The sequence below is a fragment of the Furipterus horrens genome, unplaced genomic scaffold, assembly GCF_987537825.1.
Source record: "Furipterus horrens unplaced genomic scaffold, mFurHor1.1.pri manual_scaffold_8, whole genome shotgun sequence".
In the NCBI taxonomy this organism is placed as follows: Eukaryota; Metazoa; Chordata; class Mammalia; order Chiroptera; family Furipteridae; genus Furipterus; species Furipterus horrens.
Genome location: NW_028327178.1, coordinates 77,201,025 through 77,322,920, shown reverse-complemented (window position 1 = coordinate 77,322,920; position 121,896 = coordinate 77,201,025). Strand labels below are relative to the sequence as shown.

General features: G+C 36.8%; 2 protein-coding genes and 1 non-coding gene across 9 annotated transcripts; 1 reads left to right on the top strand and 2 right to left on the bottom strand.

The window, feature by feature from the left end:
• Positions 1–5,480: 5,480 nt before the first annotated feature.
• Positions 5,481–75,866, bottom strand: ESF1 (ESF1 nucleolar pre-rRNA processing protein). The gene is made up of 14 exons (XM_090286042.1): positions 75,816–75,866; positions 73,803–74,484; positions 67,097–67,482; positions 66,402–66,515; positions 63,534–63,634; positions 62,475–62,627; positions 58,105–58,219; positions 55,969–56,116; positions 47,917–48,078; positions 20,735–20,856; positions 17,444–17,531; positions 8,473–8,555; positions 7,244–7,390; positions 5,481–6,190 (listed from the first exon to the last, which is right to left on the bottom strand). Exons 2-14 carry the CDS (start codon positions 74,440–74,442, stop codon positions 5,897–5,899), a joined length of 2,553 nt encoding a protein of 850 aa, XP_090142168.1. The 5' UTR covers positions 74,443–74,484; positions 75,816–75,866; the 3' UTR covers positions 5,481–5,896.
• Positions 59,886–60,053, bottom strand: LOC150003194 (U1 spliceosomal RNA). Its single transcript, XR_016512857.1, has one exon. It is a non-coding gene; the product is annotated as a U1 spliceosomal RNA (small nuclear RNA).
• A 97-nt stretch (positions 75,867–75,963) lies between the features above and the next one.
• Positions 75,964–111,953, top strand: NDUFAF5 (NADH:ubiquinone oxidoreductase complex assembly factor 5). Of its 7 annotated transcripts, none has more exons than XM_090286036.1 (11): positions 75,964–76,230; positions 78,031–78,071; positions 80,891–80,954; positions 87,315–87,362; positions 88,613–88,716; positions 92,244–92,283; positions 95,525–95,722; positions 108,996–109,091; positions 111,115–111,198; positions 111,547–111,629; positions 111,842–111,953. In XM_090286036.1, the coding sequence occupies exons 1-10, from the start codon at positions 76,009–76,011 to the stop codon at positions 111,601–111,603; spliced, it is 954 nt and encodes a 317-aa protein (XP_090142162.1). In that variant the 5' UTR covers positions 75,964–76,008; the 3' UTR covers positions 111,604–111,629; positions 111,842–111,953. The 7 variants fall into 7 exon arrangements, with proteins under 7 accessions (XP_090142162.1, XP_090142160.1, XP_090142164.1 ...); XM_090286034.1 differs by lacking the exon at positions 108,996–109,091 and adding an exon at positions 104,926–104,986; XM_090286041.1 differs by lacking the exons at positions 75,964–76,230; positions 108,996–109,091 and adding exons at positions 76,369–76,392; positions 104,926–104,986.
• Positions 111,954–121,896: the final 9,943 nt, after the last annotated feature.

The following is a 121,896-nucleotide window of genomic DNA, read 5'->3' as shown; positions in this document are numbered from 1 at the left end:
TTCTTACTTTTGCAGTACTTTAAAATGGTCCATTATTAATGGTTCCTCTGTAGGGCACAGAATGTGTTAAAACATCATGGTAAAACATTGTCTGCAAATTTGGGATTGCGATTTTCACCAGGGTAGCATAGGTCATTATGGTGTGTCTACAGCCTGTTCACATTGGACACATTTTTGAAGCGAGTCTTGGATTCTTATGGCTTTCATATATCTAATCCCTGGTACCTTCTCTTCTTTCCAAAGAGAAATATGGATAAATGATCAGCGGTAGTCTCAAAAAAGGGCAAAATAGTCCATACTAAAAAGATACTACAAGAAGTGGAGGTTATTCCAGAATACAGGGCTGGTTCAATATTTCAAATCAACAGACACTAAAAAAGTATTTGAAATGATTCAATATCCTTTCATGATTAACAACGCAGCAAACAAGGAAAATAACTTTATTTACCTAAGGGTATCTTCAGATAACATCATACTTAATGATGAAAGACTAAATGGGGGCTCCCTGCTTAGAAGGGGAACTAGGCAAAAAAGCCTGCTCTCACCATCTCTATTCAACATTGCACTGGAAGTTCTAGCAAGTGTACTAAAGGAAGGAAAAGAAACAAAGATACACAGATCAGAAGAAAAGAAATTAAACTATTTTTATTCATAAATGACATGATTGTCTTCAGGGAGTAATCTCAAAGGATCCAAAAATCTTCTAAAATTAATAAGTTTAAGCAAAGTTGTAGGACACAAGGTCACTAGATACAAAAATCAATTGTATTTCTATATTCTAGTAATAAATAACTGGAAATGAAATAAAAATACCATTTACAATAACATAAAACAGTGAAATACAAAGGTATAAACTAAAAAAACATACGTATGATTTGTATACTAAAACTACAAAATACAAATGAAAGAAATCAAAGACCTAAAGAAATGGAGCAATATACCATGCTTATGATTTGGAAAGATTCAGTATTATTCACGTGCCAATTCTTTATTGATTTTGACTAGGATAAAAATCCCAGCAGGAATTTTGTAGGTATCAAGAAGCTGATTTCAAAATTTATATGGAAAGGCAAAGGAGCTAGAATGGCCAAAATAATGCTGAGATAGAAAAAAGTTGAAAGACTTACTAGAAAGTTGCAGTAATGAATATAGTGTGGTGCTGGCAACCGGATAAACATGGAGTAATGAAGTAGAGTTCAGAAATACTCAAAAAATTGTTGATTTTTAATTGTTTTATTTTGAGATAACTGCAGACTTACATGCACTTGTTAAGAAATAACAGAGATCTGTGTACCTTTCACCCAGCTTCCTCACAGTGACTTATAGCACAATATTGCAGTCTGAATATTGACATTGATACAGTGCATTTGGTCTTATTCAATTTCCCATTTCACTTATACTCATTTGTGCAGTTTTATATAATTTTATCACATGTGTAGGTATACATATCACAAGTCACAAGAATATTTTCATTATCACAAGAATAACTGATATTGCCCTTTTATAACTATACTCTTTCATACCACTCCCTTTCCTTAACCACTGGCAACCTCTAATCTGTCCTCCATTTCCTTAATTTTGTTATTTCAAGAAAGTCATATAAGTGGGATTATATAGTATATAACCCTTGGGGTTGGCTCTTTCTACTCAGCATTATTCTCTGGAGATGTTGCATATGGTACATGAATAGTTACAAGACCTTTTATAGCTCTGTAGTACTATTTGCCCATTGAAGGACATCTGGGTGATTTAGTTTTCAGTTATTACAAAAACAAACAAAAAAAACCAAAAACCCCACGACATTCAGATCATAGCGATCAATTCCTTATATTACCTATAATAAGTCTATATATACACACATGGGAGAACCCCCTAAAGCAGAATTTATAAAAAATTGTGTATTTATTCTTACATGTTTAACTTCAGTCACCTCCAAAGTACTCTCCATTTGATGCAATACACTTATCAAGACCTTTTCTCCACTGCTCAAGTTTTTGACTCGTTGATTTTGATGTCTTTCAGTGCTTCTGCCGTCTTTTGTTTCATCTCTTCAACATCAGCAAAATTTTTCCCTTTGAGGGCTTTTTCATCCGGGGAAACAAAATTTCTTGGAAGAGAAGGGGTGAATAGGAAGGGTGGGGCATGGAATAATGCAGTTTTTGGTCAAAAACTGCTGAACACTCAGTGTGGTGTGGGCTGGTGCGCTGGTAAATCACCATTATGAAATGGGCAAATATGTTGAGCCTTCCAAAAAATACTCATTGAAGCTGAACACAGTCTATCACATCACCACCAGCTGGTACACTGCTACTGATGGGTTCCTAGAACACTCACCTAGCGGATGAAGCCTGTACTACAAGGGGCCCGCCCTCCAAAAGATAATTCCTCTTTTTATGGGGGGGAGCGTGTTCCCCCTTGCAGCACATGCCTAAAAGTGTAAGGCTTTCAGTCTCTTAAAAAAAAAAAAGCTTTTATTTATTTTTAAAGAGAAGGGAAAGGAGGGAGAAAGAGAGGTAAAGAAACATCGATTGTTCGCCTCTCGCATGCTCCCAACCAGGTACCTAGCCCACAACCCAGGCATGTGTCCTGACTGGGAATTGAACCACTGATCCACACCACTCAGGGCTGTAAGGCTTTTAAAAGTAAACACAGGGAAACAAGTCTGTAACCTCGGGTTAGTCAAAATATTCTTAGATATGACAACCCATTAAAAAAAAATGGATAAATCAGACTTTATAAAAATAAAAAATACTTTGTTCTATGAAAGACTATTAAAAGAATGAAAAATCAAGCAATGGCAGGAGAAAATATTTGAAAATCATATATATGACAAAGTATCTAGATGAATAAACTCATAAAATTTAATAATAGGGAAACAAGTAACTCAATTTAAAAAATTGGGCAAAAGATCTCAAGAAACACTTCACCAAAGAAAATATGTGGATGATAAGTAAGCACAGAAAAAGATATCAGGGAAATACAAATTACAGAACCACTATGAGATACCAGTACACGTTCATTAGAATGGCAAAAACAAAACACCAACTGACAATTTTAAATGCTGGTGGATGAAGATGCTGAGCGACTGGAACTCATATTCTTGGTGGGAATACAAAATAATTCAACTACTAGGGTAAAAAATTTTTTTGCAGTTTATTATAAACATATACTTACCATAGAAGCCGGGATTCCACTCCTAGTATCAACCCAAGAAAACCTGTTTCACAAACACCTACAAATGAGTAGCGGCTTTATTGCCAGAAACTGGAAAAACCTTATACTAAATCCCTTTCCACTGAAGAAGAAACCTATGAGTATTTTTAATAATGGACCCCAATTCGTCTCTTTGTATGTGGCTTCTTTTGCATTAACTCTGCTGTTTTTGATTTTGGTTTTGGCCAATGGAAAATAGCCTCTGATAGTCTTGGAAAGTACTTGTGCATTGGGACTTACCCTCTCTTGTAGCTGGTAACCCTTCTGTTACCATGTGAAAAAGCCTGTATTAAGATGAGAGATCCCCTTGCTATCTCAGTCATCTGATTTAATGTGGAGTCCCAACAAGCCCCAGTTCAGCAGCTGAGCTGGCCTAGATCCTAATTGCCTAGGCAACCCACAGATTCATGAAAAATAATAAATGTTTGCTATTTCAAGCCACTATGTTTTGGGTGGTTAGCAGCAAGAGCTAATAGAGCTGATACCAAGTTCATTCATTTCCGATATGGTGGACCAAAAAGAAAATGTTTGGGCTTTTTTTTTCCTTCTAAAGAAGTGGCCCTCAACATTGGCTTGCACATTGGAATCACCAATGGAGCTTTATAAAATGACTGGCTCTTACCTCATACATATAAATTTTATAGGTCTAGGATGCAGACTGGCCACTGGAATTTTAAAAATTCCACCAAATAATTCTAATGAGCAAAAAAATGGCCAAGATGTTACCTAACTTTGGCCTAGTAAGTAGAATATGGCATGAGTGCAGACATTACTGTCCTGCTTGTGTCTCTAATGTATCTTCCTCAGAGACAGTAAGTAGCAATGACAATGGGTACCAACCTGGTCCCCAATACTGCTGATGAAAGTCTGAGAGACAAGAGCTTCACTTGGTTTTAAGCCATTTATGACTCTAGATGCTATAATGCTGACCTATTCTCCACAGTTCCAACAACAGCAACAAAAATCTAAATAAACATGATATTAAGTTATACAAACTACCACCAAATTGTTTGCTTAATTGTAACAGTGGCTAATTTTTATCCTGAGTTTTACTACCAGCAATTATTTATTGAGAGTCTAAATTCTTGATGTAGAATGTTTATTTAATATAATACCTAATAATGCTATTTTCATTTCTTTTTCTACCTAAAAAAATATCAACTCTTTGAGAAAGGAAGCCAGGGCTGTGCATAACTTATGTGCTCAATTTACTTGTTATAATCTATTATGTGCCTAATTAAATGAGATTTACAATGAAATACAGTGACTTAAAAACAAAAGGCTCAAAAACAAGAACTCAAACTAAATCTATCAGAAACCAAAGGGCTAAGTTTCCCAGGAATCTTGAAATCAAACTCTGAGTAATCCCTATTAAAATCAAACAGTTTAAAAGAAACAAGTATTTTTCCTTGCATAAATGAAATATAAATAATTACATAACTATAGACTATATTTGTAAACATATTAAGATTCATGATCTTTCAATGATGAGTAGACATCAGGAAGTTCACACTGATTAACAGGAAAAATGCTTTTTTTGCTAAATTACCTAACAATGTCAATGGTTTATGGTTAAAACAAAAAACAAAAAAAAAACAAAAAAAAAAAACAATTCCCTGCCCAATACTCTGCATTTTCCTTCTGTTGTAATAAGTAATTTAAATGTCCTCTTTTTCCTCCTCCTGTTCAAGAGTCTGCACATACACTCTTATTATCTTGATCACTGTTTTAATATACTTTTATTCTTGGAAAAAAATACATTGGAAGAGTTAAATTTTTTGTACCAAAAAATTAACCACAAAGCTGGCCAAACTCTGAATGTCTTTTAGAAGCTACCATATTAACCATTTGTTCCCAGTGAACATTTTGGTTTCTATTTTCATTTATTTAAACAGCAAACCTAATTTTCCTCCTAAGTAGAAAGTGAAGAGTTTATAAAACTTAAACTAGATGAGATCAGGAGGATGAAGGCCTTGAATGTTTTAATTTTAAAAAGAATTAAGATTCCTTAAACTCTATAGCAACATATCCACCCTCCCAAGCATTCCAAAAATCTGAAGGATAGATGAAAAAAATTTCTGTTACTACAAATAAAAAAGTAATTGCAGAGCTCACAAACATTTCAAATATAATTAAGAGCAATGCAAACCTGGACTTGCATCTTCATGGAGTTGTCCTCTTACAGAAGAAAGTTATTCAGATATCTTTCCAGAGAGTAATTTATTTGAGGTGCATAAAATGAAATAAATCACTGCTATACAAAATAATAAAAATATTTTTCACTTTTATTTACAAGTTAATTTCATTAAAAAACTATAATAAATATGATTAAACAACAAAGAAAGTTATTGGTTTCCATCCATTAGGGCTAAAAAAACAAATTCGGCACTGATCTACTTTTTTACATAGCATTGTAGTCTTTAAAGAAGGCGACTGTAGAATAATCTTCTAGTATGAACTGAATTTCATATAATATAAAGCCTTTATAAATCCTATAAAACACTAATTTGTCAATCATCCACAATTAAGTCTACCTGTTATATATGAGAGAAATTTTTCAATGGTCAGAATAAGACTTTATTCATATTCTGAAGGTAGCTTTGTTCCCAGTAAGTATTCTTTCTACCATTTCTGTAAACTTCAGGGAGATCACATTCTCAATCTAAAAAGAAACAACATGTAGCTATTTGACTTTTTGTTTTTTTCTTGCTTGAAACTGCTCTGTTTTGTTCTTTACCGATTTAATCAACATTGACAAGGCAGGATCAATGGACCTCTTTTCTGATTCCTTCTGAATTTCACTCTCTTTTTTCTTTATTGCCTGAATAAGTTCTTGTTCTTTTTGTTCTCTCTGCCGGGCTTTCTCCTCAAGGATTTTTTCCATAGCTTTTGTTTTCTTGAAATTAGGATCTGAAGGATCCAAATTGAACAAGTGGGAAGTATACATTGCCTGAAACCGTGAATCCTTAACATTTACCTGTAAGTCCAAAAGGAAAATCAAAATAAATTAGTAAACTAAAAGGCTCAGAAATGCAGCAAAATTTTAAGTCAGTGAGTTGTTATTGGTGGGGGTGGGGTAAGGAGAGAGAGATAAGGGTGGGGGAAATTATTTCGTAAACTATACACTATGCTGTACACTGACACTAATATAATATTAAATGTCAACTATAACTGAAAAAAAAAAGTCAGTGAGTGGTTGATTATATAAAATATAAATGTGAGCATTTTGCATAGCTTCATTAGAAAATTGTTTTCCCACAGATCTTCAATGGAATTTTAAGGCCTACTCTTAGACCACTACATGAAGGACTCACAGTTCTTATTATGCAATGACAATCTCCTTGAAAGGGAACTACAGTGATATTTATATCCCTCTACATGCTACTCAGAAATTATCTGTATGTTCCTCTCCATTCTCTGAACAAATTAAAAACTTCTTCATATTCTTCTAGGTCTATTCTTCTGTGTTAGTGGTTGGAAGGCATTAAGTAGTTCCAGCCAATTTTTTGTAGATTTTCTGCACAGGGCTCAAACTCATGCACGGGGACTATGTGGTCATTAGAAATATGTATTTAGCAAAAAGTAGAAAAAGAGGGAGCAATGGAAATAAAAAATCAATACAAAAGCATGGCTTACAGCACTGGCTACTGTACACAGTGAGAGGGTGACACAATGGGACATTAATCTGTTATTTCTCAGTTGGGCTTAATTATGCACATCCTTTCCAAGTGAGCATCACACTGCATAGATAACCTTTCAATGATTCTAACATTGAAAGTTACCTATTTTGTGCAACATGGCTACCAAAATATAAGCCTGCTACTTCATCTGGTGCTCAACCAAAGAAACAATGATTTGATCCACCTGGGAATGTACTGACTGTGTAGGACTAAAAGATGGTAGTTTTGGCTCCATGGCCCTTTCTAAGGTATCTCATGGGTAACTTTACCTATACTTAATTTTATTCTACAGATCTGAGTCTAGATTCAACACCAGCTTTAAAAGGCTAATGACTTCCATCCCTGGTTACCTCAAAGTCATCTTTTAGTAATTCCTTCTTTTTCATTAGCTGTTTTTTCTTCTTTTTGCTCAGATTCTGGTGCTCTACAATCTTGTTGTAATTGAAGTGTTTCTTGCTCTCTTCCTCCTCATCCATCATGAGCAAAGCCATTTCAGCCTATAAAGAGAAAAACAAAAGTTCAAATATACAACAGTGTTTTGTACAAACTACTTTTTAAACACATATTTTAACAACAAGAAATTTTTTTCTTTTGACTTGTTTCAATATTGATACATTTCTGTGAAGGGGTCTTAATATTTGCTTCTGAAATATAATATAGTGTCCTTTTCACTAAATAAGAATTTTCTACTGACATAAGATGGGATTAAATGTGAATCCTTAAGAATCAAGCAAACAACCATGTATTCTAGAGAAAACACAGAGTATGCTGCCAGACTTTTGTGAATCTTCCAATATTATTACTTTAGACTGCTTTAATTTCCTTTTACTTCCATCACTGGCATGTACAGTTGGCTTTCTTTTTCAAGCCATTTTCCACAAAAAAGATTATCTTTTGTGCCCCTTAACTCTATGAGTATTACTGTCTAATCAACAAATGGAGAAAAGAAAAGACCCATTAAGATGCAGAGTTTAGGTCACCAGTCAGGCTCACTCCCAGGTAGTGATGTGAATGTCAGTCATAGGGATATTGTGGGCTCCAATTCCGCCTCAGCAAAAATATGTAATACTCTGTCACATGGATCTTTGGAGTCACTGAAGAAAAGGTTCGCTGCATTTCTAAGAAAGACTTTATTTTTATACGTTAAACTTATGATTTTTACAATAATAAAAAGAGTAAAATTAGCATTTGACAAGCCACAAAAGTGAAATCTGTATTGTAGGACAGATTCAGATTAAATTAAAACTTATGGCAAAATTATTTAGGTTTTAATCGTAGTATTTTTGTGTCAATTATATTAAGAGTTTTTAATAATGAGATATTTTCCTCTTCATCATCAAAGGACACATCTTGGGTTTTAGGTAAATTTTACTTTGTATTAATTAGATAAATGTTTTGTCAAAAATGGTATTTTAAAAATATGCTGCTAAAATATTATATGTTTTATAATTTATAAACTTTATTGCTAAAATCAGTTATTATTTTTTTTATTAGGAAGGGACATTAGAAACTCATGTGAATAACTTCATTTAAATTACATCTCAATTATCAAATAAGTATGTCACAATAATCGTTTCACCTTTTGCTTTTCTATTTCAGCTTCTTCCTCTGGAGATGTGCTATCTTTTGCAGATTTCATTGATTTTTTCTTTTCTTTTATACCTGGCACAAAAAACAGGAGAGTTAAAAATTACAAGATTATCAGCAACAATATGTTTATCTTAGGAACAAAAATGCAGTATTTCTAGAGATAATCTTATCAGTAGATGTATAAAAACTAGAGAAATTAAAAACATTATTACTGAGAAATGACTATGGGTATGAATGGAATAAATATAATACATCTGGATGGGGTGACTGAATATTATAAAAAAGCAATTTCTTCTGAAGGTCATGTATAATTATATCATCAACTAAGAAAGAAAAACCGTAAGGTCATTTCAATAGATATAGAATAGTATTTGATAAAATTCTATATCCAATCATGATAAAATATATACATTTAATAAAATTCCAAACAAAATTTCATTCAAGGAAATCTCTACAAAGATTAACAAGATAGATTTGATACAATGTACTAAATGTACTAGTGATACAATGTACTAAAAGATACTACAAAGTGAAAAAAAACAAAAAATACTGTACTGTATAATGAAAAAAACAGCTTAATATATAATAATAAAATGTAACATCACACATCACTGAAAAAAGAAGGGGTTATCAATAACTCGTGGAGGGTCATTTGTTTTGTTCTGAAAAAAAAAAATCAAGCTATTGTCTTATTTCATAATGCACAGGCAAATAAATGCAAGTAGACTGAAGACTTATACATTAAGGAAAGAAAAACCTTATGAGAAAATACACGGTAAAACTAATTTATCTTAAATTAAAAAATCATATTTTCTTAGCATGAGAATAACTAAAGAAATCCCCATATTAATTTTAGCATATGCTTAAAACTCTGCATATAAAAACTCATCTGCAAAATGAAAAAGTCATCTTTATAATAACAATCTGACAGTAATTATCTGTAAGCAATAGTTTAACAAAGCGCTTTCTCCTTCTCTAAAGACAAATCTGATCTTTGGTTAACTTTCTACTTTATTATTAGGCAAAATCAAGTATTGTAAAAGTGGCTTCCGATTGGAAAACTGCTTTTATTTTTAGGGACTCTAGGACTTCTGGAGACCACAATGTGTTAGTTGTGATGTTCTTGTCCTAAATGAGAGGTAGTAATGTGCAGCAGTTTAGGTCACTTGACCTGGAGCAGTTAGCCTGGGTTTAAATTCTGGCTTCACCACATTCTAGCTGTGGCAGTTTGTGCTTGTTTCCTTACCTGTAAAATGCAGATTACAACAACAGCACCTACCTCACAGTGTTGTTGTGAGGACTAAATCAATCAGTAAATGTGAAGAGCTCAGTTAATGCCTGCCACATGGTGCTATAAAGTGCTTGCAATTATTGTTATGATAATCTGACTATATATAAGATGTCCTAGATTCCTTGGTGATCATACTGATGCCTCATTTTTTCTTTCTATTTCGAGGGGTTCAAAGGAAGCTGCTTTCCGGGTGCTAACATATGAAAGAGTCTGGAAAGTGAGAAGGTTCAGAATCTACAAAGCCATGTTGTGTTAGTCTAGAGCATTAATACACAAAGCCGATCTCTGAACTGCTGGACACTGCCTTCTTTGAATAAGCTGTGTTCTATTATTTTCAATGCAAAGAAGCCAACGGTCTCTAAAATAATGATTAATGTTTACATAGCACCTTCTATGGCAGGCACAGTAAAGATACTATGTTCTATTGCCTTCACACATATTAACTATTTAATCCTCTTAAAAATGATATGAAATAGATTCTATTATTTATTATAATCTACATTCTGTGGATGAGGAAACTGAAGCACAGAGAAACTAAATGATTTGTGTAATGTTTAGTAAGTGAAAGAACCGTAACTGAAACCCATGCACTGTATCTCAGGCTACCACCACACTACACTCCTTCTTTATCAAATGTTCTCCCTGTAACAGTGACCAAGGCATCTGTCTGTACTTACAAGAAGAAATACTATTTTATGCAGTCCTTCTCCCTAGAATGAAAATCTTTATTGCTCCTATTTCAAATGTTTTTCGGGGAATGATGTATCCACTTTAAGATTATGACTTTTTTTTTCTGTTTTAAATATGTGTATGTATTTACATATGTAAGTATCATCAAGGTTTCACTTTTTTGGGGTCTGACTCTCATACCCTAAGTTTACCTCTGTTCCTGTACTCTCAAGGTAAGAGCTCCTTTTTAAATGAATGGACAAGTGACAAATATGGAAGATCATTCTGTGGCAGGGACAAAAGAATCAGGCTGTATATGATTAATACATAAAGGAGATAAAGATCTTTACACACAGCTGTGGGAAATAATTTCAAAGAGCCCACAATGAACTGTTCCGGATTTTATAACAACCTGGTGAAAGTCATAAAATAAACTTGAAAGAAAGACTGTAGCAAGGGAGGAAAAAAAGAAGCCCCACAATGGTCAGGGTTAAAATGATATCCAATTTTAGTGTAATGAAAATTTCTTTGCTCACAAAGAATTTACTGTGTGCTAGGCTGAACTGTTTAGCCAAGAGATAAAATAATGTGTAGAGATCCTTTCTGCACTGTTAAGAAGATCATATTAAGAGGGCACAGTTTAGTTTGTATTTTTTAAAAGCACTTTTTCCACTCTGTAAACTTTTCAGACCTAAGTTAAATGAAAAGTATGATGGAAATAAGTCCTATTCTGAAACATCATCTTTATTTTTCAGTGAATCACTTGGCAAGCAAAAAACCGCACCTCTTAGGTCTGCAGGAAGTACATACGAATTGATTCTAATAAGTTGAATACTAACAGAGACAGAAAATCAGGTGTTAATAGTTTTATAGTTAAAAAAAAAACAAAAACCTTATTGAGCTACTATTCCTTTAAACAGAAAATGTAACAAAGTACATATAAGAAAAAGATGTGTTGCAAAAAGTTGATCTGTAAAATCACTATTTGTAAGAAATTCCAATTTTCATTACTTGTAATGTCATAGAACTGTTTCCATAAAAGTTTTCCTCCAGAGGGTTTAGTTAAGCACTTCTTATGAGAGAGCAGTTAAAAGAATTCACTAGAGGACTTCCGGACGAGATGGAGGCCTAGAGAGACATGCTGTGCCTCCCTCCACAACTAAGAAGAAATACAACTACCTCAAAATTAGAGACAACCAGAAGTTCCAGAAAATCGAGTGCATGGAAGTCCAGCAAACAAAGATATAAAGAAGAAATATTCATCCAGACAGGTAGGAGGGGCAGAGCCGGGAAGAGGATGCGGTGTGGTGGTGGTGGCAGCAGCAGCGGCGGCAGGGCGGTGGAAAGTGCAGTCATACATTTTAAAAAGTTGGGAGGGACACCTGGGGAGCACTCCCAGCACCAGACCAGACTGTGCAGCCCACATTTCCAGCACCGGGGTAAATAAAGCCTCATTGCTTCTGACTGTGCAAACCAGTGGGGGTTGGGGCGGAGGAAGAAACTGTAGGTCTCTCGTCAGACTCCGCTTGTTTAAAGGGCTCCCACAGTTTTAGGACATCTGCAGACCCACTCACTCTGGGAGCAACGGCCAGGGCAACAGCTAGAGGGGCACCAGTCCTATACGGAAGTGGGAAAAGTGCCTGGAAAAGGGGCGAGTGCTGAGCTAGCGGCATTGTTCCCTCTTGGACCCCTCCCTCCCACACAGCACCACAAAGTGGTGAAACAGGTCGGCCAGTACTGACAAATACCTAAGGCTCCGCCCCTTAAATGTAACAGGTGGAACAGCTCTACCTAAGACACAGAGGCAAACACAGGAGCCTGTCAAGATGAGAAGACAGAGAAATATGGCCCAAAAGAGGAAATAGATCAAGCTTCCAGTGGGAGAACTAAGCGACAAGGAGATAGCCAATCTAACAGATGTAGAGTTCAAAACAGTGGTGGTAAAGATGCTCACAGTCTTGACAGATATGCTTAAGTATGGCAGACACATAAGGGAAGAAGTGAAGGCTATGCTAAATGAAATGAAGAAAAATCCACACAAAACCAATGATGAGGGGAAGGAACCCGGGGTTCAAATCAATGATTTGGAACATGAGGAAGAAAAAAACAGTCAATTAATACAGAATGAGGAAACAAGAATTGAAAAAAATGAGCAGAGGCTTAGGAACCTCTGGGACAACTTTAAACGTGCCAACATCCAAATCACAGGAGTGCCAGAAGGAGAAGAGGAAGAGCAAGGAATTGAAAGGTTATGTAAACAAATAATGAAGGAAAACGTCCCAAAACTGGTGAAGGAAATAGACATACAAGTCCAGCAAGCACAGAGAGTCCCAAACAAGCTAGACCCAAAGAGGACCACACCAAGACACATCATAATTAAAGTGCCGAAGGTTAAAGATAAACAGAGAATCTTAAAAGCAGCAAGAGAAAAGTAGAGAGTTACCTACAAAGGGGTGCCTATAAGATTATCAGCTGATTTCTCAAAAGGAACTTTGCAGGCAAGAAGGGACTGGTAACAAGTATTCAATGTGATGAAAAGCAAGGACCTACAACCAAGATTACTCTATCCAGCAAAGGTATCATTTAGAATGGAAGGGCAGATAAAGTGCTTCGTAGACAAGGTAAAGCTAAAGGAGTTCATCATCACCAAGCCGTTATTATATAAAATGTTAAAGGGGCTTATTTAAGAAAAAGAAGATCAAAACTATGAATATTAAAATGAGAACAAAACTGACAACTATCAACAACTGAATCTAAAAAATAAAAACAAAATCCAACTAAGCAAACCAGAACTGGAACAGAATCATAGGTATGGGGATCATTGGAGGGTTATCAGCTGGGAGGAGGAAGGGGGAGAAATGGGGAAATGGTGCAGGAATTAAGAAGCTCAATTGGTTGGTACAAAATAGACAGGGGGAAGTTAAGAATAATATAGGAAAGGGTGAATCCAAAGAACTTATATGCATGACCCATGGACATGAACTAAGGGGGGTGGTATTGCTGGAAGAGGGGCACAAAGGGTTAAGAAATTAGGACAACTGTAACAACATAATCAATAAAATATTCTTTAAAAAACAATTCACTAGAGGGCAGACGTGTTCTCAGTACTGATCAGACAGTAGTGGTAAACCTCATAGAGATTCACTCTTTTTGCAAAACATTCCTGCATTCCAGATCACTTGCCCATAATCAGATGCAGTCTGTTAATCTTCCTCTGTAACACGGCATTCTGGCTTTGCTTGGAAATCCAGGAATTCTTTACGTCCACCTCTTATACATATGGGTCCTGGCTCTGGCTTTGATAGATACCATGTACTTATAGAATTACAAAAAGTAAAGGGAGCCTATTAGGATTCAGGTTCTACCATCTGGCCCTTGCAAAATTCAACTATGTTTCTTGGGTTTCAGTTTACTCATTTATAAAATGGGCTGAAGTTTGGATTAGAGGACAGAATGAATATAAAAGCATTTGCAAACTGTAATACAATGTATGAGCAGTACATGGTAAGCACTCAACATACTGGCTGAATGAATCAAATATGTGTAACATATTATTAAATTTTCAAGGTGGTTTATCAAATATCCAAAGTTGTCAAGACAAAGGAAACATTTTAATGGGGTATTCTTACATGTAATGTACTTTATTTCACTCCTATTTCGTCAAAAACAAAATCTTATTAAGAAGGTTATGCAATTAGACAACAAGAAAAATTTTCCAGTATTTCATTTCTAAAAGAAAACAAGAACTTGTGCTTTATTCTAGGAGTACATTACATTTTTGAAACTACATTTGATGTCATTTGCAGTTTAGAAAAAACAGAAAAATTACAGCAAGTTTATAGTGTAAAGGGAAAAAAGAGAATGATAAATTAGAAAAGATTTCTAGTATTCAAACTGGCCCCTAATCCAAGCCAAACACCAGCTCTGGTATCAATCAATGAACTCAATTCTTCCCTATTTTGAAGACTATACATTCAGTTCTATAGGACTGCCTAGGGCAAAGGTATTATAAATGTACCCGAGTCCATTTGGCTTAAAATATCTCTGGGATTTGAACTATATACTCTTATGAACATTAATGCTGCTCCTTCTCAGTTTCTTAATGTTGACCGGTCGTGAATAAACTCATGTTTTCAAACTGCTATATAGTTTACCATACCAAAAAAGCTATTGAAAATTATATAGAAGATATTTACAAAGTTTCATTTTAATACATTATGTATAAATAAAGTATACTGAAGTTTATTTTGATTGCTTCATTTTCATATTCAACAGCCAGTGATATGGCATAGCTTTTGTATAAAATTGCCAGTCAACAATATGTTAAGCTTTCTTCCTTCCTTCCAGGTAGTACCTTATGTAGTCTTTACCTGACCTCAAAGCCAATCCTGAATTCTCCCCTCTAATCAATGCTTTCTATCTCTAGTCCCATGATTTGAAATACTATTTTATTAATCTGTAATCTATATTTATACTTTGACTTCTCAGCATATCTTCTACACTAAACCTCCATCTGGATACCTAATTGATATCTCAAGCAATTATGTCCAAAATGAACTTATCAATTTTACTTCTCATCCAAACCTATTGTTCCTAAATTCCTTCCTCAGTAAATGGAAGAGCATTCTTCCAGGGAGACTCAAACCAAAAATCTAAGAGTTATGCTAAATTTCTTCCTTATCCAAATAAATCAGCAAGCATACCTCCAAAACATATCTCAAATCTCATTCAGTTTTCTCCTTCCAATTCCATTACTGGCGTGCCATCTAAATCAGCCATCATCTCATGTCTAGACCTCTGCAAAATCCTGATCTCCCAGGTCTCACCAATGCCTTTCTTCAATCCGTCCTCTTCAGAGGAACCAGAGTAACGTTACGGCCAGCATACACTAGACCATGTCACATACTTGTTTAAAGACCCTCTGTGACTTCCCATTGTCAGAAGAGTAACATCCAAATGTGCTGCCCTGACAGCAAGGCCCTGCATCCAGCCTGGCCTCATATTAAATTCTCTCTCTGTTCATGAACTACCTTATTACTGTCTCTCAATTTTTCCAATACAACAAGTTCTTTCTCACCTCATAGTTTTCTACGCACTTTTCTCTCATTTGTAATGCTCTTCCTCCAGCTTTTTCTAGCTGATTCCTTCTCATTTTACAGGTCTCAGCTTTAATGTTACCACCTCAGGGAAACCATCTTTGCCTACAGTATGTAAAGTAAGCTACTTTCCTTCTTCTTCCCCATTATATCCTCTATATTGCCATATTTATTTCCTTTAAAACATTGACCATATTCTCATATTTTTATTTGTTTACCTGTTAAGCCTGCAGTCCCTAAAACCATACACTCCTCAAGGGACCTAACCTTGTTTATACTACTACTGCTGTAGCTTTAGCCTAACAGAGTGCTCAGCACCTGGTAGGCACTCAAAAATCTTTATTGAAAGAATGAATGAATAAACATGGTAAGATACCATTTTTTAGTGCTAGGTTTTATATTTAAAAAATTTTAGCCTTTGTTATTCTTTTTGCTTTAAAAAGACAACTTACACCCACATATAATTACTCCTATACAGTATTCTAAAATCAAAAGTATATTGAAAGCAAGCAAATTTTATCTATACTTTTCCTTGGAACTTTTGATATTAACTTTAGAAAAAGCTTTTTGCACAATTGAAATGTGCTGGTTCCAAGAAATAAGCTACCCCAAACCATCAAACATTTAACTTAACTTACTCTTTGAATCCTGTCCTGAGTTCTGCAATCTGACCAGATTTCACATGCCAAATGAAGCACTTTGGAATGAGAACAAGGAAACTATAATGCTTTGCATTTCTCCATATAATAAACTTGGTTTCCTGAAATCAGAGGGTAAGACTAAAATCCATCATCTTCTAGAAATGACCACTCAGGTATGATAAAAAGCAGAACATGCTAAGTTTCCATTTCCCTTTCCAATTCCTAAGAATCTCACATCCTATAATGGAGTTTATTCATCTTGATCTCCTTTTCATCAATAAAATGTCAGTGCTAAAAGGCTATAACAACCAGGAAATAATTTTGAGCAATTTTGACTTTCCTGTTGAGAACTATTCTGGCCCACGAGTCAGGAGGGACAAGAAGCAGGGAAACTTCATAAAATCCTTCTCTTTACAATGCCAGATTGGAGTTGCGCCAGGCGCAAGCCTTTGGGGTTCATGTGTGTGGTATTCAAATCAGGGCAAAGCGAAATGCATGAGAACAAATGAAAAATGCTTACAGTGGTCTCTGCATTGACTTGTTCAAGTATGGCCTGAACCTTACCACACGAATTTATACATACCAAAAAGGTAAAAATAAAAGTATTCAGGAAAGAATAAGTGGCGCATAGGCAATGGAAACAAGGATCCTTAGATATAGAAAATCAAATACCACGTTGTTTAGGAATTCAAGAAAAAATGGGAGGAGGTTGGTTTGCAGCTACAATAAAGCAGGATAAATGCAAAAAGAATATGAAACATAGATGTTTTTGTATATTTGAATAGAAAAGCTTTTATACAGCACCATGTAAATATTTTAAATTTAAAAATATATCTACATAAATGTAAATTTATTTCACACTTCAATTCTTCATAGCCTTTGCAGAGAGAGACCTAGAGTGAATATGTTATAAAAAAGCAGTGAAAGCACACAAGAATAGAACTATTCATTTTTCTTTCAATCTTTTATAGTCAATTTGTTTATAAGGATATTTCCCAGAAAGGAATCTGCAGTAAACTTAAATTAATCACGTTACCAAAAGCCTCCCACAATGAAATTACTCCTTGTATATAAAGGGGGAAGGCTGACCTTTCCTGATCTGGTCAATGGTTATAACCCACAGGACAGACCTGCTTATAAGGCACTAAGGGATATATACAAATTTGAGAAATTTTAAAAGAATGAATAGTTTATATTTTTTCCACCCATGTTACCTTTTTTCTTTTGATTCCAACTGAAAACAATAAATGTGTGCTGGCTTACCTATTTTTTTAACTTCTTCAGCAAAGTATGGATCATTCAAATCAACATCCGAGGGAAATTCATCTTCACTGGTCTCTTCAGCAAGAGCCTTAAGGTTGAATATAAAATACATACAGCTTATTACAAGAACAATCATATATATATATATGTGTGTGTGTGTGTGTGTGTGTGTGTGTGTATGTATATATACATATGAAGATAATATGATTTCTCTTAAATCACATAATTCAATCTAAAGCCAGTTTTAAAAAAAGGATCAGTTTATATAAAATAATTCCCATTTGAGTCATTCTTTTATTTGTTTAACAAATATTGGCTTGGCCAAAAAGTTTGTTTAGTTTTGTCCATAAAATAAAAGACACACTTTTCATTTTCACCAATAACTTTATTTATTTGGATATTTTGAGTATGTCAGCTATCTCCCATGTGGCATAATGCTGATTGTCCTCAATAAATGTCTTCATCTGATCGCTGTCAACTTCAACTGGTCTACCTGACCATGGAGCATCATCCAGCGAGAAATCCCAGCATGAAACTTTCCAAACCACTTTTGACACATTTGATCAGTCATGGCACCTTCTCCATACACTATACATCTTTTTTTTTTTTTTTTTGTATTTCAGTTGTGTTTTTCCCTCTCTTGAAATAATAAAGCATAATATGCCAAAAATGTTCCGTATTTTCTTCCATTTTCAATATTAAAATGGCTACACAAAAATTCACCAATTCTGATAAGTTTTTTAAACTGCATGCTGATATGACAGCGGTCACAATACAATCTAACAAAATTGTTTCAAATGAAGTTAAAGACAACTAAGTGCTACTAGAGCCATCTTATGGAAAAAAACCAAAAGAACTTTTTGGCCGACCCAGTATTTATGGAATACTTAAATGTAGGAAACTATGTAGGGTATAGAGGAGAAATGAACATTATCAGATACATGTTTTCTGTTTTCAAAAATTTTATAATCTATTAAAGGAAGTTAGACAAAAATAGAACTATACACTAGTAATAATAATTCAAGATAGGAGGTGCTAGAAGAGACAAATATAAAATGATACAGACATTCAAAGAAGGAAAGTACTTTTAGATGTGTGGTAAGTGAAGAGCGGTGGCCTTATGTCTTAGAAAATTGAGAAATAGCAGTGCTATAAACAATGTGAAGTAGTGCATTGTGGGTTATATTTTAAATTATTTTTAAAACAATTTACTTGCTGGTTAGTTAAAAATAATGATTCTTTACTATGAAAATTCAAGCATATGTAAAAGCAGTAAGGATAGCACAATGAACCCCCTGTTCATTCTCATCACCCATATTTCAAAATGCATTTTCTTTTATCCATAATCTACCCCCCAAAATTCCTGGCTATTCTGAAGCAAATCTGTAAAGTTTTTCCTAATTAAATTGGAACACACTGTCTACTAAATTAGTATGTTTAATGAAAAATCCAGGTATATAAAATAGATAGAATATATGTGAACTAAGATCAGATTAACTATATTGAGTTTATCCCCAGGAATCTAAAACATAAGTCATTTTACCAAAAACATTTAGAATGCATATTGCTAACCATCATCGTACATGCTGAAGAAGACCCATGAACCCCTAAAGAATATTCATTTTATTATCTTTTTAAGAATGAAACTTCTAAGAATTTTTTTTACTAAAATATTATAATAGATTCAGCCATAATATATTTCTGACAAAGATGATAAAATATGTATCTAACTTCATATCTATTCACATATTTAACTTTTTTAGGTCTATACTATAACTATTATCAACTATGGTGCATAAACATGTATTCATTTCTTTAGTAATCATTTTTCAATATCAAAACTGAAGTCACAGAGAGGAAAAGATGAAAAGTATTCATAATGTGAAGAAAATTCTTGAAACTCTTCTCTATATGGAGAACCTGTGGAATTGGAAGGGATCTGCTGGAATCACTAAGTCCAGTACAGTGCACAGAGTCTAGAACAAACTAGGCACTCAATAAATGTATTTTTAATGTTATTGATAAAATGAGTCCAGTTTTAGTCTAATGAAGGTAAAGTGCCCAACACATGAAAATCAAAGGTATGATTTATTTTATATAAATAAAATTAAATAGCTGTAAAGTTCTCAGAAACAAGTGACTACTTTATTGACCCTATAAAGATCTACTTGTTAAGTCTTCCAATAAACTGATGGCTTAATGACTTCTGAAATTATCCCATTTAAGAAATATTTTACCCTACTTACTTTTAAAGGAAGTTTGGGAAGAACAGAGGTAGCATATCAATAGGGACAGGGGTCTTACCCCATTTCCTCATTTCATTATCCATTTCCAGAAACACTAACTACAATTAGGAGTACAAAAATCACTCCATTGCATCATTCAATTTTGTTACCATCTAATCTTTACGAGTACTGAAAGTCACAGCTGTACGAAGAGCACAAGCTTACATACTACAGAGAGAATACAGTGCAGTAGAAAGAACACTGGAGTGAGAGAGCTGGATTCAGTCTCAGCTTGGCTGTTAACAAGTTATGTATCCTCAGGCAAATCACTTAATTTTCTACAACTATAAAAAAACATCAAGGATGAACTAGAACTAATCACTTAAGATTCCTCAAGTTGTAAAAATCTGTGATTAGTGATACCATCTTAAGTAAATGACTTTACTGCCAGAATGCTGCATTTTGTTGACAAGATAAGAATATTTTCAATTGAAAAACCATTTAGTGGACTCTGCTACTATTCCTAAAAACTCTGATTCTGCAAAATATGTTATGATGAGAGTCAAACCAGATTTTCACGCACATCATATTAACAGAGAAAATATCCTTAATAAAGGGACTTAATAAGATGGTAAAAGACCCAAATGATAATATTGAAAAGTGAAACTTCCAGGTTGAAAATAAAAATGGATAGAAAATTTTATTCATATTAAATACTTTTCTATGTCTATATCCTCAGGTAAGGAAGTCTGTATGTACCTCTCTTCCTCAAAAACAGAAGAGAATGAAACTATTTTACATCTACATATCAACTAAACATGTATTTTAGGTAGAATGTAAATGCAAATAGAGCACAGTGGCTGTGGGTTTTTACCAGACTTTGTACATTATGCAGCCTTGGAAAAACCACTTAACCTATTGGCTTTTCCCTTGCCTCTTTCTTAAAACTGCAATGGTAACAAGGCCACTCAAGTGAGTTTCTACCTTACGAGATAATGGATGCTAAGCCCCTGGTACCTTCTCATACATAGCTGTGGTTCAGTAAATATTTGGTCATCTTTGATACCTTCTGTTTCTTTTTTAGTCTTTTCTTCTCTTTCTTCTTCTCTAAAAATTGTTCCCAAGGAGTCAGTTTATCCTTTCCTTCCAATTTGTTTTTGACCAGCTCTTCTGCACTTTCTTTAAGACCTAAGAAAAACATAAAAAATAATTAAATTTAAAATGTAATTTACCAAAAAAGGTAATTTATATTTACTTTAATAGAGTAATAAGATAAAATGCAACATCACAGAATAATGTAGGATCAACTTATATCAAAGCTATTTCTAAGAGCAAACAACAATAAACATTACCAAAACAAAATAAACAAACCCAACAACTTGATATATGATCAAGGCAAGAAAATCCTTTCTTTAGGCTCAAATTTCATTTCTCCATACTTGCTTTGAGATTCTAAAAAAAATTCTGGAACAGGTGACTAACAAAAATTGATTGGTAAGGCAATCCCTGTTGAAATACCCCCTAGGAAGAAAGCATTCTTATGATCACCCCTTAAGCACTCGTGAGGCCACATCTTTAAGATCAAAAGAACCAGTGAGTTCAGACTCCACTTTGTATGGTTTAAACTCTTTCAATGCTGTTATTTGCTCTTGTACTTCCACACTAAGGGTCTTTGCTCCTTATATTTTACAGCTCCTGAATGTTACTAGGGCTTATGTAATAGCTGGAGTGGGTGAGCAGGTAAAAAAAAAGCCCCAAGGCTGATGTATCAGTCCATGAAGACCCTTATCACTGCCAAAGTAAAGGAAATATGACTACTGTATTGTCCCCTTTGATAATAAAGATGTTTATTTTGTAGTATTTTTTGGAGGTCATAGTTGGGTTGGGGGAAGTGGAGGCTTCAATATTTAGATGACACATAATCCATTAAAAAAAAACATAATTATGGAATGATTCAAAATGCTGACATGGTCATCCACATCAACTTCTCAGATACATTTTAAATTCTAAGACAATGAAAACAATCTTAAAGATATAATAATTCCCTTTTATCCTGAGACTGAGAGTTCAGCAACTTGCCGAAGAACATGCAGCTAGGAAGCTACAAAGATGAAATTTGAACTCTTGGTTATCTTATATACTACTACCAGATATATCGAAAATGCTGGTTTGACCCAGAATAAAAAAATATATAGGCAATGAGTAAAACCCAAAGCTTTTGGTCTCAGGTCTGTCATCTGCAAAATGAGGTTGGCCTAGATAAGAAGCATGCAACTGCCCTCTCCCACATATGCCATTTTTCCCCCTCACAGAACATATTTAGTAGAAGTTCAAATAAGTAAAACAACTACAAGTAGTGCTTTGACTCTTGAGCCCCAAAGTACAGCATGAGACAGGTGTAGCAGATGATCTGAGGTCCCTTCCTTGGCTTTTAAACTCAGACTTAATCTCAAAACTTCTAAGACTTAGAAAAGTATTAAATTATACGTACACTCAAAGTTAGGTAGATTTGTTTTTATGGCATACTGCTGGTACTATGTCTAATTTATTGGATGTTAAATCAGAAACACAACTCTCAATTTAAAAATGTTGCTTGTAAGAAAACACAATTCTCTATATTGAACAGTTTTCAGGAGAAATGTGAACTGTATAAAACCATGTCTAGATCTCTGACCAAATCAACAGATACACAGCACCTTGGACATATAAACTGGGATCTCCATTTGGGAAAAGCAGCAAATCCTGGCAAAATAAGTTGATTTTGAATAACAAAAAAAAAAAAAAAAAAAAAATTAATAATTTGTATATTATGCCTAAGGCTCAGCACAATTAATCCAGTTTCACATTGTAAATGTACAGAATTATATCACATATGTTTAAGTAATAATTTTAAGGTAGTTTACTATAATTTCCAAATAAATTAAGATTTTATTACTCTAAACTATCAAATGAATATATTCAGAGATTATTTTTCAATCAAATGTATTCTCTGATTACACTCATGAATTGCATAATGACAAAGATACCTTCTGAGAAATTCATTGTTAGGTAATTCTGTTGTGTGAACATCACAGAGTGCCTTACACAAACATAGATGGAATAGTGTACTACACATACACCTAGACTTATTGTACAGCATATTAAAGGCTACAAACCTGTACAGCATGATACTGTACTGAATACTGTAGGTATCTGTGTATCTCAACATATCTAAACATAGAAGTACAATAAAAATATGGTGTATTTTTGTATAAGGCATTTTCCAGGAATAGGGCATGAAGGACTGTGAAGTTGCTCTGGGTGAGTTAGTGAGTGGTGAGTGAATATGAAAGCCTAGGACATTACTATATACCAGTGATTTTCAACTGGTGTGCCACAAAAATTTTTAAAACATACAGTACCTGACTATTTAATCAGGGGCACTGACCTCTTTTCCCTTAGACTGTCAAATAAAAGAAGAGACAACAGCCAACACAACAATAGCCATCCAGTGTGAATGAATCACAATTATACCATTTTTTTTTTGGTGTGCCGCAGAATACCAGTATTTAGCTTATGTGTGCCATGAGATGAAAAAGGTTGAAAATCACTGCTATACACAACAGCAGACTTTAGAAACACTGTGCACTTAGGGTACATTAAATTTATTAAACTTTTTTAAATAATAACCTTGACTTACTGTAACATTTTTGCTTCATAAACTTTAATATTTTTACTTTGAGTCTTTTGTCATAACATGTAGCTTAAAACAACCACTGTACAGCTGTACAAAAATATTTTTCTTAATATTCTTATTCTATAAGCTTTTTCCTATTTTTGAAGGTTCTAATTTTTTAACTTAAGTTTTTCTGTTTTTTTGTTAAAAACTAAGACACAAACACACACATTAGGCTAGGCCTAAACAGGGTCAGGACCATCAGTATCACTGTCTTCCACCTCCACATCTTATCCCACTGGAAGGTCTTCAGGGGAAATAACAGGTATGGAGCTGTCATCTTCTATGATAACAATGCTTTTTTCTGGAATACCTCCTGAGATACCTGCCTGAGGCTCTTCTTGAGAAGGTGTCACTCTTCTAAGAAATAGCCCTGGCTGGTATGGCTCAGTGGATTGAGCTCAGGCCTGCAAACCAAAGGTTTGGGCCTACAAACCAAAGGGTCACTGGTTAGATTCCTAGTCAGTGCACATGCCTGGGTTGTGGGCCAGGTCCCCAGTTGAGGGTGTGCGAGAGGCAACCACACACTGATGTTTCCCTCTCTTTCTCTCTCCTTTCCCCTCTAAAAATAAATAAATAAAATCTTTAAAAATATATATATATATTCATGGCAGTTTGCTTCTTTTTTTCATCAGATTTGCTTGTAAGCAGATAATGCATCATGACCATTTCCCTCTATTAATAAAAACCTTTCAGTGTTGGGGTTCATGTTTCCAAACTTTTTAAGAAGGTTGCTGAGGTCTGCAAAAGTTTCTGCTAAACCTTTTGTTGTGAATTCTGAGGGTTCTCTTTTTCAGCTATGCGTTCCTTTTCAGGTTCCAATAATTCTTTGTCAATTCCTCAGAAACCACCTCTAGAAGCCCCTCAATGCCATTCTCATCCACATTCTGATTAAAGCTGTTTGCCATGTCAACCACAGCCTTGTTGATTGTTACAACCTGCTCCTCATTCTTGGCAAATCCTTTGAAATCATAGACAAACAACTTGAGTGTCTTCTTCCAGAATGCATTCATACACTCCTCAGTGACATCAACTAAAGCCCAAGCAAGGTTCTTTGTGCAGAGATGCTGTAATTGTTCCAGAATGCACCAGCGTCTTTTCAGTGTCTTCCTCAGTTGCAACCTGGTCAAATATCCTCCTCAGGTAGTAGGCCTTAAAAGCTGAGAGGTGATGTTTGGAAAGAGAAACACCACTTTGATATTGGGATGACTATCACCAGTAAAAGGAAGTTGTCCAGGAGCATTATCAACAATAAGCAAAATCTTGAAAGGTATGTTATTCTCCAAACAGTACCTCTCCATTTCCCTGGCTGGTTTGGCTCAGTGGATTGAGCGTCGGCCTGCAAGCTAAGTGTCGCTGGTTCGATCTTCAAGTCAAGGCACATCAGAGAAGGAAAACTCTGATTCCAAAAAACCTCCGCTGCCTTGCGGCATACCTCTTCAGGGGAAAGGCTAGGGGAGTAAACCCCGACAGAAAATCCGGAGCCAGAGTCCCTAAGGCGGTTTGACGTTGTAGTCAACACGGGCAACTCCTGCGGCGCACCTGAAGCCAAGCTGTATTGACTCCGTCTTTCCCTTGGACCCTTCAGCTGCGAAGAGAGGGGGGGTCTGCTGCATGGGCAACAGCAGACCCTCCATATCACCCTGCCCAGGCTCTGTAGCTTCAGCTTCACTGGAGAGGACACTCCAGCGTCATCGCAAGATGTCGATTCAACACGGGAGGAGACAGATACCGTGTCACTCCTGAGTCGGACTGCACAGCCATTCTCGGCGGTGCAGATAGACTCTTAAGAAGCTACACCATCGTCTCTCGAGACGGACGGCTGCTGACGACCTCTCCATTCTGCTGACACAGCAATTCAGGAGGGCATCCTGGAAGAGGAGCTGGGTCACCCATGACTTCTTATTGCTCCTACGATACACTGCCAGTGTGTGCTCACTTCTGTGCTTAAAGGCCCCCAGCTTCTCACTGTGCCAGCTCAAAAGGGGTTTTAATTTGTAACCTGCAACATTGCCCCCAAGCATTACTGTTATCCTGTCCTTAAAAGCCATGAAATCCGAAATTGACTTGGCCTTGGTATGGATGAAGGTCCTTTTAGGCATCTGTTTTTAGAATAGGCAGGTTTCATCCATATTGGATATTTGCTCCGGCAAGTAATTTTCCTCCATAATCAGCTTATGTAGAGTTTCCAAAAATTCCTCAGCCGCCTTTACATTAGCACTTGAGGACTGACCACTCACCTTCACATCCTGTAATGAATTGTTTAAACCACCCACAGCTATCAGTAACTTCAATAACTTAGTTGGGTCCAGCCTTTCCTTCATAAACACAAACTTTTTGCTTTGCCCATGATTGTCAGGATGTTGAGAGGGATACACTTGTGTGTCTGGTCTTCAATCCAGGTCATTAGAAGTTTCTTCATGTTTGATATAGGTCCTTCTTGATTTTTTTAAGCCTCCTTGCCTTTAATGAAGCAGATGCTTTAACAGCTTCCATCACTTTGCTCTTATTCTTCAAGATCATGGCCACAGTGGAACAGAAAAGGCTTGACTAGCAAGCAATAACCATTACTGATTTTTCACCTTTGTAGTCCTTAATCACTTTTTTAAAATTTAAAATATTTTATTTTTAAAGAGGAAAAGGGAGGGAGAAGAAAAGAGAAACAATGATGTGAGAGAGAAACACTGATTGGCTGCATCTCCCACACACCCTGACCAGGGACCAAACCCTCAACCTAGGCACGTGCCCAGACTAGGAATTGAACCAGTGAACTTTTGCTTTGCAGGACGACACTTAATCAACTGAGCCACACTGGTCAGGGCCTTAATCACTTTTAATTTTGTTTCCAGTTCAATCCTCTTACTGGCAACTATACTAGGAGATTTTGTATGCTTAAGAGCTACAATGAACAAAATAGCACAAGCTTCAATGAAATACAACAGAAAATGATGACACCAAGACATGGTAAACATGAGTTGTATAAGGCTGTGACCTACGTAACATGGTGTACTACTTTACAACAAACTTTTAAAAATTGTAAGTAGAAAGAGTACACTCTAAATAATGATAAATAGGAAGTACATACACTAATAACAGTCATTTATTATCTTATCAGGTATTATGTACTGTACATTGATTGTACGTGATATACTTTTATACAACTGGCAGCACGGGTTTGTTTATACCAGCATCCCCCAAAATATGAGTAATGCACTGCATTACAATGTTACAATGACTACATTACTAGGTGATAAAAAATTTTCAGCTCCATTATAATCTTATATGTCCACTTTGGTCCATGTGGTCCATCTCTGACCCAAACGTTGTTATACAGCACATGACTATAACTTTGATCCTTGAAACTTAAAATCTACATCTAGCCCAGCATGGTGCTAAGGAAGGCTCTTTGTTATCGTCTCTTTTAGGTGACCAGAACACTGGTCTGATGTGTCTCAATCTGTGTGTGTCTACTCCACAGGTTGAGTGGGTCTTGACCTTTTTTGGGGAACATGAATACATTGAGAATTTGATAAAAGCTATGGAATCTCTCGCTGAAACAATGTACTGGAAAAACTTGCATACAATGTTCAGGTAATTTATGGATACCCAATATTCACCTCTATGTAAGGAGCCAAGGGACTCAGGCAAAGAGCATTTGCAGGAGCTGTAGAGATTTAGGGGAAGATGGGAGTCTACCACCCACAGCTTCAAAACTGACCAACACAGACATTTGTAGGTTTTACATCAGGGTTTCTCATTTCAGCACATTCTTTGTTGTTAAGGATAATTCTGTGCATTGCAAGATTTTTAGCAGTATCTATGGCCTATCCACTAGATGTCAGTAGCCCCAGTTGTAAAAATCAAAAATGTCTCCAGATATTGCTAAACGTCCCCTTGCGGGGACAAAACCACCCCTAGTTGAGAACCAGTGTTCTAGACAATGATAAGAAGACATTTCTGAAAACAAAGGCTATTTCATTATTTGTATTATATAAATGATGTTTTTTTTTGTTTTTTTTTTGGTATTTGATTATATAATGTCTTTTCCACTTTAGAAGTTTCATCTGAGTATGCCTTTTCTTCCAACTAGACCAAAGGCAACTAATGTTACCTTCTTTTGTACTCAACAATATTTAGTATAGTGCCAGACACACAGTAACTACTTAAAACACTTAACTGATCCGTCTTGAAGGAAGGATTTTTATTTCAAGCCAACTGTTTGATCTTTCATGTTTGGAACATATTCTCTCCAACAGAAAATGAATCAAAACTTTAAGATCTAAATAAATGGCCTTTATCCCAGAGTGATTCATGTGGTTTTTAAAAGAACCTATAGCTCTAGAATCATTTATGAAGTATTTACTCCCAGGAAATATTTTATATTTTTCTGGCATTTAGTTTGTTTACAACAATAAATAGTATCTTCAGTTAAATACAGTCTCTTTTTTTTTTTCTGGCAAGGCTTTCACATAATACACCAAAATAGTAGAATGACAAACACACTGAAATAAATTAACACACCATGATAACTTAAAAATGCTTTGTTCTCATTGTCATTATGAGGTCATTTAAATCTCTTGCCACAGATCACAGTTGTTTATGTTCTAAGTTCTTAAAAATATGCCCATCCCAGAAGCCTCTTGGCATACGCACAAGAACATTCTTCAGACAGTTTTAGCTTCATCTGAGAGCAGACACTATGTGACTGAAAAACAACTTAACTATAACTGTTTTTAGTTTTGCACAAATTTGTTTTTAAAAAAATTTAATTTATAATCAAGGACTGCCAGATTAGTTAAAAATAACATCAATAATCCTACAAATAAGGGGTAAAAACTCTTTCAAAGCCAACCACGAACACAGCTGACTCAATTATGACAATAATATTGAATAATTTAACTGCAATCCATTCAGAATAATGCTGGTAATTTGCATACACAGAAAAATTATTTTAAACTGTCCTTTCAAAATCCACTAAAACAAACACATATATTTCTCTTGATCTTACTCACTTGAAATATTCAAAAAGTCTTCAAGGGACAGGACATGAATAACTTAATCAGGTACTATAATTTGTTTTGTTTATAAAAACAAAATGGATGCTTTATGATTTCTGATACAGGCTGAAAGTGGCACTTTTTATTTAAATGAAGACTTAGGATCCATTGAGAATATTTATGAACACTTATAGTTCAATATTAAAATTTTTTTTCAATTTTATTTATTTTAAATTGTTTTTCTATTACAGTTATCCCATTTCCACCCCCTTCAATCTTTACTTATGGTGGTATATTTAAATCACACTATATAACACTCAATTTCAAAAGTAGCTTTTGAAATGTAACTAACTGCTACCACCCAAAATTCCAACTTGGAATTCACTCTGGGTATAAGGAAAACTACCAACCATGTCCCAAGGAACACTGGCATCAAAGGCACCTCAAAATGGCCAGTCATCCCCAATGATGTGGGGAGATGGAAGAACACATTTACTTATATAACTACTAGAGGTTACAGAGATATTTGGTCCATATGAATAATGAGGATTTTTACCAGTAGCATTTTTTTCCCTCCATGGTAATCAAGTGATTATGTACACAGGTTACCCTTAGACATGTCTAGTAAGTTAACCTATATTCTTCTACTCTGTACCATTTATCATAGTTGGAAATTTATATTTATTTCTGTGATTTTTAAGAAGTATTATTATTAAGGCTATCACTCTTACAAGGTTGCAAGCTCTATGGAAGCAGAGGCAATAACTCCTCCTGTTGCCAAAGGTAACCCTAATGGCTAGTGGGGGCCCTGGTATAATAAATGTCTGTTGAATGAAAGTGAAAATGAAGGAATAAATTAAGTCAAATTTGTTTCTGACCTCATGGACAGGGAGCAACAATGCATGAAATTAAAAAAACAACTAGCTTTGGAAACAACAGTGTACAGCAAAAAATCAGCCAGAGCCAACATATGTCCTTTGTATGGCACTTAATACTGTTATATTCACTACATGGAAACAACAGAGAGCAATAAAACAAATAATAAGGTTAAGAGAGTATATATAGGCAAGCTAGATTGGGAACTGCTTCTCATAAAGCATTCAATGAAGTATCCATAGATAATACTATATGCTGAATGAATAAATGTTAATGCTTTTTATCGCTGATAGTCTAAAAGTTATTTCAGTAGGTAGGAACCGTTTTATATATATTTTTAATTTGAATTTACCAAACTCTGACCTCTTTTAAATCTCCTTTTGCTCTCTCTTAAAATGATGCCTTCCATTTGCAAGTATGTAGCAGGTCCTCAAACAACATTTTGCCAATGACAGTTTGTAACAAGGTTAGTGAGATGCCATAGGAAATTTAATTCTTGTTTATATCAATTAGCCTATGAAAAAATTAGTTTTGTTATACATCATTTAGCTTAAAGTCGCAGAACTTATCGAAGAGGCTGAGTGAGGACTTACTCTATTCAGTTTACTCTAAACCAGGCTTTTCTTACTTCTTAGAATTAAATATTCTTTAAAAGCTGACTTTAAATACAAGGCATTTGGGCTTTATCAGGGAGCTATTATTTCCTATATTTTTCTGTACTTTATTTGTATGTTTTCTTTGTCTCTCAAGAAGTCTGTACTCGCAATGTACATAATATCAAGCTGTCCTAATCCTAACAATTGAAAATTCTGGCCAAGCCTGGTGAAGCCATTCTATTTAATTTATGGCAAAGAGGATTAAAGAATTACTTGTTCTACTGAGATTTTTTACACATAAAGTTTATAGAAAAGGTAGAAAGTACATAAAAACTTTTAAATGAATGACTAAGATATAAGAAAACAAAGGGAATTTTCAGAGTCCAGTCACAACAAGAAAGCTCAAAGAGAAATGTTAAAACTACCGGAGAGGCAGGGAGTTTTCCTGGAGGACATACACTAATCTGCTATGGTGGAGTATGGATCTTGGATTTTAATGGGTTGCTAGCCAAGGAGGCAGGAGACAGTACTCTGAGCCTCATCATCGTGGAAAGTCCCATCAGAGACCACTACTGTAAAAAACCAAGATCCTTAAGGGTGCCTTTAAGCGGGTGCTGCTCCTTCTCTCACAACTCAGAGGGAATATGCGTCTGTTTGGCCTTTGGCTATTGACAGAACAAAGGGAGTAAAAATACATTTTTCCCCCAGAGAATTTATAACCCACAAACCCACAGGTTTGTGGCTGGAATTCACACTATCTGTGTGGGCCAGAACACCCCAATCCAAAAATTTGGTTTCAATTGGTTTTGGATTGGAAATGCCTTTAGGCACTCTGGCAAATAACTCTAAAAGAGGCACTTTGACCCAGGCCTTAGAGAATTCTCATAGGTAAAGAAAGATCCAAGAACAATGAGATCACAATCAAAATTCAATATGAACCAGAGTAAGCAGAAACAAAATAATAGAAGTCAGACCTATAAAGACTATAGATTCTGGAATTATTTAGATACAGAATATAAAATCAGTACATTAAAAAAAAAGGATATTAAAAATAAGATTATCAAAAGTATGAGATAAATTTGAGGAAAATAAAACTTACTGAAGTAAAGAATATAACTGAAATTATAGCCAATGCCAAGTTAAAAGCAGACTATACTGAGGTAAAGAAAAAAATTAATGAACTGAAAGACAGAACTGAAGAAATTACCTAATATGCTACATAGATTCAAAGGCATGGAAAGTATGAGTTATCACTTGGAGAATGAGAAGTTACTACACATAGCAACTAGGATTTCCAGAAAAAGAAAGTAGAAAAGATGAGGAAATGGTAAATTTTTAAGAGAAAATGCAGAACCGATAGAAAGATACTAATCTTCAGAATTCTGGGCATCCAATTAATTCTAAACAAGATAAAAGCAACAGGCAAAAAATGACCTAGATATACCATAGCAAAACCCAGAACAATAAAGTATTTTAAAAGCTAGGAACAAAAGGCAGCACTGTGGAACAAGGCTAACCCCTTCCGACATGGGCCAATAGCAGGGCCCTGGGCCCTGAAATTAATGTAGTGTGTTCTTTAGATAGGTGGTTTCCTCACTGTAACTCTGTCAATAGGAGTCAAAAGGAAGCCTTGTGAGCACACAATAAATTTGCCCCTCCCAGGAAGGTGTTAAGAGGGGAACTGGCTTGGCACATCCAAGGCAACAGCAGATACCCTTCCCTCCCTAATCCTCAACATTAACAGCCTCACTACCAAAATCTGCCTGGAACCTACCAGGAATAATCTCTTTGTGCCTTTCATCCGTATTTATTTTGGTCACCACAAAAAATCCCTATCATCAAGATCCCCCACATCTCCCATGTTCTAGTCCTCTGAAGTTAAATGGATATTGATTTTTCTGCCACCATCTCCCTCTCCCTTTAACTCTCTACCACTAAATTCTCTGGAATTCACAATACATCATCAGTAAAAACCAAATTATGGAATTCTGAACATTTTCTTAATTTGTTCTAACTGAATCCTGGCTCTTCCTGGAGATACACGGCTCTTTCAAATTGTTGTTGTTGTTGGTGTTTGTTTTCTTCACAGAGCTCTCATATCAACTGGCTTAGACTGAAGATCGGTGTGTGTTGGGGGTGGTCATTAGTGCTCTTCATCCAGTTTTAAGAAGTGTGATACTACTAGTCCATGGACAGGCAGAGTCACAGAGAGCTAAGCAACAGATCCATGCAGTTTTAACACTATGGTACATGACAGAGGTGACATGTCAGATTATTGGGGGAAAGGACATATTAGTCAATAAATGGAACAGAATAAAAAAGATTTTCCATGTAGAAGAAGATGACATTAGCTTCCTTATATTTTTTTAAAAAGTCAACTCCTGATGGATCAAGGACTTAAATGTCAAAAACCTCAAGCCATTCTACCTTTAAGAGAAAATAAAGGTGAACATTGGTCTTACTGGTATAGAAAATAATTTCTTAGATGAAACATAGAAAACAGTAACTACTAAGAAAATTATCTGACAATATTAAAAATCAAGAACATTTTTCATTAGGTAATACCTCCAAGAAAATGTGTGTGAGTGTGTTATGTGTAGTTACAAATAGAAGAGACATGTTATCCTGTAAAAACAAAGAACAATAAAGAACTCCTAAAAATCAGCAGAAAAAGAACAAGCAATGTAACAGAAAAAAACAGCCAAAAGATATCTCTCAGTATTTTACTGAGGAGAAAACATATATCATTAATAAATATATGAAGAGGTGTTTTATCTCATAAGTGATAAGAGAAACTCAAATCTTAAGGGCTGCTCGTGGGAATGCAAACTAATCATTAGTATTTCATTCTGTAAAGTAGAACACTCACATACCCTATTATCCAGCAATTACACTTCTTGATAAATAACCAGAAAAACTGAAATGCATACTAGAAGATGTACAGAAATGTTTATAACAACATAATTTACCATAGAAAACACCTAAGAGCACCCCAGATGTGAAAACAACAGTATGAATATACAAACTGTGCTATACATTAGTCAAATGAATGAGCTACAGGTCCACAAAATACAGATAAATCTTAGCAATATAATGATGAGTGAAAAAAAAAATCAGCCCCAAAATATTTAAAAATATTTGAAACAAACCCTAAACCTGGCCATGTTAACAAAGTTAACAGCTTCAAGGAGATATAATTCACATAATATAATTCATCCATTTAAAGTATACAATTCAATGGTTTTTAGTACATTCAGACATGTGCAACCATTGCCACAATCTATTTTTAGAACATTTTCATCTTTTCAGAAAATAACTTATTTCTCTTTTCCACAGAACACCCTCAAACACACCTCCTCCCATACAACCAACAACCTACTTCTTGTCTACAGATTTCCCTGTTCTGGATATTTTATATAAAAATGTGGTTTTTGTGACTGGCTTCTTTCACTTAGCATAATGTTTTCAAGGTTCATCCATTTTGTAGTATATGTCAGTACTTCATTTTTTTATGAAACCACACTTTTTAGAAATACTTATAAATGAGATGAAAATATGTACAATGGAAAGCAAAGTGAATACTGAAATCTGGATAATAGTTAGGTATGGTGAAGCAGGGGAGAGAAAATGGAAAAATGTTAAGTTATTTCACAGGTCTAGCTTTTGTAGTATGTTCACTTATTAATTAAAAATAAATAAATAAGGGCCAGGCTGGACCAATGATTGACAGAGTGCCTTAACCTAAGGATCACAATTAATCTAATTATGTGAACAAGCGGTACATGAGAATAAAGGGACAAATTTGATAAATCTGTATCATTTTTGCTCTTCAATAGACGCTATAAGGAGTAAAAAGGCAAATCACAAACTAAGAGAAGATACTTGCAAAACATATGACCACTAATAAAAAACTACCACAGTATATATGAAGAACCCCTATGAATCAATAAAACAAAGACAAAGAATGGTACTTAAAAACAACAGGCATTTCACAGATAAAGAAACATGAAGAAATGTTCTTCCTTATTAGTAGTTAGGGAAAATGTCAGATCAAATCACTTCCATTTCCCATTTCATTCAGAATAGAAGCTAAACTTCCAGAGGTCTACAAATCCTTTGTGATTTGGCTACCTCTTTGCCCTCAATTCTACTACACTACATTTCCCGGTTCATTCTGCGTCAGCCACATCTGACTCCCCATCATCCCTGTACAAATCAGAAACGTCTCACCCTCAGGGCTTTTGAACTTATTGTTTCTTTGGCCTGAAATGTGTTTTTCCAGGATAATATATAGTGTGCACTGTTCTTTCCATTAGGCCTTTGTGCAAATGTCACTTTCCCAATGAAACCTTCCCTGACTATCCTATTCAGATTGCTACCTGCTCACATCCCTGAATTTCCTATTCCCCTACAGCAGTGGTTCTCAACCTTCCTAATGCCACGACCCTTTAATACAGTTCCTCATGTTGTGGTGACCCCCAACCATAAAATTATTTTCGTTGCTACTTCAAAACTGTAATTTTCTACTGTTATGAATCGTAATGTAAATATCTGATATGCAGGATGTATTTTCATTGTTACAAATTGAACAGAATTAAAGCATAGTGATTAATCACAAAACAATATGTAATTATATATGTGTTTTCCGATGGTCTTAGGAGACCCCTGTGAAAGGGTCATTCGACCCCCAAAGGGGTTGCGACCCACAGGTTGAGAACTGCTGCCCTACAGGCTTTATCCTTTTGTTTTCAATGCCTTAATCACACCTAATTATTTTACCTATTTATGTGTTTACTACTCCCCTTCTCCCCTCTCCTCCAACCCACAAACACTAAAATGTAGGGCCCTGTGAAGGCCAGGACTTTATTCCTTCTTGTTTAGTGCTCTATGTCCAGAAAAAAGAACATAGTCTAGCACACACAGCTGGAACCCAACAAATATTTGAGAAAAACACACAAATTAAAACTATAATAAGATACCATTATTTACATACTCAACTGGCAAAAACTGAAAAGTCTGACAATATCAATGGTGAGCTACCGGGAACTCACATTACTGGTTAGAGTAAAATGTTACAAACACCTGGGAAAACAATTTGACTGAATTAGCCAAGGTAATTATGCACATGCTCCATAACTAAGAAATTCTACACATATTTATGAAGTTCTGGCCCTGTTCAGCTGGCTCAGTTGGTTGGAGCATCACCCTATACATCAAAAAATTGCGCGTTCAATTCTGGATCAGAGCACATACCTACGGGGAAGGTTTGAACCCCAGCAAGGGTGCATAAAGGATGTTTCTCTCTCACATCAATGTTTCTCTTTCCCTCAAATCAATAAACATATCCTCATGTGAGGATTAAAATTAAAAAGAAAAAGAAAGAAAAATTCTATATATACCTAGGTGACAAGTCCAAGAATATTCACAAAAACAATAAACTACAATAACTGGCAATGGAATAGATACACTGTGATATAGGTATAATGGAATTCTACATAGCAGTGAAAATTAATTGGTCACATTATCACATATGGACACTAATAACTCTCAAAAATAGAATGTTAAGACTTTGGTCAAGAAGGTAGCATAGATGAACATTGTACTCGCCTCCTCCCAAAATCTCATAAAAAATACAACTAAACTACAGAAAAACTATCATTCAGAACCACTTCAAATCTACTTGAACGGAAGTCCTACAACTAGGGATTTAAAGAAGAGGTCACACAGAGATTGGCAAAAGGGGCAGAAATGCAGAACGGGCTGGTCCCACACTCATGTGTGGTGGTTAAAAATTGGGAGGGATATCATGGATGTGAAGGTTTTTTTGCTTGAGGAGCGAGGGATCCCAGCCCCACACCAAAATCCCCAGCCCAGGGTTCCAGTGCCAGGAAGACTAGTCTCCATAATTTTTGGTTATAAAAAGCCAGCAGAAATTGTGGCCAAATGAAATGAAGGACTTCTGGAGTCCCAAGCTATTCCTCTTAAAGGGCCCATGCATGACTTACTCGGACTCACTCCCTCTGAGCTCCAGTGCTGGGGCAACAGCTTGAAAGTAACCAGTGACATATGGGAAAGAACTGAATTGTCTGGCATCGGGGCAAGAGCTGGGACAGCTTTCTGCCAGACAAAGCATTGGTAAAGGCCATTGTTCCTTTTCTAAGACACCCCACCTGATAGAGATGACAAGCAGGTGCCGTACCTGAGGCTCCAGCAACCTGGCTCACACTGTTGGTCCTGCCCCAGTGTTCCCACCCAACTTGTGGGCCCATCTAAACCATTTCCAGTGGCTTTCTCATACAACAGCCTCTCTTGCCTAATGCTTCAGATTTTCCTAAAATTTCTCAAACAAGCAGCATCTGGACTCTGTGTAACCTCTATTTTACCTCTTGCTAAGTGGCCTCAGGCCCACCACTAGCAGCAGCTTGCTTTGGTTCACAGCTTGGTCTCTCTTGGGCATTTCTAATCCCAACACAAACAATAGGCATCTGCAGATTGCTCTGTGGTGTGTGCCAGGTGGCCCCTGAGGGCACAGCTGGTGGCTGACTTTGCACCTCCCAGAGCCCAGAGCCACTGCAGCCAGTGGAGAGCTTCAGACAATGCCAGATTACAACTCTACCACCCCCACGAGTGACAGACTCAAGGAGTGGACTCCGTGAACAATCAAAGCCTCACTGAAGCAAGTCCTACTCTATAGGGTTGACTCCTGCACAGCAGCTCTTCCACTGTAGTCACAGCCGGTCATCAAGGCTGACTGGCCTAAAGGTCAATTCCTTCCAGTGATGCCAACAGCAATCAAGGATGAAGTACAGCAGGATAGTGCACACAGCCTACACAGGGGCACACCTGAAGGGTCCAGGTCAGGTGACTGGGGAGGCTGCACCACTAGGCCTTACAGGACACCTACTATATAAGTCCACTCTACCAAGTCCGATGCTGTAGCAGTTCTACCAGTACATAGAAATTGATATAGGGAAGCAGCCAAAATGCAGACAAAAAAACAAAAAAAACAAACAAGACAAACAAGCAAAAAACCAGGTCCCAAATGAAAAAGGAGGAATCTCCAAAAAAACAAAAACGAAATGAAATGGAGCAAGCAAACTACCAGATACAGAGTAAAAAACAAAGGTTATAAGGATGCTCAAGGAACTTAGTAAAAACTTCAACAGCATGAAAACAAATGTAGAAACTATAAAAAAGAACCAGTCAGAAATGAGGAATACGCTAACTGAAATGAAGAGAATTTACAAGAAATCAACTGTAGAGTAGATGATGCCAAGAATGAAATCAGTGATTTGGAATACAAAGAAGTAAAAAACACCAATCAGAACAGCAAAAAGAAAAAAGAATAAAAAAATATGAAGATAGTGTAAGGAGCCTCTGGGACGACATCAAGCGTACCAACATTCTCATCGTGCGGGTGCCAGAAGAGAAGAGAGAGAGCAGGAAATTGAAAACCTATTTGAAAAAATAATGAAAGAAAACTTCCCTAACTTGGTGAAGAAAATAGACATTCAAGTCCAAGAAGTGCAGAGTCCTAAACAAGATAAACCCAAAAAGGCCCACACCAAGACACATCATAATTAAAATATAAAAGGCTAAAGACAAAGAGAGAACCTTAAAAGCAGCAAAAGAAAAGCAGTTAGTTACCTACAAGGGAGCTCCCATAAGACTGTCAGCAGTTTTCTTGACAGAAATTTTGCTAGAAAGGATTGGCAAGAAATATTCAAAGTGATGAAAAGCAAGGACCTACATCCAAGATTACTCTACTTAGCAAAGCTACCATTGAAGAAGGGATAAAGAACTTCCCAACAAGAAAAAGCTAAAGGAGTTCTTCACCACAAAAAATAATTGTAGGGGACAGCTTTGTGTGGTATCAGGAACTGTAGTCCCACTGTGAGCTAGGCCTTGCAAAAGGTCTGTAAGTCTCAAACAGAAAACTGGGAAAGCTGGAAGCTGGCATGACCCGATAATTGCACTGGGGATTCCTATGGGAAATCAGTCTTAAAGAATGTATATTATGTTTTGAAGCTTGCTCTGCTCTCACGAGGTGATCCTTTGGAGCAAGAGTATCCAGAGGTCCTTTACCTAAAGCAATCACTGTGCTCCCTTCATTGTTATTCATAATCCCTAGAAGTTAATAGTAACCGAAGCATTTGGCGTTAATTGGTGATTTATGTATCTTGACTGTATACACCTATGTATACTCTTTTCAATAAAAGGCATGAGGAAAGGGAGTTCGGGCATTTATCCTCTAGAGAGGACTGCCAACTCTTTTCCTCCCAGACAGAAATCAGTGTCTGGGCTAACTCATTTCTCCTCATCTGCGATCCTGAAACGTCTGCAGGATAGAGTTTCCACCGAGCTGGGGCATGCACCCACAACTAGTGTTACATGAAATGTTATAGGGTCTTCTTTAAGAAGAATAAAATTAAAAAGATGAAAACTATGAACAATAAAATGGCAATAAATACATATGAACAACTGAATCTAAAAATCAAAATAAGTGATCAAGCAGAACAGAAATTAACTCACAGAGAACATTCTGATGGTTGCCAGACGGGAGGGGGTTTGAGGGGACAACTGAATAAGGTGAAGAAATTTAGAAGTACAAATTGGTAGTTACAGAATATCCATGGGGATGTAAAGTACCGCATAGGGAATACAGGCAATAATATTCTGATAACTATGTATGGTGTCAGATAGGTATGAGATTTATCAGGATGACCACTTAGTAAGTTATATAATGTCTAATCATTGGGGTGTACATCTGAAACTAATATAATATTGTATGTCAACTGTAATTGAAAAATAAAAAATAATTAAAAAGCAAACCAAAAAATAATGATGTTAACATGGAAGGAACCCATCAATGGCTGAGTTTATAACCAGAATATGGTATATAAACAATGAAATAATATTTGGCCTTGAAAAGGAAGAAAATTCTGACATGCTATAACATGGATAAATCAGCATTTTGCTAACTGAATCAAGCTGATCACAAAGGACACTGTATGATTTCACTTACATGAGGTAGTTAGAGTAGTCAAATCATAGACAGAAAGGAGAACCGTGGCTGCCAGGGATTGGGTGGAGGGAAAGCAAAGTTATTGTTTAATGGTCATGGAGATTCAGTTTTGCTAAGGTGAAAGAGTTCTAGAGATAGATAGTGATGATGGTTGCACAACAATATGAATACACACAATGCTGTGTTCTAAAAATGGTTAAGATGATAAATTTTATGATATGTGTATTTTAACACCATGAAAAAAAAAACTGGGGGAAAAAATGAAAGATAGTAAATTTAAGGTTTTAAGACTTTCCAGTTTGGGGATAAAAAACAACAGCAATAATAAAAACTGCTAAAAGTTAAGCAGTCTGAATCAATTCTGTCACAGTAACATATGGGACAAGTGTACGAAAACTGACAGTTTGCTTGTCAGGTAGTTAGTATATAGAATAATGATGTGGGACAACCTCAAATAGAGTAGACAAAAGTTCTGCTTTAAAGACCAAAGAATTCAGAAGTTCAAATAAATCAGCATAGATGTGGGCTGTGGGAAACAATACATGAAACAAGCCCTCATCTTGAACTGACTTCAGGCAGACTATAAGGCAAAGTAAAGAAAGAACTATAGTCTGGAACTAGTGGCTATCAGTGCAAAAAGCACAACTAATGTCCAGATGGGGAAAGACCATGTGAGCAAAATCATCCTAGATGCTTGCAACCAGAATCCCTTATTAATTTATATATTTAATTTGGATTCTAAAACAGTAGGCCGATTAATCTGAAACTTCATAAGTATAGGAATTTTAGCACTTTCTGAAACTACTACTACTACTACTACTAGTACTTTCCTGCTTTTTCTGTGTATCGTTTTAAAAAAAGCTTCTTGGAAAAACTTGTTTTAAATTAAATCTTAGTATTAATAAGAGACAAAATAATCTTGAAAATAATCCAGGAAATTTGATAAATTTACTGGCAACCCTATGGAGAAAAATGTGCTAGCAATGTTTTTAGATAACCCTAGCAGCTTACAGTTTTTTAGTACATATTCCACAAGTGACTCCAAATTTTTTTTGTGTTTGTAATAAAATTTCACCTTGTTACATTACAAAGCCCTTATAGTTAACCTGTTAAAGGGATGACTCAGGTTTTAAAATTCTAGCCAAGTACCTAGCTATGTACAAGTTATGATAGGGCATTATAAATTGGTTTCCTCCCCATCACCAAAATATGAAGCAAAATGCAAATTCCTTTAGATTATTTTAAGTTCTGATTTTCCATTTAAAACTGGGCTACCTGGTAAAATGAATGCACAAGTGATTCAAAAATATTTAATTTTGAATAAATAATAAATACAATGCTGTTAAGTAGAGCAAGGAATAGCTGCACCCCACCCGTCTCAAAAAGTGGGAGTCAAAAAGGGACTACTCTTGCAGGGTGAGACAGCAAGAGGAGTCTTTGCTTCTCTGGTTTCCAGGCCTCCTCTGAATGAGTAGTATCCACATTCCTGGGTGTTGCAGACAAGATCTCCCAAGACCTTCAGTGCTAATCTCATTATTCCCTTTATTCCTATTTAAATCTGTCACCAGAAGAAGTCAGAAACTTCCAAAGCAAAAAGGGGCTGAACATTTCCCACCCTTTCTCAACAACAAAGCTTTTTACACATTAGTCAGTTATAGTAGTTATTAATAGCCATTAACAAAATCTTCTGTATCCATTCACCTGCTAATTTGAACCTCACTGCTCCTCTGGGGATACACTTCCTCATACCCCTTTAAGGGGGTAAATTTTTCTCTCCCATAGTCTATCCTTCTTGCTACTCACTGCCAACTCCAGTCCACTGGGTGGCCCCCACTCTGCAAAGCCCCCAACTTTGAATATCATGTTACCAGACTATACCACCTACTATCCCTCTTTACAGCAGACGTCTAATGACTGCAGTCACTCCTGTCATTTACCGAAACACTAAGCTTTGGCTCACTGCTGCTCTCTCCAATACTAATTCTGCCATAATTGTTGATTTCAGTAACCACACAGGTGGTTCCAACACTATGGTTCTCACAGTTCACTTACTTATTCTATATTCTACCTTATCTGAGAAAGTCACTCCCAGAATCATAACTAGAATATGTCATTACCAAAAATTGTATTATCAACATAATCTTAATTTGTATCCCAATCTTCAACCACTATCTCTGATCTTTCCATTTTATTCTCTCCAGTAATGCAAAGCTAACAATTCTTCTGTCTCATAGGGACCTACAATCCATCAACCCTCTCACATTTTCCCCATCCCTTGCCCTCAGCATACGCTAATTTCCCTCCTAACCCAACACAGATACCATGATCCATTATTACAATCACTCCCTTGCCCTCCACCCTCTTGCCCCTCTCTTGCTTATTTATACTTGGTTGACAAAAATTCTACTCTGGCTTAGTCCAAAGCTCTTCTTACTCCATGCTTGCGCTATACCATAAATATGCTAAAGAAAGCATAATTATATTGATCTATCTTACTTTACATGACCATGAATTTCAAGTACACCCTGAATGCTGTTCAGCAATACTATTAAATTTCACTCTTTGCCACTCTCTTAGACACTATTTCATCAACTTTTTCAAACTTTCACTTCCTCCCTTATCCCTCTCAGCTGATCTTACTTCCTATTTCACTAAGAAAATACAAGTAAATAGAAGACTACCACAAGCTCCCACCACCATTTCTACCCATTACCTTCTGTGATCATATTCTTTGCTTTCTCCTCTCTTTTTACAATGGATGAAATGTCATGCACATCTACCAGTTTCTTCACTTGTGCAAATATTTCAACTCCTTTTGCCTGCTTTAGAATGCAGTTTTCTGCATCATTTTTTCTCCTGTCTCTGGTGGAATGTTCCAAGAAGCAGATAACATGTCATTATTTTTCCCATATTACAGAAAAATGCTCTCTTGATCTCACACCCCCTTCAGTTTCCTTCCTATTCCTCTGTGACCCATTATAGAAAAACTCAAGATCTGTCAATCTATGAGTCTATAATGACTTAAAAATATAGTGGGAAGAAGCTCTACTAGATAGAGGGAGTTCTACTAGCACTAGTTAGAAATGCTAGCCAATATAATAGACTCCAGCAGGTGATCTACTGTGAAGGCTAATCAGGTAAAATGTTGGGAAACAGGATATTCACACACCTCACCAACTATCATTATAAAGGAAAAAATGTGCTTCTACAACGAAAAAAATCAGTCGAACATTACCTGACTGAGTGAGCAGAGTTAACAGCACAAATAATGGGACAAATAAAGGTTACGTGCCTCCTGATATGAAGCAATGGAAAGTATACAATTTCATTTATGGAGAATTCTTGCCAAAATGTTTTTATCTGAATTGTGAGGAAACAATCAGACAAATCCAGATTTTTGGGTATTCTATAAGCCAACTACTACAGACATCAGGAAAGAATTATAAAAAATACTAAAAATACTGTTGCAATCAGTGAGAAATCTGACTATTATTTTATCAATATTAAATTCTCTAGGTGTGATAATGACATTGTGTTCATGTAGAAGAATGTCTTTCATTTTTTGGGAAGTAACACATTGAAGTATTTTTTAGGGGTGAAGTATCATGATGCCCACAACTTTGTAACAGTCAAACATCTTAGAAAAAGAACTCATCTGTACTTGCTGTCTTCAATTTCACTCCCCATTCTCTCTTGAACCCGTATCAATCTCATCCTCCCCTTTCCACCAAACTTCAGTATCATTAACGATCTCTGCATTGCTAAATCCAATTTTCATTCTTAGTGTGTATGCTATTGACCCATTTCTCACTGAAATGTTTTCTTCACTTGGCTGTCTAGATAGCACACAACCCTAAATTTCCTCCTATATTTCTGGTAGCTTCTTCCCAACAGCCTTAGGATGGTCCCTGCTTACCTCCTCAACTTCAAAATGCTAGAGTGCTCCAGAGATCTGTTTTTGAACTTTTATTCTTTCCCAACTATAATCACTCCCTTGATATTCTTTAATTTCAGAGTTCTATGTAATAAAGATTCCCAAATTTATCTCCAGCCCTGACCTTTCCCCTTAACTCTAAACTGTGTATCTGCCTCCTTGGTGTGTCTATTTTGATATCTAATAGGCATCTTAAACTTAAAGTGAGACCAAAAAAAAACTGGTCTGAATTTCCCTTGCAAACCTGTTCCACTCACAATCTTCATTATCTCAGGATTACTGCCATAGCCTCTTCACTGAGCTCTCCAACTCTGTCCTTGCCTCCCACTTTAATTTACTCTCAAAATAACAGCCAGAGTGATACTGTTAAGAATACTCTTCTTACTGTATCTATATGAAATGATGGCTGCTAACTGAACTCACTGCAGCATTCACTTCACAACATAAGTCAAACCATTATGCTGTACAACTTAAACTTATACAGTGATGTATGTAAATTACATCTCAATAGAACTGAAAAAAAGTCAGATCTTACCACTCATCACCTCAAACTCCAAAAACTTCTCATTTCACTTACAGAACAAGTTCGAACCCTTAAAATGGCCTACAAAGCCTTCAGGATCTAGCCCCATGTTACCTCTATGATCTCATTGATTGTTCTCTCCTTCACTCACTCTAGTCACACTGTTCCTGCTCCTCCTCAAATACGATGGATAAGCTACAGTTTAAGGCCACTCGTTTGCTATTTCCTCTGCTCATACACTTTTCCCTGCATGGCACACTCCCTGACTTCTATTTTCTTTAGTTTCTGCTCAAGTGTTTTCCTTACTAGAGATTAATCTGTTTTCCTCTTCACCAGAATATAGGATTTGAGGTCAAGGATCTGTATGTGTTGTTGACATGGTGTCTAGAATAGTTCCTGGCATAGAGTAGGTACTCAATAAGTATTTGAAGGCTAGTTGGGGTATTGAAGAATGTTGAATAGAAAAAAGACCACCTATCCTTTCACCACTGTGTATTAAATCAGAGATAACTAGGAAAAAAGAGGACTTTCTTTATCATATCTCTTTTAAGATTATAAACAAAGAAATACTATTTGTTCATATTCTGGATTAAATTTCAAAGCTATTATTTATATACGGCTTGCACTATCTGTAACAAAAATTATTACATAGATTAATTGAACTATTACTACATGGTAGGTTATTTAGAATATATAAGATAAAACTGATAATGCATAATTTATGTGCATATTAAAAATTCCCTAATGAGGCACATCTGTGGTAAAGGCCCATTAAGCTATTGCATGTATCACCTTCTCTATTCATCAGAATGAATCAGGAAGGATACCTTTTTAGAAAAACATTGAGATGGAAAATATTATTCTGCGCATACCAAAATAATGAATTACAACTTTCTTCAAAAATCTTATAATTCAACATTTTTACTTATTTATAATCCCAATTAATAAGGTTGTATTATCACATTTCCATAAGGAACTAGACTATTAATAGAAAGAGTAGTTCATTCTAGTTGTTATACCCATGTATCTGTTATTTGCCTCACTTATTATGTACCCTTAAGGAATGAAACTGCTGATGTTACTATACTGTATAACCAAATGTAAAAAGAAGAAATTTAAAGAGTCTAAACTAAAATTTCTTTAAAAAAACAAATCAACAAACTATACTCCAGCAAGTGTTAGTGATTTAGAGTACTTATTTTTCTGAAGAGCTTAATATTTTGGAAAATCAAGCCACAGAATAACCAGCAAAAGATACAAGTATAATCTCATACTGACACTGTGTGGTTTACTAAAGTACAGCATCACAGAAGTCCTGAGGTTCAGGGTAATTATTACTGGGAATACATATTTCTTAAGACACAAATCCAACAAAATAACACACTTGATGTGAACCATACTCTGTAGCTTATAAGGAATCATTATAAATACTCAAATTGAGCAAGAAAGGTATTATTAGTCACACTTTCTAAATAAGTAAACTGAGGTCCTGTAAGATGAACTAATTTATCTCATTTAACATGTCTAACATGTAAAATACCCTTTACATTTACAAACACCGCTGCATGCATATATGTGGCAAGGATTCACAGGTAAGAACAATACCCTATCTGGGGCCTTTAAAAATACAGTTAAAGGCTTAAAAATGCATTATATAGCAGAACTTCAATTTTCCATTCAGCTAACAGTAAGAAAATATATACACAATGTTGACAATAATTCCATAGAACTGGCACTTTTACTCATTGTTGAAGGCATTATAAGCTGGTACAATCCAATTCCATTTCTGGGAACCTATCCTATGAAAATAATTCAAAATATGGAAAAAGCTATAGATTATTTATAACATCCTAGAGGCTTGGCATTTGAGATTTAAAATTTGGGTTTTGACACTGGTAGTTTTAACAGCTTGTGAGAGAACCAGAGGTTGATCCACAACATATGTAAAGTTGCTATGTGTGTGAGGAAATCACATAACTAACGAGTAAGTGAGCCTGACTGCCAGCATTAGCTTCTCCTTGTGGTCTTTACTAGTTCTCCAACCTTGGAGACATTTCTAAAGTGGGGGGAAAAAAGAAAAGCATCTTTGTTAGAAAATTGTTTTTAGAAGTAAAAATCCCTAAAATAGCAAGCCAATTATTTGGCTGGTAATAAAAGTAAAGAGATCTAAGAAAGTACTGATACTTGTGGGTTTGGAATTGTTAACAGCCTTAGATCACATTTCTTTTCAATGCCATAGAACTATGGTGAAAGATCAGAAATATGATTAAATATTCAACAACAGAGAAATGATCAATTAAACCACAATCTATCTAATCACTCAGCAGCTGAATTAGGGTTTATGGAATTACATATATGTTTTACATTTCAAAATATTTTATATGACATTAATATTACATCCACAAATAAAAGGGTCAAGATAAAAATGTACTGTTAAAGAGAAGACGGAACAGTTCTTAATTCATTTCATGACGGCAGCATTACCCCAAAATCAAAAACTAAGGATACAGCAAAAAACAAAAACGGTAGACAGATATTCCTCATTAACACAGGTACAAAATCTTTAACAAAACATTACTAAATTGAGTCTAGAAATATATACAAATCATAATACATCATGATCAAGTGAGGTTTATCCTAGGAAAACAACTGCTTAAATTTTCCCATTACAGATAAGTGTAAGTATCACTTTTCGGTATTTGCACTACATAACTGTGTTAATAAAGACAAAAGATTAGATCTGGTCCATTCAGTGTAACTCTGAAATACCTGCTATAAAACTTCTTGATCAAGTTAATTTTAAGTCTTTGTAACAGACAAATGAATATCTCAATTAAAAATACGTTCATTTAAAATATCTTCATTTAATAAGTTCATTCTAAGATTAGAATTAAGTTATAATTACAACATATTTGACTTTGAAGATAGAATTCGACCTTTCTTAGAATAATAAAGTTAAGGGCCACAAGTAAAAAGTTTCTCACAAACATTCCTGTGTAGTATGGTTGTATTGCCTATTGTGAGACTTAGTGATAAAGGGTGCTCAAACCCTTAAAGCAGCCTCTGTGCTTCTGCTGGACAAGTCTAACAATATAGAGAATTCCTCTTCATGTTACTTTGAAATGTACTTTATTTCATCTTTCTTTTATGTACTGGCAAAAGCACTGACTTCTGAGATAATAAGCAAAATTAAATCATCATTTCCATATCATCCTGCAAGTACTTGAAAATAACTATTAAGTTACTATTTAGGCTTTTCTTATTCAGGCTAAATTAACTCGAGTTCTCTCAACCACTGTTCACATGATAACTCTACCAAACTTTACAGGAAGCGATCTTCCTGTAAAAGCCAAACATTTAAAACAAATGGGTTACGAGAGAGCACCATGTGTCCATCCTAATATTTTTACTACAACAGTCAGTCAATTCTCAAACAGTAAAATATGCTAAGTTTTCCCCCAAACCAAAAGAACCTATGAAAACAAATGTTTTCTCTCCGTGCAAAAAATATACTACCTATAAGAAACACAAATAACTGAAAAGAACACAATTTTTAAGCAATGGCGTTAAAAGTAGTTAGTATTCTTTCATCTACGGGCTGAAAGAGCTAAATCCTTGTCTAAAATTGTACCTAGCTTTAAAAGATAAACATATATGTAAAAAGCGGTAATCTGCAAAATCAACTATTGTTTGCAAACATACATGCTAATTTGCCAAAGATTGTTGAAAACCTGTATACACTAGAAAACAATCCTCGTTTATCCTAGTTTTTATCTTTGTTTAGCTTTGATATGGTTTTAAATAGCACTGTATTGCTCTAAAAGAGTTGAACAGTTCAAGGCAGTTATAAAAATCACTCACTATGCTATACTTTTTGACTATTCATGGCAAAACTGAGAAAGAAAATTAGGTATTACACATTTTGAAACCTCCCTAAATAAGGTATAGTAGGGGTTATAGGTGAAAAGTCCACTCATGAATTACATATTTTGAAAAAAGTTTAAGAGCCTTAGAATACATGGTACTGGATTCAATTTTCTATATCCTGAAAATACTGGAATCAAACCTATGAAAGGTTTACTTTTATAAACGGACAGAAATAATTTGTAGTTAGTAAATCAAAGAAACCGAAAATAAGCTTCCAAGAGTCGAAACACCAGTCCCTAAATAACTGAGAATTAAATGATGTATACAGATACGTTAACTTCTTTCCTAAAACATTCTTGGAAAATAAGACTTAAAGTTTGTTTCCAAAGACAAGTTAATCTTCTTTTCTGTCACATCTAAAATGCACTCAACATGTTAAAATGAAGAAAAACAAGTCAACATTTACTTCTTTTTTAAAAAAATAATTTGTTTATTTATTTATTTTTAGAGAGAGGGGAAAGGAGAAAGGGAGGGAGAGAGAAACATCACTGTGCGGTTGCCTCTCACACGGCCCCAACTGGGGACCTGATGTGCAACCTAGTCATGTGCACTGACTGGGAATCGAACCAGCGACACTTGGCTCGCAGGCCGACACTCAATCCACTGAGCCACAGCAGCCAGGGCTTTCAACATTTAGTTAGTATCTAATTCTTACCTGGAACCCACTTAATTTCCATTTCCATATCATTTTCTTTTCTTTTCTTTTCTTTTTCTTGAATAATCTGCAAGAGTTGCCTATATTTAGTAATTTGTTCTTCATCATCTTTCTGACTTTTTTTTGTTTTTCCATCTTCTTCTATACTGACATCATCACCACCTAAACAAACAAACAAAAAATTATACACAGGTATAATTCATGTCTAATTCCAGTGTTTAAAACTCAGTCAATCCAGCACCCTCCTGAATGATGCTGTCAGACATACTGTAATAACAGAATGTCAAAATCAGACTTAAACTTCTTAATATTAAATGAACTGAATCAAAAACTTAGGTCTTGTTTATAATAAAAACCAGCTTCAATATAAATTAGCACCATCATAGCAGTACACTTGGGAACCTCCCTTTTATTAAAATTCATATTTAAAAATAATTCTGTTTCTTATAAGCAAGACAGCAGGAATGATTTTTTATCTTTATGTTCTCCACCAACCACCAAAAGCTTTAAAATGTTATGATTAATAGGAGGCAATATATTGTTGGGATACATTTGAAAGACGGATTCAGTTATTCATGATGAAGAGATAGATAAAAAAAAGTTGCTTGTAATCCCAAACAAAAAATAATGAGTCCTTTCCATTTGATGGTACGCAAGTATGCTTACTCTCAGGATCTCATTAATACATTAATAAAAATAAGTAAGTTAGACATTTATTCAATTAATTCCCCTGTGTGGAAAAAATATTCAATTTCCACTTCCTGATTTTATAAAAATAATTAAATACAGAACGATATAAAATTCATGGGCAACAAATAGCAAAGAAAATGAATATGTGAAAAGTTTGTTTGCTCTATATTTCCACTGTAATTCTCCAAGGCAAAACCATAAATTAAGAACCTGGGTTTTAATGCAAAACATACAGACTTATTGAATTGACTCAATGTCCCAGTAAAGAATAATTTAGAAGTAGCAAAAAGAAGACCCTCTCTTTTATTAGCTATGGCTAAATGGTAACTAAAAATGTCTGACATTATTAAGCATTTAGCTATGAAACAAACATCAATGTTAACAGATTGTCCTTACACCTTTAAAAAGGTGGTATGAAAAAAAGGTTGGTTAAATAAATGTTTTTACAGTTTTTTTTCTCTAAGTGAATAAAAAATAGTCCAGGACATTCTTTCCATCCTATCACACTTTTACATTTTCACTCAAACAGCTGAAATTCATTTTTTTCCTGTTTGTGCTTTGTGCCACAATAATAATGTTGGATGGAATTCTGTCATGTATCCCGTAATTCAATGGATAAAACAGCAGGAACACATTAACAAAATGGCAATGTATTTCTTTCTATTAAAAGCTTACTTCTGAAAACATAATTAGAAGCAAGCTCCTTCCAGGTTAAAATTTTAGTGGTAAGTCTCTGATGGCCTACTTTAAATTGATTTTTTCCAGTATTTCTTTCTGAAACCCTAAAATGTGGGATAATTCATGTAGGTCTGTTTTTTCCTAATTCAAGGACAATGCTCTATGAATGCCTTAACACTGTATAATGAGTAAAAAAATGAATTGTAACAGTAAGAAGCCCTGCTATGATCTCTTATAAACATCAGGAACATCTAGTAACTCTAAGGTATTCAAATATACTATCACATCTAATAGAGGCACTAAACTACAGATTAAAGTAAGTTCACAATCAATTAAAATACTGAAGAAAAATGCATGCTTTAAAAAACTTAGTAATATATTTCAAACAAAAAGACATTAATCCTTAAAGTTTTAAAAATAAAACTATAAGATATGAGATAGTACCCGAAGCACTGTATTTTCCATTCCATTTGTGGAACACAGCACAAGAGCAGTACTTTACGAAACACTTATAAAAATTATTTTCAGTAGTTTAAAAGGAATGGTGATAGCCCAATCATAGGATCTTTCTTAAGAAAGTTAAGGTTTAATGGACCTATGATAATACTAAAAAAGCATTTTAGGATTTATTTTTTATATCTTCTTTTATTATTTATAAGCATCTTTTATTATGTTGTTACAGTAGCACCAATTTTTTCCCCTCTGCTCCCCTCTGCCCAGTACCCCCTTTCCCCCAGCAATCCCACCCGCCTTAGTTCATGTCCATGGGTCATGCATATAAGTTCTTTGGATTCACCCTTTCTTATATTATTCTTAACTTCCCCCTGTATATTTTGTACCAACCAATATGCTTCTTAATCTCTGCACCATTTCCTCATTCCTCCCCCTTCCCCCTCTCAGCTGATAACTCTCCAAAGGATCCTCATACCTATGATTCTGTTCTTATTCTGGTTTGGATTTTGTTTTTATGTTTTAGATTCAGTTGTTGATAGTTGTGGGTTTGTCGTCATTTTAGTGTTCATAGTTTTGATCTTCTTTTTCTTAAGTAAGTCTCTTTAACATTTCATATAATGGCTTGGTGATAATGAACTCTTTTAGCTTTACCTTGTCTGGGAAGCACTTCAATTAGCCCTTCCATTCTAAACAACAGCTTTGCTGGAAAGACTAATCTTGGTTGTAGGTTCTTGCATTTCACCAGATTGAATACTTGATGCCAGTCCTTTCTTGCCTGCAAAGTTTCTTTTGAGAAATCAGCTGAGAGACTTATAGACACCCCTTTGTAGGTAACTCTCTGCTTTTCTCTTGCTGCTTTTAAGATTCTCTTTATCTTGAACCTTTGGCATTTTAATTACGATGTGTGTTGGTGTGGTCCTCCTTGGGTCTAGCTTGTTTGGGACTCTCTGTACTTGCTGGATTTGTATGTCTGTTTCCTTCGCCAAATTTGGGAAGTTTTCAGTCATTATTTTTTTACATAACCTTTAATTTCTTGCTCTTCCTCTTCTCCTTCTGGCACCCCTATGATTCGGATGTTGGTATGTTTAAAGTTGTCTCAGAGGTTCCTAAGCCTCTGCTCATTTTTTTCAATTCTTGTTTCCTCATTCTGTAATTGTTGACTGTCTTTTTCTTCCCTATGTTCTTTTTTTTTTCTTTCTTTAAAAAAAATAATTTTATTGATTGATTGATTTATTTATTTATTTATTTATTTATTTTCAGATTTAATGTGTTTTATTGATTAAAATATTACATTTGTGCCAATTTCCCTTCCCTCTGTTCCCCTCCACCCGGTGGCCCCCCTCCCTCCAGTTGTCCCCCCCCTTTTAGATTATGTCCATTAGTTGTGCATACAGTTCTTCTCAACCTCTCTCTGTCTATTCCATTCCCTCCTACCATGATCCTTAATTCCTATATCATCTCCCTCCCTCTCCCCATTCCCCCTCCCTGTTGACCTCCCCCCAATATGTTCTCCGTACCTATAGTTCTTTTTCCACTCTCGTTGCCTGTTTAGTTTTGCCTTTGTTTCAATTCCCTAGCTTCTGTTGTTTCTTATGATGCAGTTTTCATTTTAGATTTCATTGTCTTGATCCTCCTTTTTCTAAACCAGTCCCTTTAACATCTCATATAACAGTGGTTTGGATCTAATGAACTCTTTCAGTTTTATTTTGTCCTGGAAACACTTTCTCTGTCCTTCTATTCTGAATGACAATTTCGCTGGATAGAGTATTCGTGGTTGTAGGTTTTTGATTTTCATTACTTTGAATATTTCTTGCCAGTCCCTTCTTGCCTGCAGGGTCTCCCTTGAGAAGTCAGCTGATAGTCTAATTGGGACCCCTTTGTACATAATTCTTTTCTTCTCTCTTGCTGCTTTTAAGATTCTCTCTTTATCTTTAATTTTTGACATTTTGATTATAATGTGTCTTGGAGTGGTTCTCCCTGGGTCCAGGTTTTTTGGAACTCTCTGTGCTTCCTGGACCTGTAAGTCTATTTCCTTCCCCAAGTCTGGGAAGTTCTCCTTTATTATATTTTCACTCACTTTTTCAAGTTCTAGTTCATCTTCCTCGCTCTCTGGCAAACCAATGATTCTTATGTTGGGCCTTTTATAGCTGTCCCAGAGGTTTCTGATCCTCTCATCGTTGCTTCCCATTTCCTCTCCCTGCATTGGTTGACTTCTTGTTCCTTCTCCATATTCCAGTTTGTTGAAATGAACTCTGGATCTTTTTTCCTCACCATCTGTCTCATATGTGGTTTTGTTCCTTTCGTTATGAGTGTTTTTCGCTTCTTTCTTATCTTTTTCCTGCTCTTTTGTGAATTCTGTAAGCCACCTGATAACAATGGCCCAGAACTGAGCCTCTGACAGGTTTCTTATCTGTTCATCTGTCAGGTTCTCCATCTGTTGCCTGGTGAGCTGTGCCACCGGGATTTCTATAGTTGTCTGCCTCATTTTGACAGATGCGTTTTGTTTTCTTGGGCCAGCTGTAAGGGGCAGTGCCTGTGTACGCGTCACAATTCAGCGACTGGCGCCTGTCTGCGACCTATTTCGCAGCCCTGTGGTGCTTTCTTTGGGGGCGGGGGTCCAAGATGGATTCACACAGTTATTCAGCTAGGAGACTGGGATCCGTCCTCCCACCCCCCTGGGCCTCACTGTTCAAGGCGATGCGGCGGCCGCTCTCCCCAGCGCCGGGGTCGCGCACCACCAGGGGCTTGACCGCAGCCGGGATTTTTCACCGCCCCGCCGCTCCGACCGCAAACAGCGCTGCCCTCTTTAACTCTTACCTGCCCAAATGGCACCGCTGGTTTATAACTTCATATGTTGGGCTTCCGTGTAGTTTTATTTTCTGGAATTTCTAGTTATCCTTTGTTTTGAAGTAGTTGTATTCCTCTCTAGTTGTAGAGGGAGACCTAGCGTGTCCGTCTAAGCCTCCATCTTGGCCGGAAGTCTTCTTCCCTATGTTCTAAATCATTGGTTTGAACCCCCGTTTCCTTCCCTTCACCATTGGGTTGTGTGGATTTTCCTTCGTTTCACTTAGAATAGCCTTCAATTTTTCCCTTATGTATTTGCCATACTCAAACATATCTGTCAAGCCTGTAAGCATCTTTATCACCAGTGTTTGGAATTCTGTATCTGTTAGGTTGGCTATATCCTCATAACTTAAGTTCTCCCACTGGAATCTTGATCTGTTCCCTCTTTTGGGCCATACTTCTCTGTCTCCTCATCTTGACAGGCTCCTGTGTTTGTTTGCCTCTGTGTCTTAGGTAGAGCTGTTGTTCCTGTTACGCTGTAAGGGGCGGAGCCTTAGGGATTTGTCAGTACAGGGCGACCTGTTTCACCATATTATGGCCCTGTATGTGGGAGAGGGGTCCGAGAGGGAACAATTCTGCTTGCTCAGCACTTGCCCCTTTTCCAGGCACCTCTCCCACTTCTGTATGGGACTGGTGCCTCTCTAGCCGTTGCCCCGGCTGTTGTTCTCAGAGTGGGTGGGTCTGCACACATTCTAGGACTGTGGGTGCCCTTTAAATAAGCGGACTCTGCTGTGAGACAGGCAATTTCTTCCTCCGCCCCAACCCCCACTGGTTTGCACAGTCAGAAACAATGAGGCTTGATAGTCCTTGACACTGGGACCTTGAGCTGCGTGGTCTGGTCAGGAGCTGGGAACACTCCCCAGGTGTCCTTCCCCACTTTTATAATCAAATAACCAAATTCCCAAATGGGGCCTGATCCAGTATAAGTAAAAGGGGTATTTTGAATCTATTTTTCAAAAATTAGTTATTTTAAGCACACGTATACATTTTAAAAATATACCATTAATCACGTCAATCATCAAAAAATAAATTTTTTAAAATAAAGATATAGATAATCTAAGAATTTCTGCTTCCATTAATGCTGAGCTAGGTACTTCAGACAAAGCTTTCACTGATGACATCAAGTTGGATTAAATATTTTAAAACATATTTTTAAAAACTTCAAGGGGGTCTTAAAAAAAATGACAACTTAGTTAAGAATAACAAAGTCAATATCAAGAAGAAGGGAGCACCAAAGTGATGATCCTGGAGTTGAAGACTGATTTTAACCTGAGAGCATTTACTGATCCACAAAAAATACATATGTGGCTTAAACTACAGTTTGGGTAGCCTGGCAGTGCCAAGAGGACAAAAGTTAAAGACCAGGAAAGAGATTATTTCAGTTAGCACCCTCACATTGAGCAGGGACGTGGAGTAGTATATTCTCAGTGCAAGGGTCAACCAGAAGTAAATCAGCCTTCATGAAAACCTGCGTCACCCATGAAGTCCAGGGAAACTCCAGCATTAAAATGTAGTATTGTGGTCCCAGAATGACCAGAATAAATGAAGGTTCTCTCTGATGAGATATTCTCACCTCAAATATCAAATCAGCACACAAAGTTAACCAGGCATACAAGTAAACAAGAGAACTATCTTGTAAAGTAATAGAAATCAACCACGAAAGATCTGAAACACTGAAATTATTAGACACAGACTACAGAAACATACTCTGTTCATGATAATAAATGTTAAAAGAATCTGCAATGAGTAGAAAAATATATTGTTGATTTGAAAAATAAACAAATAGGACCTTTACAAGTAAAAAATACAATAACCAAAACTAGGAATTCCATGCATAGGTCTATTGACATTTTTAACACTGCTGAATAAAAAATTAGAGAACTGAAAGATAGGTCAGAAAAAAACACAGTATTCCCTCATTTATCATGGGTATTACGTTCTAGACCACCCTGTGATAGGTGAAAATCCACGAAGTAGGAACCTTACATTTAGGCTTTATAAACCCTTCCCACACACTTATAAACCGTGCCCAGTCCCTTATTCACCTTTCCCACTTTCTTATTAACCCTTTTCCACACTTTTATAAACACTACTTATGTTCTTAAACATATTCTACACTCTTAAACCTACGTAACTTTAACAACATACGTATACAGTACCGCAAAATACTGCAATATAGCAAAAAATCCGTGATAAATAATTAAATATAATATTTAAAAAAATCCCACGATACAGTGAGGCTGTGATAAGTGAACCACGATATAGAGAGGGACTACTGTATCCATAATGCAGCACAGAAACACAACAGAAAAAATATATAGGAGAGTAGAAATATGGAAATTACAGTAAAAAAGATTAACATATATTTAATTGGAGTTCCAGAAGGAGAGGGAAAGAGAAATAGCTCAATAGATAATGGCTAAGAATATTCCAAAACTAATAAGAGATCTCCTGCCACAAATTCAAGAAATGCAACAAATTTCAAGCACAAAAAAATAAAAAGAAATTTACTTTAGTTCACAGTAAAACTGAAGAAGGACAAAAAGAAAGAGAAAACTTTAAAAGTAATCAAAAGAAAAAAATACAGACAATCTTCTAAAGAGTTAAAAAAGTTAAGCTAATAGCTTGACTTCTCAAAAGTTATCAGTGTGCAGTTGGAAAGAAATGTCCACCTAGAATTTTTTACTGGTGAAAATATCTTCACAAGTGAAGGCAAAATAAAGACATTTTTAAACTAAACTAAAATTCAAGAGAGTCTGACACCAACAGATACTACTGGAAATTATCAAGGATTTACTTAAGGGAGAAGGAAAATCATCTCAGAAGAATAAGATTTAGAAAAGAATACAGAGAAAAAGAAGTGGAAAAAAATGTGAGTAAATTTAAAGAAAGAAAGTATAAAAATAGTAATATTAATGTCCCTAGGGACTGGGAAAAAAAAAGTTAGAATTACAATATACAAGGTAACATGAAAGTTTTTTCTTGTATTATAGAGGGTGGTAAAACATTAATTACCATTTGACTTTCTAAGTTATGGATGTAGGTCATAATTTCTAGGACAATTGCTAAATAAACAGAGAGGCTACTTTGTAAACTAGCTGAGGAGAAAAATAGAATGTAAAAAATATTCAATCAATCTAAAAGAAGTTCTTAGTTTTAAAGTAAATGCTTAGGGTAAAGAAATTCAGGTTAAGGAAATATTTTTTAATAAAAGTTTCAATTACTATATAAGGTGTATATAATATATGAGAGTATGCTTTGCAGATGATTTAAGACTTAGTTTGGTACTCCCTTTTCACATACTGCCAAAGACATATTTCCATTAAGAAGTCTAGATTAGGCATTTAAATGCCTACAAATGTAGAACACCAGAAGAGTAACACGTACCTTGTAGCCCATCTTCTATCTCCTCTTCATCTTCACTAGAGGAAGCTAAGTAAGCCTGAAAATCCATGTCCAAAAGCTCTTCCTTTTTAAACTTCCTGTTGAGCGTTGTAATTCTTTCATGATCGGTCTCATCCCAAGTGATCTCCACCTTTCATCAATGGAAAAAAAAAACAATAAATAAAAATGAAAATGTCAGCCATCCAAACGTGTTAAAGAATATTTATCACTAACTTATATGTTAACAGTAAGCTAAAAAGGTTAAGACATGCTAAAACAGATAAATGACACCCTTAACTAAAAAGTATTCTATTTGTGGAAACAGAATCATTTCAATTAACCCTTATCTCCCATCTCCTAACTTTCTGCTATATTTAAGGTACTCCACTAACAGGGAGTAAAAATTCATCACTATTTGGATTATTGTGGTGAAAAGAAATTTTTAAAATGCACTGGTGAAAAAGTTAGCATTACTATAAATCAGTGAAAACAATTTTGTCACCTGGAGGTTTAGGTAGGTCAGGTCTACGAACTATGTTAAATCTGTTGATGAAACTTTCAACACAATCTTAGTGGGATCTATTTTCCAAAAAAGATTAAGAACCTACTGATGATAAAGGTGTCTATTGATTGGAAGTATAGTAAACCCCATGATTCAGGAATTCATCTATAAAAGATGGGTTTGGTGAGTGGCTCCTGTCCTCTACACAACCCCCATTCCCAGATAGGGTCCTTTAGAGGTTTTATCTTCATCACAGGGTGGGCCCTACATCCTTGTTCTTTTTCCCCTCAGGCTAGTCTCCTCAGATCAGGACAACAAAATGGGCACTAATTAACCGAGGAACCTGATCCTTAAAATAGCTGCCATTGTCTTGGTTCTAACTAGCCACAGGATTCAGAATTACCCCTATTCTGATAATTAAGCTTGAGCTAATGACCACAAAACCACTGCTGGAACTGGGACAGATATGGATAATACAGCCAGACCCCAGGAACTCCAGACTGGCTGGCTAGACAGGCTTGCCCTAGTCATTTTTTAGTTTTAAAAATAACATGACTCTACATTTTATGTGACTGAATCTTTTACTTTTTAAAATGTTTTTATTTTTCCTTTTTAACCTCTTTTTATATTTTTTAAAATCTTTTTCCATTTTATTGAATTTATTGCGGTGACACTGGTTAACAAAATTATATAGGTTTCAGGTGTACAACTTCACAACATATTGCTTATTAAAGAATCTGTAACAAAATTATACAGGTTTCAGGTGTGCGATTCCACAACATGAAACTTATTAAAGAATTTGTACACTGTATTGTGTGTTATTCCCCCATACCCTCCTTCACCTCCGCCGACTCCCCTGGCAGTGAGGGGATCTTTTAGACTTCACTTATACATAATGGTAGGGTTTTATGAAACCCAGTAACTAATGAATGCCGCGCAGTGCGCACCACAGCATGCATGTGAAAGATACAGAAGTCCCTCTCTCTGCCACCAGACTATCCTCAGAAGAGAACAGTAGTTTGTCACAGAAAGGCAGTGGGAAGCCTGTATGGCCATTGCAGAGTCCAGTTGTGGATAAAATGTTAATTGGGGGAGGAAGGGGGTAACAGTGGGTAGCAAAATGATAAATTCAATAGAGTATCTTTTGACTGTGGGTTATTCAGCATTAATGTGACATCCAGTAGTCCTGAATTCTTCTTCAATTATTCTTACAATTTTGGATCCTATCTGCAAAAAAAATGTGTTCCTATTTTAAATTTCAATTAGTTTTGTTTTAACTGGAATTTAAGGTAATCTTCCCACTACCTCCTTCCCACTGCTTCCTAGAATGTTAGTAACTAACATATTACTTACTAAAGAATTTAGTTGGTTAAAAGTGTATGGAAAAGACAGAAGAGAAAAAAGAAACATTTGCAGGTAACTGACTCAGGCTTAAAAGCAAAACAAAAATCTGTAAATAGGTTCAAACAGATGTAGTAGATAAAAATGCAAATACACTTGGGTCTCATTTCTATTTGAAGATGTATGTTAAAAATCTGAATACTGTCCATTTCTAAAGATGCTATAGTAAACAGTACACAAAGCCTTTTCTTAAAAAAGTAAAGTCCAGCTATACGTTTTTAAAAGTTAAGAAATACCGTTGATGTTCCCATTGCAGAAGATGTGAAATATTTTGGTTTATATGCTGTTAAATCCACTTCTGAAGCTATGTCCTTGGGCTCATCATCAAAAGTAGTATCATCTGGTATAAACCTAAGAAAGAAAAAAAATTTATTTAAACACATGCCGCAGTAATAAACAACCACAGTTTAAATTCTCTTGTAATTAGTTGTAGTTTATACATACATACCATATAAAATTTTCTACAGAACACACATGTAGACGAGGCAAACAATGTTAGAAATAACCTTGGCACAAAATTTCTGCATTTCATAAGCTATAAATCTGTATTTCCATTAAATTTAAGTGAACTCCATATAGGTAGAAACCCTGCATTAGGAGTCAGCTAATATGAGTCAGTGCAAGCACACATGGGTCCCTCATGTTCAAAAAGACCTAGCCTCCTGTTAGCATAGTCACTGGGCTGCTACATAATATTATGAAGATCAAACAGAATTATTGATGATTAAGTTTTCTGAATATAAACTATCATATACATGAGGTGTCACTGAAAATAAGGAAAAACTTAAGGTTGATTCTTCAAGATTAAAAAATCCTAACAATCTTCTCTTAAAACTTTCCTCCACAAATAGATAGCTGTTAAATTTAAATTAGCCATTATAATTGTTATACAATTCTCAGACATCAGGCTAAGGAACTGAGGGTGCTGGGGAAGCAGAGTTAAATAAGCCATGGTCACTATATTTAGCTTTTGTAATTTACATACATTTTAATTCCTCAAGAAAAGCATATGCTGTATATGCTATCAAAAATGATTTTGGTTGGCAGGAATGAGTAATTAAGGTTCATTACATCTACATAATACCCTCCTCCAGCTATATACTTCTGCACACAGTAGAAGAAAAACAAATATGTTTGTTTTTTAGACTAATATATTTAACTGTTACTAATATGCATACTTTTATATTTTGGGGCAGATGAAAGAAGGTTTCCCTAGATAACAGGATGGCAGTAGAAAACTCTGTTTTCTTTTATTTATGACAAAATAAAACAGTGAATGTATATTTTTCCATGGCCATTGATCTAGGCACTGCCAGAGCTTATTCTAACACTGCATGGAAATGTCCCAAAATGGAAACATAAAGAACAGAACAATCCTGAAAAGAATATGTTAACATCAATTCATAATAACCAGAGTATGACATTCTAACAAATGTTTAGTAACTACTATTGAAACATTCAAAACAAGCACCTTCTATTGAAATTGTTAACAGAAAAGAGAAGGAAACAGTTTGCCCATGAGAAATGACCTTCTTACTATATACTTAAGCACACTAAAGTCTTACCCCAAAATATCAATTCCAAAATTTTTATTTGTATTTCCCTACCAATTGGAATGCCTTTGAAGTATGAAAGCCATAGTGACTCTGAATTGATGCATTTTTATGCCCTAAAACATTTCATTTTGAGAACAAAGCCTCTAACAAACCTCCACACAAAGAAAGAAGTGGTTTCTATTGAAAAGTATCACAGTAGAATGGTTTACTGGGTTCCAAAGCACTAGGCTAAAATGGTACAGTAGTTCAGCTTCCCATTTCCTTAGAACTGACACTCACAACCACCTAGGGTTTTTCAGCTCTGGGTCAGTGAAGCCTGAGCACATGGTGAAAATAATGCTCAAGTCTCAACACACTGCCAGCAATTCATTCATTCATTTATTGAGCAGCACTTAGAATAGTGTTGTTCAACAGAACTTCCTATGATGATGGCAATATTCTGTGTCTGAGCAAATGAATTTTAAGAGAAAAAAAAATATTTTCCAGTCTCCCACTACCACAAATTATGCAATCAAGTTTCCCACATTTGGGGAAGTTGCAGGGGTCAACGTATCCTGAGTGCAATGGATAAGGCTCACACTGGGAAAACCACCTTTGTAATCATGGTATCTCCCCTGCCAGCTAAGTATTTCAAAATTTTTAATTAAATAAATTTAAATAGCCAGCTGTGACTGGTGGCTACTACACTGGACAGCACAGATCTAGAAGTACCAGTTTATTAGCAAATTCCTTTGTCCCCACTTCTGTTTTAAAATAAAATGAATTCACCTGGTTCCTAGTTATAAAAGACAATTGCAAAGTAATATCACTACACATAACCCACCACCCTAAAAACATAGCCAAGATTTCCAGTGAAGATGGAGGCTTGGGTAGACACGCTTTACCTCCTCATGCAACGACAAGAATAATTACAACTAACCTCAAAACAAAAAAGCACCCAGAACTGCCAGAAAAATTGTACTGTATGGGAGTCAAACCACCAAGGATTTAAAGAAGCCACACTCATCCAGATGGGTAGGAGGGATGGAGACCAGAATCAGGGTAGAGAGACATGGTGTGGTGTGGAGAGGTGGCAGTAGCGGTCCCACATTAACATGTGGTGAATAAAAATATGGAGGGATACCTTGGGAGTGAGCAATCCCAGTGCTGGGCCACATGGCCCAGCCCAGGGTTCCAGCGCTGGGCAGATAAAGCCTCATAACTTCTGGCTGTAAAAACCAGTGGGGGTTAGGGTGGCAGAAGAAACTGCCTGTTTCTCGGGATAGTCCATTTAAAAAGACTTAGAACATATACAAACTCACCCACTATGGGGATCACCACCAGGGCAACAGCTAGCAGGGCACCAGTTACATAGAGGAATGGGGGAATGTGACTGGAAACAGTGCAAGTGCTGGGCAAACGTCCAGAAACCAGGCAGTGGCATAATCCCCTCTTGGACAACCCCGCCCCCCCACAGAGCCACAAAGTGGTAAAGCAGGTTGCCCTGTCCTGGCAAATACCTAATGCTCTGCCCCTTACAATTTAATAGGTATGCTAAGATAGGGAGTCAAAGCAGCTCTACCTAATACACTGGAACAAACACAGGGAGTCTGCCAATTGAGGAGACAAAGAAATATGGTACAAATGGGAGAAGAGAACAAACCCCAGAAAAAGAACTAAACAAAACAGAGAGCCAACTTATCAGATGCAGAGTTCAAAACACTTGTGATCAGGAAGCTGAGAGAAATGACTGAGTACAGCAAAAACATAAGGGAAAAAATGAAGGTTATATTAAGTGAAATAAAGAAAAATCAACAAGCAACCAACAGTGAAGAAAAGGAAGCCAGAACTCAAATAAATGATTTGGGACATAGAGAAGAAATAAAACATTCGACCAGAACAGAAAGAAGAAACAAGAATTCAGAAAAAAATGAGGAGAGTAAGAGAAGACTCTGGGATATCTCCAAAAGTGCCAGCATCTGAATCATAGGGATGCCAGAAGAAGAGGAAGAACAAGAAATTGGAAACTTATTTGAAAAAATCATGAAAGAAAACTTCCATAATCTGGTGAAGTAAATCGACATACAAGTCTTGAAAGCATAGAGTCCCAAACAAGCTAGACCCAAAGAGGACCACACCAAGACCCATCACAATTAAAATGCCAAAGGTTCAAGATAAAGAATCTTAAAAGCAGCAAGAGAAAAGCAGAGAGTTACCTACAAAGGAATTCCCATAAGACTATCAGCTGATTTCTCAAAAGACACTTTGCAGGCAAGAAGGGGCTGGCAAGAAGTATTCAAGGTGATGAAAAGCAAGGACCTACAACCAAGATTACTCTATCCAGCAAAGCTATCATTTAGAATGGAAGGGCAAATAAAGTGCTTCCCAGACAAGGTAAAGCTAAAGGAGTTCATCATCACCAAGCCATTGTTATATGAAATGTTAAAGGGACTTATTTAAGAAAAAGATCAAAACTATGAACATTAAAATGACAACAAACTCACAGTTATCAACAACTGAATCTTAAAAATGAAAACAAAAACAAACAAAGCAAAAAACCAGAACAGGAAAAGAATCATAGATATGGAGATCATTTGGAGGGTTATCAGTGGGGAGGGGGAAGGGGGAGAATGAGGGAAATGGTACTAAGATTAAGAAGCATAATTGGTAGGTATAAAATAGATAGGGGAATGTTAAGAATAGTATAGGAAATGAAGAAGCTAAAGAACTTATATGCATGACCCATGGACATGAACTAACAGGAAGAGATTGCTGGAGGGAAGGGGGTACTAGGTGAAGGTGGGCAAAGCATAATCAATAGAACATACTTTAAAAAAGAAAGACAAAATAAACATAGCCAACATATTTGAAAGGACATAAATGTGGGGTGGCTCATATAAGATACTTTAGCATTTTCTTATTCCAGTTTTCTTTGTTAGAGGTAATGTTCATCCAAAAGAAAAAAGTCTTTTAGAATATAAAACAGTACAGAGCACTACCAGTTCGAATATTTTTCTTCCTGTAATTATGTTTAGGACAAGATTAAATTCATAAGACACACACTGGATTACCTTAAATCTACAAATGAACAACTACTTTCAAATTCCAGGCCATCACAATCCTCATAAATTTTAGCAGCTGTTTCAGGAGAATCACAGTCTACTACTGCATAATAGTACTTCAGTCGTTTAAATTGATAATCTCTCAATTTTTCTCTAGAGGTCCTAAAAAGGGAAAAAAACCATTAAGCTTACTTATACAAAAGCACAAATATCTATATCCCTTTAAAAAATAAATGCAATTATTTCAAGTAAAATTATTACAACCTCCATATCAATCCATCCTTCCTCCATTACTTTGCCTTTATGAATATTAAACACTTTAGTATAATTTATTATTTTGACAGGGTAGAAAATAGGTATTTTGTTTGGAATTTGATACCTAGGAGAGTGTAAGAATTACATATGCTTACCTATGTTTTTAATTCTTAGAAGGTATTTTTTTGTGGGTGTTAATTTTGGTACCATGTATACCCTTCTCAAGAAAAACTGATGGACAAGAACTATATTATAAAATATACTTGGAAAGTGTTAGCAATAGTTATAAAGAAATTATGTGTTGTCAAGTCTAAATGGTTATAGGTTTAATTAATCACTTAACTACAACATATCCTTTGACAGTCTTCATCAGTTCTTTTCTCCCACCAATAAAATAGTATTTAACCACCATCTTTATTAAGTGCACAAAGAGCTCCACCTAGTGGTTTATGAACTGCTTTAATTTTTTCTGTATTACATTATGACAAAAAACGTATCAATCTTTTATTTTTGTATTTAATACTCAATTAGACAGATTATGTAATTTGAACACAGAGTTTCAATGCACTTACATAGAAAGCAACAACCCCCAAAAAGGTAATAATTATTTTCTTGAATATAGAAATAAGATGTATATACACAAAATTTTGTTGGAATAAATAGTATGCCACTTCTGACAGACTTTACTCTGCAAGCTTTTTTAACTTTGAATGGCATGTGTAATTTTGGTCCTAACTTTTAAAGTGACCAGAATTCTGATTTACTAACATGAACTTATAAAGTTTAGTTTTATTATATACAGTGATTTAATACCAGTCCTTTTCAGGGGCATTTTCAGGAATATTTAATAACTCTACTGGTCCTTGAACTTGCTCTTCTTTCATCCTTTCCTTTCCAAACTCCGAGGGATATATCTAAACACAGAAAAAGTAAGATCAATGTAATTAATATTTTCCTTTCCTTTCAATATCCAGACCTGCCAAGGTCAGTAATTTTAAGTTACAACTGGATTCAATGAAAACAGCAAGGATGACTCACTTCCAAACCCTCTATAGCAGCGGTTCTCAACCTGTGGGTCGCGACCTCTTTGGCGGTCGAAAGACCCTTTCACAGAGGTCACCTAAGACCATCGGAAAACACATATATAATTACATATTGTTTTTGTGATTAATCACTATGCTTTAATTATGTTCAATTTGTAACAATGAAAATACATCCTGCATATCGGATATTTATATTACGATTCATAACAGTAGCAAAATTACAGTTATGAAGTAGCAACAAAAATAATTTTATGGCTGGAGGTCACCACAACATGAGGAACTGTATTAAAGGGTCAAGGCATTAGGAAGGTTAAGAACCACTGCTCTACAGGAAGCTAAAGCATCCTGAGGAACCTCCTTAAAAAGTCACTGGCTGGAGAGTAACAGATGTGGGACTTGGTAACAAAACTAGAACATCTCCATGCATCAGCTGGGACAAGGTGGTTCAGGGTTCCAAGGAAAAAAATAAGAAAAGCAAAAACAATATTCTAAGCTCAAGGAACTCAATGCAAATACACACACGAAAAATGACCGGATTAATTAGTTTACATAAAATACACGAAAAATGATTAAAGAAATATATAAAACATAACGAAGAAAAACAATTTTGCAATACCCACCTTATCTCTAGGTCATAAGATATTCCTTTTAATATTGGGTTGGCCAAAAAGTTCCTTGAGTTTTTTCCATACAATGGGTCTAGTAGTGCTTATTTGTCTTTAACTACATTTGAAACAATTTTGTTACACTGCATTGTAACAGCTGCCATATCATAGTATATTTTTTTTAAAAACTTACCAAAATTGAATTTTTGTGCAGCCATTTTAATATTGAAGATGGAAGAAGACACACAACATTTTCAATGTATCACATTTTATTATTGCAACAAAGGTAAAAATACAACTGCAACACAAAAAACGATTTGTGCAGTGTATGGAGGAAGGTGCTGTGACTGACTGAATGTGTCAAAAGTGGTTTGCGAAGCTTCTTGATACTAATGACATTTTGGCCTCTTTGCTCTGGGGCTGTCTTATGCATTGGGAGATATTTAGCAGCATCATTCGCCTCTACCCACTAGAAGCCAATAGTGGGAGGTGGCTGACATACTCAAAATATCAAAATCAATAAAGTTATTGGTGAAAATGAAAAATGTGTCTTTTATTTTACGGAAGAAAAAACTAAATGAACTTTTTGGCCAACCCAAATGAAAGGAACTGGTGACAATCTTACCATGTAGATCAGGTACAGTCTTGGGTATAAGGAAATGGATTCATTCTACTAGGATTTGGTATTTTTTATCTTGGCTACTTTTGAGAGTCAAGAAATGTAATCATATTAACTTGCATTGTCTTGACATTACTGGGCTTAAAATACATTTAACTAACTTGTTTTTTTGGAATTGCGTGAAATAATGCAATTTATCAACAATGGGATCTGAGTTTTTCTTACTACTTTGATTTGCATATAATAGGTTTTGATGTAGAATTTTAAAATACATATGTAATCACTTCTGTTAATTGTGTTTTTTCTCTAGTAGTTTTTACTGCCAATCTCTTGAAATACAGATTTAACAAAAAACACAATTCTATTTCTGTGGTTTGATTTCTAATTTTTTTCTTTTACTTTATGTGGAGTTTATTTTGGCCTTTTATGAGGTGGGGATCTGAACTAAATTCTCTATACAAAGACTTTTGCCATACCACGATCTAACTCATCATGTAAACTCTTTTTTTCTATGCCATTCCATTAACTGTTCTCCTTATTTTTACCCAACCTGTTAATTCTCATAGCATTATAAAATGTTTAGATATTATAACTGATAGGTCCCTTTTATACTGTTATGATATGTCAAAAATTTATTAGTCATCTTTACTTGTTTACTTGTTTACTGGTATCCTTTTTCTTAACTTTCACTTTTACTAAATTTTGATTGAAACTACATGAAAACTAACATCTTTAAATAATCAAACATAATAATTATTTAGAGGTGCTCCAGGCACTGTACTAAATATACTCAGTGTGAACTCCTTTTCATTCAATCCTTAACAACTACACCAGGAAGTAGTATTACTATATCCACTTGTCAGATGAGAAAGCACATTTGAGAGATTAATAAAATGCCCAAGGTTACATAGCATTTATCAGAATCATCACTTGAACCCCCATCCCCCCAAAAACAACAAAAAATTTTTTAAAAGATTTGAACATAGGTCTGTTATCCTGGAAAGCCTGGATGCTTAATCACAATGCTAACACTCTAAAAATACGCTTTCTCAAAATTTAAGCTTTCCAAATTTATCCAGTGTTATAGTTTACTTCATATAGGTAATGTATCTAAGGTAATTTCCAAGGACTTCATATGTTTTTGATGCTAATAGGATTTTTTTCTTAATTGATTAATGCTAGTAATAAATAATACAATTATTTCTTAAATATTTACAATCATATAACCCATCAATAGTAATTTATTCTTCCTTTCAAACTTTTAATTATACCTGTTATATCAGTTTCACACCAAAATGTACTAAACAATTTTCAGATAAATTATTTTCTTTAAAAGAAAAACTATAACTTAAAAAAATGAAAATGAACTTAAAATGCTTAGACATATTTATTTCAAAATGAAATCAATTCTCACCTTTACAGAAAATATAACACCGCCTTTAGGTTTAAATGAATTGAACAGAGCAAGCAAATCTTTTGCCTTTAATCTATCCCAGTCCATGTTGCAAACTGCTAGTCGATGTGTAATCTAAAAAAATGAGAAAAATTTTGTATTACATAATCTGTCATTCACAATGCCTACAAAATAAAGATACTAAGAACATAATGCCTTCTTTACCCCAAATCCTGGAATCATCATGTAATATTTATCTAAGGAGTTCCAATATGTAAAAGAGAACTTCAGATCACACAATAGTAAAACTGTCAACAGAAAGCACTTCCTCTTACTTGGCAGTTTTCAAATCAAAGCACGATGATGAATTGACTTTTTTACTTTCAAGTCTGTTAAGCTATTTTGCCACCCATCCATAAAGAGGAAAGGTGAGCATGGTACCCTGTAGCATTTCTAATATGTGGAATAGGATCTGAATTCAAGTTATTTTCTAAAAATTTTATGTGACTTTTAATTATTTATTATATAGAACTTATTTGCTTGAACAGACATCAAATTTATATATTCCGTATCAAGAGGTTTTAATCAGAATTGTCACCAACAGTATTATTTAGCAATGAAACTTTTCCCAGTTAATTTAATGACATCAGTCCTACCATTGATAAAAGCTACTAGTTCAGTGCTCTTCACAATGAATTATTTATTCAAAAGATTACCTCATCACCCCGAGGAGCATCTTTATCTAGTTCTCTCCAAGCATGCTCAAAACCAGATTCCTCTGGAAACAAATCTGCCGTATCTTCTTCATCTTCAGAACTAGTTTCTATATTTCCTTTACCTCTTGCAAGATCAGGGCCACTGTCACTTTCACCATCATCCTCACTACCATCATTTTCATCCTCCTCTTCCTCATCACTTTCACCAGTGTCATCATCATCAGCTGAATCTCTGCCAATGCCTGTAATTCCATCTTCAGATTCTTCATCACTTCCTATTTCAATAGCACTTTCTAAATCTTCCTCCAGAGCACCATTATCAAACATTTTACCACCCGTTGACTTTTCATAACCATCACTGTGTCTTGCCACTATGAGTGGAACCACTGCAAATAAGTAAAGGAAGGAGAAATTAAGAAACTAAATAAATACTGAATTGAAATCCAGTAAAAATATAATTTCTATAAGAGACAGCAAAATTCATGCCTAACTCATGTAATAGATCAGGTCATACGAGCAGAATTATACATTCATTCAATATTTACAAAGTTCTTGCCATGTGCCAGGTGCTCAATATACAAACAATGGCAAAAGAAAAGCAATCAGGCAACTTCCGGCCAAGATGGAGTCTTAGACAGACACACTGCATCTCCCTCCACAACTAAGAAGGAATACAACTACCTCAGAACTAGAGACAACCAGATGTTCCAGAAAATCAAGCTGCATGGAAGTCCAACAAACAAAGATATAAAGAAGAAATACTCATCCAGACAGCTAGGAGGGGCGGAGCCAGGGCAGAAAGGATGCGATGTGGTGGTGGCTGCTGCGGGCTGGGGCAGGCCAGCAGAAAGCGCAAACATTTTCAAAGGTTGAGAGGGACACCTGGGCAGCACTCCCAACACCAGAGCAGACCGCGCAGCTCATGGTCCCAGCACTGGGGACAATAAAGCCTCATTGCTTCTGACTGTGCAAACCAGTGGGGGTTAGGGCAGAGGCAGAAACTCCCAGTCTCTCAGCAGAGTCCGCTTGTTTAAAAGGCCCCCACGGTCCTAGAACAGTGGTTCTCAACCTTCCTAATGCCACGACCCTTTAATACAGTTCCTCATGTGTGGTGACCCCCAACATAATTAAAACATAGTGATTAATCACAAAAACAATATGTAATTATATATGTTTTCCGATGGCCTTAGATGACCACTTGTTGACCCAGGTTGAGAACCGCTGTCCTACAATGTCCGCAGACCCACCCACTCTGGGAACAATAGCCAGGGCAACTGCTGAAGGGGTGCTGGTCCCGTACAGAAGTGAGAGAAGCGCCTGGAAGAGGGCAAGTGCTGAGCAAGCGGCATTGTTCCCTCTCAAACGCCTCCCCCGCACAGTGCCACAACATGGTGAAAGATTGCCCTGTACTGATGAATACCTAAGGCTCTGCCCCTTACAAGGTAACAGGTGCTATGGCTCTACCTAAGACACAGAGGAAACAAACACAGGATCCTATCAAGATGAAGTGACAGAGAAGTATGGCCCAAAAAGGGAACAGATCAAGGTTCCAGTGGGAGAACTAAGCAATGAGGAGATAGCCAACCTAATAAATGCAAAGTTCAAAACACTGGTGATAAAGATGTTCACAGACTTGACATATATCCTTAAGTATGGCAAACGCATAAGGGAAGAAGTGAAGGCTATGCTAAATGAAACGAAGGAAAATCCACATAAAATCAGTGGTGAAGAGAGGGAAACCGGGGTTCAAATCAATGATTTGGAACATAAGGAAGAAAAAAAAGTCAACCAGTACAAAATGAGGAAACAAGAATTAAAAAAATGAGGAGAGGCTTAGGAACCTCTGGGACAACTTTAAACATGCCAACATCCGAATCACAGAGGTGCCAGAAGGAGAAGAGGAAGAGCAAGAAATTGAAAGCTTATGTGAAAATATAATAAAGGAAAAGTTCCCAAATTTGGCAAAGGAAATAGACATACAAGTCCAGGAAGCACACAGAGTCCCAAAGAAGCTAGACCCAAAGAGGACCACGCCAAAACACATCATAATTAAAATGCTGAAGGTTCAAGATAAAGAGAGAATCTTAAAAGTAGCAAGAGAAAAGCAGAGAGTTACCTACAAAGGGGTGCCTATAAAATTTTCAGCTGATTTCTCAAAAGAAACTTTGCAGGCAAGAAAGGACTGGCAACAAGTATTCAATCTGATGAAAAGCAAAGACCTACAACCAAGATTACTCTATCCAGCAAAGCTATCATTTAAAATGGAAGGGCTGATGAAGTGCTTCCCAGACAAGGTAAAGCTAAAGGAGTTCATCAACACCAAGCCATTTCATATAATTATGAAATGTCAAAGGGAACTTATTTAAGAAAAAGAAGATCAACACTATGAACATTAAAATGACAACATACTCACAACTATCAACAACTGAATCTAAAAAATAAAAACAAAATCCAACTAAGCAAACCAGAATGGGTTCAGAATCATAGGTGTGGGGATCATTTGCCGTGTTATGAGCTGGGAGGGGGAAGGGAGAAAAATGGGGAAATGGTGCAGGGACTAAGAAGGATAATTACTTGGTACAAAATAGACAGAGGTAAATTAAGAATAATATAGGAAAGGGTGAATCCAAAGAACTTATATGCATGACCCATGGACATGAACTAAGGGGGGTGGTATTGCTGGAGAGAAGGGGGTTACTGGGAAGAGGTGTGCAAAGGGAAAAGAAATTGGGACTACTGTAACAACATAATCGATAAAATATACTTAAAAAAAAAAAGAAAAGAAAAGAAAAGCAATCAGTGCCCTCAACGAACTAGTTGAGTAAAGAGGATAGATGGACAGACAGTGATCAAATAAAATCATATCAATACATTTAAAACATACAATTAGAACTAGGATAAGTACAAAGTAGGAATGTTATATAAAGGTATGAGTTGCTACTTGAAGGATGAAAAGGAATTAAGTAAACAAGGTTTAACAAATAGATTAGGAAAATGTTCCAGACAGAAAGAGAAGTGTATGAAAAGATCCACTAATAGAAAAAAAGTCGGAAAGCATACGTAAATATCAGATAACCAGGAGTCAAGTAAGAAATTACATTGAAGAGTTACACTATCCATAAACCACGTAGAAGGTTTAGACTTTCTCATGAAGTAATAAGAAGCCACTGCTGTTTTTGGAAGGAAAGACATCTGATTTGCCTATCGAGAAGATCACCTTGACTAAGCTGTAGAAAACTGTAGTCAAGAGTGGATGTGAATAGTGAAGTGCAGTATGTACTCATGGCAAGAAATGAAGATAGCATTAAACTGGTGGCAGGAGAAATGTAGAGAAGAGAATAGAGTCACTTCTGACTTTCAGAGTCAGTGAGAAAGTAAAATCAATATTAATCAGTGCCAGGGGCTTAGAATGGGGCAATGTTGGGAAAGAACCAATTTGTTCATTTCGTAGAGGCAGATCATCAGTTCAGTTTTGGATATGTTGAATTAGAATCGCTTTTGAGTCATTTAAGAAGACTCAAAAAGCACTTTTAGCAAGAAAACTGTTGGCTATAGAGCCTACAGCTCTGAGAAGTCTCACAGCCAAAATTTTTTACTCATTTGTTATAAACAAGTTGTGATGTGAATGACAATATATGAAGAGAATGACATAATAATTTTAACTTTTCTGCTAAATCTTGAACTTTGTAACTACCTTATAGTTAGTATATCTGAAGAGTGAAACACTGATATTACTTAAATTAGATATTTTTGGCTCTCACAATTCTAAAAGGACTAATTTTCTATTTCTAAAATCATGCTTCTGTATACTGTACATATAATATAAATGGTATATATTATCTTACATGTTTTATTCATCTTTAAGTTGGAACTTAGTTTAAGACTAGGAATGAAATTGGAATTTAGTTTTTCTCTTGGTCCTATAAACTTATAATAATCATTCTTTGACCATCTGTATTAAGTATCTACTATGTACAAAGTATTGAGTAAGGAAAAGGAAAAAGGAAGATGATTTGTAATATGATCTCATACTCCTGATGAGTTCATAAACAAAAAAATTTGTTTGCTGATTTATGAAGCTATATTCTAAAGCACCACAGAGACACATCTAAGTTTGCCTGCAGAGAGGTCATTATAATAAGGAAGGCTTCACAAAGATGTCATATGACCTGAAACTAAATGGAAAGTTTTTTTTTAAGAGGAAAAGTAGAAAATGGGCTTTTATTTTTAAAAGATTTTATTTAGTTTTTAGAGAGAGGGGAAGGGAGGAAGAAAGAGAGGGAGACCCAGTTGCCTCTCACACACCCTCAACTGGGGATCTGGCCCACAACCCAGGCATGTGCCCTGACTGGGAATCAAACCAGCAACCTTTTGGTTCACAGGCCAGCACTCAATCCACTGATCCACACCAGCCAGAGTTGGGCTTTTATTTTAGTATCGCGAGAGAGGGGGAGTAATAAAAACAGGCATTATCATAAGTTCTGTATATGGGATTGGAAAAACACTACCATAATAGTGAAAGAATGTTACAGAATTCATTTTTAATCAACATGCTCAGAAATAACACCTTGGGGACCTAGCTCTATCTACTATTTAATTATTTCTCAATGATTAGTTTGCACATCACCAATATTTTTCATTAAATTAAATATTTTAAATTAAAATTTAAATATTCACTTTGTTCTAAATAATATCTCTGAAATCAAAGATGTGGGGTATATAAATTTTTAGGATTCTTATATAAATACATGACTATTAACATAAAAAACTTGAGTATCATCTCACATATGACATCTTTTCACATTACAGTGGTACTACATATCACACTTAGGGTGTGATACATGGGAGATTTAAAGAAATCTAGTATTTTTAGTATTTTTGACAATATCAAATACATTCAGAGCATTCATTCAATTTTTGCTCAGAACCCACCACGTACAAAGCCTTATGCTAGATGATGTGAGATTACCTTTACTCTTAAATGGTACAGCTCTAGTAGTGATTGTAAACACCACTACTTAATCAGCTACTTAAAAAAAAAATGCTTTATCATTTCCACCTAATTATGAAAGTAATAAATGCTCATTGCAAAAAAATTAAAAAAAATATAGTTAAAGAACAAATGACTAGCAACTTTTCATTCAGAGATAACTGGTTGCTTATTTTGGTATATTAACTCCCTAAATTTCTATGATACATCCACTAATTTATTTTTAAGTAGTTGGTCATACAATTTATGCTATTTTGTAACCATTTTTAAAACTGCAGAAATCATAGTCAAGTTTGGATGTACCATAACTTACTTAATCAATATCCTAATGATGTTACCATTTTTTAAAATGTAAAAACAATGCTACAATGTATATTCTTGCACACATGTCCAATTATTTACTTTAAATAAATTCTTAGGGGTGCAAAAGCTAAGCATCAACATTTTAAAATGACACATAATACCAAACTGCAACTCCTCACATCATCTTTACTTAATAGCTATTAAAAAAATCTTGGCATACAGTAGTTTCTTGAATGATAACTGATGAATCAACAATGAAAGATGGTTATTATTCATGGAATCCCTTCATTCCTACTTATAGATAATACCTTTTCTAAGCTACAGCAAGAAACCCCTTACCAAAATAACAGTTTTCTATTATTTTTTCTGATTACTGTATCTGGAGTGACTTCAGAATTCTCATAGTCCTCTGCTGAACATCTTCTATGGCTCTTATGATTATTCTATTTCATATTATGGTTATAATTTCTTCCACCTTAGATCTGTGCTTTTCAATATGGTAGCCAGCAGCCACATGTAGCAATTGAGCACCTGAAATGTGGCTCATCTAACTTGAGATCAGTATGAAAAAGAATGTAAAGCATCCCATTAAATTTAATTGAATACATATTAAAATTTTTGATATACTGGATTAAATACATGTTAATAAAACTAACTCACTTGCTTTTTACTTTTTAATGTGACATTCAAAATTATATTTCTATTTTTACAGTGCTTTTCTAAAACACTGAATTTACCGGGTTGACTGTAAGTACTGCTTTCAATAGAACCACTGCACCAAGCTGTTTTTTGCAATAGAGGGTCTGCAAAGGAGTAAGACAGGCTAAAATAAAGGCCAAACTCAACTCACCAAGCCATGCACGATGCAGGAAGGCTATGTCTGCTCAAGGGAAAAGAACTTGTTGCTCAATAAAGATGCTCTCCCTCATCAAACTGTGAGTTCTGTGTGTTCAGAAGGGCATACCTTCCTCTAATTTTCACAGGTATTATATGCGCTAACAGTAGCCCTGAGAGGGGAACCATGTCTTACTCATGTTCTGTCAAATACTAATCATTAAAAGTAGCTCAATGAAGAAATGAATGAGTACCCAACTCTATTACCTTCTTCAGGCACAACTCTTATCATCTGATGTGAACATTTAACACTTCACCTGATTAGAGAATACAGCTTTCACTAGTGCCCACCACAAATCAAATTCATTATTTGACCTCAAGACTCAGATTTTTGTATCTCTTCTAGATATTATAGCACCAAATCAAAAATTAATGATTATGTATTTTTCTTTTATACCTTTATATTTCTAAATAAGCACTTGATAATTCATACAATATAAAAATTATATGTTTACATTTTTAAAAGATCAGAATATAAGTAACATAATACCAAAGAACCTTTAATTTTTTTCAACAAACCTGACTGCATTTCTCCTCTTGTCTCAGAATACTTGATTTTGGCAGATTTCAGAGTTTCAGAAGTGCCTGCGTCTACTGCCCTTACTCTTCCTTTGGGACCCAAGTCTGTAATGCGTTGAGCGTTATTTTTTTTCCCTTTTATATTTTTTGTTATAAATTCTTCACTATCTTTCTGGGGACTTATTTTTGAATCTACCTTCTTAGATTTGCATGAGTTTTTCATTCTCTGAATTGTGTCAGAGTTATCTAAATTGCTTTTATTTCCAAAATCCTTTTGGTTAATTTTCTTGGTTTCTTTCTTTTTCCCCTCAACTAGGTTTTTTGATTCTATTTCATTTTTCTGGGTTTTTTTCTTCTTTATTTTCTTCTGGCTCAAAGCTTTGTTATCTTCACCCGAGAGATCTGAATCAGAATCTGAAAGGTCATAAAAACGTTTCAAGTCCTCTGTAGTGCTGTGGTTGACAGGGCGTCCTCTTTTATCCACAGCATAACTCAACTTGAACTTTTTGTCATGAAACATTGCTCGAAACCTCTTGTCAATTTTGACTTTTCGATCCTTTTCTGGCATTTCCCAAAATCTTGGGTCCTTTGTAACCCGCTTAAACCGCTGATCACTCATTACTTCTTGCTTGGATGCCATTTTTAAATGTCTGACTGGACAAATAACTGAAGAAACCAAACACTGAAAAATAAAACAAATGTTACAATAATGAAGGAGCAGTAATATAATTAAATGAAATTCTTTGGAAAAAATATTAATTCACAAATATAAAGTTAAATGCAAATAAAAGTAACAAGTCTGATTTCATTTAGAAACTATTCAGTTATATGCAGAAAACAAAAAAGTATCAAAATATCTTATTTACGTTCCAGAACATTTGAAGAAATAAATTTAAGGCAGAAGCAAGCAGAATTCCAAGGCAAATGCTTAACAGCCAATTGCACTCTAATTTCTATATTTCTATTTGTATACTTGTATGCATTACAAATTAAAAGCTAATGTAATTAAGATTCCCAAGCCTCAACTGGTCTCATTTTTTCCTTCACAATCTGGTCCGAATCTCTGTTAAATCTTAGCTCATGTCACTTTGAACAGCCTTTACTTCTAAAAGGCTAGTCTCATAACAAAGCAGACTAAAATCAAGTCAGGTTTAGTTCACAAGATTCTCTTTTTAGATCCAACTATCCTTCAAGAAGCAGACGAAGTCTCACTCTAGTTAATAAATATCACATCTTCCTGTAATTTATTATTCTAGAAGTAACCAAGGCTCAAATGGGCTGATTCCCACCCCCAGACATATTGGGATACATGTGTATGTGATCAGTACTGTTTCTTGAAAATAGTCAATAGTACCTTTAGATCTGATTTTTGCAGTTAAAAGTCGCCGATTTTGGGGAGCAAAAAATAATTAAACAGTGTAGTAGTGCTTTGTTTCAAAAGCAAGGTTCGACGATAAAGCTGTATCTTTTTCTTAGAAATTGAAAACAATTTTATACACCAAGAAAAATCAAAGTTTTCAGTAAACCACTTGCACACTTAAAAATAGTATTAATCACCGCGTGCCAGGTAGTGTTCTATGAGTTTTAGATGTATTAACGCATTTAACACTCCGAACAGACTTAGGAAGTAGGTACCATCTCATCCAACTACCAGAGGCAGCGCATATACACTTTTAGAACGAAAGCACTCAACACACTTCAGATATTCAGAGAAGGGAAGGCGACCCTGATACACTTCTGACGCCCGGACTCATGTCCGCAGACCACCCTCCCCTTATATCCACCCTCTAACGCGGGGAACATACAGGGTAGCCCCGGACCGAGGGTCAACCTAGCTACCAAACCTCAGGACGCTACCATTGGGCTGAGGTCCCTCGACAGGACCCTGATAAAGGTCAAGAAAGTCTGGAAAATGAAGCCAGAAAGGCAAGGAGGAAGGGTGCACCGCTCACGACTCCTGTGAGAGACCGATTCCGCCCTTTCCCAGCCCTTGTCGAACCGTACACCACTCACCTCCTAGGAGCCTTCTTCGAGTCTCACGTGGGACCACACCCACAATCCTCCGCGTTACGCTACGCCGTAATGGCACGCGAACTGGGCCAAACTACTTCCCCTTTCCCTTTGCGAAGAGATCCTGAGTAGTTGCCCGAGCTGTGGCGGCGCATGCGCACGATAGGCGCGCCATCCAGAGGTGTTCTCCAAAAAGATGCTGCGGCTGACTCCGCTCTCGCTTCTGTGGCCGCGACCTCCGGCGGCGGGGGTCCCGGGGAAGAACCTAGGTGTTAGAAAGGCTGCCTCTGGCGTCACTTCCCCGGGCAGCGCCTCGCCCAGAGCCCTGAATATCTTCGACCGGGATTTGAAGAGGAAACAGAAGAACTGGGCGGCCCGGCAGCCCGATCCTATGAAGTTTGACTACCTGAAGGAGGAGGTGAGTCCACAAGGCAGCGGGGGAGGGCGACGACGAGCCTTGGCTTCGGGTCTCCGAGCTCTGAGCAGGCCCCGGCAGACTCCACACTCGCCGTGTGACCTTGAGCGCCCTTCCTTACTGGACCTCTACTGTAGTCACGGAAGGGGCTCGGATAGCTCTAAGGTGCCGTTCATCCATTCCCTCCCTCCCTTGCTATGTCTAGGGCAAAGTAGATCTCTGCCTTCTTGAGGTTTCATTCTTGTGGGAGGTGAGAAAGTGAGTGAACAAAAAGATGTGACGTCAGCTGAAGAAGTTAGTTGAGATAATGAAGTGAAGTGGTATAGTGACTGCAATGGCCAGGGAGGCTGCTCAGGCACGCTGCGATCTGGGAGGAAAGCCTTAGAGGCAAAGGGAAAGACAAATGCAGAGCCTCGGAGGCCAAAAGGACCCTGTAGAGGTCTACGGTGAGAGGAATAGAGGAGGTCGAGGTGGGCCTAGGTTATTAGAGCTTTAAGCGGTAAGAACTTTGGATTTCCTTCTTTATCTCAGCAGCCCATTCAGTATGGTAAGTTGTCCACATGTGGCTGTTGAGCATTTCAAATGTGGCTAGTTCAGTTGATATATACTATGAGTGTAAAAATGCGCTGGATTTCAGTGACTTAGTATGAAAAGGAATAAAATATTTCATTAATAACTTTATATTGATTACATGTTGAAATTATCTTTTTGATATATTGGGTTTAATACATATGTTAAAGTTAATTTCTCCTGTTTCCTTTTAATGTAAAGTGACTACCAGAAAAATTTTAATTGCACATGTCACTCTTACTGTTTTTATATTGGCCAGCACTGCTGTAGAGGAATATGAGGCTGTTGAATGGTTCTAAGCAGTGGAGTGATAGAATCTGGTTTTTGTTTCAGGAAGATGGAATTAAGACACATTAAGGGATTAAGATCTCTGGTTTGTGTGATTTTGAGAGACTTCCTCCTCTCTGCCCAGGTGGATTAGAGACTGAGGGTTTCTACTCTCTGGACACGCAGTACTGAGCTCAGGCCTAAGTAATTGTTTCTTCAGGGATGGAGCAAAATTGAAGATCAAGCCAAGGCAACAAATACTTATTGAGCTCCTACTTGGGGCAGAGCTCTGTGCAAGCCCTGGCCTGATCAGATGATTGACTGTGTTCTCAGGGTTCATCATGACCTTATGACCTCTTTTAAATTAGGGTAGGATTGGGGAGGGGGTGGGAAGTGCAATTTCTTCAGATTTGGCTGACTTTTTTCTAATTGGCAAATACTGCACAGAGAAGTTGTTTACTCATTTAGGAGTTCCACAGAATTTGTAAGTAGTCATCAAGTAATTGAGTTTTTAACTAAGTGATTAAGTTTATACATTGATCTGTAATAAACCCCAGCTAGTTAAATCATTTTTTACCTATATACTTCATGCTAATATAATGATATTTATGGACAATAATATGCCCATTATGTTCCTATTGATTTTCATCCTTGCCAGATATGCATACATACAGAGAGAGAATGGAGAATAAGTAAAATATGTTTAGTTTTGATTTCCTTTAAATTGACTTCTGAAGTAAGTCTGCAGTTTTTTTTCCTGGGACATTTTATTTCTTATGTTCCTATTCAGAATTTGAAAAGAAAATTACTGTGGTCACATTGAAAAGGGGATAAAGGGGAGTAGTTATAAACATTTAGAAACATAAATAACCTATGGATTGTTGAATACTGGAAAAAGAGTGTTACTTCTCTGTTAAACCTACTCATCTTAATTTGTGTGCATCATTGTCTCTTACAATCCCTCAGGTTGGAAGTCGAATTGCAGACCGTGTATATGACATAGCCAGGTGGGTGATGATAAATGCATAACAAAATACAATCAACTTTAGAGACTGGAGAGATTAGATGATGAGAGCTTGACATCTGGAATGGCAGAATCTAGATGAATTTATTACCAGGATTAGTGATTTTAATCCCTCTATTAGTCTCTTGTTTTCATACCTGGAAGAGCAAGTATTCTTCACTGTTGTCTACAAAAAGAATGAATGGAAGCACTGGCTTTGCTTCACTCCAAATCTGAATGACTGATCTTTTTGATTTAGCCAAAAACCAGTAATGTGAAGGTAACTCCAAAAAGAAAGATAAGGAATTAACTGCATATGGATTTTTAATATTTACTATACCTAGCTTTAAACATTTAACTAAAATTAACAACAGTCTTTTACCATCTAAGCAAAGGAGAGTTTGTCTACCTAGATTTGTTTCCCAATCAGGCTGTAAGAGACTTTGGCCATTTTATCTTAAGTATCCTTAATGGCAGTAATTGTTGTATGATAATTATATAAAGGCAAATTTGAGAAAAGAACACTTTCTTCAAGTAATTATTGAAACCTTAATGTATTTATTACTATGTTAGGCATAAGGAAAGTTTACAGATTCAAATTTATAACTACATGGCAAGAACCACAGTTAAATAATGGCTTTGTGTAGAAGTGCTCTGTGATGTTAGTAAATCACTTTTTTGCTTTTGTTGTTGTTTAAAAGATAACCATTAAATTAGACCATTATGGGATGAATTTATTACATTTGTCTATAAAAAAGGGAATTTTATAAAATCACAGACTCCTTCAATCATATTTTAGATATATCCTTGCTACTTATAATGTTGGGATGATTTAATTTCATAAATTTAGAGGAAAACGTCATTGGTGCAAATAATCACCCCATTTCATCTGTTTCATTAATTCCATTATTTTAAAGATCTAAATAGCTAATTCTTTATACTGTTGTCACTAATTTGCCTGAATTTTAGGCCACTTGTGATTTAATAATTGAAGTAAATTTTCAAAATCTGTTTGAATTTTACAGTTTTTTTATGTCATACTACTGAACAAAAACATGGTCTTTGGAGAAAACTGTGATTATAGCCAAAAACATTTCTTAAACTAATAGTAACTCTTCAGAATTAAATTATTTAAAATGCCAGTCTAAATGTCCTTGTACTAATGTTCTGTTATTAGAAAGAGTAGTTTATATTGTTAGTACTGATTTTGTGATGATTTTTAAAAACTAACCCCACAGATTTTTAAGTGTCTTATTTGTGTTATCTGAGGCTCACTTAATACTGATTTAACTAATGATGATAATAACTCAGAATTAACTTTTGTTGAGCATCTGTACTGGGCTAAATACTTTATATGCACTATTTCCTAAAATTTTCATGCCAACCCTGAGGAAGATGATATTTCCATTTTATGGTTGGGGAAACTGAGGAACAGCAAGATTAAATCACTTGTTTCTGGTCGCAGAACCAGTAAACTGCAGGCCCAGAATTCTAACTCAAGTCGGTCTGATTGCAAAGTCTGTGTACTTCATGGTGCCACACCCCATGTTCACAAGTAAGATAGAGGGTGTTAGGTAAATAAATGGTTTTCTCTCACCAGTGGTTCTCCAATTGTACACTGGTATTGCAGATGGAGACAGGTCCAGGCTTTTGGTGGCTGCAAACAAAGAATTGAACGAACTACACAGAGTTAAGTGAAGCAATAACTGAAGCGAGATTTATTAAGAAAAGGACAATTCCTAAGATACGGGAGTGGGCCATCTCTGGCCAGAGAATGGCCCCCTTCCACCAAAAGGGTGCAGGCATTATTGGGTCCCGTAATTCTCCTTGGTTGCCCATACAAGGGAGGAAACCACAACGCTAGTTTAGGATAAGGAGGCAAAGGTGAAACAGCGGTCAGCTGAAGCTCTGGTACACAAGCATGGCTCCTTGCCAGGTGTCTAAGATGATTCTCCGAAATCAGGATGTTCTTGATGACAGCTGCAGTGTTCCAGGACTTCTTCATTTCTGTTCCATCTCTTGCCTCACTGGTGTTCCATATTTTTGACATAGGTTTTTAACAGAACCTGTAAAGAGACTCCTTTTCCAATACGAAAAATGTTGTTAGTGGATAAAATTTTAAGTTTTCTTGCCACAAATTTTTCATAATTTATGGCCTACAATTAGATGTGTGTATTGATTTACTATGACATATATTTAGAGGAGACAGCATAGCATAGGGGTAATGGTTCTGGTTCAGGATTCAAACTGACTGGATTCAAGTTCTGATTGCTGCTTTTTAGTTGAGTGACTTTGGATTGACTTAACTCTGAACACGTAGCATACTGCTAAATCTGGTAAGACTGCAATAAAAGCGAGTTATTATTTAGTTGGTGTTTTGTTTTTAGTTTAGCATGATACTTCATAGTATTTTATAAACATGATGCTATCTAAGTCATTGCTGCCTCAGCAAATTTGAGAAGTAGAAATAATTCCTGATATGTATGCAGAATATTTTCATGTTAACTTCTTTTCATTCTTTATCTAGTTATATTATCAAATTAAAATACACCCCCTAAATCCGTTCTTGAATCCATGTCATGGAACAACCATATGGAAAACCAGTTGACTGAGTTCCTGTGAATGGCTAGGCCAGAGAGACTTGCTCTGTCTGTTATGTTTTCTGGTACATACAACTTACAAAGAGAGATGATAAAACTTTTTGAAAGTTGCATTCACTTTCAAATTAGTTGTTAGTAAATTATAAACAAAATTAGATCTTAATAATTATTTTATGAACTGTATTATTACAGATAAGACATAACTTCTGTGTTTGTTTTTTAGAGATTTCCCTCTAGCTTTGGATGTCGGCTGTGGAAGAGGTTATATAGCACAACATTTGAATAAGGTATATCTATTTGATGATTTAATTTACTTTGAAAATAAAATTGGCTAACTTTAAGGAAGGAATTTCGTAATCAGTTATATTTGGATTATATCAGAAGTACTAATTTTTTAAGTGATTGAACCAATGGTAGTTTTGTGTCCCCTCTTAAGTATTTTTCCTTAAAGTGGTTTTTCTTTACTTTGAATCCATTTTATACAGTGTTCCTACTGATAGTTTCTTTAAATGTATATAAGATGCATTGCTTTTTATTCCTACTTTGTTCAAATGTTTTTAATAATTCACAATAAAACCAGAGTGGCATTCATTTGGAAATGTGATTAAGCTAATTTTTAAATAGGAACAATACTAATCTTAGTGTGATAAGTAGCCTTTATTAATACTTATACCATTTTATTTTGCATATTCTAATTCAAACCATAAGACATTCATTTATTGTTTTAGCCCCTATATATAGGACACTGATGGACACAGATTAAAGTGGGATTTCTGTGTAAAATCTACTTAGAAAAAACATATACTTGATCAGGGCAGAGGTAGAGATATGTGTGATAATAGTAAATGCCACAGAATTGGCACAGTTATTTAACTGTAACAGGAGTTAAGGAGGAGAGAAATCAGTAGGTCAAAGACCTCAAAAATGGTACTGAATCTGATCTGGGATTTGAAAGAAACTGAATTGGTATTTCATAGGCATTGAAAGTAAAGGCGTGGCAGGCGGAAAGGCACAGAGGTAGAATGCTGTGGGTGTGATGTAGTGATGTTTAAGGAAGATTAATTTCAGGATGGTATGTAAGAAAGATTGAAGAAGGGAGAGGATAAAGAAACAGACCAATTAGAGAGCTGTGTTAAAGTAGAGACATGAGGGATAAAGACGTACCACCCATATGGAGGCAGCAAGATACAAGGAAGGGATGTATGAGGGAGACTTAGTAGAATCCACAGAACTTTTTTTTTTTTGGTTATTCAATTACAGTTGTCCCATTTTTCCCCCATTGCTACCCCTCCCAGTCCATCCCTTCTCCCACAATTATATCCCTCCCCGTTGTCCATGTCCATGAGTCATTCATACACGTTCCTTGACTAGACCCTTCCCTTACTTATCCCCCTTCTCTCCCTCCCCCCTCCCCCCTCCCCCCTACTGACTACTATTCTAGTCTTTGCCTATTTAGTTCGTTTGTTTGTGTTGCTCTTTAGTTTCCTGTATTAGGTGATATCATATGGTATTTTGCTTTCTTTGCCTGGCTTATTTCACTAAGCATAATTCTCTCTAGTTCCATCCATGTTGTCGCAAATGGCAGGAGTTCCTTCTTTCTTTCTGCTACATAGTATTCCATTGTGTAAATGTACCACAGTTTTTTTATCCACTCATCTACAGACGGGCACCTAGGCTGTTTCCAGCACTTAGCTATTGTAAACAGGGCTGCTATGAACATAGGGGTGCATAAGTTCTCTTAGAATCCACAGAACTTGATGACTGATCAGGTATGGTGAGCATGGCTGCTCAGCCTAAAAGACGTATTCATTGATTCCTTTTTTGTCCTCCCCTCCCACATCAAATCCATCAGCAAATCTTATTTGAATTTGAAAATATATCCATAACTGTACCACTTCTGATCACTTTCACCATTACCATGTAGGTCAGTTTTGTAGTAATCTCTTTATCGGCCTCCCTGCTTCTGCCCTTGCCCTTGTCCATTCTCACAGTAAAGTCGTCGGCAGCCGTCCGTCTCGAGAGACGATGGTGTGGCTTCTTAAAAGTCTATCTGCACCGCCGAGAATGGCTGTGCAGTCCGACTCGGGAGTGACACGGTATCTGTCTCCTCCCGTGTTGAATCGACATCTTGCGATGACGCTGGAGTGTCCTCTCCAGTGAAGCTGAAGCTACAGAGCCTGGGCAGGGTGATATGGAGGGTCTGCTGTTGCCCATGCAGCAGACCCCCCCTCTCTTCGCAGCTGAAGGGTCCAAGGGAAAGACGGAGTCAATACAGCTTGGCTTCAGGTGCGCCGCAGGAGTTGCCGGTGTTGACTACAACGTCAAACCGCCTTAGGGACTCCGGCTCCGTATTTTCTGTCGGGGTTTACTCCCTTAGCCTTTCCCCTGAAGAGGTATGCCGCAAGGCAGCGGAGGTTTTTTGGAGTCAGAGTTTTCCTTCTCTGTCACAGTAAAGTAATCCTTTTAAAACACAGTCAATTTATTATCAGTTCTCTACTCAGAACTGCTGGCTTCTTATGTAACTCAGTAATAATCCAGATCCCTAATCCATAAGGCCCTCAGTGACCTGGCTCTGTATTCTGTCTCTGACCTTACCTCCTTTCCCTCACTCCCCAGCTGTTGGCCTCCTTGCTGTCTTTCAAACCGGCCAGGGCTTTGCATTGCATTTGTTGTTTTCTTTGCTTTTTCCCAAGATTTTTGTATGGCTTCCTTCCTCACCTCTTTCAAGTCTTAGCTCAAATAATCCCCCATCAAAGATCTGTCCTTTCCCTGACTATTCTATAAAATAGGGCCCCCATTCTCTACCGGCTAGTTGCTTTGTTTGCTTCAACCATAGCACTCATTGGCCCCTGATGTGTTGTTTTATTGTATGTTGGTGTGTATCTTCTTTTACGGAGATCTAAGTTCCAGAGACATGCTCATTTCCGTTCAACACCAAATTTCCAGTACCTACAACACACAATGAAGGTTTATTAGATGCTTATTACATGAGTACATGCAAGATAAGTTTTAAGTTATGACTTCAGTGACTATAAAAAGTAAGGGATGAAATGAGGCAAGGAGCAAGGGACATTCCTATTTTAGATACATTGAGTTTGAGATGACACTGTTACATACAGCAGGCAGTTGGAAATGTGGAACTGGAATTGGGGTTTTGAGGTTAAGGTCATTGGCACGGCAATTCAGTGTTCTGCTCTGCCCCTTGCTGTCCACCTTAGACCAATTCCCCAACTTCTCCAGACCTCAGTTTCTGTAACATGTAAGCGGTATTACATTTCCACAAGTTGGCAAGAAGATTGAGACAAGTTAAGTTTGGCGAAGTGGAGGCTGTTGTTCTTACGTATTTGGATTATTTGGAAGCCTCTGTCGGAGGTGGCAATCGAAGCTGTAGGAGTAGGCAAGCTCTCTAGGGCAAGGATATAAAAAGGAATCTTCTACAGCTGTATGTATGGAGGGAAAATTAATAGGAGCCAACAAGGATGCCAGGAATAGTAAGTAAGATAGAAATTATCTTATTAAGGTATCTTTTATAATGTAAGATCATGGAATATTTTTAATGCCATTTTAAAAATCGTTTCAAGATGTCCTCTAACATTGCATTTATTTACTTCTACATATTTCTGGTGGATTTTTTTCTCAACAATTATTCTGTAGAAATCCCTGACAGAAGAGACTATGTTATTTATCTTCATTTTCTTTTTTTCTTTTCTGCTCACCTCTCACCCAGTCCCTGCCCCTGACAGCTGTCTGCCTGTCCTCTATCTATGAGTCTGTCTCTATTTTGCCTGTGAGTTCATTTTGTTCATTAGATTCCACATGAGTGAAGTCATGTGGTACTTGTCTTTCCCTGACTGGCTTATTTCACTTTGCATAATATTCTCCAGGTCCATCCATGCTGTCACAAAGGGTAAGATTTATGGCTGAATACTATTCCACTGTGTAAATGTATCACAGCTTTTTTATCTATTCGTCTACCGATGGACATTGGGGCTGCTTCCAGATATTGGCTATTGTAAATAAGCTGCAGTTAATATAGGGGTGCATATATCCTTTTGAATTAGTGTTTGGATTTATTTGGATAAATTCCCAGAAGTGGAATTGCTAGGTCCATAAGGCAGTTTCATTTTTAATTTTTTGAGGTAGTAAGGTATCTTTTGATTATAAGAAGCAGAACTCTACTGAAGCCAGTTGAAATACATGACATTTGTTACTTAGAGGTTTTTATGTCACTCAAGGATCTGAAAGTACAGCTAGGTGTCACAGGGATGTGGACCTGGAAACAGCAGAATGAAGGTATTTCTGTACACATGCTCTCTGGGATTATGTAGATGCTGCATGATTATTTTCTTATTTTTCCCTGAAGACTGTCCCTGGTGTTCATTAGTGCATGTGGCCCCAATGATGCATAAGCTACTCTCACTGGAGTGCTAAAGTGAGCTCATACTGGCTTATGAAAGCTGATTGTTAGCACTGAAATCAGCTTTTGGAGTTTTTGCATCAGGAAAATTGACAGATGCTACCAAGCAGTCCCCCACCAAAAGCCAGTTATTAAATATTTACCAGTACTCCTTGCTTCCACTCTAAGTCTACATTCTGTTCCCAACTCTGGAGACTTCTACCCCATCTCTAAGTCTCTTAATTTAAATTTTGGAGTGAGAGACAGGGATAGATAGTCTGATTGGCCTAATTTTTACTCCTTGTGCTTGTATACTAGTGCTGCCTTATGAGAGCCTATTGTGCACATCTCTTTCCAACTCTGCGTTTAGCAACATCATGTTGGTAGCATGAAATCCTCTATTGGAAATTGGCAGACACTACAACTCAGTGCACCTCTTATTGAGAGCTTGTGGTTAAACATTCACCTGTACATCACATCTGTACATCACTTGTCCTCAAGCAGCCAGGTAACTGTAGGATAACCCTTCCAAGTTGTGGGCAGGGAAGTTCTTTAAGAAGGGGATGTGGGAGAAGTGGAAAGGATTGGAATTTCTAGCAAAGGAGGGGGACAAGAGTAGAAAGTAGTGAGATTTCTAGGACACCATCATCAGTGCTATGCTTCAAAGAGGTCAAGTGAAGTAGGACTGAGCAGACGTGATTAGGTTGTTAGAGATCTTTATAGTTTTCATAGGGCAGTGAAATGGAAATTGAGGAGAAAGACACTAGTGAGAAGTACAGTTGTGGATTTCAAACAAAACATCTAGAAGGAGGTTAAAGGAGATTTTTGAAGATTGGGAGGCATCTCTGTTATTTTTTTAATAATTTATATATTTGTTTATTTATTTATTTTTAGAGAGAGAGGAAAGGAGAAAGAGAGGGAGAGAAACATCACTGTGTGGTTGCCTCTCACTCGTGCCCCCAACAGGGGACCTGACGTGCAACCTAGTCATGTGCCCTGAGTGGGAATCGAACCAGCGACACTTGGTTCGCAGGCCGATGCTCAATCCACTGAGCCAGGCATCTCTCTGTTTTAAGCTGAGAGGAGAGACACAGAAGACAGAGACTGCAGGTTGGTAGAGATGGTGATGGAGTGAACTGGATCCTGGAGAATAGAGAACATAGTGGAAGGTGTTAATCTGGGAAAGAAATATGGTACTCTTTCCTCTTTGAAGGAAAAGAGGATAAGTGATACAGTGAAAAAAAGCCACTTACCTGCCCCCGCCAAGCATCTGTGTTTAAGTCTTTCTTTCTTTACTTTTTGTAAACTGAATAAACAACTAAAAGGCAGGAAAACCAGTATAAGTCTTATGGCACAAGAGTGGGGACTAGCTTATAGCATATAATGCTTTGGAAAAGGCAATCGTCGGCAGCCGTCCGTCTCGAGAGACGATGGTGTAGCTTCTTAAGAGTCTATCTGCACCGCCGAGAATGGTTGTGCAGTCCAACTCAGGAGTGACACGGTATCTGTCCCCTCCCGTGTTGAATCGACATCTTGCGATGACGCTGGAGTGCCCTCTCCAGTGAAGCTGAAGCTACAGAGCCTGGGCAGGGTGATATGGAGGGTCTGCTGTTGCCCATGCAGCAGACCCCCCCTCTCTTCGCAGCTGAAGGATCCAAGGGAAAGACGGAGTCAATACAGCTTGGTTTCAGGTGCGCCGCAGGAGTTGCCGGTGTTGACTACAACGTCAAACCGCCTTAGGGACTCCGGCTCCGTATTTTCTGTCGGGGTTTACTCCCTTAGCCTTTCCCCTGAAGAGGTATGCCGCAAGGCAGCGGAGGTTTTTTGGAGTCAGAGTTTTCCTTCTCTGATGTGCCCTGACTGGAAGATCGAACCAGCGACACTTAGCTCGCAGGCCGACGCTCAATCCACTGAGCCAAACCAGCCAGGGGTGGAAAAGGCAATACATATGCCTTAATGCAGTAGAGCTAATTAAGGATGCCGATTATTCACACCTGTGTTCTCAGTTTACTAAATATAGTTAAATATGTTAAGTATAAGGTTGGCTTCATAAAGTTAAATCTGTAATTTAATATGTGTTAATAAAGGTATTTGTGCACCATACTGGTTTGATGCAGAAAAATGACCTTACAAAGCTAAAAATTAATCTGTAACTATCACATTCTCTGTAGAAGTTTCAGCATTTGTTTTATTGTTACTGGATTTTGGATTGTTTTGTAACATTGGATCAGCTTTAATTATTTTATTGCAGGAAACTGTTGGAAAGTTTTTCCAGGCAGACGTAGCAGAAAATACTTTGGTAGGTATTTTTTTAACACTGGTTTTTGACCTCCTGGTTTGACTTTTAGTTCTTAATTTCTTTATTTTTTTAAAACGAAAATAGCTTTTTTTCTGATTATAATTAACAACACACAAAAAGTTAAATAATACAGAAAATATAAAGGAAAAATCATCTATAGTCGTACTACTTGAAGGTATCCACTGGTGGCATTTTGGTCTCCACCTTTGTAGATGTTTAACTATCTCATATAGTTTCATACAAACAGTATTATGCTAACATTTCCCTCATATCAGTGAATTACATACAAACACACACACACGGTTGTTTTAAATGGCTATATAGTGTTCCAATATAAGAATGAATATTCCATGGTTTATTTAGCTAAATTTGTGTTGAAGGACAGTTATATTTCCAGTTTCTCAATAACCAATATTGTGATGAATATCATCATATAAGGCAACTTTGTGTGTTTTATTTATCTGGGAATAAATTCTTAATACCAGAATTTGTGGATTCCAGACTAACCTTAGAAAGATTGAAAAACTGTATTAAATGAAAGTACTCGCTTCTCCTTGTTGGCAACATAAGCCAGTTGTTTTGGGTTTGTAGAGTCTCATTATTTTACTTGCATTTTTTTTTTTTTTGATCACTAGTACAACCAAATATCTGTTGATGTTTTTTGGCTACTGATTTGTCTGTTGGTATTTTTTTAATTGTGAATTTTATAATTTTGTGATGTGTCTGTACCTTGTCCTTTATCTACTTTTATTCTAAGTGGTATTTATTCTAGCTTATTTTTTAGGGATATTAATCTCATATATGTTGTAAATATTTTCCCAAGCGTGTTTACATTATTTATTGCTTTTTAGAAGTTTTTGATTAGTTTGTCAAATACATCAATCTTTTTCTTTCTAGTTTCTGACTTTTAAGTCATCATGTTTACGCATTTTAATCAAAGAGTGTAAAAATATTTACCAATATTTTCATCTAGTACTTTTACGGTTTCAGTTATTCCACTTAAACTTTTTTGTTAAGTGTGAGATGGGTATCCTATTTATGTTTTCCTAACCTGCTAGCTAGTTTTTTTGGCTGGTGTTAAATATAATTTAAGAAATATTTTTTTGAGAGCCTTTGTGGCTCCGTTTTTTTTTGGAAGGGCTAGAAACTGCCAAGTAAATATAACATGACTTAAGTTTAACAAACAGTGGTTGTGTTAATGATTGAGATTTTATAAATGTGTTTTTGAACTTCTATTTTTTAACCATTAGAAAAATACCTTAGAAACGGAAATTCCTACTGTCACTGTTTTAGCTGATGAAGAATTCCTTCCTTTCAGAGAAAATACATTTGACCTCGTGGTTAGCAGTTTAAGGTTGGTAATCCATTTGTACTTTTAAAAAGTACATGTTATAATTAAATTAGATAATGGAGTAAATTCTTAATGCTGTTTTGTCTTAAAGTCACAACACAGGTTTATTTGTTTTTTTGTTTGTTTGTTTATAAACTCTTAAGACTTTTCTGGTAAAGGATTGTGGCTCCCTAGTGGAGATATGATACAGTACCTCAACATTTTCCCCACAACTTCCCTCTATTTGCTAAAGCTTATCGGTGATAGAAGGGTTTTTCCCCCTGATGTAACTTAGTATTTTGGAATTGATATTGTTGAGGACAAGAGTTTGAAAGAGTATGCTGATTACAATATTCAAATGTTAAGAGTATCTTTACTAGTAAATAAGGAAAAGCTAGTATTTCCTTTGATTTTAATTCTTTTTCTACACAGAAATATACTCCTCAATGTTACTTTTTTCTTTTTGTTCTTTCTACTGTATCCTCCCACATTCATTGCACAAACATGTATTACAAATATTTATTGAATAGATTATAATATGCAAGGAAATAAGCTAAATGCTTTGGGGGAATACAGAAATAAATTCAGATAGGGATACTGTCCCCAAAGAAGTTAGTGTCTACAAAAGACAAATACCATATAATCTCGCCTACTACAGGAACCCAGTGAACAAAACAAACAAACGAGCAAAACAGAACCAGAGACATGGAAACACGGAACAGACTGACAATGACCAGATCGGGTGTGGGGGGAGGGAGAGAAGGAGGGAAAGAAAGGGAAGGTTTTAGTCAAGGAACTAGTACATATGACCCACGGACATGGACAACAGAATGGGGATTGACTGTGGGAGTAAAGGGGGAAGTGGAGAGCAACAGGGGAGAAATTGGGACAATTATAATAGAACAATAATAAAAAATATATATTAAAAAAAAAGAACTTAGTGTCTAATAGAAAAAATAAAATAGTCCATATCGTACCTTATTTCTCTGCCTTATTGTAGTCAGATTTTCTTTCAACATGCTCAATACAACCCTTTTGATAGCTGTTTTTAGGGTGACCAATCATAATGGTTTGCCCTTGATTTTGCTAGTGTTACCACAAAAGGCCTGTGTCCTAGGAAACTCCTCAGTCCTGGGCAAACTGAGTAGGTCATGTTTACTGCTTTCTTCAGTGAGTTTGTAACTTCTTCCCTGCTTTTTGAGGTGTGCTGAGAAAACTTTAAAAGTATTCAGATTCCGTTACTGAACAAATTTTGAAAACTTTAGAATCTATCATGAAGTGAAAACCATTACAGAGCCTTGGTCTAAGGGAAAGAACCCTAGGCAGAGAGTCAGAACCCAGATTTTAACTTGAGCTTGCCTGTTATTTGCAGGTAACTAGCTCTGTTGCTTTCAGTTTCTCCATAAGAGAGCTTTTAACATGACCTCTTTAATTTTTAAAATATCTAGTAATTGTTAAGAAGTATTATTAAAGATAAATGGGAGTTTAACATACTATGGTTTTAAATGGGTATTCAGTGCTGTCTTGGAAGTCAGCATAAAAGGATGCCAACTCCATTAAGAAAGTGTGTATTCTACAGAGACTATGATTTTTGCCGTCATATATCACTACACACTGGGAGAAGATAAATAGGGTCAAAAGACAATGCAAGGGTTTCTTCAACTAAGTTTTCAATATATAGAACTCTGAATTTGTTTGTATTTTTCTTTTATGATCTCAAAAAACATGGGGTGTTATTTATTAGAAAACTCACTGAGTTAAGTTTTCGATGACTAATACGGTTTACCTTGGGGAAATTATAGGTCTTGTGAATTTTGTTTTCTTCTAATGTAATGGGTCATTTTTTACTCTTTGCCATTTTTTGCGTTTTACCCCAGTGGCAGGTTATTTTTTTTGCTCATGTATCCTAGCAACCTTGAGCCCCCCCCCCCCTTTGCTAGCTGACCCTAGCTGTAGCCAAGGACATGAGAATAGTTTTGTGCCAAGTATTTATCAGCTGAAGCTCCTTCTAAATTAGAAAGTGTGTATATATGTAGTTTCTCGCGCCTGTGTAGTTTTTTTGTTGTTATCTGGCTACCCCAAGGACATGAGTATAGTTCTTTTGCCTTTAAAAACCTTTTAGTCTGTAAGGCGGGGCGGCTCTCCCATCTTCTGCTTCTGAAAGTGGGAAGACCCGTCCCTGGCCAGGTAAATAAGCACCATAAATTTATTTCTAAATTGCCTTGTGTCCTCTTTGCTCGCTAATGTTCCATAACACTAGGAAACAGCTTAATTTTTGGTTTAATTGATAAACTTTTTTGAACATGTCATCACGTGCTTATTTTTACTACTTCAAATAAGTTTTCAGAATAGCACTAAAGATGAGATGCTGGATAGGAATGACTTTTACTTTATTTTTCCCCAGCTTTATTGAATTATTATTTATATATAACATATGTAAGTTTAAGTTATACAATGTAGTGATCACATACATGTGTATATTGCAAAATGATTATCACAATAAGGTTAGTTAACGTCTTCATCCGTTCACATTATTATGGATTTTGTGTGTGTGGTGATAGCATTTAAGATCTACTCTCTTAAAAACCTTGAAGAGTATAATACAGTATTGTTCATTATAGTCACCATTCAGTACATTAGATCCCTAAATCTTACTCATCTCTTGCCTCTGATAAACTACCATTCTATTCTGTTTCTGTGTGTTTGGCTTTTTAAAGATTCTGTACGTAAGTGAGAACATACAGTATTTCTTTCTTTGTCTGACTTATTTCATGTGGTACGATGCCCTCAAGGCCCCTCCATATTGTCCCAAAAGGCAGGATTTTATCCCTTTTGCTGAGCAATATTCTATTTGTGTGTGTGTGTGTGTGTATCACATCTTTTTTATCCATTCATCCACTGACAGACACTTAGGTTGTTTCCACATCTTGGCTATTGTGGCTAATGCTGCCTGAAGATGGGGGTGCAGATATCTCTTTGAGATAAAACGTTTTTCATTTTCTTTGGATATATCCCCAGAAGTGGATTGCTGGATTATATGGTAGTTTAATTTTTTTTTTTGAGGAACTTCCATACTCTTTTTCCAGTTTACATTCCTACCACAGTATACAAGGGTTCCCTTTACTCCACATCTTTGCCATCATTTGTTGTCTTGTTTTTGTTTTATTTTATCCATGCTAAAAGGTATAAGGTGATAGCTTACAGTGGGTTTGACTTGCATTTCTCTAATCATTAGTGATAATGAACATCTTTTTATATACCTGTTGGCCATTTGTATGTCTTATTCAGAAAAACTTATGCTTTATTTAGTGAAGAATAATTGGACAGATAATCATATCAGCAAAGTGAAATGCTATCACATTCTTTAGTGTGACAGAAGGAAAGTATACACTTAGGAATATATTTTTTAAACTTGTATAAACTCAATCAGTGAATTTTGATATGCATTTTCAAATTAAAGATTAACACCTTTTTGTGGCTTATCATTATACTAGTGATACTTATTAATTGTATGAATTAAGTGAGAGCTAAAATGTATTTTCATCTTTTAGTTTGCACTGGGTGAATGATCTTCCTGGAGCACTTGAACAGGTAAGAAACCTCATGTTGATTCTAATAGCCTGTGTTATTTTATTTATTATTAGAAACTTGTAGATGTTTCTGTTTTCACATGGAAACTTATAGATGTTTTCCATTTTATACTTCTTTGACAATTGGAAGTTGAAGCAAATCAAGTAAGGATTTGTTATGTTCTGTGGGCTGGATATACTTGGTGCTGTTTTACATATTAAGTATATTGGGTGATTTTCTCACTCCCTGGCAATTCAGAAAATCTTAATATGAAGATGTTTAAATTTTTTGTGGCTAGGAACTTATTTGTTTATATTTGTATCTTCATCATGCCTTATACTTACAGAGTTCTAGGTAAATGTTTTTTGGTTGATATTTATCAGCAAACAGATAAGTGGTAGGTACAAAGCACTGTTCATAGGAGGGAAGGAGATCACTCTGATTTGCATCTGCCAAGAAAGCTTCAAGAGGAAGGAATTACTTGAAAAGGGCCTTAGAGCGTAGGTCAGGTTTGGAGTGGGAAGGCATTCTAGAAAGGCAGAATCAGAGCCCCAGGAACATGAAAGGACAAAGAGGAAGCCTGTTTGGAGGATTGGGGATGATGTATATTGGAACCAGATTTAGGAGGACTTGGGTGACAGATTTAAGGAATTTGGAGTTTATTCTTTATGCCATTTAGAGTCACTGGAGAATTTTGAAGAGGAAAGTGACATGATTATAAAGCTGATGGGCAAGATAATAACTAGCATATCTTAAGCACATACTTTCTGCCAATCACTGCTCTTTTATATGTGTTAAATAACTTTGCAAGATGTCGGCATTTTGTTGATTAGAAAACTTATGCCAGAAGTTGACTCAGTTGAAGCAAGATTGTTTCAGTGGTCCAGGCACGAGATAAACTAAACCTAGGTTATGGTGGAGGTGCCACACACACCCTAGACTTGGTTGGAAGTTGCTCTGTCCAGCAGAGGTTTCGTGACTACTGCAGAACAAACTTTTACCCAGGACATTTCGTTATGTCTGGGGGAAGGAAGGTGACTGCCTCTCTAGTGGAGACTAGCAGCCAAACCTTCATCCCTCATGTCTTTTATTGAGGAGGATACATACGAGAGATACAAGGTTAAAATTCATAAATTGTCTATTGTATTCAGGCGTTTGACAGTAACAGATAACATACACTAATTCAGGAATCACACTGACTGATTAGAGTCAAGGTCTATAAAACATTCGGACCTGGTGCAGGGTTCTATATACTCCCTGCTAAAGATAGCTTACACTACATTGCTGATGAGGAAAGCAGAGCAAGTTCTAAAGCACAATGAGCTTAATAAATGCTCTTTGATCTAATTCCCATGGCAACCCTCTGAGTGGCTGACAGTTATGTTCTGCACACAGCCTTATGTTGAGACTTAGAGACAAGTGCGGCCAGGATGCTGGCGGCTCATCATGCTCAGGCCGGGTCTACAATTCCTTAAACCATGAGGAATGGTTGCCCACACTAGGTGGCAATGATAGGAGTTAAAAGGAAGAGAGAGGTTTTGTAGGATTCTGCAAAGGAAGAATTCACAGTGGCTGGTTAGATCTGAAGATCAAAGACAGGGAGGAGTCAAAGCTCATCTTAAAGTTTTGAGTAGGATGCCTGGGAGAATAATTACTAGAAGTAGAGGAAAAAATGATAATGATCAGATAAAGGGAATAGAAAATGATAACTAACAGAAACATGGCAATTATAAAGGGGAGTTGGTGTAAGAATAAAGGTTGTATATGTGCTGGTTGTGTTGGGGAGTGAGTTTGCCGAGAGACAAATATCTGGCACAGGAAGTTGAAAATGAGTTTAGAGTTCTGGGAAGATGTACAAGCTAAAGATAAAGCTTGGGAAATAATCCTTGTGAAATCCATGGGGATTGATATCTCCTCTGAGGTAGAGAGAAGCTGCAGAGAGCTGCTAAATATTAGATACTTGCTATGTTAGAGTTTGGTGACTAGTGATGGAAGCAACATTAAAGGAGCAGAAGGATTGAAATCAAGGATTTTACTGTTGGTTTGCTTATATAATGTTTTATAATTGCTTCATGTTTTACAACAACTATATTTATATTTTATAATGCATGTAATGCTATGTAATATATTTTGTGATAAATATGTAATTGAATATATTTACTATAGATTCATTTTGGGTACTTTGATTTGAAGATCTGCAATGATTTGGATCCTGGTTTACTTCATTCCATGCTTCCCTATAATGTTTCTTGTTGAGAATAGCCAGTCAAAACTAGTTACAGATTATAGGTGTGAGAGTCAGTGAGTAAACAGTTGCAATTCTGGAACTCATTCTAGCCACTAGTTTTGCTTAAGTTACCAGTTTAAAAGTGTTTTTCTTTTCAAGCTAGAAAGTAAGTTAGTTACTTTTCTTAATGAAAACTAATATGTTTCCAGGTCAATGTGAATTATAATGGTTTCTCTGTTAGCATTTTCTGCATCTCAAAGCACCCCAGCTTAGTGGTTTAAAACAACAGTTTACTTAACTTATGATTTTGTGGGTTGAGAATTTAGGCTGGACTTCAGAATTTGTTCTGATTCTGACTTGGCTTATCCATGTGTTCGTGATCTTCTGCTAGATCGTCTTGGAGCTTGCTGGTCAAGGATGGCCTCAGCTGGGATACCTGGCTTACCTCTGCTCCTCATGTCCCTCATACTTCACCAGACTGGCTTGTTCACAAAATGGTGGCCAGACTGGGCTCGAGAGAGCAGGTAGAAGCATGCAAGGCCATTTGAGACTTTGGCTCAACACTGACACAATGTCACTTGCACTGCGTTCCTTTGGCCAAAGCAAGTCACAAGTACAGCCCAGATTCAAGGAGCAGGGAGGTAGACTCCATCTCTCGATGGGAGCTATTACAGAGTGGCATTTCAGAGGGCACAGATACAGAGAAAACTGTCACTTTTTTTGAAATTTACCACATTATACTATTTTTTTTCTTTCAGTATTTTTCTAATAATAGGAGTATCTGTTTTTAAAAATTTTGAAAACATTTTATAGATACTAATACAATCAATACATGTATTGTTTATCTTTACAACAATATTATACTGCAATGCCTTTTTGAGAGTTGCCTTTGGTGTTATTTATTAAATTATCTAATTCTTAATATGACAGAATAAGAATGGTAATCATGAAATATTGATTTAGATATAAAAATGTTTTTTTACCATTTTTATAGGTAACATTTTGAACAGTTATGTTGTCTTGTATTTATTACAGATTCATTATGTTTTAAAACCAGATGGAGTTTTTATTGGTGCAATGTTTGGAGGTGACACACTCTATGAACTTCGGTGTTCGTTACAGTTAGCAGAAACAGAAAGAGAAGGAGGATTTTCTCCACATGTTTCTCCTTTCACTGCTGTCAGTGACCTAGGACATCTGCTTGGGAGAGCTGGCTTTAACACACTGACTGTGGTAACTGTCAAGAGGATTGGGTAACCCATTAATTACGTAGTTCAGAAACAAGTTCTCATTTTAAAGATAAAAAATTGTAGGTATCATTTGTATTATTGAAATATACAATATTATTGTATATTTCTCTTTTTAAATTTAGTTTGTATAAATACATCTTGATTGAAATAAGGTAGGAATGTAAAATTTTTAGTATCAGTTACCTGAATAGTAGTTCAAAAGCAATCTACCTCAGTTAACAAGGAGGCTATTTTCCAAGACATAGCTAGGGAAAGGGGTGGCCAGGAGAGCTTACCTCACTACCTCTACCTCTAGCCCTCAATTGAAATAGTGCCATATGAAGCAGAAATAAGATAATGTGCATCACAAGGGTTAGAGAATGTAGAATGGGGCTGTACTCCATTAGGGCTGGAGAGATATGGAGAGTGGAGCCATAGGCCTTCAGGGTAGAAGAAACAGTGATGGAAGAGGGCCAGGCTGTCTGACAGGTGTAATTTGAGTCCTTACCTTTGCCCCTTTACTAATTAGGGGAATTGGAAGATTTACTTCACTCTTCTGAGCATTCTTTTTTTTTTTTTAATTTTTATTTTTTAATGCAAATATTACCTCGGAGGTGGGGGGTATTAGGGTTAAATAAGATTAACGGTGTGAAGTGGTTGCACCTTAGCAGTTGCTCAATAAACATTAGCTCCTGCCTACCTCTCTCTCCCTCATTCTGCTCTTAGTACTTTCCAGGCTAAGGCTTCCATCAGCAGGTCGTCTGGAGAGATTACCCCCTTCCAATCCCTTTCAATAGTAGAGTAATTCTAAAGGATGCCATTACTGCCTTCAGAGATTAGCTGAGTAGACTTGCTATCATTTTCTAAACCCCTTAGGCCTAGAAACATCTCTAAACTTGATTGGAGGAAATAGGAATTTCTTGATGAAGAAAAGTTTCTCATTGCATAGGTAGAGATAGTAGGTTTAAAATCTAAATAACTGTTTAAGGTGATTTGATGTGAATAAATTTCATAAAATCAGCCAACCAAAAATAGATCGTCCTATCCTTCCTTGTTTTGATAGAAAGGAGGGTCATAAACCAGGACCTCTGGTTTTGGAAAGGGGCTTTCAAGGAAGAAAGAGACAATAGGCTAGGAACTAATTAACAGCCCTCAAAATTTTAGTTTTATCTTTTGTAAACTTGTAAATGGCATGAGTCAATAGAAACTGCATTCTGAGATGTTAGGCAGCTGAAAAAGGGAAAACTGCTTTATGTGAAGGTTCTGCTTTGAAATTAAAACAAACACTCTCAATATAGGGAATGGTACATTGAGGGAATCACTGTACATTTTTAATACATTTTAAATTGTATAAGCAATAACACAAATATATTTGGTTGTAAACATTACACTCTGTAGATAAAGTGAAAGTCTGTCATTCACCTTTAGTCCCCAAAAATCTTAGTACTCTCCTGAAAGCAATAATTCTCAAAGTTTTTGTCTTATGACTCCTCTGTACACTTAAAGTTATTGAGGACCTTAAAGGGCTTTTGTTTATGTGAATTATATCTGTCAGTATTAACTACATTGGAAATTAAAACTGAATTTTAGTAATTATTCATTTAAAACAACAATATACCAATTACATTGTAACATAAATAACATCTTTTTGTGAAAAAGAGCTATATTTTCCAAAAGAAAAAAAATTGAGAGAAAAGAATATCATTGCTTTATATATTTATATTCTTTAACAAATGGTATAATAAAAGCTAGATTCTCAGGTCTGCTCCTGTGTTTATACCTATTGCAATATCACATGTCATGTAACTTCTGAAAAACCCTATTGCATACTCATGAGAGATTTAGAGGTGAAAAAGTCAAATAGCAGAAATTAAGGAGGACAAATATATTTGTATTGATTTGGAAAACAACTAAATATTCTGTTAAGAATGGAAAATAAGTTTCAGAAATATGTGTTTGTCTCTATACTATGGTAGAGCATGATAATAACTACTTCTAGATCTCAAAATGTGGTTTGGGGAGTCCTTGGGTCCCTGCTGCCCTGGAAGTAGCTGTTATCATACTCCACCATACTATATATAGAGACACACAGACATGTATTTCTGATACTTTTTTTTAACTGTTGCTTTAATTTGTTATTTATTTATTTATTTATTTTTTAGCTTTTTAAAATTGTTGTTCTTTTACAGTTTTCCCATTTCCCCTCCATTGCTCTCCCTCTGAAACTTACTTTTCATCCTTAACAGAATATTTTAAGTTGTTTTCCAAATCAATGCAAATATATTTGCCCTCCTTAACTTCTGCACATTATTCTCTAGTATGACTATATCACAGTTTTATTTTGCTATTTCTCTAATGAACAACTTAGGTTTGTTCCAGTTTTTTGTTGTTGGTGGTCTTTTTGCCAAGAGAAACAATTCTGAAATGACTATCCTTTTATTGCATTCATTTATTTATTCAATATTACAACCAGCATTTGTTGACTACCTTCACTGTGCCAGGCATCATTCTAGGTACTTTGTGTATAGCAATGAACAAAACAGAAGCCTCTGCCTGATTTTCTTGAATTTATAGAGGGTCTGTCAGTAGACTTTAGAGGGTGCAATTAACATGACATTGTAAGGAAATACGTTTTTTTGTTGTTCACATGTGAAGAACAGGGCCTGTATTTTTTATTGGATCTTGAGAGAGGACTGTGATTGAAAATAGATCAGAATCCACTGGTTTAAAGCATTGATCTCTAGTATTTATTTTACTTTTAATAAGGAAAAAATTATCTTTACACTTCATCCTTCTAAGAATTGCCTCCCATCCTCTGGCCAGCTTGGTTGGCTCAATTGATTGTGTTGCTGGTTCTGTTCCCAGCCTGGTCCCCAGTTGGGGCATGTGCAAGAGGCGACCAATCTATATTTCTCTCCTGCATCAGTGTTTCTCTCCCTACCTCCCCCACTCTCTAAGTAGATAAATAAAGTCTTTTAGCAAAAAAAAAGGAAAAGAGAGGAAGATCTCCTCCTATATTGCTATGTTACAAGCTAAAATGAAATGAAAAGAATTATGACTAGGAGAGTAAGAAGATGCTGAAAAGTGTAGGAGGGGATTTAGGGAACAGACATAATGTGGAGACATGTAGTGCAAATGTTCATGGGGATATGTTAAAAATTTGTACCATGTCAACGATATTAGGGAACTCAAAAGTTTGTTGCCTATTAGGAAAAAGATGGAACTTCTATCCTGAGTCCTCAAAAGAAAGTTAAATTATGTTAATCCATGCAGTTTTCTATGGTTGGAAAGTGGATTGTGCATTTTAGAAAGATTTCTACTAAAAATGCTAACCTGTTACAGCATTTAAAAGTGTACATTTCTGTTAACTGGAAAAGCTATTAAGTCAGAATAACTTCCATATTCTCCTCCAAAAATGAACCAAATGACTCAAATGTTAATATAATACAAAAATATCGGTGTAGAATCTTCTTTATAAAGTTAGAGAGACACTAATTTAATAATAAATTTACAAATTTGTTCCTTGAGACATACCTGTCTCTAAAGTGCTGTATTAACATTGCATTCTAACTCACCTTCTAAATATTCCAACCAAAAAAGCTTTTACATAATGAATTATACAGGTTTATGTTGCATACAACATTAGACATATTACTTTTATACTGCAATGGTTTATTATTTTTAAATGAAGTCAAATTAAAACCAAGTGGTTATATTTACATTTATAGGACCTCTTAGCGGATTACTTTCAGAGTCAGTTGGCATTCTAAATGAAGTTCATTTCCTTTTAGAATAGAGTTGCCAGACTAATATGTTAGGAGAAAATGCAGATATGGTCCATCTAAATTTGAGTAAGACCTTTGACAAAGCTGTTGTAGTACTCTTTTAATTGAGATGGAGATAGTGCTTTTAATTTTCTTCATTGAAAAATGGTTTTCAAAAGATACTGCTTAATGGCCGGGTATCAGCTTGGAAGAAATTTTGTTTTTAATCTTAGGATCTCTTTTATTTTTTATTTTTTTAACGATTTTATTTATTTATTTGTTTGTTTATTTATTTATTCATAGAGGGATGGAGGGAAAAAGAGAGGGAGAGAAACATTGATGAGTTGCTTCTCATATGCGCCCCATCCTGGGACAGAACCTGCAACCTGACTGGGAATTGAACAGGTGATCTTTTGATTTTCAGGATGACATCCAACCAACTGAGCCACACTGGTCATGGCAGGATCTCTTTTTAGAAATAGTTTTTTAATGTAGAAAAATATATGGATGAAATGGATTACCCAGAGATGGTCTTATTAAAAAATAACACATACAACCTGATCTACGCATATGTTAAAAGAAAAAAAAAAAAGGAAATAAAAAAATGGACAGAGAGAATGAGATATAGAGTAGGTCTAAAGTGAAAAGAAGTTGACTTCCGGCCAAGATGGAGGCTTAGACGGACGCGCTAGGTCTCCCTCTACAACTAGAGAGGAATACAACTACTTCAAAACAAAGGATAACTAGAAATTCCAGAAAATAAAACTACACGGAAGCCCAACATATGAAGTTATAAACCAGCGGCGCCCTTTGGGCAGGTAGGGGGAGCGAAAGGGGGCGGTGCTGTTTGCGGTCGCACCAGGGACAGCGGCGGGGAGAACAATCCCGGCTGCAGTCGAACTCCCGGCAGCTCGCGACCCCAACGCCGGGGAAAGCAGCCACCACATCGCCTTGAACAGTGAGGCCCAGGGGGGCGGGAGGACGGATCCCAGTCTCCTAGTGGAATAACTGTGAATCCATCTTGGACCCCCGCCCCCAAAGAAAGCGCCACAGGGCTGCGAAATAGGTCGCGGACAGGCACCGGTCACTGGATTGTGACGACAAAGCACCACGGCACAGCAAGAAAGGTTGCCGAACGGCGCCGGTCGCTGGGTCATTACGAGTACACAGGCACTGCCCCCTACAGCCGGCCCAAGGAAACAAAACGCATCTGTCAAAATGAGGCAGACAACTATAGAAATCCCGGTGGCACAGCTCACCAGGCAACAGATGGAGAACCTGACAGATGAACAGATAAGAAACCTGTCAGATGCTCAGTTCTGGGCCATTGTTATCAGGTGGCTTACAGAATTCACAAAAGATCTGGAAAAAGATGAGAAAGAAGCGAAAAACACTCATAACAAAAGGAACAAAACCACATACGAGACAGATGGTGAGGAAAAAAAATCCAGAGTTCATTTCAACAAACTGGAATATGGAGAAGGAACAAGCAGTCAACCAATGCAGAGAGAGGAAATGGGAAGCAACAATGAGAGGATCAGAAACCTCTGGGACAGCTATAAAAGGCCCAACATAAGAATCATTGGTTTGCCAGAGAGCGAGGAAGATGAACTAGAACTTGAAAAATTGAGTGAAAATATAATAAAGGAGAACTTCCCAGACTTGGGGAAGGAAATAGACTTACAGGTCCAGGAAGCACAGAGAGTTCCAAAAAACCTGGACCCAGGGAGAACCACTCCAAGACACATTATAATCAAAATGTCAAAAATTAAAGATAAAGAGAGAATCTTAAAAGCAGCAAGAGAGAAGAAAAGAATTATGTACAAAGGGGTCCCAATTAGACTATCAGCTGACTTCTCAAGGGAGACCCTGCAGGCAAGAAGGGACTGGCAAGAAATATTCAAAGTAATGAAAATCAAAAACCTACAACCACGAATACTCTATCCAGCGAAATTGTCATTCAGAATAGAAGGACAGAGAAAGTGTTTCCAGGACAAAATAAAACTGAAAGAGTTCATTAGATCCAAACCACTGTTATATGAGATGTTAAAGGGACTGGTTTAGAAAAAGGAGGATCAAGACAATGAAATCTAAAATGAAAACTGCATCACAAGAAACAACAGAAGCTAGGGAATTGAAACAAAGGCAAAACTAAACAGGCAACGAGAGTGGAAAAAGAACTATAGGTACGGGGAACATATTGGGGGGAGGTCAACAGGGAGGGGGAATGGGGAGAGGGAGGGAGATGATATAGGAATTAAGGATCATGGTAGGAGGGAATGGAATAGACAGAGGTTGAGAAGAACTGTATGCACAACTAATGGACATAATCTAAAAGGGGGGGACAACTGGAGGGAGGGGGGCCACCGGGTGGAGGGGAGCAGAGGGAAGGGAAATTGGCACAAATGTAATATTATAATCAATAAAACACATTAAAAAAAAAAAGATAGATGGTCAGAAGACTAGCTTAGCACAGTGTCTGGCACATAGTAAAAGCTCCTATAGTTTGGGAGATGTATTATAAAAAATGTGTCTAGTCTGTGCCTTGGGTTCCTGCGAGATAACTTCAAAAAACTTTGGAATTTCCTAAATGGTAGGAGTGTCTTTATTACTCATGAGCCCCTTGGATCACACCTGCCTTTATACTAACAAGAAGACCCATATAGGGGATGCTCACCAGAGAGACCAACATGTACTAATAATTACAGGGTTGGGGCTTTGAGCCAGCCCATCCTCCCAGGAGGGAGAGGGAGCTGGAGATTGAATTCAATCTCATGGCTAACGAATCAATCCATCATAACTATGTAATGAAACTCTAATAGAAACTCTAGACACCAAAACTCAGTGGAACTTCCTGGTTGGTGAACAAGTTTATGTGCCAAGAAGTGGAGGTGCCCTGGCATCTCTCAGGAAGAGAAACTGTGTTCAGGATCCTCTCAGACCTTGACCTATGTGTCTCTTTATTTGACAGGTCCTGATTTATATCCTTTGTAATAAAGCTGTAATCATAAGTATAAAAAATAAATAAATAAAGTGAAAAGAAGTTTTCTCCTCCTGATTTCTGATACCCTGTCCCTCTCCGCAAAGACAACATTTGTAAACTGTCTGATACATTCTTTCAGAACAATTTTTCTCATAGACCCATATACATTATATCACTTAAAACCTGGTTATGCAACGATGTATGTACACATACATACATACTTTTTTACTCTTTTTTTTTTTCTATACTGCCCAGTTGGTTTTTTTTTTTTTTTTAATTCAGTAACATATCTTGGACATCTTCCCCTACAAACATATATCTATTGTATACTTTTTAACAGCTGTACAGTATTTCATTAAATAGATGCACTTTAATTTATTTAAGAGTTCTCTATTAATGGACTTTGAGATGGTTTCCAGTTTGTTTTTGGGTTTTTTTTTTTACTCTTTCAAACAGTGCTGCAATGAATTTCTTTCACATAAGTTTGACACCTCTATCAGTCAATTTCTAGCAATGGAATTGCTGGGTCAAAAAAAATTATGCATTTGAAATTTTGACAGGGTCAAATTACTCTCCTAAAGACAGCATCAATTTACATGTCTAATCAACAGTGTATGGTGAATTCTGTCTTATACTTTGTTCTGTATCTCAAAATTAAAAAAAAAATGGTCATTTTGTTTTACATTTCTTTAGGAATTAAAATGTATGTTTTTGACAAGTGTTCTTTTGGGCTTTGTACTTGATTCTGTGCAACATTAAAGTCCAAAATTGGAAGGAATATAGGCAACACAGATAAAGTTACAGAACACACACACACACACAATTTAGGTACTTCAAAAGTAGTACATATAAAATAAGTTTGAAATACATGCAGCATTTTGATTTAAACTTGAAAAAAAAGTAGGTGTACTATATTTAGGGCTAGTTTTCAACACAAACGTCTACATTTTAGTGGTTAACACAAAATTTTATTCTATCACAGCCCCATAGTGGTTGGTTAGCCCATCTCTATCTTACAGTTGTGCGATCTGGCCTTTGAATCTTCTGTGGTCACCAGAGCACAAGAGAGAGACTGAAAAAGGCTCACTAGCACTTTATTACCCTTCTTCCTCCCTTTTTCCTTTGGTCAGAGGAAATGCCCGTTTGGGGCTGGGAAGTTTCAAGGAGCTCCTGGATATTTGGGGAGCATTAGTAGTCTCTGCCACTGTACCAACAGTAATCTCCTGAACCAAGCTTCATAAAGAATAGGGGATCATCGCCCAAAAGTTTATTTGAGAAATAAACCATATGCATCAGCAGTACACCCATATCCTAACTGAGCCAGTGCAGTATTGCTGTATTTCCGAAGCAGAATCTTGGCAGTTAAGCCTGTTTGGCTTGATTCTGGGTGCCACATTTTTTTTTGTTTTTTGTTTTAGTATATTTTATTGATTACGTTGTTAGAATAGTTCAAAATTTTTTCCCTTTGCTCCCCTCCCCCCAGTACCCCCCCTCCCCCCAGCAATCCCCCCCCCCCTTAGTTCATAGGTGCCACATTTTAATAGAGAAGTTGGTATTGACTATATATAGGGAAATGTAGTGAGAACATGTAAGGATCTATTAATTTTGTCTAGAATAACCTCTCCTCCTAAAAAAATTATGGTATTCTTGTGGAGGAAAAATTGCTCCTCTGTTCTAGGTTCTTCTGGCTGTTCTAAGAATTAAATTGACATGAGACAGATTAACAGGAGAAAGCTAGATTTAATTTCCTATGTATGGGAACTCCATAAGAATATGGGGCCCACAGGTAGGCATTTGGGGCTTATATGTGTTCTGAATTAAGGAGAAGGAGTAGGATTCTGGTACTTCAAAGGGGAGGGGGACAGTTTACATAGAGATGACAAAACAGATATTTGGTAAACAAATGTTTGCTGCCCCGTGCAGAGACAGTGGGACACAGAAAGGTCTTTGGTCTTCAAGTCCTGCTAAATTCCCTTACCACACCTAGCCCAAATTCTTTGCAGTCATCTCTAGTGATAGTGTTCTTTCTGGACCAGGTCCTTTATCAAAATTCTTTTAAGCAGTTAAGGTAAAAAGCTCTTCTGAAGCCTTTTGTTTTTTAAAAACAATCAGCTTAAAATAACTTTGGGGTGAGAAAATCCTGCTCCCCTATGGTATCCTGGAAGATTTTTTAGATTTGAAGAAGAGGGCACTGGTTTGCAGAGTAGACTTACTATGTTGTTCCCAGGGAAGGAACTAGAACCAATTGATGGAGTTTTAGAAAGAGTTCTCAAAATGGTGAATATTTATTCTGCAATTTGTAATCATCATAAATCAAGCATAAATCAGATGACATCTATAAAGAATATTGTAAAGAAGTTGCTGCTTACCATGAGAAATTGATCTGGGTAATCTCTATGGCCTTCTTTGAATCTGGATTGTTTTGTGATGAATGTCAAATAAATATTTCTTTTTAAATAGGACACTGATGAAATTCAAGTTAACTATCCTGGAATGTTTGAATTAATGGAAGATTTACAAGGTAAGGCACTTTAAAGCATTTTCAGACTCCATTTGAGAGGCATATTTTGAGAGCCTACATACACTATGGCAAGCACTGCAGCTAAGCACTAGGGATATGTTGTTAAGAAAGCAGGCTGTCTTTATGGAGTTTATAATATAAAATGGATGAGGCAGACATCAGGCACCTGCCACAAAGATAAACATTAAATTAGAATTGCGGTGAGTACTATGAAGTAGATGTACATAGTGCTATGATTGCCTATTAAAGGATGGCAGGACTTTCTTGAATGGTGCATATGACATCGTTGACTTTCTTAAGAACAATTGACAGCTCAGGTCTAGGTACAAGAAAACAGGTAGTTGGGGTTCATGTAGGACTAGGGTTTGTCAAGGGGGGGAATAGGTCCTTGTATGAGAGAGTCAACAAAGTCTTGACTGAAGCAGTGGTAATTCTATAAAAAAATAAAGGTGAGTTAACTAGGTGAAGAGAGGAGGGAATTGAGTCTCAGACCTAGGTGAATAAGAGAGGAAGGTGAGTTCCAGGCATGTGCAAAGGCCCGGTTGTAAGAAAGAGCATGGCGTCCAGCTTGAAGCAGCTAGAGGAGCTCGAGAACTTCGCCCATTGTCCTTTATAAGATTATAAAGGGGTCTTAAGTCTGAGAGGGAGGGATTGTTATTTTTTATTCTTAAAATAATTAATTAATTATTTTTAAAAGAAGAATATATGAAAGGGTGAAGTGGGAGAGCTTGTATGTATGATCCATGGGCATGGACTTGAGGGGGGGGATTGCTGGGGGAGGGGGGATGTTGGGCGGAGGGGAGCAAAGGGGAAAAAATTGGAACCATTGTAACAATATAATCAATAAAATATACTTTAAAAAGAAAGAAAGAAAGAAAGAGCACAGCAAGAATAGAAAGTAGGGCATTTTGGCTAGAATATAGGTAGTAATAAGAAGAGTTGCAGCAGGGTCAGTATGTCTTTATCTTAAAATGCCCTTTGAGGAAGGGGGTTCAGATATCAGATTTATATTTTGAAAATAATGGATTGGCAGATAAACTAGTAGGGAGACATATTGCAGTAAAGCTCTGTGAGAAGTGATAGTAGTTTAAACTAAAGGTGGTGGCAATGGAGGTGGAGAGAAGTGAGTTAATTCTAGAGATACTTAGGTGGTACATTTGACAGTTGTTGCTGATGGATTATATGTGCTCTGATAAAGGAGAATGACGTTTCAAACATAACTGCTGAGTTTTAACTCACATAACCAGATATATGCTGCCCTTCTTCTGTAAACAGTAGAAGACTAAGCATGGGCAGGAACAACCCTTAAATTCATATTTGGATATGTTGGGTTTGAAATGGTTTGAAATATTGAAGAGGAAATGTCAAGCAGGTGCTTGAGTATGTGGGTTAAAAAATTGTGACTCATGCCCTGGCTGGGTGATTCAGTTGGTTGGAGTGTCATCCCATACACCAAAAAGTTGCAGGTTCAATCCCCAATCAGAGCACATATCTAGGTTGCGGGTTGGATCCTTTCTCAGGCCAATGTTTCTCTCTTTCTCTCTCCTGACACCTCCCTTCCTTCCTCTTTAAAAATCAGTAAAACAGCTCTGACCAGTGTGGCTCAGTTGGTTGGGCGTCATACCACAAAGCCAAAGGTCACTGGTTCGATTCCCTGTCAGGGCACATGCCTGAGTTGCAGGTTTGGTCCCTGGTAGGAGCGTGTGTGAGGCAGCCAATTGATGTTTCTCTTCCACATTGATGTTTCTCTCCCTCTCTTTCTCTGTTCCTTCTCCTCTCTCTAAAATAAATGAATAAAATCTCTTCAAAAAAATCAATAAAATATATCCTCAGGGGAGGCCAGAACAAGATTGTGACTCATTTGTGAACAGGTGGCATTTGAAACAGTTGCCTAGGATGAGAGCATGAGTGAGAAGAACAAGTGGCCTGATACTGAGCCTTTAGGAACCTAACATGTAGTGATTGCATAAAAGGATGAGCCTACAAAGAGACTGAGGAAGAACAGCTAGCAAGGTGGTAAGGAGAAACAACATGAAAAGTATAGTATTGTCTAAACCAGGAGAAATTCAAAACAAAGGGAACCTAAAATGTTTAAAACAAAAGGAGTTCTGAGAAACATCAAATGCTTTTGAGAAGCGAGGTACAGACTGAAAAGGAAGTACATTAGATTTAGGAACAAGAAGGTTATGGTGAGAGCTTTCTGTTGTAGTGATGGGAGTAGAAGTAATGTAGGTTGAGGACTAAGTAGAAGGTGAGGACAGCAAATATCTATTTTCTCAAGAAGTTTGTAAATAAGAAGGAGATGGAAAGGTTACAGATGTCAGAGAGGAAAAGAGGAATAAGGCATGGGGTGAGGCTTTTCATTGTGTTTTGTCTTAAGATGTGAGTTTGTTTAAGTGCTGATCAGAGGAGTCTTAAGTTCTTCCATAGACGTGACTCTAGAAGAGAGAGAAAGGACAATTGCTGTGTCAGGTATCTGAGAAGGTGGAAGGGGATGAGATGCATAGGTTGGGGGAGGATCAATTGGATGGAGATGGGGGGACAGACACAAAAGGAAAGGAAGCTGGTGAGTTCCAATGCACATAGGCATTTATGTTTGATAGCAGCAAGTTCCCATCTAATGGATCTGTTCTATCTGTCAAACAGAAAATAGTGTTGTAAACTGAGAATGAAAGGGTCAGAGGTTTGAGAATTAAGTGGAGATCATTTGAAATAGTCATTGTGGAGAACAGGAAGTTGAATTGATCAGGGACAGTTAACGAATTTGAAGGGGACGTTTGTAGTTGCTCATTCATCTCTGGCTTTCTCCAACAACACCAGGCACAAAACAGAAAAGTTAGTTTTGGTTGAAACCTTGCTAGTTGAGAGTGACAAAAAGACAAAGGCAAAGATAATTCCAAGAGGGGGTTTGCATGAAAAAGGTGAAGGGATTAAGTATAAATTGATAACTACAGAACAGTCATGTGATGTAAAGTATAGTTTAGAGAATATAGTGAATAATGTAATGACTATGTACGATGCCAGGTGGGTACTAGAATTATCAGGGGGACCATTTCCTAAACTATATAAATGTAATCACTGTGCTGTACACCTGAAACTGAATAAAGTTATATTGACTGTCTACTGTAATTGAATTTTTTTTTTAAAATTCCAAGAATGTAATTGAAATAGTAGGCAAAAGAATCAAAGCTGGAAGGAACAGTAACTAGGTCACTATTTTTTACAATACAGGGAGAAATGGAAAAGCCCCTAGATCTTCTTAGGGAGTCAGGGATGCTTTTGCAGAAGAGGCAGCACCGAAGCTAAAATGAGCTTGCCAGGAGAATGAAGAGGTGGGTGCAGGTTTGGGGTGGGGCGGGCATTGCATTTCAGGCCAGGCAAACGGCCCCTGAAGAGTTACAGAAATGCAAGAGGATACACACTTCCCTAGTAAGGAACTGCATAGTGATTCAGTATTGCTTGAACATGTGAAATGGGGAGATGATGGAAAATGATGCAGGATAATCTGTTAGATGCTTCTAGACTTTATCAGGTGAGCATGGTAGTGTCTTGGAAAAATTTTGCATAGAGAGACAATCAAATTAGTGTGTTAGAGGGCTCACTTTCCAGAGTATGTATGAGCATATTTTATGAGGAAGGTAAGACCAGAGCTAGCATAGTTAACCTCTCTTGTTCTGCGTGAGGAAATAGAGGCACAGAGAAGTAACTTGCTCATGGTGATGTATTTAATAAGTGGTAGAGCCAGGATCTAAACTCAGTGTAGCAGCCTGTCCCAGATCCTGAAATCCTTACCATTCCCCCTCATGAAAGGTCAAGGCCGCTAAGATATGAAGAAAACTGGTCAGGGGATGAGGAGAGGAGCAGCTTGGGAGACTTCCAGTGTGCAGCTTGGCAGGCTGGAAGATAGTGCTACCTTCAGATTGGATTTTGGTATTTTACATTGCATTATACTTTCTTCTTGATGGTTGTGGTATTTCTCATTTAAGCTGCCATTATTATTAATTCACAGAAAAAAGCCAAGAATGCTGACCTAATTTTACACAACAAGTTGTATATCAGCAATGAGTGCACGAAAAGTTTTGGAGGCTTTCACAGTAGTTTTAAGGTAAGTTCAGTTGTTGTTTTACTTCTTTCAGACAATACTCAGTATTGTTCTTAGTAAACCAGAATAAATTACATTTTTTTAATAAACAGTTGAACTTCACCTTAAAAACACTGTGAGAATCTTAAATAGTTACCTCCTTCCAGATTTTTCTATCATGTCAAAGCCCAGAGGTAGTCAGAAGTCCCCAGTTTTGTTTCCGTCGTCTTCAGTAAAGGTCCATCAGAATGCATTATGAAGTGTCATTTTGAAGATCACAAAACTGAATTTAATAGAGGTTAAATTACTTTGCTCCAGGTTATGAAATGATCAGAACTGGGATTAGGATCCCAAATTGTAGAATCTTTTCAAGGAGAAGAGAAGTCCAGGATGGCTGTGCACTTCCCTGTGAGGGGAGGGGCTACCCTAGCAGTAGATGCACTCACTACACTGTATATTAGTGCTCTTGAATTTCTGTATCAGAAGGAGTATCATGCTTAGGTTAGACCTAGGTCAGACCTTCAGGCAAAGCATTATGCCTAGTAATCTTAAATTACTATATCCTAATAACAATTATTTAGAAGGCATTTCATAGAAATGCATTAAGTATTTACATTAAAAAGTTAAGCCTGTTTTCCACTGGTGCTGCCTGTTAACTAATGTGTGTGAGTCAGTCATGGCAGCAGGAGGTTAAGTAGAAGTGGAAGCGCCATAGCATCAGCAGCAATAGACTCTTACAGTGGGAGTCCCAGTTTACCTCTGGTCTCCTGATATACAGTAGTTGATACTCACTATGTAGGGGAATGTTTTAAAATTAGATTATGTAGTGGGTCTAAAAAGCTAGCATTAGAAGCCTTAGAGACCATCTAGCCTGGCTACCTTAAAGACCCAGAGCAATTGATCTAAGATCATCTAGCTGCATCATGACAGCAAGAATAAGATCTACCTTTTTCTTCATGATGCTTAATATCCTGGTGTGTCTGTTGTCCTTCATGAATTGGACTGTTATACTCCAGGATGAGGGACATTGCTTTTAGTATCAGAGATTTATTATTTTAGGGAATAATAGGAACTTTTAGGATTGGAGAGAAGAACAAGGATTATTTATTACAGCTAATTTGTTGATTGTTTTCAATAAGACCATCAAAAACTTGGGAGACCATTATTTTTAAACTACTAACAAACATTGATATTGAGAAGCTTATTGGTTTTTCTTTTGTGAAAGTAGAAAAACAAAATCAAGAAACTGGTTTTTGGTCTTGTACTATATAGAGAATAAATATAAAGGATTTTTGCTTTTGAATTTTTAAAAAAATGTTGAGGACTAGTTTAAAATCTAGCCTTTCAAAATAATTTTAAGTATATGCATAAAGAAAAATCAAATATACATTAATTTTTAATGAACATTAGAAAAATATTAACCCTAGCTTTTAGCTATCAACTTAAAAGAAAGCTAAAAATAAATTTTAAAACATTAAGGAAAGTGCCCTTGAAAAGAATGTACCTAATTTTTTCCTAATCTGGGATTAGTGAAGAATTATAAAATTTGAAATCCCATTAGCTTTGGAATAATCGAATGAGTCTCAAAGCCCTTTTCCAAGTTTCATGATCACACTACATTTATAGCCTAGAAGAGTAAGGCTTTGTAGCGCTGTCCCAGCCTCTGAAGAGCAGCTAAAAGGGGCATAAAACATTGCATCCGTGGAATGGCCCTTGTCGTCTCCCGATGACTCACCTGGAGGGCCACTCACCTCCATTTTTGTCCAACTGGCTTACTGTAGACCATTGCTGGCAAGTAAAATGTGCTTATGGGGCTAGCCTCCTGAGATTTGACTTTTCCACTTGTCTTAATATCCAGAAGTTTCCGGTAGTTTTGCCTTAGAGTCACTAAGAAGCCTCACTGCATTCTGAGAGCAAATATTTCGGTTGGTCTGTATGACTTTTAGAAAAGGGTATATACTGTTGGATAAGATGGTGTCTGCAGTATTGATGGAGTTGCCCAGGGTATTTGCTGTATGATCTCAAACTGCCTGTAGTGTATTTTTAGGTATGGGTGAGAGCAATTGCGCGTGGAATAGAAAAGCTCTCCTGCACCGGGACACTATGCTGGCGGCTGCAGCCGTGTACAGAGGTAAGGGGGTCGACCAGTCCGCTACGCAGACTCCCTGGGGAACCTGTGGCTTGTCATGTTTATCCCTTACAATTGCCAGTGCTTTTTCCTCTCCTCTTAAGGCACAATCAGACTTCTTGTTGTTCCTTTAAAACACAGATCCTGTAACTCCATATCCCTTTTTCAGACAGTCCTTACTATTTCCATGCTGTCACCTTCTTAAGTATTCAGGAGTTTTCAGGTGAAGCATTTCTAGAATCCTGCGAATATTCTAATATCCATTTCTCTTTGGAGGACATGACTTTTATCAAGCAGATTATTTTTTCTACTGGCGTTTTTTCAGACTTTAACCATTATTTGTTTTTATAGAAATGTACAGAAATGAGGATGGTTCAGTACCTGCCACATATCAGATCTATTACATGATAGGATGGAAATACCATGATTCACAGGTAACAGTATGACAAATCACTTTTCTTAGTGTGTTTATGTTTCCATTTGCTTTTTATTGTTTCTTTACTTAGGGAAGAGGATGTTTTTTAATATAAGACAACATTAAAGGGTTTAATTAGGACTACATATTTATCTATTTCTAATGTCATTTTTTTAATATATTTTTTCAAGTATATTTATTTCTAATGTCTTTCATCTTTATTATTTTCAGGCAAGACCAGCTGAAAGAGGTTCTGCAACTGTGTCATTTGGAGAGCTAGGAAAAATAAACAATCTTATGCCACAGGGGAAAAAATCATAATAAATATTTTATTCAACATTAATGTGGTCCAGAATTTTTGTCAGAGATGGGTAACTTTCAGATCTAAAATTATTACATGTTGAAGCAAGAAGCAATATATTAGCTATTTACTAACAGATGCTTCAAACAATTAGAATAACCTAAAACTGCACTATGTTTAGTAACCATTTCTGTTTCCCTTGGTTTCTGTTCTCATGTAGATACTATTATCCAGTGATTAGATTGCCTTATTTGTAGATTCAGCGCAAAAGAAAGAAGATTTTTCTCTGAAAACCCCACAAACATGTTCACATATACAAATCACTAACATGTTGGAAAAACGTTACACATGCTGACATTTTGTACCTTTTTCCTGATTTGTTATTTTTGTAAGAGGATCGTAGCAACGGGAAGGAGGGAGAGGACAGGTCGGTAGGCTCTCCAGAGTCTGGCTCATTCAGAATGAAAGTAGACTTTGTGTAACGACTATTTTAAGATACTTAAGCCAAAATTATTTGTCACGTTGCTGTCTTTGTCATGAAGAGAACAGAGGTTTATGTACCTCTCCAGAGCTATTACATAGTTCTTCATTTAAGCATTTAAGCTCAGACAGCGTGGGGAGAAGGAAGCAGGGAAGAAGGTGGGGAGCACACAGAGTGAGTGTCGAGTCTGTTCTCAACAGTCAGTGGTGAGCAATTTGCTGTCCTTTTCACTTAGCCGGCACGGCGACAGCCTCTTCTTCAGCCTGACCTAGGTTATTATGGTATTTGCTTCTTTCTCCTGCCTACCTTCCTTCCCTCTACCATACAAGCACCAAGGTCTTTCTGGGAAGGGCTGTGTCTTACCCTGTACATAGCAAAGTACTCATAGATAGTACATTACACTTAAATTTAATGAAATTATGTGAAAAACATGCCCTTTGGGAGACTAAGTTACAGTTAAAAACCAAAGTTTTGTAAGAAAAACTTCCTCTCTTCAGTTAGGAAACTCATTGATACTTTCGGTACTTTTTTTGTTTTGAATGCAAAGGAAAAAAATACCTAGGAAGTAGAATTTGGGAAAGGGTTTTTTTTTTCTGTTTGTGTTTTAAGCTTAAATTTTAGAATTTAAAGGGAGAAGAGAACCTGTGTATTAAAGTGCAAGCTGGTGACCAAGGAGTAGAGAAACTCCATGTTGTCTGTGTTTCCTAAAGGACGTGTGTTAAACATGAGTGACAGTAGTACAATTACGTGTTTTAATGTAGCAGCAAGATTATTTTTTCTTTTTTTTAAAGTATATTTTATTGATTATGTTGTTACAGTAGTCCCAATATTTTCCCCCTTTGTTCCCCTCTGCCCAGTAGTCCCCTTCCCCTAGTAATCCAACCCCCCTTACTTCATGTCCATGGGTCATGCATATAAGTTCTTTGGCTTCACCCTTTCCTATATTTTTGGCTTCACCCTTTCCTATATTATTCTTAACATCCCCCTGTCTATTTTGCACCAACCAATTATGGTTCTGAATCCCTGCGCCATTTCCCCATTTCTCCTCCTTCCCTCTCCCAGCTGATAACCCTCCAAATGATCCCATACCTATGATTCTGTTCCTATTCTGCTTTGCTTAGTTGGATTTTGTTTTTATATTTTAGATTCAGTTGTTGATAGGTGTGAATTTGTCATTTTAGTGTTCATAGTTTTGATCTTTTTCTTAAATAAGTCCCTTTAACATTTCATGCAATAATGGCTTTGTGATAATGAACTCTGTTAGCTTTACCTTGTCTGGGAAGCACTTCATCTCCCCTTGCATTCTAAATGGTAGCTTTGCTGGATAAAGTAATCTTGGTTGTAAGTCCTCTCTTTTCATCACATTGAATACTTCTTACCAGTCCCTTCTTGCCTGCAAAGTTTCTTTTGAGAAATCAGCTGATAGTCTTATAGGAACCCCTTTGTAGGTAACTCTCTGCTTTTTTCTTGCTGCTTTTTAAGATTCTTTATCTTTAACCTTTGGCATTTTAATGATGATGATGTGTCTTTGTGTGGTCCTTTTTGGGTCTTGCTTATTTGGGACACTGTGCTTTCTGGACTTATATGTCTATTTTCTTTGCCAAATTTGGAAAGTTTTCCTTCATTATTTTTTCACATAATCTTTCAATTTCTTGCTCTTCCTCTTCTCCTTCTGGCACCTCTGTGATTCGGATGTTGGCACCTTTAAAGTTGTCCTAGAGGCTCCTAAGCCTCTCCTCATTTTTTTTCAATTCTTGTTTCCTCATTCTGTACTGGTTGACTGTTTTTTCTTCCTTATGTTCCAAATCATTGATTTGAACCCCAGTTTCCTTCCCTTCACCATTGGTTTTGTGTGGACTTTCCTTTGTTTCATTTAGCTTAGCCTTCACTTCTTCCCTTATGCGTTTGCTGTACTCAAGCATATCTGTCAAAATGTGTATTTATGAACAAGATTGTTTGCTTTATAGAAAGAACTTCTGAAGGATTTGTTGAGATGGAAGCTATCAACAGGCATCAATTATGTGATATGATTATAAAGTTACACTTAACAGAATGGTGAATGCATGAAGTATCTATGAAGCAAGTTTTGTTTTTCAAACACTAGTGCCATTTTTATCTACTTCGTGGGAAACACAGTTTGGCTTGTATTGAAGACATGTACAGTTTTTATACTCTGCATATATCCTTTAAGTAAGGGGGGGCATAAAGGTATTTTTACCATGGATTGACTTCTGTGTAGGAAAGAAATGAATATTAATAGATAACTGGGAAAAAGAAGGATACTTGGGGTGGTGATTATTATTTCTCCATAAGTTATTTTAACCTCTCTTGCCTAAGAAGAGATGTTATGTACTTTTGGGGGTAGGAAGTGGGGTGTTCTATTATTGTTGCCTTAATGTGAAGTTTATCCTCAGGAAATCACCATAAGTGGACCTGCCCTTCCAGAAATTGATATACTTGAATTCTCAGCATAGATACTTGACAGATATTTATCTTGTTGGTTAAAAAAAAATTTAATTTGATAATAGAAGGTGCAGTGGGTACTGATAAGTTGTTAACAGATAAGGAAATAATGCTTTGTTATCTGTGGTGGTTCTAAAATCTTTCCACAAATTTTTTGATGTGCTTCTCTAAAAGGCAGAGCTTCCTTGCCCTCCTTTTGAGTATGGGCTGAATTTAGTGATACCCTTTTTGCAAATAGAATATGGAAGTACAAGTGTGTCATGTATGGTATTATGAGGCACGGCTTCCTCCTTGTTCTGTCTGGGATCCCTCACTTGGGGAAAACTGGCCGCCAACTTGTGAGGCTAGAGGTGAGATACTGCCTCTGCTGTGGGAGTGGGCCATCTTGGGGGCAGGTCTTCCAACCCCAGGCTGAAAGATGACTGGACTCCTGGTGACACCTTGATGGTGACCTCATGAAAGACTCTGAGCCAGAACCACTCAGATAAGCACTCCCAATTTTCTGACCCACAGAAACTGTGAGATAATAAATGTTCGTATTTAAGCCTCTATGTTTGGAGTAATTTGTTAACAATAGATAATTAATTTGCTCTCTTTGGAAAAAGTTGGGTGCCAGGGTATACCAAGTTGGTAATTTAAGTATAGAACATAACTTGCTTATCTGAAATTATGTAAAGTCAACATAAACTACTGTTGTTCTCAGGGAAAACTGGACCTTGAATTTGACTCCATGGTATCTCAAAATAGAACTACCTCCCCAGGTGCATTTAGTAAGCCTCAAATTTCACTTCCAAAGAACATAGGACCGATTTTCTAGAAACCTGACCAGGGCTCGTCCAGAATAAAACCAGAGAATTTGAGAACACTCTGACCTTGAGAATTCAGTGAGCTAAACAACTGCATGGTTTCCTCAGTCAGTCCCCTCGTGCCTTAGCTCTTGAGTGGCTGACTTCATCAGGGTGGACTTGCCACCAGACTCTCAGATGTGCTGAATGCTGTGGAATAGGCGAGGGCTTTTTAAAAGCCAGAGTTGATCCTGTCTTGCTAGCCATAGCTGAAATAAGGCAAAGGTAAAAGGCCTGCACTTTTAAAGTGGCAAATGCAGTCTGTCCAATCTCCACACACCTCATAAGAGAAAAATCACAGGTGCTCAGGATGCCTATTCTGGTTCTGTCAGAGCCAGCCCTGCAGAAGAATAGTCAGGGCAGTTCCAGTCTAAACTGTACTTGTGCTGAGGTCGAAAATGGGAGATTGGGGGAGGAGAATCCCACAGGACTTGCCAGTTCTTGCCTAAAGAAACACTGGGAATAGAGGGAAGGGCAGGGACTGTGAGTCAGGTGGTCTGGGTTTAATCCTGGCCCTGCTATTTCCTAAGGCTGTGAGAAATGCTCACAATAAAAACCGGGACACAGGACTTGAGCAGCAAAGCGAGGCATTTATTCACAAGTCCGCAGAGTCGGGTGCACCCTCAGCCAGGAGAATGTGCGCACAAAAAGAGGGAGCTGACTGCTTTTATCCCTAACGCATCTAAAGCCCCCCTCCCTCTTTGTTTCCTTCCCCATTTCTCCATGCTGGATACCCTGGAGTTACAATCTAACATGATTATCTAAATCCCCCCTTTGTGATTTGTAAATATGCTAATACTGTCAATTTCCTTCTCAGAGATCCTCTAATTACATTTGACCTTGAGACCCTCGAATTACATTTGTCCTTTGTTACTAATGATTTTCTATTGGCTTGGGAGTCACTATTTCCTTGTTCTTACAATTCTCCCTGTGTCTTCTCTTGGGAAATTGACTAAAACCATTCTCTTTATCCCTTGAAATCTGAGGAGGATTTCTCAACTTTCTTGCTCATAGTTAGGATTCCCTTTGGCCTCTAGGAGGAGGAGATTATGAAAAGTTGCTGGCATTTGTTTAGTTAATGCAGTCTCAGTTAGTCTCTGAACTAAACCTCTGAGGCATGGAATAATACAGCAACCTAAAGCTGTGAGGATGCCTGCTACCACTACGAGGGATACCAGAGCTTATGAGATCATTCCAGTTGCCAAACCAATTTCCTAACCATCCTGTTATGGGATTGTCAATACCTGAGTTTTCCACTAGTTCATTTGCTAAGGTAGTCAGTCCCTGCAGAGTCTTAGTGATAGATCCATCAGGGGCTGTATTATTAAGGATAAAGGTACAGCACTGCCCCCTGAGCATTACACATACACTTCCCTGTTCTGCCAACATCATATCCAGTGCTATCCTGTTCTCCCAAGCCACTCAACTGGTGGCATCTAATTGTTGAGCAAATTCCTTCTATAGCATTCCTAGTATAATTGATAACCCTCTGCTGGTTATAATAAATATAATTTATCTGATCAACATTTTTATTAATGATCGACCACCAGAAGAGCACTGACTCAAACCCTGCTGCTATCTAGCTTTAAACTCATCTGGAACTCCTCTAGGGACCCCAATGGCATCAATATAGGTATGAGGATTGAAGGATCCACCAGGCGCCATTGACCTCTTTTTCCTAGCAGGGGCAGTCTGGACCGGTTTTGGAAATGCTAGGGTAAATGGGATAGCCAACTGAACCAGGGCACAGGTTCCACTCCACCTGTCAGGTAGGATTTTCCAGAGATTCCTCTGCCCACAATACCACCACACATCTGCTCTGGGGATTTGGAGGGGAATATAGTTGCCTGCCCCACTGTGAAGGTGGCTCAAATTTCTGGTATGAGTGCATATTAGGAGTTCTTCTGCAGGGGTACCCGAATTCGCTTCCCACCTAGAGAGGCAAGAAGGGTAATTCATGGGCCCCACTGAGTATGAAGGGAGGGGTTGAGTCCCATTACTCCTTATGGAGGGAAGAGGAGAGACAAGCTTCTGCAAGTCCCATTTCCCCATGCATTCTCATCCTGGTAGAGAGCGAGCATACAGGCCATTCCCGAGGGGTCAGAGTCCCAGCCTAGTGGAAATGGTACGACCTGTGCTGGGATCTCCCTGTGGTACAAGCATAACAGTTGCTTTTATTCAGGGATTTAACGGTAAACTTGACCCATTCTACCCAAGCATTTGCATCCCCATACACAATCTATCTCTAAGGTTTGTCTGAGATCTAATACCTCAAAAACTTTTACCTTGGTTGGATCATTCTGGGGTCTTTTCTGAGGTGTTTGTGAGGTCCGACTGGGGGAAGTTAGATATTCTAGGGAAGGAGGAGTTGTCACTAAGTGAAGACCTAGCCACTCTACTGGATCTCTGCCAGATACATCAGCTCCTAGGCCATAAACTCTGGTAGCCACATGGGGTCCCTGACTTAAGGCCTGTGGCTGGTTAAGTGTTAGAAGAAGAGGGTTGCACTGGAGAGGCTGGCAGTTTGGGGGAGGAGCTCCTTTGCTTAAAGTTATTTTAGGCAGGAGCAGTTTTACTTGCTCAGGGGGAGTGGCCGTTTGCCCACTGGGTTTTGTTGTCCACCAGATATCTTCCCAGGTAGGACAAGGGCCATTCCCTAAATATGTAAGAATTCCATCATTTTCTAGATAGGGACAGAGATATTCTTCCTGAGACGACAGCCAGCATTGACAAATAAGGTCTCCATAAGACAAAACTTGGCATGCATCAAACTTCAGAGTTTGAGGATTTGTACTTTCAGTTACATTAATAATTAGGGTTATTGGCCTGACCCAGCCCAGAGTGCCCTGGAAGGAGACTGTTATCTGGCAGAGCATTATAAAGGGCCCCCACCCCCACCTAGGGACATGACTTTTTCCTGAGAGTTAACTTCAGAGGGTCCCTCCCCTGCTCCGAGGTTACTTCCCACTTAGCCTCTGCCTTTTCTTCTAGGGGTCCCTTTACCCTAGTGTAATGATTCTGCCCCTTTTCAGCAGTTCTCGTGGCAGTCTTGGTGGTCAGGAGCACTTGGAATGGTCCTTCCCATGTGAGCTGAAGTTTCTCTTCTCTACAGGACTTGATCAGGATCTCGTTGCCAGGCTGGAAGCGGTGAACTGGGAACTCAAGCGGTGGGATCTGGACAAGGAGAACTTTTGCTTTGAGAAAGGCAAGGGTAGATGAAATAGCCATATATATTTCTTTAAGAACTGATCCTTGGTCTCCAGGGCAGGTAGCTCAGTCCTCTTTCCTAGGTAAGGGAGTTCATATAGGAACTCATAGGGTGATATCCCAATATCATTCCTAGGAGCTATCCTGATCCTGAGGATAGCCAATGGAAGACACTTGGTTCGTGGTAAATTGCTCTCCAAGATCAATTTAGTTAGTTATTTCTTTAGGGTCTGGTTCATGCGTTCTACTCGGCCTGAGGAAGGAGGGTGCCAGGGGGTATGATATTCCCATTTGATGTCTAGACAATTCATAATGCCCTTTAACACTTGGGAGGGAAAATGACTCCCATTATCTGAGTCAATATTTTCAACTAGGCCAAATCTGGGGATAATTTGTTCAAGGATTATTTTAACCACCTTCTGTAGCTGATGGAAGTGGAGAGGCTTCTACCCACCTGGAGAAATGATCTACTATAACTAAAAGAAATTTTTGATGACACATCTTTGGCATTTCAGTAAAATCAACCTGAATGCTCTGGAAGGGCCTGGCCTGAGTCCTGGTGGCCTTCCCCAGCCTGCACCTTTCGTACTGCCTGTTTGTTTACCTTCTGGCATATGAGGCATCCATGGCAGATCTGCTTAGCTATAGTGTAAATTCCAAATCCCCCATATTGTCTGGGGACTGTGTCACAGAGGACCTGAGGTCCCCAATGGCTGCTTTGATGCAGTGTTATAATTTCCCTGAGGACCTGCTTATTCAGCATCTCCCTCCCATCTGGGAGTTCATTTCCCAGTCTCATCTTTCGAGGCTCCTATCTGAGATAATCTCCTTATTTCCTCCAAGGAAAAGGTAGGAGCTATTGACACAGGGGGAGGCATGGGACCAGGTAGAGGACTTTTCTTTCTCCCTCGAACGCAGCCTGCTTTGCTGCATTATCAGCCAGCCTATTTCCTCTAGCTTCATATGATCCCCCGGTCTGATGCCCATTGATGTGGACTATAGCAACTTCTGCAGGGAGTAGGCGGCCATCCAGGACTGACTTGACTAGTTTTTCATGTACTATTTCTTTCCCCCTGCTATTTATTAGTCCTCATTCTAGCCAAATTTTTCCAAAGGTGTGGGCTACCCTATAGGCATACTTAGAGTCTGTATAGATGGTTCCTTCCTGGTCCTTTAGTAATTTCAATGCCTGCCCTAAAGCATAGAGTTAACATGCCTGTGCAGACCAATTATTAGGCAGCCTCCCTCCCTCAGAAAGTGCTAGAGAATCCTCATCAATCATGGCCTATCTATTATGACCTTTCCCATTGATTACTTGGGAAGAGCCATCGATGAAAAGGGACTGTCCACCCTGTAAGGGCTTTTCTCTCAAATCTGGTCTGACCTTAGTCTGGTATTCTATGACATCAAGGCAGTTATACTCTTAACGCCTCCTGAGTCCCCTCTTCTCCTGCCCAAAGGAAGCTAGCAGGGTTCAAATTTGGGCTTTGAGAAAAAGAAAAATCATCCTTTTCTAGGAGGATGGTCTCATACTTAAGAATCCTGGAGTCAGTTAACCACCGCCCTGCCTTCTGGTTTAGAATTGTTCTCACTTGATGAGGGGAGGTTACAGTGAGAGGCCCCCCAAAGGTTAATTTCATGCTTTCTTCTACTAACAAAGCTGTAGCGGCCACCGTCTGGATGCATTCTGGCCACCCTTGAGAAACTGGATTGAGGAGTTTGGAGAGATAGGCAATAGGTTGTTTCTTTCCAGCCCACTCCTGAGCCAGAACCCCAAATGCTGTGCCCTGATCCACCGTGACAAAGAGGTGGAAAGGTTTCTCTAAAGAAGGAAGGGCTAAAACTGGGGCGGTTACTAGAGCTTGTTTCAGCTCATTAACTGTATTTGTCCCCTCAGTCGTCCACTGAAGAGGATCTGGTTCTTGTTCTAACAGTTTTGAATACAATAGTCTGGTTTTCTGAGCATATGACTATCCAGAGCCTGCAATACCCCGTTAGCCCTAAAAATTCCCTTAATTCTCGCTTAGTCTGAGGTAAGGGAAGAGTGGTAATAGAGGCTATCCTCTCAGAACTGATTTTTCTCTTTCCTGCACTTATTAGATGGCCTAAATATTTTACCTCTTGTTCTACAAATTGCAGTTTCTCCTTAGATACATGCAATCCCTTCTGACCAAAGAAGTTTAGAAGAGAAATAGTAGGGAGTCTCACTTCCTCTTGATCAGGACCAGAGAGGAGTAAGTCATCCACATATTGCAGTAATTGAGTGTGTCCCACAGGAAGGAATTCTGTAAGGATTTCTTCAAGAGCTTGGCCAGATTTGGAGCTTCTGTAAAGCCCTGAGGCAGGACTGTCCCGCTGGGTCCTCCCATTCAAAGGCAAACAAGTCTCTGCTTTTTAGAGCAGAGGGCAAGCCCAAAATGCATCTTTGAGATTTATTACACTAAACCACTTATGTTCAAAGGGGATTTTGCTAAGGAGGGTATTGGGGTTAGGAACGATAGGATGGCAGGTCCGGATGAGTTAGTTTATGGCTCTTAGGTCCTGGTCCGGTAGCTGCCATCAGATTTCTTGATGTGGAAGATGGGAGTATTATAGGAGGACGTACATGGCTCCAGAAGCCCATCTTGCAGGAGCTTATGAATAACACGCTGTAAGCCCTTTCTTCCCTCCTTGGAAATGGGGTACTGGCGTCTGCAGACAGTTTCCTGGTTTTTGTAGTTCAATTTCAAATGGAGCAATCTTCAGCCCCCCTCAATTTCCTTCATTAGCCCATACTATAGAATCACTCTGCTGTTCTTCTGCTTCAGTTAAAAGATGTAGCTTGACCTTAATTTGTCCCTCTTCTACCCGAGGTCTAGGCCTATCCTGACAATTAAGTCTCAACCTAATAAATTTATTCCAGCCTCAGGGACATATAGAAGAGACTCTTTAATTAATTCTCTCCTAATTGTAGTTGCACTTGCTGGAAAACTGGCACTTGAAATCCCTC

Coding starts and splice junctions, on each gene's coding strand:
- NDUFAF5 (XM_090286034.1), top strand. CDS start 76,009: ATGCTGCGGCTGACTCCGCTCTCGCTTCTGTGGCCGCGACCTCCGGCG. Junction 88,717..92,243: donor CTCGTGGTTAGCAGTTTAAG/GTTGGTAATCCA, acceptor TTCATCTTTTAG/TTTGCACTGGGTGAATGATC. Junction 95,723..104,925: donor GCTTTAACACACTGACTGTG/GTAACTGTCAAG, acceptor CTTTTTAAATAG/GACACTGATGAAATTCAAGT.
- ESF1 (XM_090286042.1), bottom strand. CDS start 74,442: ATGGCATCCAAGCAAGAAGTAATGAGTGATCAGCGGTTTAAGCGGGTT. Junction 66,516..67,096: donor ATGCTCCTCGGGGTGATGAG/GTAATCTTTTGA, acceptor TCATTTTTTTAG/ATTACACATCGACTAGCAGT. Junction 62,628..63,533: donor AATGCCCCTGAAAAGGACTG/GTATTAAATCAC, acceptor TTCCCTTTTTAG/GACCTCTAGAGAAAAATTGA.